Here is a 114,635-nt window from a genome sequence, read left to right on the forward strand (position 1 = left end):
TCTGTCCGCCTCTGCCTTTCCCGGTCCATTCTACCTTCCATGATAGTCTGCTCCCTGCTTGCTTTTTGTAAAAAAGAACCTGTTTGTCTGCTTGTGTTTCTGAGTTCATACTTTCCATTCTACTACCCCATGACACCATATGGGTTTACTTCTACTTCCTGAAGGGAAGATATTGTCAATGAAAACCACTTGCCTCTACCTGTCTCCACATCAGTACTGTGCTATAATGGCACATAATTATCTAAGAAATCATGTGGTTCACAAACACAAAAGTCTATGATGTACTGAACTGAATACTGGACTTCAAACAGCAGGCGAGCAACAGCAGCACAATTCCACCAACTTGGGACTTGTTGGGGCAAGATCTAGCCGAATACTAAGAATAACCATGTGCTCATTGGTAAATAGTGGTGAGTTGCAAAGGTCTAGTATGTGGTGATGCTACTCTGTACGAGCGAATACCAGAACAATAAACTGGTTCTATGTTATCCGCCCTCTGACCAGTTTCACTTCTGTCTTACACCAGGATCTGTCTCAGGGTGCTGGCTGGGCCTCGTCAGGGTAAACTGGATGACATATTAAATGCTTATACACTTAAAGTTACAGACAGGTAGCGTCTATATCAGCTTTGCCTCAGCCATACGCTGGCTAGTCTCACCTTAAGGTCCCTGTGGATGAGCTTCTTGGAGTGAATATATTCGACTCCACTGAGTATTTTCTGAGCAATGCTTAGACCTTCTTCTCTTCTCTTGGAGTCTTGCAGAGGCTCAGTGTTCTTCTCAGCAATCCAATCTTTAAGTGTTCTGGTGTCACATAACTCCATCTGAATATAGAAGTACTTTGCCGATAAATTACTTGAAGTCCTAGAAAAGAAAGAAGAGAAGGTTGATTGTATTACTCACCTTTAACTTGAAACAAAAAGTTAAGACCAAAGTTAAGTGCATGGGACTCACTGGGAAGAGCCGTAACTGTTAGCTGAACTGTTCGTTGATTCAGAATTCCCCAGGTATCCTGAGTCCTCCTTCCAAAATGTGAAGTATCTGACGATGTTACAGTGTTGGAGTTTTGATAATGTCTTAATTTCTCGAAGAGATTTCCTGATCCAAATGAGAACAAGAGGATGAATCAGCAAACAAAGTACTTACGGCACAATGCTCACTGGAACCGTACGACTTTATATACTTACTCTTCACAGCAGACAACCTTTACAGCATAATACTCGTCCAGCACTTTGTCTCTTGCTTTGTAAACACGACCAAAGCCTCCTCTGCCAAGACACTCCATGGAATCAAATTCTGACGTAAACCTGTTGAGATTAACACTATTTTTAGGCAAAACATAGAGATCAAATATTGGGAGAGAAGTTTAAGGTCATATCAGAATATAAAACACACGCTACAGTGCAAATTATTGTTGCTTTTTATACCTCGACTGGATGGATGTCTCATTCTGACGTTTTCCCATATTCTGGTCTTTGACAGCATCCTTAGAGAATAAAAGAATAAATGGATTTAAAATGTTGAACCCGTTCTGATTAATAAGTTGTTTACTTTTTAAGAACTAGGACATACAACGTGTCGTTTGTTACATCAAAACAGCCAAGTAGCATGTGGTCTTTTGGACAAGTAGTTGGTATTGCATTTACAGAAATTAGATTTTTCTATTTACTATCACAGCTTTTAAGATTGTGATATAAAGTGCAGACCTGATCCCTGGAGGAGTTTGATGAATCTGTGAATTTTGCTGAGCCACTTGTACCCGTTGACGTGCTTTGTGACGATGCAAGAGACTCCCTAGGAGAAGATAATAGGAGGCATGAGTACAGTTTTTTCAATATTCAGCTTTCTACAAAGTGACTTCTAATACTAGGATCAATAAGTGCCTTACAGTGAAGTTGGTGTTGACAACCTGGTTGAGGCATCATCTTCAGAATCAGCTGACCTTAAAGGAATCTACAATTCACAAAAAGATGTTATAATGTAGCATGTTCCAAATGATGTACTGTCCTGTAGCCCTGAAAAATGTTAAATAATATCAACTATTTTATGTAATTTTTCACCTCAGTCAAACTATTTTCATTTTTCATCTGGTTATACCACAGCTATGGACCCAAACTAAACTTTCTTGCACTTACAAGACTGCTACTAGCATGCAACAGTCTGTACATATCACAGCTGTAGATTTTTGCTTGACCTACTAAGTGAGAGAACAGACCTGAGCCTCGGAAGGGATTGATGAATCAGTGAATATATTTGAGCCTTCTGTTTCCATTGGCGTGCTTTCTGATGATGATTGATGGGACTTCCTAGGGGAATACAATGAGAGACATGAGTACAGCTTTCTCATTATTTAACTCCGTTGTCTACTCTTTTACTAATGACATTCAGTGCCTTACTGTGTAGTTAATCGTGCAGGCAACATAGGTGAAGCACCATCTTCTGACACTGCTGATCTGACAGACACCTAAAATGCAAAGAATGATAGACATCATTATTTCATGTAAAACTTCACCTCAATGGAAGCTTTTTATTTAAAAGTCTTCAAAAGTAGCTATTAGGATCTGCTGCCACCTGTTAGTATTAGCAAGTACCACTAACTACAGCCTGGTGTTATCTTTTCTCAACATGATGGTAGAAAAATATTAGACTTTGCTAGTTTGTGTAATAAACTGGCAAGTGAGTGTATGTTTCATTTCATGATGTAAAAGGAGTAAAAAAACATGCAATACCTTGCTGTCAAAGTCTGACTGTTCTTGGAGAGCAGACCAGGCTAGCCGAGCTGCATTTTGTTTGGCTTCCTTGGCCGTCTTACCCTCACCCTCAGGGTAGTCCTTTTTGTCTATTATTAATTTGTAGAAATGTCTGTTGTGTTTGAAAAAAGAGGAAATATTTCACATCATTATAACGTTTTTAATATTGTTGACAACAAAATACCAACCAAGCGTTAGAACAGAGTGTCTGTGGTGTCTATTCAGAGTACAGAGGTTCAGGTTCATACTTACTGAGGGTCATGAACTGGACCACATCTCCTCTCTTCAACATATGAATGGCAGCGGTTTGTTTTCTGACAGTAGTTGTTAATCATTCCAATGAAATTCTCTGTTTTTCCATGTTTGTCTTTGCAAAGCTGCGACTTCACACTGAGGCGTCTCATCTTATTACTGTAATAAACAAGTGACATTTCACAGTGATGAAAACATGAAACTGCATCATTATATTAAGCTCTATATTAATACAGACACTAAGTACTATAGCTTAATCATATCATATATCACTTTACCTTATAATTTTTGTCTACAAATGCTCATGTATAGATCCTATTTTTTATTCTATTCTTATTTTAGTTTCTACATACCTCTTATTATTTATTTATTTAACTTTTTCTATTGCTGTTCTTGTGCTGCTGCAACAAACAAATTTCCCAGCTGGGTATCAATAAAGGTTTATCTCATCTTAAAATGAAAAAATGCACTGCTGTTGTGATTTACTCACCGAATATCAGAAACGTTTTTATTTAATTCCTCTTTTTGTTGACCTGATGTACGGTCGTATTTCTCTTCTGCAGCCTTGAAAATAAAAATAAAGTACAATGTTAAAATGGTTGACACTGTGGACTGTGGCCTGCTGAGTATGTGACACCATAGAACACAACAGGTTTTTAGGCCTATGATTGGTCTTTTACTTTTAAATACTAGTGGATATTTACGCAGAGAGGAACAATAATCGTACCGTGTCCTGATGTTTGTTCTCCTGATGTTTGTTCTCCAACAAGCTTTCTATGGCTTTTTTAGCTGCATTACGCTTGGCTTCCTTCGTGTTCTTGCCCACACCATCGGGATAGGCTTTACCATTTAGGACTACCCACTGGGTGAACCTGTGGGAACATTGTCACATCTCTGTCATTAAGGCAAGTTGACTTGAAATGATGGTTGGTGAGGATGGTTGATGGTGCATTCAATTACTGGTGCATTGTTAATCTGCACACTACAATATACAGCCCAGGTAATCACCCTTGCTGTAACCACTGGACTATATTCACACAGCCTCAGCCTGATTACATTCATGAGCTGAAATTGTAGCACAGTAACGTTACATTTATTCAAAGAATGGACATTTGAGGACTCAAGTATTTCCACTAATACAACTTCATACCTCTCTTCTATCACATTTACCTGACCACCATTTACTTAACAAATGAAGAAGTAAAAACATCACAGGACATAACTGATACAGTTAATATTAAACAACCACCCTTGAGCCATATAGTCATTCATGGCACCCTACGGAAGAGACGGTCACTCTCATCGACTACTGCATAATAATGTGCAACACTTTATTTAACTCACGTTTTATCATGGTCAGGGCCAACGTCGCGTCCCTCAAAGTGCAGTTTACAGCGTGTTTTCTGTCTGTATTCGTATAGTTCACAGAGATAGTCTCTAGTTTCCATCCTAGATAAAGTAGCAGCCGGAATGTCAGCTCAAAACCCACTTTGAAAACAAAGTACAAAGCTCACAATACTTCTCTCTAAGTAATTAGTCTCGTAGTGTTGGTTATATCCGCGTTGTGCTTCAATTCAGCGGATGTTAAACTGTCTTGTGATTGGTTACCCGTACGTTTCCTCATAACGTCATTCACGTTTCGTGACTTGACTTTATCTGAACAATACAAATTAAAAACTGAGCTCCGATTAACCTAACTTACACCTGCAAACGAGGAGTGGCAAAATCTCAGAAACGTGACTTATTCGGCATTAGTTATCAATTACTAGTTATTGTTTTGTTATAGTTCGTTTAGGATTGAACTGATCTGTCCAGTGGTGTGCACACAACGTCTCAGAGTTAAGGGGCACATTTCTAGAAAGAGGCACCTCTTACATATTTGGTGTAAGGCAAGTATATCATGGTCATTGAGGGCAACTGCACCACTTATCATTACAGCTCAAGTTAATGTTACAATAACTCATTGAGATGGCTGTTGCTTCCTCTGTGATTGTGACAGGTCGTGGCTGTAGTTGGGGTTAGACTGTGGACATGATTATATATAAGAAGGGACGTTGCTATTGCTGTGATTATGGCTGCTGCATATTCAAACATATTTTGAATGTGTAACACTAACATACATGCCTGTGTCAAATGATACGGTTGAACTGTATATGTTAATGCTAATCGTATAGCCATAATAGCCATATAAAGTAACTACAGCAAGCCATCATGGGTAAAACAAGCTTTCAAGTCCCCCCTCAGTTCTTGATCCCTGCTCAGCAGTCACATTCATGATTACACATTAAACAGCCTGACAGTGGTTGCTTATGCTAGTTAGACACCCTCTTATAATCTTTATAGTTTAGGATGAATTTGTCTCACCTGCACCTACCTTTTTATTTTACAGTGATCTTAATCCAAACACCAAACAATACTCAGTGTTCCATTGTTCTTACCACTTATCAGTTTCTTTGTTTAATTGCTCAGCTTGATCTTGACAGAAAACTCACATATTAAGTGTAACTCATTAATGTCAGAAATGCTGTATCTTCATATCTGAACACAGTTGTCTTTCACTTACAGTTTTGGGAATCAATGACAGAATTATTAAGTACAAGCATTTGGTACATGGTGATTTCTGGAGCTGGGGCACATCCCCTAATTCAGACCTGATACAGACTCACCTAAATGTAAAAACAAAGCAGATCATAGAGGAACCCACATCCTTCAACACCCACTACAATATACAAATTGGGCAAAATACAACAAACTTTACAGAGCATGAATGACAATAACACCCTGGTTGTCAATGTTTTATTTCCCTATTCATTCTATTTAATACAAAGCAAAGGCTGTAATGTGACATCACTTAACACATGTATTCATTTACAGCATAGAATGCATTGTTTAATTATCAGTTGTCAAAGTAATTACCCAGGACATGATTATTTAACAAAAGTGAATAATGTTGCATTCAGGTCATTCCATGGTTTTACATGTTACAGTTTGTTCAAATATATATACATATATATATATACACATATTTTTATGTTTGTTCAAATATACATACATACATATATATATATATATATACATTCACATATTTATATATATATATATATATACACACATATATACATACATACACATATATATGTATATACATATATATATGCTATTTGACACCAAAAAGAATTAGGTTTGGTAAAATATTTTGGCAGAACTTTAAGAATTTCATATTTTTTGGCCCTGGAAATGTTGTCATGTTTTCCCCATAAAAACATCATAGGAGCCATATTTTGGGTTCAATATCTTCAGACAAACAACTCCTAGAGCCATGAACTTTGGTAGGTGCACAGACAAAACTATGTACACCAGATCCAAGCGATTGAAAGGCATATGCAGATGTTGTATTTTTCATCACTGGCCCTTGAAAATGGAAAAAGTGCCCCAGGTAGTCCCCCTTAGTGTATACATATCGACGTTTCCATACTTCTTGTGAGAAATACAGTCTTTAATTGATGTTACACCAAATTTTAGGGGCTCTAACATAAACAGAATCTAAAATATGGCAAGTATGACAACCCAAGGTTGCAATTTGTTGCCTTTTTGAGATGCCACAATTGCAATGTGGACTCATTCCTAAGACCATGAATCTCTTCTGAAAATGTGGGCATTTTGTGTGTAAAGTTACAAGTTAAACTGTTAATGTCTCATTAAAAACATGGCCTCTTAATTCTATATCCAACGACATAATTTTAATTACACGACTCCAACCCTGTTCCTGGAGAACAACAGCCTTAATCAATCATTACGCTAAAGTAATAATCAGATGTACCAGCGAGGTCCCAGTTTCCTTCTTATTGTTAGTGCTTTTCATGGGTAGTCAACTGTGCATAATAAGCCTTTGCGATGGGATAACAGCAGCCCCGACACCAAATTGAGTCAGGGGCATTAAATGTGGAGGGCAATTGGCCTCTCCCCCACTTCCTAACCCCCTACTTCCTGCGCCCTTGCTCGGACCACACCCATCTTCGGACTCGGCCTTCATTTTGATCTCAATGACACACCTGTTAAGTTTCGTGACTGCATATTGCACAGTTGCCACCCTATCATGGTCGCAAAATCTGTCCACAGACAGAAATGTTAACACCAGTAAAGTACTGAAAACCTCTTTTGTTGAAGTTCCTGCTACAGTAGGCGTCTACTGGACCACATTTTGTCATGATGACTCACACACTGACTCACAAGCTGAAAACAATACCAGCTTCACTGTTGTGGCTGGTAATGAAGACAACATGGAGGGAACTTGTAACTTTACAAAATGCCCACATATAGACGCCCTTTGCACATAAATCTTCATGGTCCTAGGAATGAGTCCACATCGCCATTCTTGCCATATCTCCAATTGGATGATGTTAGAGCCTTTGAAATGTAGCAAAACATCAATAAAATACTGTATTACTAGTCGGATGTATGGAAATGTCCATTTATATATACTTTAAGGAACTGCCTGGGGTCCCAAAACTACCCTCTTTTTCCATTTTTAAGGGTCAGTAATAAAATAATATGAGATCTGCTTGCGAGTGGATTTGGTTTTGTTTGTGCCACTACCAAATGTCATGGCTTTAGGAGTTAAATATCTGAAGACGTTGAACCCTAAAAATGTCTATAAAAGATATGCAATTCTCAATATTCAGTGAAAATATTTTTTGTCTCAAATTGCATTTACATGAACAAAATCTAAAATGTATACAAACCCACTTATCTGATTTGACACGGAACAACCCAATCCAATTATTAACTGCCCACCAGTACTATAATTATGATACATTTTGTCACATCAGATCACGAAAACGGTTAAAGATACACTCCCCTTAGCAATAAAAACCTTGCAAATAAAGGTATTATGGAATATAATGCTGAATTAATAGTCATGCATGTGACGACTGATGCTTTTGCCTGTTGTTTAAGTATTCCCTTGTAATAATCAGAAAGTCCGACTGTCGCGCCGCATATCTTTAAGCATTGTAAGTGTTTGAGAGCACTCTTCCAAGTCCTTCTTTAGTTGACTTGCTTCGGGTCGTTCTTCTGGCTTTTCAGACAGCATCGACTTAAGGATTTTGATCTGCAACAAAAAGAACAGCTATTGTGATCTCCGTGATATCAATGAATGCTGCCAGTGTCTTTGAGGCGCAACTGTATTTCCCTCTAATTGACTTTACCTAGGTAACCTAACAAAGTACATATTTTTCCCAACCAGTCATCCTTCCTGCTTGACATTTAACGTTCTTGTCCTGTTTTGGCTTCTTATCCCTTGAAGCTTCACAGATGAACTGTTGTAACAGTGCAAACCCTCATACCTCAGCCCCACTACTGTCCTGCTGGAGAGCATCACAAACGTCTGCCACCCTGTAGAAAACACAGTTTCATGTATCGGGTGAAAGAAAGAATGCTGGTGTACCTCCAGGGGGAAATTGTGTGGAAATTTTTCAGGAAATTTCTGGATTCTGACATCATCCAAAATCTGGTGAGAAAAGAAAGGAAGAACATTTAATAGGTGTGATACAGATTGATAAGCTGTCGGCTTTTTTTCTTGAATTGATTTTGGACTATTTTAAACAACTCACCGCTTTCCTTTCCGGGCCGGTAAAGAGGTTCCAAAGGAGTTCAAAATATATCAACCCCAAAGCAAATATGTCCACTTTTCGATCATAAGTGTTCCTGCTCCTCTGTCATAAAACAAGAGCACAATATTAACAAAAGGCCCTTAAGCTCTACAGGTCTCCCTTTAACAACCAATGTTTAATAAAACAGAAGAATCCAAAGTTACTGTCAGTGTAGAACATCTCACTTGCTCTGGAGCCATGTAACACGGGGTTCCTTTGAACGCCGTTCTCTCCAGGAGGTTCTCAGCGTCGTCATTGTTTTCCTCAGTGACCAGACCAAAGTCTCCGATCTTCACTTCCCCGTCTTGCCCAAACAAGATGTTGGCAGGCTGACCGTGGGGAGAAAAAATGAACAAAACATGTAGCTTCATGACTGATGTGATGTTATGAATGATGATTTTAATCCACTTGGCCTCACCTTCAGGTCTCTGTGGATGAGCATCTTGGAGTGAATGTACTCGACTGCACTCACTATTTGCTGAGCAATAGTGAGACTTTGTTCTCTTCTCTTGGAGTCTCGCAGAGATTTCTTCACATTCTGAGTATTCTTCTCGTCTATCCACACTCTAAGTGTGCTGGTGTTACACAACTCCATCTGAATATGCAGGTACTTAACAGACGACCTAGAAAAGTAGGAACAGAAAAAAAACTGAGGCATGATAGTCTTTCATGTTTAGTAAAATAAGTAGAGAGCAGTAAGGATTTTAAGAAGTGGATGGGACTTACTGTAAACTGCTGGAACTGTCATCTGCACTGTCCCATTGGTATCCTGAATCCTCCAACCAACATGTGTAGTATCGAACAATATTGCAGTGATGGAGGTCTGATAATGCCATCACCTCTCGTAGAGCTTTTTTGATCCTAAGGACAACAAGACTCAGTTAATGAAACTTTTTGCACATAAAAAAAAGTAAACAAAAGTAAACATCTTTCATACTTGACTTACTCTTTGCAACGGACAATTTTTATAGCATAATACTTCTTCAGCAGTATTTGTTTTGCCTTGAAAACACGACCAAAAGTTCCTTTGCCGAGACACACTATGGAGTCAAATTCAGATGTAAACCTGTTAAGATTAACACAGGCATTGTTGAGGCAAACTGAACTATACATACAGTATATGAAGTTTGATGAATATAAAAACGTCTTCATTATATTTTAATTCACAAATGAAAAGCCACAGCAGAGCTAAAAATAATGCCAGTATTGTACTTCAATGTTTTCATTTTCCACACCTTGAGATCTGGTTTGTTGTCTTCTTACGTGGACTACTTCCTGGATTCTTGCGTTTGAAATTGGGCATTTCATCCTGAATGAATAAAATAAAGTCATGATATAGAGATCAAAATGTTAAACAACAACCAACAAGATTAACGAACAGGATTAATATCTTCATACTTTACCTCTTTGCTGTTTCTGTGGGCATTTTGGAAATTTGCTGCGATTCTAGACAAAAGATATTGCAGTCAGCAATAACCTCCAGTGAAATATTATGTACTGTAGCTTTAAAGCGGGTCTCAAAAGAGGCCGTACCTTATTTTGGGCTTCACATCAGGACTTTTAATCTTTGTAATGGGAACCAGAAAAATATAGCCAATTAGATTTAAGCATGCCTGCATTCAAAATCTATTATATGAGGTCTGAAATAAGTCTTTCTTTACAATAAGCAATGTTGTGCTGGGAACTAAACTAACTTGGCTGCAAGTACTGTCACACTCCGGTTCGTACTATACTATACTTACTTGTTTGCTCTCACCAAATACATTACGTTACCCTAAAAAGCATCCTGGTAATGTATTACGTTACTTTTTGTCACTGGAGTAACAGGTCACGTAAGAAAAGCTGACTTAACCTAAAATGTTAAATTAAAGTAACTAATCTTCTGCAATAGACTGAGCATCACAAACTGATGAACCACGACAATATTTAGAGGATTACACAGGAAATTACAGACCTGCTCCATGGGAGGATTTGATGAATTGGTGAAAACAGCCGAGTCACTTGCAGCCATTGGCACCCTTTTAGATTTTGCACTGTGGGACTCCCTTGGAGATCAAAATCAGACGCTTTAGTAAAACATGCTCAACATCAAACTTTACCGTCTGTCTTACTGCTCAGTCAGTGCCTTACGGTGTGATTGGTGGCGTGGACAGACCATCATTGGACACAGCTGATGAAAGAGACATCTAAAAGCACAAAGGAAGTGTTCATTACTGTCACATATGACCATGTTTTGTAGTGATTGATGCTCTCTGACATTGTGGTGTAACATTACTGGAATAATCATTGGAATATCACTAATGTGGTAATTTAATTAAAGGGGAACCATTGTCATGTTTTATGATGTTAAACCTCAGATGTTCAGAAGAACCTCGCCTGGTAATCTGCTGTTATTAATATTTTTTGGATGGCCAGCTCAGGTTCAGTCTACACAGCCTCTGTGGAGGAGTGACATGTATCATTTTTGAAAACGTAATATAAAAAAGTAGTTCATGTAAATACTAATTGTTTATGTGGTGGAAACTGCACGATAAAATAATGGAAATACATCTTGCAGCACCCTTGGCTCATCTTTAAGGTACTTTGGGAATCACTGGGGACGCGACAACACAGCTACATACAGTGTCCCTTTACCTCACTCATCTACTCCACACATTTGGAATCAAAAACACAGCGAACGCATCTTAAATGTCATTATGATCGATCGCTGCATAGTCAATTTGTTTGCATGCACAGCCATGGTAAAAGGCTTCTGCAAAATGACAAGTTCATCTTGTTCTAACTTCTGAATACATGGTTTAAATATTATGGTGGAGAATTTGAAACTTGCTGTGAAGCTTGAAGTGTGTTTTTCCAGATTTCAACAATAACACTGACAACTTTTATTTGACATAACAAGACTGGGCATGCATGTTTTATAGTAAGGAAAGTAAGCTGCAGCGGCTATGGTTTAGGGGAGCAGAATGACAGATGGCTACATAAAAAAGCATCAGGAAACATCTGCAATGAGCCTGCTCTACAGTCTACTAGGTGACATATCGAAAACCAAAAATTATCATTTTAACACAACAGAAAAATATGAAATACCTTGCTGTCAAAGTCTGGCTGCTCTTGAAGAGCAGACCAAGCCAGCCGAGCTGCATTCTGTTTGGCTTCCTTAACGTTCTTGCCCTCACCCGAAGGGTAGTCCTTGTTGTCGATCACTAGTTTGTAGAAGAACCTGTGTTGGTAGGGAGGAAATATTTAGATCCTCTCTCGCATCTAACAAGAGTTTTCATACAGTGTCGGCGGTGTCTCTTCATACTCACTGAGGGCTATGATCTGGACCGCATATTCGCTCTACGATGTAGTTATGGGAGCGCTTTGTTTTGTGACAGTAGTGGTTGACGACTGCTATGAAATTTGTCTCCGTAAAACCTTTGTCTTTGTTGATCACATCCAAGCTCTTCATCTTATCACTGTAACACCAAGATAAGTCAGACACTAAAACTTTTCATAACCCAAACGGAAGCAATGCCGCTCCATTGTTTGTGCTCACCAGATGTCCGACGCATTTTGATTCAATTCTTCTTTTTGTTGGCTTGATGTGTCGCTGCTCTTCTCCTCTCCAGTCTTGAAAAAACAAAGAAAAGTAGGATTTGATATTGTTTCACTGACAGGAGTGTGACTTGTGTAACATATGAAAAATCTGTTCGAACTTTCATGACAACATTACAGTCAATGACAATCAGGTTGAATCCTTTTCTTCCCTCTGCACTTCTCTAGGACTTCCTTTAAGTCTAAATAAACTAGTGTGTTTCATTACTTACCTCTGTAGTTTTACTGCCACATATCTCGAGATATACAAGCTTGGCTGCTTCCTCCTTAGCTTCCTTCTTTGTTCTCCCAGTGGCAGCTGGATACTCCTTCTCACCAACCACAAAGCGACAGCATCTAATGTCATAAAACCTTTATTTAATGCATTTATAAATCAGGAAAAATAGCTACAAATGATGATGTATTTAAGAGGCTTACGGAGTAGTACTATTTAGTCCCAGTCTGGTTGTCTCCACAGTCCTTATAATCATCCTGTTCTTGTGACCATATTCATTGAGCCAACATGTATAGTTGGCTTGAGTGAAAGCTGTCTGATGAGTTGATGCAATAGAAGCTTCTGTTGCATTTTCTGTCTGTCAAGATAAAAACAAATATACATCGAAGAGACGAGTGTCATGAATCAGTTTTCCATACTTCGGAATACTAAAATTCACACATGCAGTGAGTTAATAAATAGGTCTAATAATCTTACGGAGTCTATTGTTTCCCCCGACAGGACACTCAGGACGTTTGCAGCTGCATTCAGTTTGGCCTCCTTCTTGTTCTTCCCCTCACCTTCAGGATACGCCTTACCATCCACCACTGCTCTCACGGTAAATCTGAGAATAAATGATGAAACTTTGTTAAATAGGAAAGATGATACAAGAATGTGGTGAGAGGTTGCATCACAAAGACTTGAATCTGCAGGTGAGGTTGATAACTGTAATGGAAACTAGTGCAAACAGTAAAAAAACATTATTTTATTTTAACATGACAACAATACTGTGACATGTGCATTACCATTATATATAACACTAAAACTGGTTAAAATGTTAAAATATTTCACTACTGGTGTCAATGTGATACCTGAGTTGGGTATCTATTTCAAAACAACTAGCGCTATTTATCAATATCTAACTCAATGCCTCAGACACGGTTCAGTCAATACTTAAAGGTGAGATGTGAAAGATTTGGCCAGAATGTTTAAAACATTGAAAAAAATTAAAACGAGCAGTAGAAATGCGCATTCAGCCAGTACAAAAAATATTTTTTTTATTTTTATATCTGATTATATGGAGCCAGTAGTAGAGGTGAAATGACCCCCCTATATGTTTGCAGCATGTGACCAGATCTCACATATTGCACCTTTAAAGAATATTGAGGTTCAACACCCCATCTATTTTGTTGTTATTTTGAAGTGTTACACTCATACCATTCATATGGGAATACTTCTGCCACTGTGGTGGTGCCAGTGCCTCACGCGAGCGGGTTTAAGAATAATTGGGTTATCCAAACTCAAATTTCGAGGTGCACTGTTAACTTAATTTTGCATCAATGGCGTGTGGTTCAAATGTAGTAACGGAGGGCAACGTGTAGGATACACATACCTGAGGACACTGGCCTAAAGCAACACATAGAATACACTCATTTCCTTTTTTTCTAAAAACAAACAAACAAGGTAAATACTAGCCTATCCTCCCATTGAATAAGAACATGTTCTATTTAAGTCCCACATCTCTTCAAATCCTACTATATTCAATGATTTTAATGTCGTCAATCGCACCAGAGAATGTGTTCAACTCACGTTTTAATGTGATCCAGGCCAACAGACCGCACGTCCTCATATTTCAGGTCTAAGCGCTGTCTCTGTGTGTACTCGTTTAGTTTAGCTACGGCCATTATTAATAACTCAACCGTCACAACGTCCCCTCACAACACAGCAAAGAATAAACCTCACAATACTAACAAACGATATCTCTTCTTTGTTTTCATCTCAACTCTATTTCCACGTACCATCGGGCTGCGTTAATGCAGCCTCACCCTCAGTAAGTTTCGTTTTCTCCGTAAACGTCACACAACATGGCACCTTCACGTGGCGTCTGAAATACCGAAGCTGGTTCAGATGACATGAAGTCAGCAGTGAAGGATGTGGATAAGTTGTAACTGTGAAAAGTATACATAATACGGGGAAAGTGTTAGCGTTAGTATAGTGAATGTGCTGAGTATCTGTGCGCAAGTAGCCGTTACGTTAGATAGGTGTTGATGTTAAGTACTCGGTTATTAATCATTTGACGGGTATTTATATACTCTTACTAACGTTTAACTAACGTCTGCTTGGTTTTTATGTATACCTACCTGTTCTTCACCTTGAAAATAAAGCTTTTTTTGGGTTAAAATTCAGCAACTACAGTTCCCAAGAAGCGTTAGTAGCGCGCCAACCTCTAAGACTCATGGGAACTGTAGTTGTTAATTCTTTTTTTTTTTTTTTTTAATGGCTGAAGAGGCTTTTTGTCCAGCGTATAGTTCATCCATTTATCTTCAGAGTATTATACAAAACAGTTTTTTCATGTTTCAGTGCTTCAGAGATACAAATGAGAGAAACTCGTAATTTTAGGAAACAGTTATCTAAATGTCTTCAATGGAACCTTTCAAACAAGCAAAAAAGGCATCCATAGTGCATTTGCTGGTATGCTTATATACTGTGGTGAGAAAATGTAAAGGAATTTAAATACTGGGTGACACCAGAGGATATTAAAATAATAATTGTTTTAAGCCCCATATAAACTCACAACTAAGGATCACATACACGTAAAGGCAACATGGCAGATATAATAGATTACAACATTAGAAAGTATAACATCTTATATTTTGTTAAGTAAATTAAACCCAAAGTGATTTATTTAGCTTAACAAACAATAGATAAGAGAAGAAAGTATAATTCTTTAAATGTTTAATGAAAACACAGGTATGCAATCGCTCTTGAAACGTCTAAAAAAAATCTTAGTGCATCTTTTGAAAAATATATACATGAAAGATATCCTAAATTTCCTGCAGCATACCTAAATGTAAAGAAAAAGTCAGGGCCACCAATTACAAACAGTATAAACAGTGATGACCTTCCAGAGATGGACACATGATTCAAATTGGGCCGATAAACAAATATTCCTCCACGTATGTTCACCTCATTGCCAACACTGCTTATCAAAGCCACGTGTGATCAGCCCACTGAATGAAACTGCTTTTTCACCGGGAACAACTGAGCATATTCATTTTTATCACGTTCACTCGTGGTCTGCTGCTGTATCCCCAGGACAGTTGGAGCACAAGTCATCTTCATCTGTCAATGAAATAAAAATGAAATGTATCAGCAAAGTCAATAAAAACAACAATAAAACCAACAGGCATGTTGTCATCACTCTTACCGTTATAGGTGGTTCCACACCATATGCAGTAAAAATGGATTCCTCTCAGATAGGATGTCAAAATTTGCAGTTTGTCAAAGGACTGTAACAGAGAGGGACATATCAAATACATTCAGTTTACTCTGGATGTATCACAGCGCATGTCAGTATAACATTAGCAGCATGTCTTATACTTCACACTCATAATCGTGCGTCACACCAAAACTATGACATATTTCCATACATTTATTTGACAACAAAGTTGATTTGGGATCATAAATTAGCATTACACATTAAATCACTGTATGATCAAGGTAAACTAAACACTAACGGTTAATTCCACGATCTCCTCTTCCTCCTCCTTTTTCTCCTTCTCCTCCTCTTCCTCTTCCTCCTCTTCCTCCTCCTCCTCCTCCTTAAGATCATCTTCCTCATCAACAGTCTCCTCTTTAGGCCAGTACCAGTCTTCCCTGGGGACAGTGATGCCCTGAAAAGACAATTCAGCCAAAGGATTCACACACAGGTGCTGATTCTGTACTGAGGTAGTGTGAATTGTCAAAATATAGAATTTTGGCATGGTCATTTTTTCAGGCACATTTGTTTGTATTCTCAGTACAGAGAGGCTGAACTGTGACGATGAGCCTTTGTCAGGGACATACCTTCTGACTGTCAAGCTGCTCACAGGCTCGCTGACTCCTTCTGAGATCTCCTTCAATCTTTCGCTCCTCTCTCTCCGTCCTTACTCGAGACCTGGAATTAAAAAGAATGATATTACACTCACAGCCTATGTTCGTATTATAGGAGGAGAACAATGTTTAGAAGCATAATGTATCTTATATAGACAGCTGTAAACTTCACCTAAAATCTTCCAGAGACTTTGTCTCGTTCTGTTGTTTGGCCCGTGCTTTCTGACGATAATGTTGAAGTTCCTCCTCTGCTTTTCTTTTCTTCAACGCTTCCATTCCAATGCCACCTCTGTCTGATTTAGCATACAAACACTGTAAGCCACCAGTTGGATTGCACATGTTGTTACCAAATACCAAAATAATGCCAAATAAATGACCACACTGTAAATTTAAAAATGAATTGCTTACCAGTTTTGATATTTAGAGGAATTGGATCCACCCTCCCTGCTCCTGAAGAGATAACAGAGATGAACATGAATACATGCAACAAATGCAAAACAGAATAAAAATAAGATAATAATACAAAAAGAAACTCACCCGCCTTCCCGAGACCTTGACCAGCTTTGTAACCCATTTTTTGCAGAAGTGCAAATCCCTTGTTCTCATTGCAAATGGGGTTTTCTATCGCTGCCTCTCGACTTTCCGTCTCCTGCTCCTTATAAGTCTTCTGACGGTTCTTGATGTTCGTCTCCTTTTGCTGCGTCTCCTTCTTTATCGCTTCTTTTAGCCGCCTCACCATGCTGACACCTGGCTTCACGTCTTGTCTGACAGACAGAGGGACAAATAGAAAGGTACTGGGATAAGAACACGTTATAGCTATTATAGGAGCACGACTTTAAACACACACTTCCAAATTTCCACAACTGACACTCCTTTAATTTGATAAGACTGACACCACAGGGTAATAAACTACATCATGTAATGTAACGTAACAATCTCGACAACCTCAGGTTGGTATTACACAAAGGACACAGAACGCTTACATTTTAGTAAGAAATGCATCAGACATATAGTCCTCTTCCTCATCAGACATTATGACCGCGAAAAGAACACTACAGCGTATAATAAATAATCCGGTGGACTGCTTTAGTATTTTGCTTCGCTGATGTTTGGTTCGTCAAAGATACATTCCGTGTAGCTACAAGGTACCAAGTATACAGTTCTGGCGCTTTTGACAAATACATCAAAATATTTATTTTCAATAAACATAGACAACTGAGGGAATAACATACACATAATGTGAAACATTTTTTGTTGTTGATTATGTTACAGCAATATATTCTGCACATTAATTTTCTGGTTTCAAGTCGGGCACATTTTAATGCGACACCGCCGACACTCGTCGTCATCGTCGTCATTCATCCTGGGCATCGGAAACAGGTAGGATGAACAATTTCTCTACATTTATCTCGTATTTTAGAAAGCTGCTGTTGCTGAGGTGTTTTTGAACAGCTAACTGTTTTAAGAGATGATGATAGATAGCTAACGCTCAGTTTGGGTGAGTGTGTGTGGAGCTCAGCTTGTTCCTCGTAGGAACTAACGTCAGCTAGCTTAGGTTGCTAACGAGCTGGTCTATCAACAGCTGGAGGCAGACAGCTGTCAACGTAGAACAGATCAGTGTTAAAGCTACCCAGCTTTGACAGTTCAGTGTGCTACACTAAATACGTCAAATAAGCACGGACTTATAAACGTCGTAAGCAGTGAAAGCTGCTATGACTTTGTAATGAATATCTGTGTCTCTTGCTTAAACCTAATCAAGTTATTGCAATGGACGATAAATGTCAGAGCTCTAGTAACTGAAGTGCCGTTTTAATGCTGTCTAGGTGATCGGATGAAAGGGCGAACATTAGAGGAGAGACATCTACCGACAAGGCACACGCCCTAAGATAACTCTGCAGAGCCAAAGGTGTACAGCACTGTGTTTAAAGGTCCTGACCATGGAGCTGGCACACAGTCTGCTGCTCAATGAAGATGCCTTGGCCCAGATCACCGAAGCAAAGAGGCCTGTCTTCATCTTCGAATGGCTCCGCTTCTTGGATAAAGTGCTCGTGGCAGCGAATAAGGTGAACCTGTACATATTTCTGGCATTGTTTTTCTGGGTGGGTTTTTCATTTGCGTTTCAGTTTGTGACTGTTGTCGTGCATTTGCGTGGCAGGTGGACGTGAAGGAGAAACAGAAGAAGCTGGTGGAACAGCTGACTGGACTGATCAGCAGTGCCCCTGGACCGCCAACAAGGAAACTGCTGGCCAAAAACCTTGCTACCCTCTACAGCATCGGGGACACCTTCACTGTTTTCCAGACTTTGGATAAATGCAATGACATCATCAAAAGCAAGGATGACACGCCTGCGTACTTGCCAACAAAACTGTAAGATCCCACTTAATACAGTCAGATATTCTGCTTGATAATATACACGTTTGCATTCATATATTAGATGTTCAGCACTGCTCTCAGTGTTTCAGGCAGAAACTGTAGCCCACCTTCAAGGGTATTAGCAGTTAAGCCCAATGTTAATCTGCAGAATGGCATTTCATGTTTAAAAGGGGGGGATTAAGTGTACATGACCAGATATTATCATGTGTCTCTTGGAAAGGAATCACAGTGGTTGAAGCTGCATCAGTGTTGTCCTGCAGTGTTCTACCATAGATAAGAATATGTATGGAGCTGTGAGGTTACATCTCATTCATGGCACAGGATATTAAGCCAGTCTGAATCTTCTCTAAAAGGAGATTTGCATTATGAAGATATCTGGAAATAAAAGAAACGCACAGTTATGGCAGATCAATTTCAAGAGAGAATCTGTTTTATATGTGCATTTAAGTTCTCTTCAACTATTGCATTGTTCATCAGTTTAAAGTGAACTATAATGTGTCCTTTCATTTCAATGCATTTTTCTTCCAGTGCTGCCGTGGCATGTGTTGGAGCTTTTTATGAGAAGATGGGCAGGATGCTGGGAAGCTCCTTTCCAGACACCATTAATAATCTTTTGAAGGCATTAAAGAGTGCTGAGGTAGGACTTTTAAGAGTACAATATTGGAAACTGGAATGCAGTTTTCCATTTTATAATAGCAAGAATGTATTAGGTCAGAGTGTGTACTGGAATATAGGAACATAAATGAATAACTAAATAGATTTACTCTTCAGAAACATGACATTTATTGGAATCCTCCTGTTTTCCCATACTTTGTTGATGTAGTCCCAAGGCAGAGGAGAGATCCTTCTCAGTCTGCAGAAGGTGCTCTATGGACTGGGGGGAGCTGCAACCTCATGTCACAGAGATATCTACAAGAATGCCCGCTCTCTTCTCACAGACCGGTCCATGGCCGTACGCTGTGCTGTAGCAAAGGTTGGTCTCAGAGAAATATCTAATTGAGCTGTAAAATAGTTACAGCTTACACTATATCTTTGCTATGTCATTTATGGTGACCAAACTCAAACGTGTCTTGCAAATCTCCACCTTACAGACCACTTCAACTGTATTGCATTGTCTTAGAATGTCTGAACTGTGAAATGTCGACCGTAAAAGATGATTTCCTGTTCAGAATACATAACAACCGTATATTGTACAAGCTGTAGGGCCAGTATATTGCAAAGACATGTATGAACTAAGCATTCAAATTGTCGATACGCATCATGAGTCTGCCTGTAATAGATTCAATGTGTCCTGTACGTGCATAGTGTAGACGTTACTAACAGGACTCCATCTTTATTTGCTCGTCTGATCAGTGCCTGCTGGAGCTGCAGAATGAGGCAGTATTCATGTGGACCACAGAACTGGAGAACGTGGCCACTTTGTGCTACAAGGCCTTGGAAGGATCTAACTATGGCGTTCGGGTAGCCGTGGCCAAACTGCTGGGGACCGTCATGGCCACGGCCCTGATGCCCAAACAAGCAGCGGGTAGATTAAATAGTTAATTTGTGTAGTTTCACATTCAGCTACTTTCCTGTTGAGCAGACTAACTCGCACCACTTTAGTTCTTCATGAGCTCAATGCTTCTTTCCTCAGTGATGCGTCAGAACGTGAAGCGGGCCACTCTGGAGGAGGTGCTGGAGCTAATGGCCACAGGCTTTCTGCGCGGTGGCTCCGGCTTCCTGAAGAGCGGAGGGGAGATGTTGAAGGGGGGAGGCTCTGTCAGCAGGGAGGTGCGAGTGGGCATCACACAGGTGAGGTGACTTCCCGAGCGTAAGAATCTGAGCCCGCATTATCTCGTTTCGACCACTTGACGCGTGCTCTTTCTTCATATTTCCCTTAGGCCTACGTTGTGTTCGTGACTACACTTGGTGGTCAATGGCTGGAGCGCAACTTTGCTACATTCCTGTCCCACGTTTTGGACCTAGTGTCTCACCCCCGGGCCACGCAGACGCACGTTGAGGCTGTGTACTCGCGCCGCTGTGTTTCCTTCATGCTACGCGCCACCCTCGGGGGCTTACTTGGAGAGAAAGCCCAAATTGCAGCCGGCAAAGAACTCTGCCAAGCCATCAGCAAACAAATGAGGGCTGTGGGTAAGGAGGATGGGGGGGAAATATCACGGTTCAGAGCATTACAGAGTAAGTACTCATCCATTATTATCACTTTTAATTCAGCCTTCATTCAGTTTCTACAATTCTTGCATGGCTGGCTCTTGTGTTGTCTACAGAGACGGTTTTTATTTTGTTGTGTGCGGAGATGGCTTTCCCTGTTTCTGCTTTCCTTCTTGCTTTCTGCCTCTGCTTCTTTTGGATCACTCTCCTCCTTTTTTTTTTAACCACAAGCAGCATCATAATGCCTGTAACATTATCCATTGCCAGCTCAGCATTTCAGTTACTCATGCTTGCATTATTGCATATTGCCGTTCTCTTATTGCATTACAGTCCCTAAGGAGCATGAACCTAACTCTCTCTGACTGTTGACGTCTGGCTTACACCAGCAGAAAAACTGCATGTGCCACTAAATTCACAGACACATTTAGTAGGAACAAGCCATTCCCCCCCCCCCACAGCAACAAGACATAACATTTGCACGTTTGTCCATCATTAAGTTTTATTGATTTCAGTTCCTCCAAATTTAATTTGTTCCCCCTGCATAACGGCACATCAATCATTTTTAAAATCACCTTTATCTCACTCAAAAAGGATGATTCTTACTCTGATTTGCTTTGCAACCTTTTAAACTGATGTAAACTCTGTCAAACATACGTTCTCTCGTTCATATTGTTGTTAAAACAGAAATTAAAAAGGATGTTGAATGTTGATGTCTCTTCAGATGTGGTCCTGTGCTCTTTACCGTTCTTGCTGCTTTTCCATCCAGTTGGATCTGTGAGACTTCTTGAAATGAGACTTTGTGAAATATTTATGCTAAGAGTAACTTTAAAAATGTGTCCTGGATACATGATGGCAGTGGGACCCCCTAGTGTATGTTCCCCTCTTCATTCTACAGTTGGCTCCTGCTGTCCCAAGTTGTATGGAATAACATGACAGTTCAAGAAGCAGCTTTAAATCTCTTCCGAAAGTCGTTTATTTTCTTTCCTTTTGTGTGATCTTTCTTGACCGTTGTCTATTTTTGCTCTGAGGATTTAAGTTCTTGATAAATTACCCGTCAGATAACCTAATCGGTGATGTTTCTGATTTCGAAAATGTTAGTGTTTTTCTCGTCACATTTATTCTTTAATACAACTATAATCTTTGTTTAATGCATTGGACCTCTGGATCCTCAGAGCAGTGTGGCCTATAGCAGCGTGCTCCTCAGTACGTTGAAGGATTGTAGTGTTGAATCATTTTCATAATGTGCGACAGCAACACATGGACTAATGTGGACAGCCGGTTATGTTGTTACAATGCGTTTTATGTAACACGGTAGAATTAAAAAGTGCCTTGTTTTTTGAGAAAGTTCTCAAACAAAGTTGCGATTCAGTGCAGGTCACCTTATCCATCAATGCTGCACACATTATTGATCAGTAACGGGTTACCTTATTGTTAAGGATCTTAGAGCTTAATCAACAGCCTTTTATACTAACAAACCGATCGTGTTTGTTTTTCTTTCTCTGCCGCTTGTTTTTTCAGAGGCAGTGGTGAATGACATCAGTGGAGAGAACAAGGCGGGGGCCGCTGATGTCTCCGCCAGTCAGCATGTCATGGTGTGTGCCCTAAAAGAGCTGGGCAGTCTGGTTCAGAGCTTGAGTGCTACAGCCTCGCCACTCATTCAGGAGCCTTCTATAGGTGAGACGGACAAAATATTAAATAGGACACATGTGTTTCGGTGCTCTTAACTCTCTATAAAGTGGGATTATATAGAAGATAATGCTCCTAACTGGAGTGAAGATTTGCTTACGAAGCCAACTTGTATGAATTTGGCCAGCATGTATTCTAATGTTTTACCTTCCTTTTAAGCAGAATATTAGCTGCTAACAGCAATGTAAATCTTACATCCACTTATTATACTGACTGCAAAAATGTTCACTGTATGCGCAATTGTCAAATATTACTCTTAAAGTAAAATACGTTGGAACCTCCCACCCAGAGGGAATTCATTTGGACTGGATTCCTTCACAACCTCGTAACATATTCCATGTCCTCTACGCCAGGACTCCTTGAGACTGTAACTTCAGTGCTGCTGCACCCCAGCATGGCGGCGCGTTTGGCCGCTGCGTGGTGCTTGCGCTGTGTCGCCGTGGCGCTGCCCTATCAGTTGACCCCACTGCTGGACCGCTGTGCGGAGAGAATCAACAACCTGAAGAGTTCGCCTGAGGCTGTGAGCGGCTACAGCTTCGCCATGGCTGCTCTGCTGGGAGGCATACACCAGTGTCCACTGGGTATCCCCCACTCCAAGGGCAAGGTGGGTGGCCTGGGAATTTCATCTTATTGGCTCCTTCTCTTGTAGATCTAGTCATTTAGGTCTTTCTACTTATTTTAGCCCTGATTGGCCTTCTGTACCCGCCTCATTGATTGCCCTACAGAGATTTAAGGGTTATCTGTGTTCTTTTCTTGTAGTTGGTGGTGAGTATAGCCGAAGACCTCCTGAGGACAGCTGCTCAGAACAGTCGACTGTCCCTGCAGCGCACGCAGGCTGGATGGCTGCTGCTGGGTGCCCTCATGACTCTGGGTGAGCCTCCCAGACAGCTCTCTCTTAGTTCTTCGCCTCGATTCGTCAACAGTACTGTCTCCCTCTCTTCTCGCTGACGACGTTTGCCACCACATTGCGTTTGTTCGTTCCCAGGTCCCTCCCTCGTGCGCTATCACCTTCCCAAGATGCTGCTGCTGTGGAGGAACGTGTTTCCTCGCTCCCAGAAGGAGCTGGAGGCCGAAAAGGCCAGAGGAGACTCCTTCACCTGGCAGGTCACCCTGGAGGGCCGAGCTGGAGCACTGTGTGGTAAAGCCAACACACCGCCCCGTATAGCTGCACATGCTCTGCAATGTGAGCGGACACACTTCTGACCAACGCGCCTGTTCCTTTTTCTTCTGTAGCCATGCGCAGCTTTGTGGCCCACTGTCCCGAGCTGCTTACAGAAGATGTGATCCGCAGACTGATGACACCCATTGAATGTGCCATGACCATGATGTCTCAGTGAGTGGGAGGCTTTTAAGTGTGATCGTTGTCTTTGTCACAGGATTTCAGGATTTTCGGACACGCTGTTCATTGATAACTACTTCCTGCATTTCTTTTGCTGTTTCCAGATTACATATCTAATGCTTGTAATGTTTTTTCAGTGTCCCTGCCATCATTAAGGTCCATGGTGCTCACCTGAAAGCAAGTGCAGCGATGGTGAGGCTGCGGTTGTACGACATCCTGGCTCTATTGCCTCCCAAGACCTATGAAGGTAACACAGTCACTTCTGCGTTTATTTTTCACAGACGTAAATTAAATTAAAATAACGTTTAAGGAAGTGTTTTTTATAAAAAAAAAAACGTTCTTCTTGTGCAGGGAGCTTCAACGCCCTCCTGAGGGAGCTGGTGGCCGAGTTCACTTTGACTGACAACTCGGCCAACACTACCACCTCCTTGCTGCGCTCTCTCTGTCACTGTGACGACAGTGTGCTCATGGGTTCATGGCTACAGGAGACGGACCACAAATGCATCGAGGATCAGGTGAGTGAAATCATCAGTGACATGATGAATTCAAATGCGACTACATGTTCTAAGAATAAAGAAATTCTCATTTCCTTTGTGAATTGTTTGACAATAACTTACCCATCTATTGTTACGTGAAGTCTTGTTCACGGCTGACTCTACTGTGTGATTGTTCCTAAACAGCTGCAGCCCAACAGTGCGTCTGGCAGCGGCGCTCTGGAGCACGATCCCTCCTCGATCTACCTGCGTGTTCCCGTAGGCGAGGCCATCCCGGGGCCTCTCCCTTTGGGTGTGTCCGTCATCGACGCTTCAGTGGCTCTGTTTGGCGTGGTTTTTCCACACGTCTCCTTCAAACACAGGTGAGGAGTTTAGTTGTTGCTGCGGACACGTCGACATGTTTGCAGCATGTCAACATTTAGCGTTTTATCTTTTTGTGATATGTTGTTTCTCTTGTTGGTTTTTGTTTTGTATTTATGTTCACCGTTGACTTGTTGTGAAGCTCTTGACACGCTTGTTTGTAATAAATTTGACCCGACTTACATGATTCAGGCTGCAGATGCTGGACCACTTTGCAGAGTGCATAAAACAGGCTAAAGGAATTCGACAGCAGGCGGTCCAACTCAACATCTTCACTGCAGTGCTTAGTGCCCTCAAGGTGAGATAACTTGTTTCATATCCTCTTAAGACAGAAATATCATGTTTCATTATTCGGGTAATATATACAATGAGAAATAATGTACCTCCTCCTGACTGAAGGGTTTGGCTGAGAACAAGAGCACTCTGGGCCCCGATGAGGTGCGTAAGTCGGCCCTGGCCCTGGTGATGGGAGCGTTGGACAATCCCAACCCCATCCTGCGCTGTGCTGCCGGAGAGGCTCTGGGCAGGATGGCTCAGGTGGTCGGAGAGGCTACCTTCATCGCCAGAATGGCACAGACCAGCTTTGATAAGTACGCATTTCATATCTGTATTGTCTGTGTTTTCTTTATTCTTAAGTCTCTCTCTATTCTATTATTCTCCTTGCTAAGATCAAGGTCAAACCACCGTTATAATCAGTGACAGAGAAAAAAAAAAACATTCACATTTTATTTGAAGTCAAGAATGTTTTCAGGAAGATACAAATTGTTTTTGGTTTTTCATTGTCCTCATAATCTATCTTGATCTGAATCTAGCTTACATCTCTACCCTTTGCTTTAATGGTGTGATCCATATCTCTTGTCCTCCTCTCTTTCCAGACTGAAGTCTGCCCGCGATGTAGTATCAAGGACGGGCCATTCACTGGCTCTCGGCTGTCTGCATCGATATGTTGGAGGGATTGGCTCAGGCCAGCACTTAAAGACCAGTGTCAGCATCCTTTTGGCTCTGGCCCAGGATGGGTCCTCTCACGAGGTCCAGGTACATTGAATTATGCAGGAGGAATGCATTTGAAAACCCACAATTGATAGAAAATAGGAAACTTGGTGTGTTTTTTTTTTTTCATCTAAACTGAATTACTATAGTTTGGTTTACTTGGAGGAACTTGTGTTGTTTTTTCTATTGTACTTTAATGTCTTAGCAATATTTAAATTAAAAATCATTATTTGTGCTTTATACATCACTATTCAGATAACCTCGATCTATTTTTCTTCCGACAGACATGGGCTCTGCATTCTCTGGCTCTGATTGTGGATTCCAGTGGTCCCATGTACAGAGGCTATGTGGAGCCTACGCTGTCCCTGGTGCTCACCCTGCTCCTCACTGTGCCACCGTCTCACACAGAGGTGCACCAGTGTTTGGGCCGCTGCCTAGGAGCTCTCATCACCACTGTGGGACCAGAATTACAGGGTAACTGTGGCAGAAATAGAATCACAAACCTCCTCGACTCTCTCACTTAATAATATTCCCATAAAATGCTTTTCCCCGGCCAGCAGGTGGCAGTGTAATCACACTAACAGCTGCTGAAGTAGACTTGAAGACATACCGTGTATCCTACAACTGCTAAAATTCTGTTTTCTTTTTGTCTCTCTTTCTAATCTCTGTCGTTCGGCTTGCTAGGAAATGGAGCCACTATCTCCACCATCCGCTCGTCCTGCCTGGTCGGCTGTGCCATAATGCAGGACCACTCTGATTCCCTTGTGCAGGCAGCTGCCATCTCATGTTTGCAGCAGCTGCACATGTTCGCTCCACGCCATGTCAACCTGTCCAGCCTGGTGCCCTGTCTCTGCGTAAGACATGATGAGACATTATGAGTTCCAGGCTCTAGCAGTTGTAGTTTCTTCTTAATCGTGATGATAATTTCCTGCTGTACTATGGGGTCCCTGCAGGTGCACCTATGCAGCTCTCACCTGTTGCTGCGCCGCGCTGCCGTCGCCTGCCTGAGGCAGCTCGCTCAGAGAGAGGCTGCGGAGGTCTGTGAGTATGCCATGAGCCTGGCGAAGAGAGCAGGAGACAACACTACAATCAGTGAGTGCAAATCTTGAACCTGACGGGAGCATTTTGTTTAGTAAACGTACCAAAGAGAGACACTGTGACTCTTACTGTGTTGACTCTGTCCCTGGATTAGAACATCTGAACATCACTGAAACTGGTCTGGAGGGCGTTCTGTTTGGCATGCTGGATCGGGAGACGGACAGGAAGCTGTGCGCTGATATCCATGATACACTGGGCCACATGCTGTCGTCTCTTGCCGTGGAAAAGCTTTCTCATTGGCTGAAACTCTGCAAGGATGTCCTGGCAGCAACTACAGGTACATCTTTTAAAGAAGTAAAGATTTCAAAATCAAGGCTAGAACATGAAACAAAGCATCACACAGCAGTCAAGGTAGGTTTATTCTAAAACCCAATACCAGTTTAAATGTTTTGTGTCTTTTCTTTTAAAATCCTTGTATTGTGACTGTGTCCATTTCCTCTTTCAGATGTAGGAGGACCGGTTGTAATCGAAGTGGAAAAGGATGAGGATGAGGAAGACTCTGAGAAAAAAGACGAGATGGACGATGACACCATGTTCACAGGCCTGGGTGAAGATGACAAGTCGAAGCCCTCTGTGGCGCCGCGCTGGGTGACGCGGGTATTTGCCGCGGACTGTTTGTGCCGCATCATCCTGCTGTGTGAGAATGACAAAGCACACTTTGACCTGGCAGCTGCCCGCTCTGCACAAGCCAAGAACCCCAAAGGTACGATCCACCATGCTACCAGAACAGAGGAGCTCAGAGGACTGGAGATTGATTTATGCCACCTGTGATCTGTGTCTGTGCTTCAAATTGATTTTCTAAAGTCATATACCGATATTAAAACTGTTGCTTACATACAGAACATATTTTCTACTAACCAATGGCCCAGCTGTTTGATTAGTACAGACTGTTTGTTTGGTTTCTATGTATTTTTGTGACCTCCAGGCAGTTCAAGTGTTGCTGCTAAATAAAGCTCCTTAATGTGCTTTAATGTAAAGATGGAAGAAAGCTAGAGATGAGTAAGCAGAAGTGGGAGGGATCCCCCCCCCCCCCCCCCCCGTGACAGACAGAGGAGCCGGTATTTATATAAGCTCCTCTGAAATAAAGCAGCCTTCTTCAGACCTACAGTAATGACACAGTGTAGTGATTTTGCAGCTCTGGAAGCAGCTAAGCCAACTTTAGTGACTGGGATTGAGTGGATGGCTGGTCTGCATATTGGTGTGTCCAACTAATCCCTTGAAAGGTGCACTTCAGCTGAAACTCAATGAAATCTAAGCGGAGCTTCAAGGTCAATATCTGGCTTCTTTGAGTCAGCCTTTAAAAAACTGATTTGTTGTGTCCTTCTGTATTGAATCTTTTCAATTAATTCTCAGGAAAAAGCAAACACAGTGACATTGGAGGAGGCAACATTTCTACTGTCTTGCTGACGTGCAAACCATCACCAAAGAACAAAAAAAGTACATATTACAATGACTGGCAAAGGTTGAAATGAACATAAATCTGTTATACATTCTATTTTCTGATTGATTAATGTGGCTTCTCACTGAGGTCACATTCCTGACAGTGATTTTCTAATTGTTTCCATTTCTCACTCAATCCTTGTTGTTCCATCTTTGTCCATCTAGGAGATCCGTTGGTGCTCCATTTGTCTGACCTCATCCGCATGGCCTTCATGGCGGCCACAGACCACAGTAACCAGCTGAGGATGGCCGGCCTGCAGGCCCTGGAGGACATCATTAAAAAGTTTGCGTCCGTACCAGAGCCCGAGTTCCCGGGACACGTTATCCTGGAACAATACCAGGCCAATGTGAGTCGGAAACGCATCAGATTGCATTATGCTGCAAGAGTCCCAAAATAATAATAACACAGCAAAAACAAAATAGAAAAAGTGAACATTGTACCATGTATACATTTAGGTCGGAGCTGCCCTCAGACCTGCATTTTCACCTGATACACCGTCTGACATAACAGCGAAGGCATGCCAGGTAAGAAACTCTGCTCTGTTACCATTTAGAAGAAACTTTATAACAGCTATTAGCTGTAAACCCTTTCACTCCGTAGCCCTGTTTGACGGGTGCACTGCAGAAATGCAGAGATGCACCTCACCAGCTCTGTTTGTACTGTAACATTAATTCTAATGAGCAGCCTTACAAATATTTATAGACTGTATTTATCGACAGTGATAGTTAATTGCTACTGCAGTGGCTCATCATCCCCTCAGAACCCTGCAGTGTCGTGTTTTCTGCCTTAATTGCGCGACGTATTTGACTGATGTGAAGAATGAGTGACAGTGGAAAAAAAAAAAACATGTCAGCAGTATTATTAAAAACCCTTCTCTCTTTGAAATGTTCTGTTTCTCTGGATTAGGGTTTGTGCTCCCAGACTTTTTCTGTTCTTGATCTCAGGGTTTCTCTTTTCTAAATGTAAAGATGAACTCGGAACAATATAGAAAACAAAATATAGATCCATAACACCTGGTACCACCCCAAGGGGGTAACATTACCTCGAGAGGAATGTGGCTGTTGTTCAAATAAGCAAAAAAGATGGCTCGCTAAGTACATTTGCATCTTAACTCGTTTGTAGCTCTCCTTCTCCTGCCCTTGGCCGTGAGACACTCTAATAGCACTTCTCCTCAGAATGATGTAATCTTATAATGTCTGCTCCACTTGTACAGCCCAAACATGTCCGCCCTATTTATTAATAACTGCTCTTTGACACCTCCAACCCCTTTAATTGGGGTTGGGGGTGTCAAACAGCCCCCTGTATGAGGGCTAATCCACCTTGGAACGCTCTGTTATGTAATGCAGGTTTTTTTAATTTATCTCATTAGTTTTAAGGCGGTGGGTGCTGTAAATGGTCAATTTGTTTCATCATTCATTACTTTGACCCCTCTATGTGACCACAGGTGTGTAGTACGTGGATTGGAAGTGGCGTAGTCAGTGACCTCAATGACCTGCGGCGAGTCCACAACCTGCTGGTGTCGTCGCTGGACAAGGTGCAGGCTGGGAAAGGCTCATCCAGTCAGCTGTACAGCGAGAGTGCCACCACGATGGAGAAGCTGGCCGTGCTAAAGGCGTGGGCTGAGGTGAGGCTGAGGACCTCGGTCCGAGTACTGTCACGTATTTGTTACATTAGAGATGATGAACATAATAAGGCTGACTATACACACCGGCTTTTCTTTCTCAGGTGTACGTGGTGGCAATGAAGATCAAGAAAGACGCAGAGTCGAAGCCTGCCAAACCAGTTCGAAATGGAGACGACGACTCGGATGAGGATGATCTGGGCGCCAACGTGCTTCCACCCGACAGCCTCATCACGTTGGTGCAGCCAGAGCTGCCCTCGCTGAGCCGCCTGTGGCTGGCCATGCTGCGAGACTACGCTCTGCTCACTCTGCCTGCTGAGTTTTCCAGTCAGCTGCCCCCTGACGGTACAAGACAGATTCTTCTCCTACAGAAGATCACATTGCTGTCAAATCTCTTCACACGCACGGACACACTGTACATTACATTGTAGACTTGCAGTGTTTCTAATAGTAGATGGATATTTTGCCAACTTCAAGCACTAGCCTTTGAGTTCTTTGCTCTAGTTTTGGTCCAATAAAAGTTGTGATTTTATTCTCTAGAGAGCAACTCGAGACATTACAAATATAATAAAATGTCAACAAAAACACTTACTATCATACTGTCAAATAGCTGTTTGATGGGCTAAGATGTTCCAGCACATTGTTGGAGATGTTATGGGGCACATGTACTGAATATTTCAGGTGGCCTTTGCATAAATATACAACTTAGGGGCATGCATTTGAATACGGTGCATTTGTAAACAATTCCAATCGCGTTTCAAAGTAATATGGTTAAACCCAAGGCATTTCCCATCGTTGTGTGTCCATGTTCAGGTGGAGCATTTTATACTCCAGAGACTATAGACACAGCAAGGATCCACTATCGCAGTTCGTGGGCCCCCGTGCTGCACGCTGTGGCCCTGTGGCTGAGCAGCACCGGGTTCGGCGCTGGTGAAGAGAAAGAAGAGGTCCCCTCATCTCTCTCCAGGGCTCCTGCCATCGCTCAAGCACCCTCCCCCACCACAAAGACCTTTGAGGAGTCGGTCAAAGACAGGATGCATCTAATGTTGGGTAAAGAGACACACACAGCATTTGTGGTATATAGTATTCATGTTACTGTGTTTTTACTGTCTGGCTCTTATTAAGCCCTGCCACTCCCAAAACCTACTTTTTCACAGTGACGGCTTTTTCTTTACCTCGCAGCCACAGATCCACCTCACATCTGCAGACAGTTACAGGGGTGGTGGTGGATAGAAAAAGAGAGTAGTATGAACACATCCTCAGTGTGTTTCTGTGTTCTGGCTCTCAGGTGTCAGTATAGAGTTCCTTTGCTTCCCCCGGCCCGAGGAGCCCATGGAACATGTGATGTCCTGCCTGCAAGCCCTATTCACTCTGCTGGAATCTCCAAGTGCTAAGATCCATATCGCAGAGGACCAGGTAAAGACACAAGTTTGAGTGCAAAGATTTGTATCACTTTAATAGAATTTGAATTTAAAAATGTATTTGAAATAATTTATAGTGTATAGATAAATATCAAAACCGTGTGCTGCAATTTTTATCTACATTTTTGGAAACGTTATTTGTACTTATTTGCAATTAAAAAGCAGCAATGCTGTCATGTGTTAACAGAAATTCAAGCACAATAGTAACTTTTACAAAGTACAAAATAAGAGAGAGTGGATTGTATGCATGGCCTCCATTGTTTACACCTGGCATTAATTATTTCATTAGTCTAGTTCAAGTGATATATTTGCCAGTGACTGATCACCACCTTAGTGCAAATATGTGGTGAATCCCGCAGGACCACGTGATATTTACTGGCTTTACAAGACAACAAGGATCGCTCCAATGCGCCATTAAACAATTACCCGCCACACAATAGATGATGGGATACTGAGAGCTTCAAAGGATACATAGATTGTGTTCTACAAATTCAGAAAAATGCTGTTTTTTTTTCATCTCTCTCCTGCTGCCACACAGACATTACAATCCACATACCATCTCTGTGTGCGTGGTAGTGGGGACATCCTTCTCGCTTTAGCCTATTTTATATATTAATGAAGATTTTCTGTTCTTTGAATAGAAAAGAAATACAATTTGAATTTCTGTTACCATACAGTGTGAAAGTGTTTGAAGATGTTTTTATTGGGATTGAAACGTCTGAGAAACTCTGTATAAAAAAACATTTATTACTCTGATAACTACTACTTGGCAATGAGCCAAGACGGTGAGTATAATGCGTCGAACATTATTACATCGATGTTCATATTCCCGGTGTTTCACAGGGACATTACTGTAAATGTCATTTCTGTTGTAGCTGCTGGCAGTGGAGCTGCTGAACGTGCTCCACAGGCTGCTGCTGACCCGGGATCCTCCTGCTGTACAGCTCCAGGTCATTGCTGTGGTACAGGAGACCATCAGGGCTGCACAGGACCATCTGCAGCGACAGAAAGCCAGCAAGGGTCAGGAACTAACACACTCTCAAGGCTCTGCCTTGTTTACATTACACTTAAAACACTGTTTTATTCTGAAAATGCAAAACTCACCGTGCTGTGAAAGATGACTGAAAGAAAGAGTGTTGATATCAATTTTAAGTCCATTAAGTTTTATCTTCATAGTCAAGTTGTTTCACATTGTGTGACTGTTTGAGTGATCTAGGTCACTATGATATTTTGTTCAGGCAAAGAGGAAGAAGGCGAGAAAGACTCTCAGCCCAGCCTCGGGGAAGGAGGAGACACCGGGGAGCTCGTACCCGGCAAGTCTCTGGTGTTTGCGGCCATGGAGCTGCTTGTGTTCGTCCTGGTCCGCCACTTACCACAGCTTAATGCACGCGTGAAGGAGTCGCCCAGCCATGTGCCTCTCAGGCCTCAGCGACTGCCCGAAGAAAGTGCCCGCCTGGTGGCAAACACAGTATCCATCCTGGCAGAACTGCCCTCTCTCTGCTCTCCTGCTGGTGAGGCCTGAAGCAAACTGCAACAACACACACACACACACACACACACCAGGCAAAATCTGAAAAAAGACACAGATCTGTAGACTCACAATACATATTGATAGCAAAGCTCTGTTCCAACTTGGATGTTTTATTTAGAATGATGAGCCTGCTTGGCCTGCATTGTTGAGGTTTGCGTCTGCTATTGATGAACTAAACTCTTAAACTCAAGCTGACGAAGGCTGTTTCTGCTGTGGTCTCTTTCTGCCTTTCAATGACCGTATGGTATTAGCTTTTTGCATTTGTGTGAGATTAAGAGCAAGAATGAATATTATTAGCATAGCAATGTGGAATTCGCTGTGAAATGCCCATTCCTCACAGTTTCTCTTCACCTTTTACAGGAAGCATGACCATCCTTCCCACGGTGCTCTTCCTAATCACGGGGGTGCTGAGGGAAGCTGCAGTTAAGACTGCTGACAACTCGGTGCCTGTGACCGTGTCAGCCGCCCTGCAGGGCATCAAGACCATCATCACCTCCCCTCTGGCCCGGGTGGAGAGCATGCAGACACAGTGGACCGGCCTTGTGAGGAGCAGCCTGGCGTCTGTACTCGAGCACTCGCAGCCAGGTAAGCAAACGCACACGAGTGTTTGACCGTGAGCTGTGGCCCTTTCTACGGAGGGGGTAAGAAAACAGTATGACATCATTATTCATTAACCGTTTTGCATGCTTGTTTGTGTATTTCTGTAGATGAGTCCAGGCCCGACATGGACGAGGTCAGTATGTTAACAGCCATCACACTCTTCCTGCTGTCTGCCAGCAACGAACTTGTAGGAGTAACCGTCCTGCAGAAAGGCTGCATGGACCGCTTCCGAAATGCCCTCAACTCTAGCGATCCCTGGGTAAGCACCTATGAATACAAACACAGCTGAGGTATGGCGAGAACCTCAACCTGGACACATTCTGAATGCCTGAACAAAAGGTGTATTCCAGATGTGTGTGGCCAAGTTAATTGAGTGATTTCATTCTTTTTTGCCGCAGGTTCAGGCACGGTGTTACCAGCTGCTGCTGTCAGTGTTTCAGCACTCCAGCCGCGCGCTGTCTACTCCGTACATCCACGCTCTGGCTCCAGTGATGGTGGAGAAGCTGAAGGCAGTGGAGCGCAGTCGGCCAGGGACTGCTGCTGAGCTGGAGGCTGTGCAGGAGGGCATCAGGGTCCTAGAGAATCTGGTCGGCATGGGTGAAGAGCAGAACCGTAAGTATGCCTCCGCCTAATGGACCAATACAATGCCGTATTGGTTCCATTAAAGTGTTTAGCTCCATTAAAGGAGGCCTCTTAAAGTGTTTAGCTCTGTGCCTTTGGATGTGCGCTGTCAAAGATCAGAGCAATATAGCATTGAAAGCTACATTTAGAATCCCTGCTCTGGTTTACTGTCAATTTAACTATTGATTCCAACATTATGTGATATAATATATTCTATTTCATGTATTCAAATTGTGTATTTTGTTTCCCCAATTATCTTGTTCCTGCTTCCTCTTGTTTTTATTTCCCAAGTAAAGCAAGCTGCACTGCGTACTTACAGAAAAATGCTATAAAACCGTTGATTGATTTCATACTTGTGGTATATTCAGTTTTAATATGCAGCTTGTGCTATGCATCACATATTTAGGGCCACTACTACAGAATATTTTCATTTTAAATTGATCTGCAGATAATTTCCTTGATTCATTGATGAATCTCTTCGCCTAAGAAATGTCAGGAAACCGTAAAAAGAATATCCATCACAGTTTCCCAGAGTTCACTGTGACGTCTTCAGAAGAAGAAAAACCGCAAATCGTTACATTGGAGTATTCCGGTTATTTGTGGCCTCACTTCCTTTTGTGTTCGGTGCAGTTAAACTCTCCCAGCCCTTTTCGGTCCATCTTATTAGTTTTGCCGTTGGTGATTATCTTTTTTTTTTAATGTCTCATTTTTATTATTTGTTTTAATAGGGGTGCAGTTGCTGGCTCTTCTTGTTCCAACTCTTGTCTCCTACCTTTTGGATGAAAATGCCATCTCCTCTGCGCCCCAAGTCTCCAGAGCCCTGCATGAGTTTGCTCTTCAGAACTTGATGCGGATTGGCCCCCTCTATCCAGCTGCGTTCAAGATAGTAATTGGTGCAGCACCTGAGCTTAAAATCCGTTTGGAATCTGCTATACGGGCCAACCAGGCCAGCAGCAGAGCCAAAGCTGCTGCCAGGCTAGCTCAGCCGACTGTGCAGGCTGCACCAACCATCAAACTCAAGACGAGCTTCTTCTGAAGTCCCCGAAATGAACCGTACACTCTTACAGCCTAAATTGACTTTGTCTCTTTAGGTTTGTTTTGCTGTCTGTCAGCAGAGCACCACATGTCGTGTTTGTGTCAGCTACAGTTTCTTAAGTGTATTTATTTATTCGACATGTCATCGTTGTTTTTGATGGGTGAGAACTCTTCTTGAAGTCATGAAGGAAATTATGTAAATATCATTAAAAGGCATTTGAATGTTCACTTTTTAAAAAAGCTCACTTTAAAATTCGTAGGAAGTTTTGATTGTGTGATTGTATCATTTGTGGACTTGATGCACATTTACAAAGGGACACAATTTACATCTTTTCTCCTGATTGTTGTCCTTTTTGTCTGGTCATCATCCCTCACTATCCAGAAGTTGATGTTAACTGTGCCATTTTTCTGTGATTTTGTTTGCATCACCATGTCCTTTTGATTCCAATCATGCATGTTTGTTACATGGCGCTGCTTTAGTACATGGCCTCAGGGTCTTCTGATTGTTACCGATTTGTTTACTGTTTCTTCTTTTTTGTTTGTGTTTTTCTTCTTAATTATGTTGTAAACATTCATTTTGATCATCGTTATTTTAAACAGAATGAGATTTTATTAGAGCCCATTGAATATTAAACGCATCATGCTTTCAAATTATTTTTTGGAGCAAAAAATGTAATTCTAACAAAGACAGTGAATTGGTCTGCTGATAAATGGGCGGGTGCTACATCATGTAAACTACAGTATGTGCTTCATCATATCATACAGGATGTGTATTGCTTATAATTGATTTTTGATCCATATCAGTCTGTGTAATTGCTACATGAATGGGTGAGCATCAGCTAACTTAACTTAGCAGATTGTTTGAAATGGTCCGATGTAACATTCCACCCTCATTTCTTTGAAATGTGAATAAAGTTGCTTTGACCTCACTGTGCTTATGTCTGTATACTATAACCGACGGTTGAACTCAGTTGTGTAATAGATACTAACGCAGGATCTATAACAGAATGTACAAGATTTTTACATTTCTAGTAAAATGGGTCAAATAAACAAGGAGGATGTGCCTTCGGGGAGTCCGGGTAAGTGAATCGAGCGCCCCCAACCAACATGCTGTGGGCGTGGTCGTTGTGACTGACGTCACTCTATGACAGCTAGCTGTCAGAAAGTGAGTTCATTCCCTCGAGCCGAGGAGACACAGCGCAGGCGATAGTCTTTTTGCCCTTCCGTTGATATCTAGCAGCACAAATCAGCGAGACAACGAGACAGACCTTTACACCGAGCCCGGCCATGGACGAGCAGGCGGGGCCCGGCGTGTTCTTCAACAACAACAACAACTCCGTGTTAACCGGCGGGGGGAAAGGACCGCTGCCCGATGGCGACGCTGCGGAGGCGGCTAGAGCGCAGTACAGTATCCCGGGGATCCTGCACTTCCTGCAGCACGAATGGGCCCGTTTCGAAGTAGAGAGAGCACAATGGGAGGTGGAGCGGGCCGAATTACAGGTGAAAACCGTCACATTTTATATACACACGGTCGTATATTAGCGGCACTACCCGGGCATAGAGTTTCTCCTTTCTGGTGAATCGCGTTGAGTTTGTGTGTGATTGCTCTGGTCACTAGGCTAGCTTGTTAGCTTTAGCAGAGAAGCTAAAAGGAGCTGCAGCGCCCCCCCCCCCCCTCTCTCTCTCTAACCCGACTGCACGACGACTGTTTGCGACCTCTTCACTGGGACTGAAACCACTACTTGCTTCCATTGGGAGTTGGAGGACAGGCGTTAAGAGTAACGTTGGGCTTATAGGATACAGGAAAATAACTAATAGCTAGATTTACCTGCTAATTAATGCATGTGCAACAGATAATTAATTAATGCATTTGCAAGATAAACGTGTGGAAACACAACGGCAACCTGCCTACTTATAGCTGAACGTAATGCACCCCGCCTTGGTTTTTTATTGCATTTTACCTCTAAGCCTATAACAAGCCGACGTGTGGGAAAGGTAGTAGTGCTGTCAGTGAAGACACACAGCTTACAACACTCAGACTGTCAAGTCGGTGTCGTGTCGTGTTGTTGAATAGTATCATAATGTAGCTGCCTTGATGATGACACTTTTGAGGGGAAAATGTAAAATGCTGTCGTGTCTGCCTTTGATAAAGGCCACGGCGGTTTTAATTGGTCCACTCTTTTAATAGTACATTTGACCCTTACTTGATGGCCAAACAACTTTAATTATTCATTTATTTATAAGATATAATAAGGGTGTAGCTCGTCCTGCTGTGAACCAAACAAACATGACACAGACAGGGATGCCAAATGTTTAGTTTGCTTTAACCAGAAGAAAATGTCAAATACCCAAAGTCTTTGTTTTGTTGTGTTTTTGGTCCAACTCGACTTCTAACTTCTTCTTTTTCCCTGTTTGATTCCACTGTTTGGAAGTACAGGGCTGTAACAGCCGTCTTAACATATATGTGTAGGTGGATTTGGCTGACAGTAATGTTCATAAGATTTGAACCTAGAAACTCTCCTCACCAGCCTGCATGATCGACTTTACCTTTCTACAGTAGGGAAAATGACCTCTGACACCATGTGCCAGACCGTTCCTAAACAGCAGTTAAGAAGGCATCGTTGGAGCGTTTTACTGTTTAATTTCAGTCTCTGTGCCCAACGTTTGGAAGAAAAGTTTTTTTTTATTTTTCCATCACTTTGACCTGTTGTGATGGAGCCATAACTGTTGGAACACAAGAGCCAACACTGACTTTTTGGGTCTGGCAGCCGGCAGACTACCTCAGCTAACAAAGAGACGAGAGAGGGGGGGGGGGGGGGGCGGAGCACACTGCTTTGTTTTCAGATTGGTGACATACACCCTGCTTAGTGTACCAGGGGTTTGACTCATCTGGCCCGTGTATCAAGCTTCCTGTCTGCTGCCAGCAGCAGCAACTGCGGCAAAGCACAGTGAGGTTGCTAAATGGTTTATTTGGTGGTTTGTTTGTGGCGGCAAAACATTGCGCGCTCAATTTGAGTTCTTGTTTTTTTTGTCGCACCTAACCTTAAATGTGAGGCCGGTTGATGTTTTGAACATGATTTAACCTGCAGTATACAGTATTCATTACGTGTGGCTTAGTCTCTGTAGCACAGTACCGATCTGAATAGATGTTTCAAGAATGAATTCTCTTATTTAGTCAGCCGTGATGAGTTGCTGTGGTCTCTCTTATGTAACCTTGTTGTGTCCATATTGCAAACATACACAGTGCGTCAACCCATAGAAGGTATTGGTCGATTAGCCTTGAGTGAAGGGACCGCAGTGAGCAAGAAAAGATAAAAAGTCCTTTAGCTGAACCTGAATAGACTCGTATGAATAATGAAAAGTTGTAGTGGGCATAGAGCCTTAATGGACGCGATGCAGCATCTTCTGTACCGTGTGTTCTTTTTGGTCCACTTCATCCTTCTGCAACATGCTGCTGCTGCTGCTGCTGCTGCTGCTGCTGCTGCTGCTCGCCATCACGTGCACACAGAATCCAAGCTGACATGTTATCTTCCATGTTTTAAGAAGGCTACATACAAGGTTTCAGAGCTAAGACCGTTGAGAATGTACGTAAAGCGATTTCACAACCCAGTGAATACTCTCCTCCCAGGGTTTAGTTGTTGTTGTTGTTGTTGTGGGTTGAATAGGCATTGAATGGAAGACAGTTGAAGCTGTGTCTTACATCTTTGTTTGGGAGGAAGGCTCAAACCAGGGCTTGAAGGAATGTGGTCCAGCCGGCCTGTTAGGTCATGCTCAGAGCCGCTCCTCTCTACTGGAGCAGCACAGAAACTGTACCGTACGTTAGAGCTGCAGCGGTTTCATCCATTAGTCGTCAGCTGGGAAATTAACGTCAACCATTTTCACAATCATGTACTCCTCTGTGACAGCGCCTGAATGACTTTGAGTTATGGACAAAACAAGACCTTTGTGGAAGTCATCTTGGGCTTTGTGGGAAACAGTGAGAAAACATGTTTCACCATTCTCTGACATTTTATAGACCAAACGACTAATCAATCAATTAATCAAGTAAAAAATAATCCAAAATGAAAATAATTGTTATTTGCAGCTCTACTGTACGTGTCCATCTTCCCCTGCTTCTGTGCGGCGTCTGTGTAATGCACAGGCTGCTGTCGTACGGGATTAAACTCTCGTTGAGTGGCCATTGATAATCAATTAACTCAGCTAGTGATAGAAATCTAGTACGTTATCTTGGTAATGAAAGGGACTACGCATGCAACTAATGATTATTTCATTATCAGTCGATCAATTCATTCTTTATGCTTTAAATAGTGAAACTGGCATCGTTAACTTGAAATGTGTTGTTGTAGTTATTTAGCAATATTCTATTGTCCAAATGATGTCAAGCTAATTGTAATTAACAGTGGGAGACCGTCCATGTATTGAACTGAAATAGTTGGAAGTGATTTTGCATAACATTGCCATATTGTACAGTACATCTATCAGACACATATTCTTATCACCGTTCAAATCTCCTGTCACAGAAAGCAGCTTGATTGGTTACAGTCAGAAGGCGGTTCTATATTTCTATGTACATGGAAAACAAAACGCTCTGCAATAGTTCAACCACACTTGCAATTGAAAGAGACAAAGATCCTTCTGACTGACAAATCACAGGTTAAACCTCTTCAGTTTACCCACTGAGTAGACTGCAGAGGGCCCAAAGAACAAACGACCACAGAGAACCTTTAAAGGCCAAATGCACCGTTGTGGTTCTATATCGATATCCATGTATTTTGTATTCTCCCCTGTCATGCAACACTATTAGGACATCGACTAAATAGATGTTTGAATCATTTAGTTCTCCATTTAAAACTATTTTAAATGTAAACAATACATTTGGTGTCCGAGTTATACTGTTTTCTTTTATTAAAAAAGCCATTATTGAAGGAAAAACCTCAATCTAACAGCCGATTCATAACTTTTGCACGGTAGTGTACATTGTGGTATGTACACTATTGTCGTCCCCCTGCCGTCCTGATTAGCTCAGATCTTTTCCAGGCCAGGAGAGGTTGAGTGGAGCTCCGCCCTGTACAGGCAAGGCGGCGCTCCAGTGTGCTTCATCAGCCCTCCAGTTATGGGGAAATCCCTGCTCCATAGGATATCTCTGCGCCAGAAGTATCTGTCGGCAGCCATAATTTGACACCAGCAGAAGGTTGAAGGTGACTCGGGGTGTACGGTGGCTCCATGTGGGCGCAGACTGAAACGTGGACCCACTGATCTTATCTGGAATAGAAGCGTCTCCTGTATTCCTACAGGAGAGGCCTTTAACGTGAGCAGGATTCTTGTGTGGCTCGTGTTGTTCCGTCACTTACCTTCACGCTGGAGACGACTGCAGCCTAGAATTAGCCCCCCGCCTCAGTTAGATGACTTATTACTGTGATCTCGTGTTTACTTTTACGAATGACAAAGCCTGAGGCGTGCTCAGCTCAATGGTGCGGCAATAAAATGGACCGAACCAATGCACTGAGCATACACGTGAGCGTTCCACGGCATTCAGAAATGGGGTGTCACCGCCGTTCCTTCAGTCGATACTGTGTCCACCCCCGAGCTGCAGTTATTTTTGCTTGCCCTCCCAGTGTGCGCCTCAGAGTACAAAAAAAAAAGTACACGCTTCCTTGCCAAGTATATACCATGTTCTCGACGTTGTCGCTCTCGGATAACGGACGTAGAAACTTTAAATGACCAGTTCACCAAGCTCACGTCCTTCCTCACGTAACCAGCCTGTCGACCTCAAAGAAACGTCTCCGTTCTCAGTCACAGGTTCACGACAGAACGCAGGAACATTCACCAGAAGCACCACAAAGACAGTCATTGTAGTGTATGTAAAATATTCGCTGTAGAGACAACAGTGAGTAGCTTAACAGAGTTTGTGTTTCCCTGTGACAGAGCCTGAAGGGGACCCCTGTTGATTAACTGAAGCATGGTCCTGTGAGCTTTGCTCTACTGTCCCTGTCGGACTCGCACCAGAGCCTTTCTCTCTGCTGGAGAGCGGCCCGTTAACTCTTCTTCCTCCGTTCGCACTTACAGCCTTCATCTGTCTACGTGGGTGTGCGGGACAGCTGCCTGCTTGTGCCACCAAGTTGCCGTCCTCCCCCATTTTGACAGTAAATCCGAGGTCCCCAGTCTGTCAGAGTTGTAAATTGGTGTTCTCACCCGATCAAATTGCTGCTACCGATGTGTCGCGGTGACGATATTGTTGTTTTCCCACATTTTGATGGCACAACAATGTTATCCCTCTAAAGTAAATGGTTAGAGCTATATTTGTTTTATACTATAGATACATCTACGTCTACACATTTTAAGTGCTTCTTTGCATTGAATGTTATATATCTTTACCTGTTATAACTGGATACGGCTGGGGACCTTTTGTCAGAGCCATACTTGTTTAATGCAGTATTAACCCAAGTTAAATAATTACATTGCACCTTAGACAATAGAGCACTTCACTAGCTCTGTCTGAAATGCTTTCCCACATCAACCTAAGTTCCCTCTCTTGATAAACTATCCAAACGCACATTGTTTCTGACGGCTAGTATCCGAACAGACGAAATGCCCGAAATGTTAAACTGCTTTTCTCCCCCCTTTCTAGTCGTCTTCGCTCTGCAGTGCATCTTTAGATTGTGAAGCTGTATTGCAAATGTTGTTTTCGGCGTGGTTCTGCCGGGACCACACCTTACAGTCGCACCACCTATTTGTCAGAGAAAATGCTGATGTTGAAAGATTTAGCTCTTTGCCTGCATACAGTATGTGAGCGTGTGCACTCTCTGGGCCTTATCTAATATTAATGCAGCAACATGGGGTGCAGCACCCATGTCCTCAAGAGGCCCAACATGCTGCCTTTGTTTGCCCCCCCCCTCCCTGTAAGGTAGCACTGCAGTGTCACCTTGACGGCGAAGCGTTAACTGAAGCTCAAGTGGAAACTCGTGATGAGATCAAAAATAACAAATCTGTGACAGTTTAGGAAAGAGAGCAGATTTTGACTGTGAGCCGTCTCTGGTAGTGTCGGGATTTTCTTTTGTTTTACGGGTTTTTGTACAAGAGGTGAAAAAGGCAGTTTGGCTCATTCCAGATCACTGAGCAGAAATCTTTATTAAATCAGCTCAATGTCCGTCCGTCCGTCCGTCCCCCCCCCCCCCCCCCCCCCCTGACCCCTCAGAGCAATCCTCAATCTGAGCCCGTGGACATGAGCGGCGTGGATCGATGTGCAGTGTCTGTATAAGCCCCAGCCTCGTTGAAACACTGGGATCAGAGAGGGAGAGAGAGAGGGGGGGGGGGGGGGAGAGAGGGGAGAGAGAGAAACAGGCACGCCAGTAAAACCCAGTAAAGTCACTGAGCTGAAATGAATCCAAACTCCCGATTATGTTCCGTCACTGCATCGATGCAGAATCCTTCACATTTGCATCGCGTTCATCTTAGAATCGAGAAATGTCCACACCTCTATAATAAAGATCAGGAATATTTCTGAGTAAATTTAACCTTTTTAAAGTGATGAGTGTGGTTTTTAAATATTCCAGATCTATCGTACTAGAATAGAGCTGTTTGATCTGTGTCGAGTAACAAATAGAAAGTGCGCTGCTGTAGCCACGCCAGAGAAGTCCAAAGCCCCTCTGTCTTGCTTCAGTTGTTTTTCTCTTGCTACTAGTGTAATGGCATGTGTGGAATGTACTTGGCTAGTCATCAGGTCAGCCATCCTGGTGCTCATTGGTTTTGCAGTAACTGAGAGTAAATCCCATGTTCACTGAAAGAAAGGTTGTTTGCATTATACATGTGGGATTTACACCCCTTCCTTTCCCTTCCTCGGCTCTGACCGTGGCCGAAGCTCCAGCATATGTGACCATTTTGTGTGTTTTTGTGTGTGTTTGTGTGTGTTTGTGTGTGTTTGTAGGCCCTGAGGTTGTGTGAGTATCCGCTGCATTTCTTTTACAAATGGAGTGAGCTCAGTCTTGCCGCTGAGATGTTTTTTTTTCACAGTGTTCACTGTGTCTGGATTAAATGGCCTCATTGTGTTGAAGATGTCTTCGGCGATGACGCAGAACAAGTCTGGAAGGAAACATGTCTGGAATTCACTAATCTCATTAATAATGGAGGAGTTATCGTTTATAATCATCATACAGTCATTGACTGAAAGTTGAGTTGTTTTCCTCTCGTTCCTGCTGTCTGTGTCATCCATCGCCAGCAATATGTGCTCACTGAATCTCCACATTGAAAGGTTTAATATGCAACATTTACACATTGAAAAAGAATCTATTATTTTGAGTTGTGCACTTAAATTATTCCGAATGGTTCCAACAATGTCCGAACTTCTGGGGAAACAACACCAGGTGATACATCAGAGAGTGAGGAAGGAAGCCAGCGCCCAGCTACCCCGCGATTAAATTCGTCACATAAAGTCGGCTGCCGTAGCAGACGACTCGTGTAATAGTGAGTTATTGTTGCATTAGCTAACGCAGCTATTTCATTAGAATGAAATGACACCGTGAGTAGACGTGACTGGATGTAACGTAAATAAAATAACATGATTTCTGCCTGAGTCACTTCAGATTTTCGTCTGCAATGGTGGTTGTTTAACAGTGAAGACAACATCTCCCATGATGCCACACTCCTGTACTACATAACATGCGTCTTTTGCTGCTGTTTTGATTGCGAGACCTCTAGCGGCAGAAATTGCACGCGACCTGAAGGGTGCTGAAAAGGCACATCAAATATGTATTTCTTTTTGAATACCAACCATAATCAAAAAGAGCTGAACTATATCTTTTGAATATTTCTTTGTGCAGTTATATGTGCCGTCTTCAAATGTGTCTCAAATTGTGATAAAGTAGGACTGGCAGCTGCTCCATTTTTCCTCGTTTTACTGATTTCATTAAGAGTAGAAAGCAGAAGGTATCGGGACCATTTCTAACCTTAGCGTACCAGGATTCTTGCCAGTTGCTGGTGTCTATTCTCTCTTCTGCCTCCTTTTCCTGTCTCTGAAAGGCGCTGTGCTCTAGATGGATGCCGTGCTCTACGTGTCTCTTACTCAGACAGACTAAGGAGCCCTTATCCAGGAGCCCAATAATGCAGCCAGTGTGAGGCCGGGAATTAAATGCTTCCTGTGTGTCTTTATGGCCCGAGTTGACTCATTGCATTCCTCCCAAGGTTAATGTTTGATGGAGGAGAGATTCACAGAGCTGCACTCTTCTCTATCTCTGGGTCCCTGGGCCAGCGCTTCATGTGGACGAGGAAGTGAACGCTCACTCGTTTATATCAATCATTGCAGATGTACAGTTTCATCCACAATCAGTCAATGTGTGTCGTTTTCTCTCCGTGAGGTTATGCATCAGTTGTGACACTCTGTCATTCCTTTTTTTTGGATGTGACATTCTTGAGGTAGGGCTTTATGGTGTGGCTATGCTGTGGCTCTAATCGTTGAAATACGGGAAATCGTGGCACTTTCTAATGAAAGTTTATTGTTTTTTGCCTCCGCTTAGCATTTGAGACGGTCTGAGACTCAGCTGGACATCAAGAGACTTTTAAAGGAAAATATCTCTGCAATTAGCCGAATGAGGTATTTGTAGGTTCTGCAGCCCAGTTGCATGTGATACGGTTTCAACGCCCCGAGGCAGTGGTCCTCTCTGATATTTGGGTTGGAGACGCTTTTAAACTAGTTATTTTGGGAGCCACGCGGTCTGGCCCGATCCAAACGGTGATCATTTTCCATATGCAATATTTTCTGTGCCCCTGTATGTGCCTCGTCTCCCTTCCTCGAAAGACAACACAAAGTGAAGTGTTGTCTTTGAAAACCTTCTTTTCAATCCACCCACAAATCAATACTTTTTCATCTGGTGAAAGTAAAGGGATGCCTCCCTCTGCTATGACTACTGGGGCTTTGCTGGTATTTCCTCTATTAGCTGTCTGACCCGCTCCTCTATCTTACTGTAACCTCTCTCTCTGGTTTTAATGCTGAGCGATACTGACTCAAGAACGTTTAAAGTGCATGCATACTAAACATTGTTAACGTTGTTTGAATGCGTTAGTATAGATCCAGCTGAGGGTGAATGCACATAAAACGGGGCGAGTAGGAAATTGGAGACTTTACAGACGTAGAGCGATGCTGTTGCCGACCCACCTTTCAAGAGCATCAATTGTTGGCATCTGTGCGGACTGCTAGCACGAGACTGGTGCCAACTTAACTCAGCGCTGTTTACAATGTCGAGCGGAGCACCAGTAGCCTAAATCCTAAGGGCACTGCAGCAGGCAGGTTGTTCTGGGTTCCTCTGCGGAGAACGGTGGATGTTAAAATGCTGTTAATACGAGGCAGATTGAAGCGCTGTCATGACTCATTACTGCAGGCAGAAACGGCGCTACTTGCTATCCGTGTGAAACTGTGATCCAGCCCACTCAAACTCGCACCATCCTCTGCATGCAGAGTGATATGCAGGGAATGCAGTCAATATTCATTCCCTTTTAAGAAGTTATTGTGCGGTTTTACAATTTGAATCATTCCCACGAGAACATTTTAATTCTTTTATTGAAGTTTTGGACGGGTGAAATCTGGCTTTTTGTGCTTTTCTCCACCCTTGTTTTCAATGGATCTCCCTCAGTGATGCGGACGCTCTGGTGGGCTTATTGTTTACGCAGTTTATCCAAAATAAGTTTTAACATTCCTCTCCAATGATTTGGTTGTCTACTCCTAACTACAGAGTGGCACTTAGTTTAATTACTTAACTGAGTAATTCCTTATTTTCTTAATTATTCGGGAAGTTTTTTACCAACCAAATTTAATCAGAATTTAGAAGCATTTTTGGCAATACTGCCGTACAAAGCCATAGGGCAGCAACTACATGTTTGGTTATGGTTAGCCCGAACAACTGGTTAAGGAGTTCACTCATGACAAAGATCATTTACAGACCTTTTCCTCAATGCTCCAGCATCTTAATGATAATGTTCTTTTTTTGGGTGAAATTCATTTTTCATTCTGTTGTTATTGTTAACAGCAACACAGCAGAGCGCTCCTCCTTTACTCTAGGACACACACACACACACACACACACACACACACACACACACACACACACACACACACACACACACACACACACACACACACACACACACACACACACACACACACACACACCAATTTCTGTTCCTACAGAAACATTGCTGGTGGGTCAGTTAATTGGACTTTAATTTCATAATTTCCATACAGGAAGAAGACTGAAAGATGATTCCAAGTTACAGTTAAATAGAGAAACATAAGAAATAAAAGAAGCTGAAAACTCTCACGTTTCTTTTCTTCTAGTAGTCAGATAATGATCCTCATCAAGACCAGTTAGTCAAGTTATGTTTCATTATAGCTCAGGGGGAAAGGACAGGAGTCAATGATATACTACCTTGTTTCTTTTTTATTGAATCAAGAATTGTTTTGAATCTGAAATTGATTCTCAACCAAAATTGATCTGTGAAATTGCCAAAGATTCCCACCCCGAATACCAACGCTAGATAAAGCAATCACGCCACTAACTTGGTCCAGTATCTGTCTCCGGCATAATGCTTGTGACTGAAATATGCTGCGATGATCACAATGACACACTGTCAAGACCTGCTGTAAGATGGATACAGTTTTGCGCAATCGTGATCTGCTCTGTTGTGATTTATCTGATGCAGCTTCACTGTGAGCTAGCCGCTACCGTTCTCATTCCAAGTGTACATGTGTGCACTCACAGCAATTCGATGTAATGCAATGCTGACTCAGACCGAGTGCGTCAACAGCTGCTGCCTGTTACTGAAGAGAGCCGGCGGTGAGCAGAGGGAAGGGGGTTTCAGAGGAGGGAGGGGCGATTGTTGGTGTGTGGGAGAGTGAGTAGGTTAGATTAAAATAGAATGGTACAGATTGGCTTTTATTCCCCATCATGCCACGCATATTGATTTGACATCGTCCTATTTCAGTCTCGACAGAAGTAGTCTTTCTCTGATGCTGCCTCATGGAGGTTGTGTTTTGAAGTCTTTGTTCTTAGCGAGTTCATATCTAAGATGCCAGAACACCGGAAACTGGTCTCTATTTATAAAAGCAACTACTTTAAATCTTCTACTGCTTTTAAAATGTGACCTGACAATCCTATTTTTGTGTTCTCAGGCCCAGATCGCCTTCCTGCAGGGCGAGAGGAAAGGCCAGGAGAACTTGAAGAAGGACCTTGTGAGGAGGATCAAAATGCTGGAATATGCACTGAAGCAGGAGAGGTGAGTTCCTTACCCCCCCGCCTCGGCCCTCCCACAATACACACAGACACCTCAGCCATCCTGCAACAACGGCAGCATTTCCATGTGTTGCCCGCTCCTAAAAATACATTCCTGCTTCTCAGAAATATGGAAAAAGGAGAACAGTGTGAGAGGAGATTCTCACCGTTCGACAAATCAACATCTGCTGCACCTGCACACAGACCTAGCACACTCCAGAGCGCAGCTCTCTGCACACTTTTCAATCATGTGTAAAAGGATTTGCTGGCGTTTTAAAAAGATTTTCCAGCTTCCTCCTGTTTATATTCTATGCGCACCAGTCTGATGTCTCAGCTGGTGTCAGCAGAAGCAGTATTAGATTGACAGAGAGCCCCCCCCCCCCCGAGTCCAGCTGGTGTGATGTCTCCGGATAAGAGCATGTGTTGGCATGAAGGCTTTGTTTGCTGTCGGTTGCTGATGACTTGGGGGGGATTCTCTCACCACCCAAGACGAGGTCACCGTCGCAGCTTTCTTTCTCCAGTAAACCAGAAGAATGACATTGTTCTCATTCTCGTGCGCTTCAGCCCGCCACCGGCACACAAAGGCTCCCTATGGTAGCTGTGGTGATGCCCTTTGCGTTTCCTTCCTGCTTGACGCATGGCTGCACCTTGTTTACGGAGGTATATCGCTGATTTCAACACATCTCTATTAATGTGAAGCCACAGAGTTTGCCATTCAAACTGCTGTGACTACTAGTCAATGTAGCAACTCACTCGCGCAAGTGGTAAAAAAATAATGAAATGTGTTGGTTTTTTCCAGAGCTGAAGATGGAAGTAGCTAAGGAGTGAACCATCTTGTATTGTTGTTTTTCCACTTTACAGCACCGTTTTGTCGTTTTTTTAAATGTGCTCTTTAAATACACTAAACCTGCAATCTGGCTTCCCTCACATCTCTGTTGAGAGCACAGTACCTGGTGGACAAAGTGCTAAAGACACTTGAACCCTGGAGATGTAGCTCACATTTTGGCCGCGTGTGTGATTTACACTAATGGTGTCTCCGTGTAGCCGGACCCTCAACAACATCCACAGAGGAAGAACTGCTTCGTGGCCGGCGGTAGACGACTCTGGTTTTGTCGGAAGACTTTAAACTGGGAATGTTTGGAATTCTATGAATGCAAAGTAAAGCATTGTTTCCATGAGTGCGAGTAATCAGCAAAGTCCTTGCGGGATAAGTAGAGGTCATAGAAAAGTGTGATGAAACTATTGTGTGCAGATGTCTTCATTTGAGCTCGGGGCTACAAGATGTTTTTAGCTATTAAGAGCTTGAACACACGTGAGGTAGACGGGTGTCAGAATGTGTATTTGTGCGCTTGTGGTTCCTCCACTCAGCTCAGAGGTTAGTTACATTTTGCCGCTCCGTGAGGATCATCATCATCAGGTTTGTCAGTACAGAATTGGCCTCTGGCTGTTTCTAGAGTATATTTATCTACTGTTCTCCGGTGAAATCTCTGCCGTCTCTTCCCCGGGAGCGACGCTCATCCCACAATTACTACCACTTTCCCCAGTTGCTAAGCAACGGGTCACGTCTCCGAGGGTACCTGAAAGCAATATGAGAAATGTCGTTCTGAATGTAGGATGTACCCAATTTAACATGAATCTGATTCGGGTGGGGGGTTGCTTCCTCTGGATCACAGCGGGAGTAGTGTTGACTATGTGTGAACTAAAAGGTGTGAGCGCTCTCTTTACCACTGCGTGCGTGTGTGTGCGTGTGCGTGTGTGTGGTCATTGGAAGAAATCTCAGTATTATTGCTTTTTTCTAAATGATGTGTGCCATTTTATATTAGTTTGTAGATGAATTTCCTTTTTTGTTTTACACATTTTAGGTCTAATATTTGAGTAACAAACAAACGAAGTGATTCTTTTTGTTTTACATTTGTAAAGCGTCTGATGATACAAGTTTATTGCGGGAGCATCAATTTAATTATCATACATGTGATGGTGCATACATGTGGGAAGACAGCTGAAACAATTACTTGATTAACTAATAGAGAAATTAACTGTTTAAGTCATTTTTTATGCAATAAATTCCTAAAATTCACAACTGTGAATATTTGCTGGTGTTCTTTTTAGTCTTCTATGACGGTAAATGTAATTATTCACTATTTTCTGATGGCGATAAATCAATGATAAAACGTATTGTTTGCTGCAGCCCTGTTTCCTAAACCATGACACATATTGCTCTCTAAAAAATACTCCATTCAATGTTGTGATATTGATTTGAACACAGCCACACAAACAAGTGAAGCTGTCTAACAAGCGAACGTGTTTGTGAGAAGTAGAGCCCGTTGGTGTCGGGATGACGTTCAAAGCTTATGCAGATGCCACGCCATGCATAATGAGTTCTTTAAAATAGCTTCTTCTCAGATCAACCCTGTGTTTATCTGCTGACATCCTTTTCCTTCTTTCCTTCCAGAGCAAAGTACCACAAGTTAAAATATGGGACCGAGTTGAATCAAGGTGACATGAAGCCTCCGACCTACGACTCCGGTAAGTCTACGGTGACTCGACCTCCTCTCACGCTAAACCACTGATTGTTGAGTTCACATACCTCGAGTGACGGGACTGGTATGAATGCAGCGTTCGAAGGTTGCATTCATGTTGAATCTTGTTCGCCACAATAACGTTCCTCTCAGTGTCCTCAGTCGACGTTACAGTCGTACTTCACAAACCATTGAGCTGCTCGAAGAGGCAATGTCGAACAACTGTGATCCAGTTGATTTAAAAGGTTTTCTAGATTGAGAGCGTTCATGGCTGCACATGTTTAGGACAATCATACTTTCACTTTGATCTCTTATAAAGGCTCACCTTTTTATACAATGTTATTTCACTTGCTTCTAGCCATGCAAATAGTTGTTTCCAGCTAAACATGTGGTGCTCAAAACATTGAAAATGAGCATTTAAGAAAATTCAACAGCAGTGTTTCCAGGAAATGTCTAAAACATGACCTAGTTTCAGCGTCATAAACAGAATCTCTGTGGGGTTTATGCCAATAAAAGGGCATCACCTTGGACCTAAGATCTTCTGATCAGCATTTGTCTCCATTTCTGACAATTAACAGACAGTTAATCTGCAGGTTAATGTGAATGTTTAATGCTGTGAGAACTACGAGTGAAGTTCCATTCTGAGCAATCAGAACAATAACGTCTGCGCTCTGAAAGCCCCCCCGCACAAAAATACATGTGACCACCAATGAGAAATCCTAAATGAGAATTCAATGACAACTCAATCGAAAAGGCTCCAGGACAGCTACACAACGGACGTTGTGGTGAGATTGTTATCTTCATCAGATATCTCAGACATTTACGTAAGTAAATAGAAATGCACACAGTTTACATAAATTGAGTTTAAACTACTTCACCCACTCGAGTCTTAAACATCCTAAATGTTGCGCTCACTTTTTGAGTGTTCACCCTTTCCATCACAGGACCTAGTTTTACCTCGGAATCACTCTCGTGCTGCTTGTTATATTATTGTAGTTTAATTGGCCCTCTCATGTTCAAGTCCTCTGCCATCATTAAGTCAGATTGCGACATTTCGTCTCCTCTCTCCTCATCTCTATTCATGAGGGCTGTTCAAAGAACCCGAGCCCTTGAAGTGTTGATGAATTGTGTGGAGGGAGGGGGGACGAAGGGGAGAGGTGTTAGGTGGAAGAAGACAAGTTTGGGGGGGGGGGGGTGTTCGCATGGTGGTGCACCTGCCCGCTCCTCACCCTCCTGAATTAGGCATGACCCACTTTTTGAGGCACCGCCGTCTGTCTGCCCCGCCAAATCGAGTTCCTCGACACACACTCGCACCCCATCGAAATCTTATTAACACGTCTCGCTGCTCCGCGCAAAATTCCCAGCTGACTCGCGAGTGGAGCTCTGATGTTGTTTGGTATCAAAGTGAGCTTTGAATCACATCATTGCTTGTTTTGTCAGAGCCTTCATACACATCGTGTGATGTTCTGGTTGCAGCGGGCACACACTCTCTCTCACACACACACACACACACACACACACACACACACACACACCTTGTGCTTATTCTAGTAAGTCATGGGAAGTAGTTGGAGCAGAGACCCGCCATTTTGAAGATGTCTGTATGCGTCATTAGATATCAAATGTCCTGTTGTAGCATCAAGAACAAGCCATTGCCAATGAGTTTTGAATCTCTTCTCTCTTTTTGCTGCTAGTGCTGTGGAGTACACAGTTTTAATAGGGTAATAATTACAGACTGAGATGTAAATAGTTGGACTGAGGCTAGCTGTTAAAGTCACTCGTGTTGACAAATGATAACTTGGGTCCAAACATGAGCGAAAAGGTAAATGGTTTGGAGCGTAAATTCGGCAATACTCATGGCCACGGCTGTTTATTTGCGCAGTAAAATGTAAGTGTCTTTTTCAATGGCACAATTCAAAGAGTAGCAATACCCTCTTCCATTTAACTCTAATCCACTGACTCGCAGAAAGAAACTCAGCGCTGGATGTGTGTCGTTGCCAGGATGCTGTGATGCAGGAATGCTTTGGTCGTGTTTACAGAGTGGAAGTAATGTCGGCGGCTGTGCCGTTTGTGGAGCTCTGATTTGTGTCCTCCTCTTCTCCTGCAGATGAGACCAACGAGAATGAGTCTTCTGGATCGCTCAACAATCAGCTGTCTTGGAAACAAGGACGTCAGCTCCTCAGACAGTAAGTGTGCACTCTTAAATCCTTCAGTGGCCGTTTTCTGCACTAAAGTGAGATACAAGAGTCCGAGTCACGTTACAGGAAAGCTTTGGGGAAGAGCTCCCTCACATGGGCAGTGGCAGTCATTACCTGCTCCGTGTTTGGTCATCATGTCTCCTTACTCTACAGTCTGCGTAAATACACCAGGCTTCGGCCTTTATCCCAGACACTATCGGGCAGCCTCACACATCATCTGGCCAATGAGGCAGCCAATTTATTCTTGACTTTGTGTCGAGGGACAGATCAACAATGTGCAAAGACACCCCCTCCCTTCCAGGCAGTCGCCTCGCTCAATTTGCTAGAGCTTCTTCTGCATCCCCACAGAGGAGGTGTAACATTTGATGAGTAGCTCTTCTTGCCTCAGCAGAGTCGATACCATCAACTAGACAACTGCCAGAGGACATGGCACCTTTGACAGTAACAAGTACTCGACTCTTCCTCATCTCTGATCATGTTGAAGTCTTTGTAGGGAAAGGAACTTATTATTAAGAAAAGTTCATTTAACGGGCCTTTGCAGCATTATTAAAGACTTGTTTACAATGTCTCTGCGTCTTCTCAACCCAAACTTCCTCCATGCTACACAACACTGTACATGCATATACGTATTCTTTTCACAAAAAAATGTCACTTTTAAAATTGTGTTAGACCATTTGCAACCAGGTTTAAGTTAATGACCTTGTTCCAGGTACCTGCAGGAGGTGGGCTACACAGACACCATCCTAGACGTGAAGTCCCAGCGGGTCCGAGCGCTGCTAGGACTAGCCGGGGACGGAGGCGGAAAGACGGGGGAACGGACCAGCACTGAGCCTTTGGTCAATGGGACAGACGCATCAAAGGCATTGGGCACCAGAGGGTAAGTATTCCCCTCCTAAGCTATCCATAGACTGATCGGCAACAACAGTATTACAGATTAATTGCATGTAACACTGTGTGGGAGGGGTCTAATAAACTCTCCTTGGTAGCGCATAGCGCACAGGAGCTGAACAAATTAGGTTACGGTTACCTCGGCGACCGTGGACGCCTGGCTAATCCTAGCGCTTGAATGCTACACAGGACGGGTGTTTGCAGTGGGTTTCATAATAATGCCTAAATCCAATATCATCGACCTGCAGAGCCAGAGAGCCCCCGCAGACCTACAGTTATAGACGCACGTAGTTTAGGTTGATAAACTCTATCAAGGCTGCCAACAATATTAATATGAAATTCAGGGTTTTTTTCCCCTCACCTTTCACTGAACATTTCTACTGGCCACTCAATGTTCTTTGTCTGCCACTTCTGAAATCTCAGCCAACATTTACTCTGTATTTGGAAGGTGGCAGGTGCAAATTTCATTCCGAGTCCACATTTCTATTCTTTTATTATATAAATTGTGTGTATATTGTGTTCAATTAATGTATTTTTTTCAATCTATACAAACATTTATTAATCAACTGAATATAGACCAAAGACACACTGCTAGCTAACATTAGCTTGATTACATTAAGTTTACCACTGTGTATCAAAACATGAAAACTCAAATGAGTTAACGCCTCATTAGGTATTCCATCGTCAATGACAAACGATGTCGCGTTAAAATCTACTTTCAAAACATTGCTGTTTATTAGTTTATTTTTCACTTTGACGCAGATTATTTTCTTCAGTCTAAAACACACACCTACGTTTGCTGCGTGTGTGTGTTGCACTTGTGAGTGGAGTTTCTACTGATACTGTGCCTTATAGTCTGATGTGGTGCATGCATCGTTGCTGCTTCTCAGGAAAGCTGAGCTCTCTGACAGTAGCGCTGTACTGGAGGCCTTCAAGTTCATCGAGAATGCAGCAGCTGATTTCAGCGATGAAGATGATGACGAGGACAGCGAGGGAAGGGACAGGGCTAACGTGGAATCCAGAACGGTGAGAAAATAGTCTGCCCTCATCTCCTGCACTCGCACAAAGTTAAGAAGAAGTCGTCTCTGCGCTGTTAATAACGGTCCTCGATATTTTTCTCCAGATCCTGAGGAAGAAGCCCCCGTCTTCAACAACGCCGGCCAGTATGGACACCAGTGAGGACCCGGACACAGAGGAGGCGCTGAAGGGCTTTGACTTCCTGTCCAGTCCTGACGAGATGGACACCTCGCCAGAGTCCCGAGGCAACGGGGACGGCACAGACTGGGGTGAGTCATGGATCAGTCAAGAGCAGAGTGAGAATTGCAAGAAAAGCACCATCTCGACACCACAGATGCAGTTTCAGCACAATATCTAAATGTTTATTTATTTCTTCTCTTGCACAGTGACGGACTTGTTTCTATTTTATCTACAAATTGGATGCACAAGTTTCAGAGGCACTGAAAATAACCCTAATTATTTGACTGTTCACGGAGTACTCGTCATTCATATGTCACGCTGCGGTCATAAATCATGATGTTTGGATGTTTCTCTGTTTAACCCGTAGTCTGTGATCTCTTCCACTGTGTGTTCCCATAGCCAGCCCGTGAACACAATGTCTCCCTGTGTGTCGTCACGTCTACCCGATTCCCTCTGAGTCTCACTGGTCCTTTTAGACCCAAAGCCAGAAAAACAATGGGCTTGATGTCATGCTGAGGTGTTGTTTCGTATTTTAACGCAGTTTTTGAGTATTTGAGTCATGTGTATACAACAATTTGATTATGACACAGATTTAACTGTGAGGATTTTATGATTGTCATGACTCAGAAATGTTCAAATGAAGGAATCCCTCACATGGCATCAACTTCCCTCCCACCACTCCGATGATGAAGAAATCCTAAAAAGATGAAATGAGATGGTTACAATGAGTCTAAAATCACTGAGGTGTTAGTCGTCTCAAGTCTTAAAGGCCTACTACTCTCCCGGAGGCTTTAGAAACCCCCAGGAGGGAACGAGTGCTTCTTGCCCACCCTGCCGGGCCACTCTTGCCTCCGCCAGAGCAGGTTCTCAACAAGCCTCTCGGCCTGGTTTTGTTCCCCCCTGTGTAGAGAAGGACGATCAAGGTCCCATTTCTGAGGCCTGGGAGGTGGACCCGGGCATGATAACCAAACTCAAGGAGCAGTACAGAAAGGAGCGCAAGGGGAAAAAGGGGGTGAAGAGTAAGTCCTGTCAGCCGATGCTGCCTCCCTCCTACTCCTCTCTCTGTAGAGCCTGACTTTCCTGAGTTCAGCCAAAAGGCCTCAAACCAAAACCAAAACATCTTGGCTGTTTTTTTTTTCTTTCATCTCCTTCTTTAGCTGCTCCTTTATTATGCCTTCTTACTTGGCGTTGCTCTGTTCTTTTGTCTATCACTCCATATTGAATGTCTCCTCTGTCTTCTAGTGAATGTGCTTCTCATACAAAGTCTGTCACCTTTTATTTTCCTACGCAAACAAACTGTAATGCTTGATGCATGTTTTTTTTTTTCTGTCCCGTTTAATGTTTTGATTTACGTACACATCGTCTTGTCCATACTGTCAAATATCAGAGATTAGTGTGAAAGTTAGTCGTGCTGAACATCTGGGCTCTAGTGACCACAGTCCTCTGTTTTCGGTATCTTCTCCAGTCATAATAACATAATTATCATCTACATCCTCATCTGTCAGCCATGTTGACACTACAGTATGTTGCTGCTGCAAATTAATATTTTTCAGCGACTCATTGAAGTGACTTGGCTGAATACTGCAGCTCTCAGAGTAACGGCCCACTTCAGATGGAGCCTTTTTACTGTGATTGAATCATGAGATCAGCAACTCCGTTCATCTCACTTTCTTCTTCATTTGATGTCAACACCACGTTTTCAACATGGCTTTCTCCTCCTCCGGTTTAAGTAGAGGTCTATTTTTGTTTACATCTTCCCACTGTGTCAGTACACGCTGTGGGTGTGTGGAGGAGATCATCTGGAGGACTGTCAAGGTTTGATTCAAAGGGCCCGCTTGTCTTAAAATGCTTGTGATCATTAACTTCACATCCATACTTGGTTCACTGAATGATTCTGCCTGGGCTGAAACTTCATAAAGTCCAGCTGTATATTATATTACTCTCTCCATACAGCACACACCTGGAAATCCACATGTCTCAACATCTTTTCTTCAGTTCATCTAACAAGGACTTGCCTTTATTTCCTCTTCTTTTACATACTATCATTTATTAATTAATTTTCTTCCCTTTCAGTGCTGCTTTTCTTCCATATCTCTTTTTCAGCTTGTACTCACAGCTTTTCAATGAAATATTTTGTTGTTTTCATACTTTTGCCTCTTTTGATTTCTCTCCGCTCTCCATCACTGTGGGTCACTTCGGTAACACTGTTGACCTGACTCCTTAAACAGGGCCGAACCGGTCCAAGCTGCAGGACATGCTGGCGAACTTGAGGGATGCAGAGGACTTGTCCCACATGCAGCCTCAACCATCCGCCCCCCAGTCCCGGCCCAACGCGGTCCGGTTCAACGAGCACGACGGGAACCGACCGGATGAAGGTGCTCGAACAAAAACACCAGTAGACTTTAGCGATCAACTCTTTGTTAGACTTTCTTAAGTTCTCTGGTTGTATATTTATTCATTTGTTCTTTCCCCAGTTGAGGCGCTGACCTTCCCGCCCACCTCAGGGAAGTCGTTCATTATGGGCGCAGACGAGGCCATGGAGAGTGAGCTGGGCCTGGGGGAGCTTGCCGGACTCACCGTGGCCAACGAGGCCGACAGTCTGGCATACGATGTGAGTAGGAAGAGGCAGAATAGAGCTTAAATGTCATGAGACCATTTCTCATGAAAAACAGACGTCCCACCTTCCTCCTCTAATCTGCAGCAAGTCTCGCAAGTCACATCGCATGCTGAAAACTTGCCAACTGTGTGTCAAATAGCTATTTTTATAGGCAGCGTCAGGAAAGTGTAATATAGGAAGATATCAGGTTTTTTTGTTTAGATCACATTAACAACTAATGTCAAAGTCACATGGCTTTAAAAACACACCTGCGTAGGTTGTAGCATGCTTTTTCAAAGTACCTGTGAGGAACAACTGGTTATGAAACAGTCGGTTTAATACTGATGACTCTATGCGACCTCCATTAGTTAACAAGACCGTCAGCGAGAAGCTCGGCTCTTTCTATACTGAAGAGTTGTTCTACACCAGAAAGCCAAAATCAACACAAAATACAGTGATTATAGTGACAGCAGACTTTCACAGAAAAAGTGGTTAACCAAAGAACCAGCATTAAAGAAAAGTCATAAAAAGTTCCTCTTTTTAATCACACAAAAAAATGTATTTACAGTCTGACTGCACCTCAAAATTTCGGAAACGTATTACACTACCCTTTTTTTAAATCTCACTTTTATCTCTATTTTCTACCAATGAATGTTTAAATATAATCTAAACTCACTAAGGGAGCTGCTTTGGCTCGTTTTAAGTGTTAAGTGGATGTTGAGTTTCTGATTAGATGTCTCTTCCTCAGATTGGCAACAATAAGGATGCCTTGAGAAAAACATGGAACCCCAAATTCACTCTGCGGAGTCATTTTGATGGGATTCGAGCTCTGGCCTTTCACCCTGTGGAGCCCGTCCTGGTCACTGCTTCAGAGGATCACACGCTCAAGATGTGGAACCTGCAAAAGACTGCTCCTGCCAAAAAGTAAGAATGTCTTAACACAAGTTGAATACCTCAAAACACTACGCCAGTACAACCCACACCGATTCCTACTGTTGCTTTTTATTTTTTCTCAGCCAAAAGGAGGAAAATCAACAGCTTCAAATTATCTGTTGTATTGATTAGATGTCATTCCTTCCTTATTGGCTTATTGACAGCAGAGTGTCCCTTTTTGTTCCCACGCAGCAGCAGAGTGAACATCGTTAGAGGGAAAAGCTCTGTTGTTGATTACAATCCCATAAAGTTCATCTTTGTTGCTGCACAGTCACACGATTCAGCCCTCTGCAGCCCACACACAGTCTGTAGAAATGGGATGTTTTAGTCGAGGGTATATAACAGAACAGCATAATACAGATCACTGGTATAACAGCAATTGTACATTAATTTATGGCTTTGTACAAATCACCGCCAAATAATTTGAAATCTAATCATGGACGCATATTTAGCCGGCACTGCTGTGTTGTGTTGCATGTTACGTTATTAATGAACACATTGTTTGTCCACAGGAGTGCGTCTTTAGATGTGGAACCAATCTACACTTTCAGGGCCCACAGGTAAAAACTCTTCACATAAATATAAACTTATAAAATATAATCCAGTGTTGAGAAGTTTTGCTAAATGATTTTGACTTAAACCCCAGGGGGGCTGTACTGAGTGTGGTGATGAGCAGTTCAGGGGAGCAGTGTTTCAGCGGAGGGGTTGACGGGACTATACAGTGCTGGAACACCCCCAATCCCAACATCGACCCCTACGACTCCTACGGTAACGGCGTCAAGCGTTTCGTTTGAATCAAGAGGATTTCTTTTTTTAAAATCCGGTCATGGTAACTGACTTTGATTGTCTCGGGTTTTCTGTCACAGACCCATCGATGCTGCGCGGAGCGTTGTGTGGACACACCGACTCCGTCTGGGGTCTGGTGTACAGCAGCGCACACCAGCGCCTCCTCTCCTGCTCGGCAGACGGGACTGTGAGGCTGTGGGACGCCAACACCACTTCCCCCGCCCTCGCAGTATTCAACGAAGACAAAAGTAGTGACTTCAAGCTTGTATCTCGACTTCTTTTTTTCCCCTTTAATATTTGCTTTAATTAACTACTTAACATAAATGTATCTTTCTGTGTACAAGACCTCGGAGTTCCCTCCTCAGTAGACCTGGTGTGCAGTGACCCAGCCCACCTGGTCACATCCTTCACTAACGGGCAGATTGGCCTCTTCAACATGGAGACCCGCCAGCTGGTCCTCAGTCTCGAGTCCAATTTGGAGCCGGGTAAGTTTCGCCAGATGGACGGCTGCAGCGTTTAGACCGATCAGTAAAATTCTCCATTGATTTCCAGGCTTCTAATAATAAAACACGCTATATAACACTTGTTGAATTCAATCATGACGTTGAAGTGGAGTCGATTACGTGCTATCAGAAAATATGCCTCTTGAGTAACATCTAGTGGCAGCTGTAGGAAAGTAAATTATGAACAGCCTCTCTGATCCACGAGGTTTTTTCTGTTTTATTATTGTATTTGGTTTGATTTACAAAGACTACTAACCGTTAGGTGTGAAGTAGTGTATTAGTGACCTAACTGTGCGTATCAAAACAATGTAAAGTATGTATTTCTAGTGTTTGCATGAAGTAAAACCTGACTCAGGTGAGGTGTTACCACACTGCTTAAAAAGCTTAAGTTACTGTTTACATGCTTAACGTCCACACACACACACAGCACAATGTTTCCACTGATCAGGTTCTTTGTTGCTAATGACTTCATTCAAATTGACAGTTGGGATAAGTGGTCTAACGTTGCTTCTGTTTTGAACCAGGCACTCCCTGTCAGATCAATAAGGTCCTCAGCCACCCGACTCTTCCCATCACCATCACTGCAGAAGAGGACCGACACATCAAGTTCTTTGACAACAACAGCGGGAAAATGATTCACTCCATGGTGGCTCACCTAGACGCTGTCACGAGCTTAGCCGTAGACCCGAATGGACTTTATCTCATGTCAGGCAGTGAGTACCTCCTAACCTGTGTCCCCCTGTGCTTCGTCTTACATCAGCGTTTTCCCTTTTATACATTAGTTCGTTGATAGGTTCTCAACCCAGCAGTGACTGTGAGTGATATGTGAACATCTTGATGATGTTATACAGTAGTTAATAGTGTCGACATGGTGAGTGACAGCCGTGGCCGGAGGCATTATGTTTTCGGGTTGTTGATACGTACGTCTGCCGGGTCCATTCTCATAAATACGATATCTCAGAGCTGCTGGAGAGAATTTCTTCAAATTTGGTCTAAACGTTCGGCTGGACTAAACGGTCGTGGTCACTGACCTCACGTCCGTCCCATTCCCGTGATATCTTGAGCCGAATTTCTTTAAATTTGTCTCTTAACGTCTACTTACACTCAAGGATGAACTGATTAGAGCTCCAAACTAGTGACAATTTCACACAAAATGTCTAATAGGATCAAATGCTGAAGTGATGATATTTGGGACAAACGTGGATGTAATGTGCGTCATTGAGTCACAGAATGAACATCTCCTGTAAAGGTCAATGTCCCTGATAATTACAGCACACTCATGTAGTCTGATCTGTTGTAAGGAGAATCACTGAATATTCGAAATCATTTTTTAGATCCGCTTTTACATAAGAGTCCTGAACACTGATACAACAAACTTCCACTTTTAACATTTTTAAACAACATTTTTAACTTGTAAAAATAAAGTAAAGCCATTCTGACACCTCACATAAGGTCAATTAGATTTTTCCAGACACCATATTGCCACCAAAGGCAAGTCATGTTTCCAAGTTCTGGGAGAAACTGGTTCATGCTGATGTAATTGCTGTTCCCCTACCACTTGTAACTCGTTATGTCCTCTGCAGGTCACGACTGCTCAATCCGTCTGTGGAACCTGGACAGTAAAACCTGCATCCAGGAGTTCACGGCTCACAGAAAGAAGTTCGAGGAGTCGATCCACGATGTGGCGTTTCATCCGTCTAAATGCTACATCGCCAGCGCCGGGGCGGACGCTCTCGCCAAAGTGTTCGTATGACGTGGAGCTGCGTGTCTCCCTGCAGCCCCGCTCTCTGACTCCGCCTCCCATGATCAGGGACCAATAGAGACACAGGAGGGGAAAGACCTTCAGGCATGGGTCCAGTCCCACCTCTCACAGCCCACTGGTTTCCTGTCAGACTGGTAGACTATGTAGCCGCTAGCCTCAAACGGGGCGTGACTCTCCATAAAGAGGGTCGGCAGGGAGGCAAGTCAGGAGGACTCCATCTACCATCCAGGCAGGCCTGGGTGTGACCGGCCACAGCGCCCCACCCCCACCCTCACCCCCCTCACCCTCACCCCCCGGACAGACTTAAACTCAACCTCCGTAGCTAGGAGGCTCAGGACAAGTGTTAACGAGTGTGGAGTGGAGAAATGAGGTTTCAAGCCGGTCTTCTGCCCCTGTGACTTCACGCTCATCCCGAATCCCTCTGGCCCTCGACCTTCCCGCTCAGACAAACCAGGTCCGGACCCTTTACTCCAAGTCAGGTTTTTGTGTTTTGTCGTTCCAGAAATGTGGGGCCCGAAGGCTCGCTGGAGCTGTCGTGGAAGCCTCTCACTTCTTCTTCTCTGCTTCCCAGACTGACTCTGCTTGCTGGCCTGCCTTTATTTTCCTTTTTAAAAACACGTATTGACAAATGTGCCTTTGCTTTAAAAAAAGGTCTTGAAAATGTTATTTTAACAAGCTTGTTTTTTGGGGAACAGGGAGGGAGTGGACAAATGGAGCTGGTTGTCACAATGTTGTTGATTTTAACATTGGATGTAAAATTACAAATGCTTATAATAAACAAAATATATATTCAGTCTTAAAATTTACTGTGCAGCGTGAGTTTGAGTGCTCCTTTTTGATAAGTGTGGTTGGGGAATCAATTGTGTGCGTTTCACTGCAAAGCTGGTAGAGTGATACAGACCATTAAGTATAATGCCTGTTTGTTAAATTCAAGTAACTGTACACTTTAGAAATAAGATTACAAGCATATGTGTCCAAAGTAAACCATCTTGGTTATATAATTACAATTCAAACTTGGTTCTAGATTTCCATTTTAGGATGAACTAATTGATTTGGGCCAGTTTTGCTCCTGTGTGAATTCAATGGCTTGTACTGTATGTAGTTTTTCCCCAATTGTGCGGACATGCTCGACTACAATGTGATGTATCATGTCCAGATATATACAGTAGCCCAGTGTTTAGCAGGAAATTAGTTCTGTACTGTGGGACTACTTTGAAACAATGAGTTAACCATCCTCCACAGACGAGACAAATGTCCTGGCAAATTCCAGTTTACTGTGAACTGTGAGGACGAAACGATCCGGGGTGCAAAACAAATCAATCACGATGTCGTACGTGTCGAGTACAGCTTCAAATGAGCCATTTTCTCAGTCACTGGTTTGTATATGAAAGTATGTTCAAAATAAAACCTGCTGTAAAATGTTAACTGGGCTCTGATGTTGGTCATTTGACGAACTGAATGCCGTCGTCGGTGCAGATCAGTGGCTCTCAAAGGCTGACTGCATGGATGGAGTGTGTTACGCTAAAGGCTACAGCTTGATCCTTGTTTCTTTATCTTATATTTGTTTACACTTAAAACAAATTGGCACTATTAAATGCATGCCAAATTAGCTATTAGCAATTTCTGCTTGCAGTTTACCTAAGAATGAACACTGTCACTGGATTACTTTAATACTTAAGAAAACTTAAATGGTGATGAATGATGGTGATGAGTTTTAAGGATTGTGGTTTTTTTCCTATGATTTTTAACTGGATAATTATTTTAAATAAGATAATGATAACCGTGGAAAGTGCAAGCTGAATGTAAACGCGTGTTTATCATGTTTGTGTGTCCAGAATCGACTTGAGATATCCGGGAAGGAGAGCGATTTTGGATCATCAAACATTCAGGAGAAGACCTCGTTAAGTTCTCTTTATTTTCTTTATTTTATTAAAAATTGCAACAACAAAAAAAAAAACATTGATCAATTATGAACATTATAAGCGAAAGGCTTTTAATATGCATATGTACAAACAGGATATGACGGGAAGAAAATCATAAATACTCTTTCATCAAAATGGAGAAATGCCTGCAACGTCGGAAGCAACCACACTGTTAAAAAACCAGAGTGATGAGATGAATCGCTTTCACTCTTTACCAAGATACACAAGCTCCTCTTTCCTCACTTCTCACACAAGTCCACTCCTTTTGTTCCGTGTTGTTGATTTGCCTTTCACGTAATCCTCATTTCAGCTACCACTCATACCAACAGCAATATCAGCACCATAGTCTTTGAGAGGAACTTTAACAATGTCCCTACTATCAAATCTCTCCTGTTAGGAAGATTAATATGCACCAATTCTAAGAAAGTGTATCCTCCTTTACAGAGAATTGTATAAAAAGCACCATATTATTAAGTTTATGAAGTATGTTAAGCCAGAAGAGGAAGTGCTAGGCATGCTTTCTACAATCTACAATTGCAAGCACCATATCCCAGTTAGGTAGCTTTATGTTTGTTAACCGGTTTGAACCACTTCATAATAAGGCATCCTTTGTAAAGGTTCTGTAAGATGTATTTGAGGGCTTTTACTTTTGGGTTGCCAAAACTCCCTTTGGCTCCTCCACCATGCCGCCTGCTTTTACATGGTCGTAGTTACAAATTCAAGTCATCAAATATTCAGTTCGTAAACAATTAAAAGTTGCTAAAAACTTTGGTCCAGATGTTCAGCTCTTTTACAGAAGGTCAGGGGTCAACTAAAAAGCTAAAAAAAATTTAATTTCAGGGGATATTTCACAACCCCAACATTAATAAAAACCCTTATTTACAACTTATAAACCTTAATCAAAGGATGACTTATTAAATGATTAGTAATAATCTGTTCTCTTCATAGCACCAACAGAGAACAGGCACCACAGTAAACGTGAGATGTCAATACGTCACTGTGAATGCAAACCCTTTACCGTTAGCACCGTATGTGGATTCGCTTTAAGATTTGTTTTGTCCAAACCCACTATCCTCACCTAAATTCAAAACCCCCTCCCTGTTCAAATATGGGGCGCTGCAGCCAATCCAGTGCCGCCATCTGGGCAACAGAGTGAGTAAATTTACAAACAGTGTTCTGTTAAGACGGCCCAGGATCTCCCCCCCCCCCCTCCCCTCCTCCACCCGTCTGGCCTCAGTTCCTGGGCTGGGAGTTGAACTCCTGGCAGATGTTGCTGATGATCTTGGGTACAAATTTGTAGAGGTTGTCGAACTCGTCCACGAAGAAGGAGTGCTCCTTGTCGGGGTCCGTGGCGATGTACTCCAGCTCATCCTGGGCTGCCCAGGCAATGCCGATGGAGTAGGCGATCACACCTAGATCACAAGGAGGGACAGCAGATTACACAGGCAGACTTCACATGTGTTTTTTTCTACCATAAACACACAAAATGCACGACACCTGTGTTTTTATAAATACAAGGAATTAATCACTGCTTGACTGAACCTTATCTCCCTAAAGTCTCTAAAGTCTTGACCTCTAACCTTGACGGTGGACAGCCTGTGCAGGCACCCTGACGTCATCATAGGAGCGCCCATCTGTAATGACAATCATGATCTTGCGTTTGTTGGGTTTGGACTTGCTGAACAGCTGCTCCGCGGCGAACGTGATGGCGGCACCGGTGCTCGTCCCGCCGCTCCAGTAGTTGATGCGTTTGATGGCGTTCAGCAGCTCGGCCTTGTTGTTGTACTGGCCGAAGCCCAACTCCAGCCTCTGCTCGTAGGTGTACTGCACGGCTCCGACCCTCGTGTCGGTGTCGGAGATCTCGAACTCCCGCGTGATGTTGGCCACAAACTGCAGCACCGTGCGGAAGTTCCCGGTTCCCACGCTGCTGGAGCCGTCGATGACGAAGGCGATGTCGGCGGCGTTGAGGCAGGTTTTGCTGCACATCAGGCGGTCTGTGTCGCACACTCTCTTCACCAGGGGCTGCACGGCCTTCCTCAGAGCAAACCAGCTGGTCACGGGCAGGGAGAAGAAGCCGTTGGTCCGACACACAGCCTGCGGGGTGGAGGGCACACTTTGTTTCAAAACCGGGCACGTTTTAATCGAAGCATCGACACACCTCTGTGACAGTACTCCACCTTGTCAACAAAGTTGGTCTCGACCAGGTTCTGTTTCTCGTTGTCATCGGGGCCCTCGATGGTGACGAAGAATATGTTGATGCCAGACTCGCGAGCGAGCCGAGAGGCCTCCTCCACCTTGTCAGTGGGCCAGCCGTCCACCAGCACCACGGCGACGTTGGGAGCTGCCCCTCGGTTTCCATTGGCGTCACTGAAGTAGTGCTTGTTGATGTAAGAGAGGGCCTTTCCTGTCAGTGCACCAGGGGGCAGCAGGAAGACTGTTAACATTATGCTACATCCACTCTCTGCACAAGTCTGCGGTTGAAATGCAGGAATGCATTCAGGATGAGACTAGATGAGAGAGAAGAACCAATCTGTTGTTCGCAAAGTTCATATGCAACCAATGACTAAAAATGGACTGTAGAGTATAAAATGAAACAAAAGGACAATATATAATATATATATATATATATATATATATATATATATATATATATGTGTGTGTTTTGAAAGTGCTCATTATGTACATTCAGTGGACTGAGATTTTTGGAAGCTGTATGTCTTTCCTAAATATGTGTAGAAGCAACCTTCCTAAAAAAGAATGCAGCATAAACACTTCATGTCGTAGTGTACAAATATACACATGTACTTTAACCGTACATCATCACCAAAATAGTGACATCCTATCATTTCGTCCGTCATTGTCTCGTTGGTGGCCTACACCATGGCGGAGCAGGAGAGGCCCCGTCGGAGACCTCAACCTCTCACACTCTCTCGTATGATTAAAGAGCGTGGATGCAAAATTTAGCAAGTTTATAAAGACACATGTGGCAGTGGAGGCATCTCGCTGACGCACCAAACAGCAGAAAAACAGTACTCACCCTCTGAGAGCTGACCCCCATGGGCTGGTAAAACCAAATGCTTTTTGGTCAGAGCAGAAGGAAAACAAGGCTCACAGACGCAGGACTATAATTTAGCTCACAGTGTCTCGCGGCAAATTTAGATTTAATTCTATCCCTGCATGTGAAAATGTGCCTGGGGTAGTAGGGCATGTGATAATTGCACCTCTTTCACTTTCACACTTGCATTTGGTGGCATTTACTGTATCTGGCAGCTGACAGCGGGTCGCTCACCTACATTGGAGAGGCCTCCCTTCTGCCCAATCTTTTCTACGGCTGACTTCACCTCTCTGGAGTTGGAGTAAGACCTCAGACTGATCTCCGTCACAGGGTCATCCCTTCAGACAAACACAACGAGTAATCACATTATGTTTCCTTATCTCATAAATGGTTCACAGTAACACGACAGGAGCAGTGAGGTTACCCGTATTGGATGACGCCCATCATGGGTCCAGCCACACCCACGCTGATGACCTGAGCCACCTCGGACAGGAAGTCCTTCTGGATCTTAAAGCGCCTCTTGCCAATGCTCCAGCTCCCGTCCATCAGGAAGGCCAGGTCCACCATACAATCTGCAAAATCATGTGTTTGGTAATACAGTTATTACAGGTTCAATGCGTCGTAGCAAGAACAAGTCAATGTGACAGACATTAAAGGTTTAGAGCAATGTTTTACAGTGGGCACCGTTTTTTTTTAATGTCATGAATATGAATCTATGCTCTGCCCCAATTTTCGCCAGGATTATCAAAATCCAAAGATGCAATAAACAAAGACATTTTGTGCATGGTGGCTTTTAAAAAGTGTGAGAGACATACTTGGGTCTCCTTGTGACGCCGCAACTTCAGGTGCTCTGGGTGCAGGTTCCTGCTCCCTCATGTTGAAACCTGAAAACCAAGAAACACACAAGTCTGCTTTTCTGCTAAAATCTGCTTTTCAGGCTTCATACTGTAAAGAATACTTTTCCCACATTTCACGAGTCATTGACATATGTATTCTCAAGTCCAATCCCTTGTAATCACACAGCATTTATAAGGGATATTCAGTATATACTACACTCTTAATACAAAGTAAGAGGGAAGGTCAGTTGAAGTTGTCTCAGTTTGTTTGGTTACATTTCCATTGAACATGAATGGTAATGGTGAATGGACTTGTACTTGTACAGCGCTTTGTCTTCCGATGACTCAAAGCGCTTTTACACGTATACATGTCCTTCACTCATTCACCCATTCATACTGATAGCAGGGCTGCACCTTCCCACCTCGTCAGCCCATCAGGACTCGTGAATTTTGCCATCAGAACGATCGAATCATTCACACACATACATACACAATTTGGGGATAGGTGTCTTGGCCCAAGGACTCGTCGACATGGACTAGCGGGATCGAACCGTCAATCCTCTGATTGAATGGCGGCCCGCTCTAACATTGAGCCGTATGACACATTCCCAGCTGTCCACTTTCTAGAGGTCCCAAATGTTTGCCTGTATCTGTTGTGGCAAAAAGTATGCCAAAAAGGAACCAATTTTATCCTCAAGCAACCAACGTGCCATTTGACTTTGACTCCGAATCCCTTCAATTACAGGCTCAGCGGAAACCCAGATGCTTTTTTCCCCCTTGGATGGCCTCGGTTTGGTTTGTACTTACAGTCTGAACTGAGGACTTACTGGCAAAGTGACTGTTTTGGTGCACAGAGAGGAGGAGTGCAAGCGGTCTTACCTGATTCATAAGGATTTGTGTCTGGCTTCCAAGCGTCCACTGGCTCCACTGCATAGATGATGTCATACAAGCGCAGCATTAGCACATTTCTACCGCCAAGCAGCAAGTAACGAACTAACAACACTCACCATGGTGGCTACATCGAAAGGTCGATTTCTCTTTGTCATCCTTTTTGTAAGCTCTACTCATTATTAGAAGGCTAAAGCCGCAGCAGTTAGGAGAACCTTACAACTCACTGAATAGCAGAGCGAATGACAGAAAGGAGTAGGATTGCTTTGTAGATGCTATTTGATGTGTCTGATGATGATGCTTTCCTGGAGACAAACCATGGTAACCACTGCTCACCTCTAGTTTGGGTTGTATCCAATGGCGCTTTACGGTAGCCATCTGAGTCGGTGGAGCGAGGCACTAAAAGCGAAGACATCGTCAGTGAGACTGTGACACATGTGAATCAAATGTAAACACGTCATGGTGTTACAGCCTGCTCCCATCATATCAGCTCAACATCAGCTCCATGGTATGTTTGCGGCTGTGTCATCAAACAGATGGAGGGTCATCTGAAAGAGCGGGCTTTTTTTGTGTGTTTTGTCAAAGGGCCATATTGTAGGAGGTTTGTATTTTCTAACGTTAAGACTGTGACAAAAAACAAATTCCACTTAATGGAATAGTTCAACATTTTGCGTAATACGTGTATTCGATTTCGTGCCGAGAGTTAGACGAGTGAAAATGACATCGACGCGGCCCATTTAAACACTAAATGAAACAAGATAGAAACTAAACTAATCCTGTGTTAGAACATAAAATGGGAATATGAGAGTGTGGTCGGGTCACTGAGAGAAAACACTCAAACAGGTTTGACATCTACAAAATTGCAATCCGTACATATGACAATATATAAAAACCTGAACCCAAAGACTTGTTAGTTCCCAGTAAAAAGAATAGAAAAGCACTTACGGTACGGTCCAAAGTTATAAAACCAGCGCTCATATTCTGAGATATCAGGCCTGTGATCCCGAGCTAGAGGAGGATGTTGTGACACCTGTTAGTATTCCCACAATGCACCTCAGAGGGAAAAAAACCACACATTTCCATGGTTGTGATTGGTCACACAACCAATCCCATACCAGTGAAAACAACGGCTTTGTGCAGAATTATCACTCACAGTGTCTCTCTCTTTTTCTCTCACATGCACACAATAATAACATAATGCTCTTCTCCTCTGCACTTCACCGGACTCTCTCACATGGCAGGCAGATGGCATGTAAAGACAATGTCCCAGCAGATACCTCACTCTATCAGTGACACGGGCATGCTATGTTTGCACATGCAACACAAATGGACGCAAGGTGTAGTAACCTGCCGCTATGAAGAGGGGGGGGGGGGCAGCACACACCAAACTGTAGTGTGGTGCTGCCTTAGACTGTGATTTACCTGTAATCTCAGGTGTGTCCGTCTCACTCCACGTGTATCCTGAGTCTGGAGCTGCATAACTAACATCTGAACGTACGGCAGAAAAGGTGGAGGCATCAGCAGTTACAAGAGTTACAGTCATAAGTCAGTTACATGCTGACTTATGACTAATGATACACCCGTAGGCCTCTGCTGGACTTTGTATTTAGCGCTAATTAACAAATATTAAAAATAGTTAACTGAGATGGTAAACATGATAGTTGAGTGTCGTTAACGGATCCGTGATTATGAACCGATAATCCACGATAATGTTACGTTGTGAACAAGAAATCTGTGTTGACATGGGAAGAGAAGAGCTCGTAACGTTGTTGATAACAGTTATCGTACGGAGGTTTCAGTGACTTTATGGTGCGTTCACGCTTTACTTAGTAAAACTGAGTATTGGGAAAAGTTGAATTATAACGTTGTCATGATGTGTTCCAATGTAAACTTGTAAAATGTAGTTTTTGGCGGGAGACTTGAGTAAATACAGTCATTTGACACAGCAATATAAAATAGATATTACGAAGGGAATTATGACCTGAACATACTCACACTAGCTTTAGGCAGCTTGTAATGCATAATAAAAACTACTAATGCCAAGATTTATTTCAATCAATACAAATTTGTTCGAAAATAAGAGAATAACAGTTGATATGATTATTCGGGAGGGTGATGAAAAAGTGTAATCTGGAGCCTTGTACACCAGCTGCTATAACAAAACAAAACAACGCCAACGCATCTCTAAAAGTTATATTTGCTCCTTTTTTTCCTGCTGATCCCATTCGTGAGTTAAAACAATGATTTGATGTGAACTGTGACTTTATTATGGTACATATTACACCTGCATGTTGGCATTGGCATTTTGAAAAGATGATGTATCTTTAGAAGAGTAATCTCTCTTAATACATCATGTTGTGAAAATGTTAGCCTGCTGACGGTAGCATTTAAAGAAAACATTTACATTTGTATTAGAATAAGCTTATGAATTGTTAAAGAAGAATGATCTTATTTTGTAGTTGGTGTACCTGCTGGTTGTCGAGCTCCTGTGAACCAATCAGGACGAGGTAAGGAGGGAGGCGCCCAATCCCTTCTGGGAAAAACTGTGCAGGGGAAGATTAGAAAGCTGTGTTCAGGACACGCACAGAGGAGGAGCATACTTGTGACCTCCACTAAACCTGCCACGTTATTAGTGGGGTATGCACAAGATGTTCAGCCTCTAGTCTGACACTAAACATACAGTAGTCAGTCAGACAGTGACTGAGCAGACTAAGGGTTGTTTTAGTGAAGTTTAGCCTCACCCTCTCGAGGGTAGAGAGACAGAGGAAACCCACCTCTCAGGGAAAATACGTTTTATAATTGTTCAGTTTTCTCCCTGCTGCGCTTGGCAACACAGTTTGTTGACACAGACTCAAAGTTTAAACTTAAAACGTGACAAATACATCAGGCTCTCTAATTGGCCAGACTCTTGCATGGCCTGAAGTTAATCAAAATGTGATTGAACACCAGAAGCCCAAACAGCTGAGCAAAACCATAACAGTGCATGGCATCTGCCTAAACTGACTGAGCCATGACAACACACTTCAGTTAACCCCTCCCTGTGGTGGATTGGCAGCTTACACAAACACACAGCATGGGCTCTGAGATTCCCATCCAGTGGCAGCAAGAGAGCAGGGCCTTTGTTGACCGGGTCGGGCTGGGCGAGACCGGCCAGCGGCTCAGCGAAGCGCGAGAGTATTATTCTAAAGTTGGTGTCAAACTAGGGACAGTGTAGATAGTAGGACGCAGAGATTAGCCTAATCTGCTGCTGGTCCAAGGCCCAGCGCTATACAGCAGACAGTGGTGTTATTTTTTCTGATGAAACGGGTGCTTTAAAAGGATTGAGTTTAACTCTCCTGGTCATAGCCACTTCAGTGGTCACTGCGGCCAGAAGGTCAGAGCGGGATCGGGGACACTGAGCCTCACCTTGGGTTGCTGCTCAGTCTGCAATATGTTTGCAGGAGAGTTGGTAATATGCAATTTCTCCGAAAGTCATAAAACATTTTCACGCCAAACCAAAAGAATCTCGACATGTGTTACAGAGGGTTTTTTTTATGAATCTTTGTGGTTGTCATGTGGGCATATGTCGTTACAAATGCAAGGCTCAACAGGGTCATAACATTTCCAGAAAGCTGAGCAGTAAATGTGAACATCTGTTAGGGGTAGCCGGGTGGCAAAGCAACTGGGGAGAAACCCCTTCAACTCATAAACTCCAAAGCCGGCAAGCATAGACCCTGCTGGAGTATCGTCGAAAAAGAAATTGAATCCCTGCCGGCTCCGGTGGCGCTGCTGTGTAGCTGATCCTCACCTCTGACCTCTGACCTTAAGCTTGAAGAATTTCCCTAAGGGGTTCTATAAAGTCTCACATTGTTATCCACAAGCTGCCGATCTGAATAGTTGTTCTCTGCGCCGATCGGATACTTTAAATATGCTCAGCAGAAACAGATAAATGATGCACTAGCTTGAAACCGCTTGCACTGCATAATAGAAATCCTATCATACAATCAACCGTCACTTAAATGGATACAGCCCTGTCTAATTTTAGGGATATAATGGTTTTGCATTCCACAGAAGCAAAAACAGAAGCGTATTCTTCTGCGGGCCAAACCGAGCCTGGGTTGAATGTCGAGAGCTTTCTATTCTTGACAGGCTGGAGATTGGGCCCAGATCCCTGCAGTGCTGTGGACGGGGTCATATACGTCTCTCTGGGAGCAGCGCTGCGCCACTTGGTGCTGCTGCTTTGATCTCTCTCTCCCTCTCTGCAAGCTTTTACAAGGGAGGGGAAGAGGCCAGCCCAGATGGGATCTGTCATAAGATGTTATTACAGTACCGCCGGAGCGCCTTTCTCATCGGTGTCTTATCTAAAAGAGAGAGTTGAGAGTTTGCTGGTGACTCAGAATAGTGGCGATGGGGTGCAAGATGAATTCAGGATGATGATATCACATCATCGCTCATCTCTGAGGCGTACGGACATACTCTCTGCTCAATTTTTCATGTGGGGTTTAGTGGAAATATGTAATTGTATTTCTGGAAAGTGACCACGCTTTGAACTAAAGCATCTCACAGAGGGTAAACATTAGTGAACACCCAGGGTTTTATCTCCCTCGGTCCTGTTTGATCAGACCTGTGTACTTCTCTACATCAGTGTCGAGAACTGCTAGGACAGTTTGGGATAGTTCGGGGGCTCCATCCACAAATGTAGCCCAGCTGTTTCGCTTTGAGTGAAGTTGAAGGCATTTTCTCCGCAGCATGATATCAAAAACAAAAGGAGATATGCTGGGCGTATTTACAGGCCTTAACTCAGCTTCATTTGCCTTTTCATCTTAGAGAATGAAAACAGGAACAAGAGGATGTGCCCGATGACAGAGAACAGTGGTTATCGTGAAAGGAATGTTAGATGAGACGCTTGATGGAGTGGATTAGTGGCGACCCTGGGGTGAAGATCACAGGGGCTTATGGGTTTGGATACGAGGGTCAGACTTACAGCAGTCTTCGTTTTCGGGATTCTTGTTCCAACAAAGTCATCTGTCCCGTCCCCCCACCCCCCCCCTGAAGCCCTTGACCCACATTCCCTGTCAGTCCCACCTGTTTGTTACTCTGTTGCTGTGTGTGTGTTAATGATGAGGCTGACCTGGGCCAAGTGGAGAGGATGGTTGTCTCCTGATAGTCGACCCTGCCGCCGGTCTGCGCAGACCTGGGCCCAAGATGTGGAGACAAACGTATTTATTACGAGGCAACATGTAACGACACTCATCTTTTGTATGTGCGCTGACAGTAAACATGGAGCACACTAAAAACACTCGGTTAAAAAATTGACCTTGAAAGACAACAGAACAGATGTTCCGCTTCAATAGAACAATCTGGTCCGGCACTGTGTTAGAAAACTAGTAAAAGCCTTTTAAAGCAGCAGCGCATGTACCGAACAGAGATGCCATGCAGAGTTTACATGTATCGGTACAAAAGGAAGACAGGGCAAAGAGCAAATGTTGAGATGGTTTTATGGTTACGGTAGAACGAAAAAAAAGACATCATGAAGTTTAAAGCTTGGTTTACCTGCACTGGCACGTTGTGGGTATTTATTTGGATAGCCACTTCCTCTGGATACTTTGAAGAAATGTCATGGTTTAGTTTTGTTACATGGGCTGTGAAAGACTTTCCAAGAGCAGCAGAATCAGTACAAGTATTGACATACCTTGGCCGGGTTTCTTTCCTTGCTCATTCTGTGACTGTCCTATCCCAGTGTGAGTGTGGGCAAATTTAGACAAACACATTTTAATGTAAATACAACATCTTGGTTTTGGATTAAGTATAAACCAATCACCCGGGTCATGGTTTTACTGTTTTACGTTTTTTTTTTTAGCTTAAAACAAGTGAACTGAACTGATTTCCATTATTAGATACACAAGTTGTGCCGTTAAACTAACATCAAAACCTTGGATACAGAATACACGATTCATTTTAATGCACACTTTTCCCAAAGGACTAATGTACCGCAAACACCCCATGCTTGATGTAGACATTTATTCCTGCATACACCCCAGTGCAACGCAACACCCCCCCGTACCCTCATGCCACCCCCACAACCCCTCTTTGCTTTGTTGCACTTACTTGAGGCAAGGTATGGGTGACTGCTGCCTGGATAGAAGAAAGACAAATGGGGTGCCAATATGGAAAGGAGAGAGATAATGTTACAGAAAATGAAAGAGAAAGAGATGGTCGGGAGGTTGTCTGGCACGCCGCCCATCTCATTTACACACATACCTTAAGATATTGCAGCATTGTCTACTCACTGTAGCTGCATTTCCATCCAAAACAGGGCCGATGACTCGCAGTGATTACTGTCTGATAATGTTTTCATTTAATAAGAGCGATGAAAGGTCTGCCGATCAAGTGTACAGCGAAGTCAGCCAAGCAACTGAGCAGCACCGTGCAAACTTCATCACAGACCAGCTGTAATTTGTCATAATTGCAGTTGTGACTTGTAATTGCCGGCTGCAATCGTTCGTCTTCATCACTCCGTGTCACACACATGAAAGCTTGTTCTGGCTAACAGCGTTTCTAGTTACAAGCTGCTAATGTTAGTTAGACGTCAGCTAGGCGGCACACTGGCTGCAAGTGGATCTTTCTGTGTGGATCGGTATTATTGGATCATTGACGGCATCCTGCATCCAATTAAATACACGATCCTGCACGTTGCATACACGGATCCAGAAAAGAATTCGCTTTTTGTACATATGAATGCAAAAAAAAAGGATTTAAGTGTGTGTTTGTTGAAATCACCTGGATCCCTAACTTTTTGGACAGCAGCACGAGGCTTGGTAGTAGTGGTGGTGGTGGTGGTGGTTGGAGCCAGTGTGGTGGTGGTGGTGGGCTCAGGTGTTGTAGTCGTAGGCCGCGCTGTGGCGACCGCGGGGGATATGGCCTCCTTTTGACCTGAAAGGAGACTGATTAAGGCGGTCGCGTACAAGATGGATGGACAGGGAGGAAGAGCGTCTACAGTAACCTCTGTGTTGTAATGCATTCTTGACATTCTTCACCAGACTGCAGCACTACGACTCCCCATTCATCCTGAGCGCAGTTCAACACGCCAGACTCAAGCGCAGGGACATTTGTGTACGTAGTAACCTTTTGTCCTCAGAATGTGTGACAGATGTCCTTTTAAACTGTGCAAAAACTGTTTGAAAAGTACATTTAACCTTTATTTCAACAGCATTTCAATAACTATCATTGAATTTGTAGAAACTACAAATTATATAAATGCTGTTTCATTTAAAACATTTCATGTTTCAACCAAATTTCTCTGTTTGAACCAAAATGTCTACATATTTTTGTTCATTGCTTACTGGATTCTAATCAGATTGTTCAAACTAAATGTAATGCTGCAAAATTCATATTAACGTGAAAGATGCATGATGTGAGTGTAAAAATAACCCTCCTCTCACTCGTTTTCACGTAGGTTGGTCTTGAGATGACGTAGTCCAGAGTAGATGGGTAGATCACTCCTTTCATGGGCTTCCCCTCTGAAACACAGCAGATCCAGCTGTTGGTTGGAGGGCTGCCTCTAAATAACTGTGTTTAACAGGGTTTACTTCATTATTAATACCTGAGATGACGAACGACTCCTTCCACTTGGGTAGAGACAGGGAGCTCACGCCATTGGATTTAGTGCCATTGTAGTTGTTCTTCCCCTCCATCTTCCTAACGATCACCTTTCCTCCTGTGTTGGTGATGACGCCACTGTGGACACAAAATGTTTTCTCGGATATTATATCTATATATATATCAAAAGGCTACTATGACTGCCGCAAATCGCTTTATTTGACATTCATCACTCCGCTGTTAACCTGTGGATGGCTGCGTTGCAGATGCTGGAGATGGAGGCGAACACAACTGTCCCATAGACATGCAGCTTCATCTCCTTACAGTTTGGGGGACATTTGACTATGAACTCTGGGAGATTGATCCTCCCTGCTCTGACATCACACTCTATGGCTGGAACAACTGTGGAGAGAAGAAGAAGTAGGAGCAGGATGGTGGAAGACAAAATATTAGAAGGGTCAGGATTGTTGTGTAGATGCTGAAGTGACATATATACACATTTTCTATAGCAGTTTAGTTCGAGCTGGAACAATTAGTTAATGAATTGATGGATCAATTGGCAGGAAAATGATCTGCAACTATTTTCATTGTCAAATAATTGTTTATTTGTCAAGCAAAAAGCATTTTCTCTATCATAAGGTCTATTTTTTGTTCTGTTTCCAGCCTATAAATGAATCGTGAAAGCTTTTTCATAATGAAGTGATTTAGAAAGTCTGTATTTTTGGAATAAGTGAATTAAAAGAGATTGCAGTAGAGACAATAACACCGGGACTGATGGAGATTAAAGGCTTGCTTGTGATGATGTCTACCTTGCTTTGGTTTCTTGTTCTTTGATCCGTTAGGCTTGGCCCAGCAAGCACAGGACAGGAGCAGCGCTGCGGGTGAGGCAGAGGGAGTTTCACATAATAGCAGACAAAGTAACGTAATCATCAGTGTGTTTACTGTACACACAACCTCTGTGACTGAGGATGCTGCTGTTTGATGCTGTGTGAATGTACAGAAATCTGACTCTCGGGGAGTATTTGGGAAAATACGAAACATTGTAGTGTAGGATGACATATTCAAAACCAGCGTACTCCTGCAGACAGACAGACAGGTTGCTCACCGAGACAAATGGCCGTGAGTGATGCTCTGATCATGATGGGTGGTGTGTCGGTTCAGCAGGTCAGCCAGATGTCCTTGTCTAACCTCCCGACCTTAGAGAGAAGAGAAGCAGCAATATTTCACTGTCGTCCTCTGAAACCCATTTCCTGCTTACACGCTGAACGTAACTTTGGTCACTTTATTCAACATTTCTGAGAGTGTAGTGTCAGCTGGAAACAAGACAGAGTAAACTTGTGCCTCTAGGATACACTTTCCAGAGACTTTTGGATAAATAGCAGACAGACTGTGGATTGTAACACGGAGCTGAATGACTCCTCCAGCATCCACAAAACCAAACGTGGCCAAGTAAACATTTAGATAACATTTATTATATCTTACGCTGTGGCACCTACTTTTGAGATCAGTCAAATCAATGGATTGCATGTCAGCGTAGCGCACCCTTTCTTGTTCCAATTATTTGGGTTACAAATGGCTGAAACTATTTGCCAAAAAGAAGCTCCACAGCGAACATCTGGGCTGAAACAAAACGGTATGTAAGAGCCCTCCCTCTATCTATGGAGTCAGACTCAAATAGAGAGCACACACAGACACAGTTTAATGTGTAAGGAATGGGGACCTCTGCTCAATCAGATGGCGTTTCTGTTTGACACTAACAACCACATCAAGCTGGATCCCATTTTGAAATACAAGCTGTTTACAGTAGACGGAGAAAATGTATCTTCGTGTCTGTCATCGCGATTCAAAGGTTATCAATTCAAAGGGTCGCCTGTGTTAACTAGAACACAAGTGGCTCAGACACTGCAGGTTTGTTGTAGTAATGATAACGCTGCAACAGCAACGTCTGAATTAAGACAGCCAGCCAGAGGAAGTCTTAACACTGGCTGGAAGATGAACTAAATATGAGAGCAACCCCAGTCCCTGCTCTGTGCCGAGGCGCTGGGATGGAGGTTATGAATGAGGCCTCCCAGTTAACAGAGGAATGCTGCACCTCCCACGAGGGCGGCATCACGTCTGTCACTGCCGCCACACTCCAGCAGGTTCAATCTGATCAAGTGGGAACATGTGATCATACAGCGACCTCTGAGGCAGGGTCAGATGTGATGCAGTTCAGACATGTGCATGTTAGCAATATGAAGCATTAGGCTACCATTGAAAATACAATGTAGAATTACACCTGTTCATTTTGCAATCTGTGATTAGATATTTGGCTTTGTTGTGTCCACTCACTCATATTATTGACTCATTTAATTCGAGACATATTTTGATTGTATTCAGTCGTCATGAGGGATAACGGAGGATCTACTTACCTCGACGTCATCATCACTGACATTGACATGGCAATTTGTGTATGGGGGGATCTAACAGCACTCTTTATTCATCTAACATTTTCTCTCTGGTTATTTGATGCAGGTATATAGCTTTGCATGCTTATGATGTGTTTTCAATTGGGCATGCAATGGTTTTACGGTTTTACGCGGGTTTCCGGCAGAGTTATGATTTGGGCTGTTTTTTATTAAATTGGGCGGGTTTTAAGTTATATTTGGGCTGGAAACTGGCAATCTGATCTGGCTGCTGTGGAGGAGGATAAATCTGTGTGTGAAGAGTCCAAACCGTAACACAATTACTGGTGCCCCTGAGCAAGGCGTTTTACCTTCAACTGCTCCAGTGCGTTGCCAGGTGTGAATGTGTGAATGGAGCTAGACTTTTTTTAGGTTTTATACAAAGAAATGGCAATGAGTCATAGGCATTATTGCATTTTGACGCTCTATGATTGTGACTGCTGGAGTGCAGTTATACATACTTTAGTTATACATACTTATATATTATATTATACTTATTTATCATCTAATAAAATGAGTCATTCAGTCAATAGAGCACAGATGGGGCAGTGAAAAGTTCAAATTTCTCCTAATCAAATTGTGTTGTCTGTATGTGAAATATGAAGCTAGCGCAAGCAACTTGTTAGCCTAGCTTAGCAAGACTGGAAACTGGGAAACAGCTAGTCTGGCTCTGTAACAAAATCTGCTCCTCTAAAGCTCACTAATTGACACTTCAGTTTTTCTTTTTTTAATTCACACAGAAACCGAAGTGTAAAACAGCATGTTGTGGTTTTAAGGGTAGTTAGGTTCATTCAATCAAGCACTATCACTTGGCCGGGTGCAGTGACTTACTGTAGTGCAGTCTAACGCAGGTTGCCTCGCAACCTGGAGGTGACCACAGAACCCCAGGAATCCACTGTGCCGAGCCAAGAAATGGTCTGGCACATAACCTCGCTTAAAACCACAACTTGTTGTTTTTACACATTTTGGTTTTTGTACGGATTAAAAAAACGTTTTTAGACCAGCTGTAAAGACGGATGGTGGGCCGATTCTTTTTAAACTTTTGGATACAGCCAGCTTATATGTTTTTGTATCTAGTCTTTATGCTAATAATAATAATATTTTTTTTATAATTATTTTCATCTTACTCTCTTCAAGAATGTGAATAAGTGCATTTCACAAAATACTGAACCATTCCTTTGAAACCTAAGAAAGATATCATACTGTATCTATCGTAAGAGTGAAACCGTGTCCCGTGCTGGATCTTCATCACAATGGTATAAAGCATCACGGTCCGGCCAGGCTGGTGAACACAAGTGTGCGGTGTAATAAAATGAATTGTTGCAGTTACCTCTATCAGTTATTTCCATGCACAGTTCTCTATTGCAGCTTCTACTGTACATAAAGTGTGCATGAGGTGCTTGTTGTGTACTGAACTGTGTGATTTCTCATCTAATGATGGCATTTTGTGAGTGAATACACACCACAAACCAACATATCGTGTTAAGGTTAAATTAATTTAGCTGCAGTTGGCAGAGATAGGACTTTCCCTGATGCAGCTCTACATATTTATCTGACATTCATGAGCACTGACATGATTTTTCCACAGTGTTGTGCTTTGACAGGCAGATGGATCACTGCTGCACAGTCAGGACTACAATTTGTCCTCGCGGGGTAAGAAAGCTGAGGCTGGGAACAAGCTGGGACAGATACATCTACAGTAAAGGAGACCGACCTGCAGCGTATGAGAGCTGAGTCAGCGTGCTTCACTGGATAATTCAAACTACAAAACTGATCTGTCATACACCTGCGAGGAAATCTAAACCGTGAACACCGTGTTCCCCGATGTAAAAGAAACCTTCGGCTCGGTGACTTTGTTCCTCTGAAGTGCCATTTAAGGAAGGCGTGACATCATTGCAGGACCAAATGAAATGAGCAAAAAAATAACAATAATTTCAGGCCTCTTCATTTCTGTTCTCAGTCTGCGCCTCTAACTGCCTCCAAGCAGTAAAACGTGGATCAAATGATATCCTTTGACAAACACTGTAGGGAGTTTCCTGTACAGAAGATAATAGATCCCGAGGGTACTCAAAGACACACACCCACACACACACACACACACATTTAACTAAAGGATAAAGCAAACAGAGACTCACCATCTTACCACCACAACAAACAAAAACGATGTGGGTGTTGCATATCGTGCATACACCCGTGTTAAACTTCAGATAAGGCATGTGTGGTACCTACAGCACAGCAACAAATCAAACAAACTGTTCACCGCGAACAACTGTGTAAAAAAACAAGCACAGGGATTTGCACAGCCACTTCAAAAGATGAAAGCATCTATGCAGAGGCCTCAGTCACTTTCAAACCCAGCAGCTCAGACAGGTCAAATAGTTTGAGGAATTAATGCGCAATTCAATTTGGAATAGCATTCCCTCAACTGTGGATTACACGCACAAAACAACTTACTAAGATTACAAGGCCAAGCAGTGTTGTGCAAAGTCTGCTGGACTGCTGTTGAAGTGACATGAACATTTTCAGCTCCTGCAGGGCAAATGTCCGCTGATTTTCGATGCGTAACAACAAGGAATCTGATAATACAGGGTGAAAATCACACCTGGCAGGAGAGTCACAGGTATATGGTGGCTAAAAGGCAAACAGGATGTACAGTCGCTGTCTGTGCCTGTTTCAAAGGACAGCACACAATGGGTTCTCCAAGCAGGGACCACCACACACACCTGTGACACACTTAGAAGTGTTCGAAGGCCGTTGTTGATAAGCACTGATAACGCACTGAAATTCATTTGATTATTTCCAGCTTTTTCATCAGTAATGGTGAACTTTAGGGCCATACACCGTCACGCCAAAACACAAGGACTGTATTTTGATCCTCCTCCATTTCAGCGGCACCTACATTCCTTGTCCGGGGTGGCCAGTGTAAATGCAACAAGGGTAAGCACAGGCTGAGGCTTATTTGAGTAGCAAGATTCATGACCTGTAGAACTTGGTTTCACAGTGTTCCTGAGTGATGGCACGCCTGCAGTGAGCGAGTATTTACACTCACCCAGTGCCAGGGAGTGTTAAATCCCAGCATTCACAGGTGCCAAAAATGTACTGTAAGCATATATGTGCCAAGTGTTGTAGCAACAAGCACACTAAAGAACCAATAGGGGAGATCAGACACAGCGGAAAGCCAACATGTCTCTACAAGGTCATTTCTGTACCTTTTTTGGGTCGGGGCTGCTGGGACAGTATTTGTTTATCAAGCCCAGAACAGGCTGAATTACTTTAATTCTTGGCACCGGCTTGACTGCAAGCCAGAGCCTGTCGTCTGCTGCTGGACATGTTGTATAGAGACCACCTGTGCTTAATCAGGCTCCATCAAACCATACAGAAATGTCAGGAAGAATAAACAAAGAATTGTCAAACATAATGTGCATGAAATAAAAATAAAAGCTGAAGAATTCACCTCTCCAGTTTGCTGACTATTACACAGGCAAAATGAGTCATTTCAAAATAAAGGCTTGGGATAGCCAGATAGAAATATAAAAGCTGGATCACTTCCCAAAGATCATATTTTATATTCAGCACTGAGAGGCTGTAGGCTACAGTAGGAATGATCATGAATTCATTCAGCTAAAAACCTAACTTTAGGAAAGAGGAGGGGGTGTTAGAAAAACGGGAAACATTAGAAAAAATAAACAGAAAGTTGCCGAAAACAAACACTGAATGTTTGCAGCGATTCGCTTATTTGGACAGCCTGTCAAATCTCACAAGGTCGGCTGAAATTAAGCAGTCACAAATTGCAAAACGAAAAAGTAGCTAAATGAAAAGTGAAAAAACGCCAAAAACCTTGCGTTGTGTTTGTTAAAATGTCTTACGGACCTGATGATCAAAAGTACTCAAATGTGCTTGCAATTTATATTAATGAGTCGCAATTACGCACCATTTAAAAAAAGTTGGTAATTAATTCACGCCACGCAGCAGCAAACACAGTCCATATGTGGATTTGAATGGTAGCTGTCTGTTCAAAATCCTCATCATCGTAAAGCGATGAAGGTAAACTTACCTGAGAAAAATTATCCTCCAGGCGTTAAAATAAAGTAATTCCCTGCGCAGTGTTCCCCCGAAATCCTCACTCTTTCATTGAAAAGCAACGTTGAACCAGCGGGCGTGTGTGCAGGCGCTGAACTGTTCCACCTGGACTTTTACTCCTGCATGATCGGAGCGCTCATTAAACGTGGAGAACGGGACGGGGCCAGAGTTCCCCCCTCTTTGCCCGTCCCACTTCAGGCACCCAGCTCTTCACCAGGCAGAACAAGATCAGTAACCCGGGGCCAACAGGAGAGGATGACAGGATGCCAGGAAGACCTGGCGCTCAGCAACATGGCATTGCAAGCATCCTTTTGTTTGCTTGACATGTCTTTTTTTATGTATAGAGAAGAAGCCAACACATGTATTCATAGTTTCAGCATGCCCATGCAATGGATTTGCTTTCTGCTGGCACTTTAAGCTGCATATTGTCTGTTATGTAAAGGGAAGAAAACCGAGCAATTATTTTGGTTATATGTTCTGCAACTCACTCATCCCATCATCTGACTGAGAATTAAATCAATTTATAAGATCAGTGTGTAAACTCTCACCAGAGTAATCTCTCCTCCTCCACCAAGTAGACCAATAAACACCTGTTTGAGAAACAGACGCTTCAAGTCACATCCACTGTCACTTTGGGGTTTGTGGCTTTTGTCTGCTGCTGTGGTCTACAGACACACACACACACACACACACACACACACACACACACACACACACACACACACACACACACACACACACACACACACACACACACACACACACACACACACTGTTAGTCAATGCAGATTGGCACACACAAGCTGCTGCTGTTATACACTATGTGGATGTTTATGATTTAAAGGTTTTAGGGCTGCTGTAAAAGAGCTCATTGTGCGTGTGATTATGGTATTTGCAGAAAAGCAGAAACCACCTCAGGAACTTTTTCTTTTTTTTTAAAGATTAAGCCTTCACGCCTCAAGTAGATAATTGCCTTGATGTTGCTAGAAAAAAACAGATCAGGTGTTGTTTCAGGGTGACTCATTTCTCTTTCAACAGTGCCATGAGTTAGAGAGCTCATCAGCAGAAATACATCCACCACACCCACGGAACAGTAGAGTTTTAAGATTTCTGCATCAACAGACAGGATGCTTCAGAGAATGGAGATGTAAAATGACACAATTGTTGGCTGGTGGACAAAGTAAAGTCTGGCATTTATCAGGGAAAGCTCGTGAAAACTTGTGAAAACTCCTGTTTCCACAAGTGTGAAATAAGAATCAGAAAGTAATTTAATAACATTGGTTACAAATACAGTTTATTAACACGGGTAAGACCAAATACTCTTCATCTCCCCTTGTAATTCAAGCATTGGTCCTCAGAGCCTGTCACACCAGTACTCTGATGTTTCAATGTGTGAGGGCAGGTCAGTGTGGAAGACCTCCTGTGGGTCAGTTGGAGGAGTCTGAGGAGGGCTGTTTACCCCTGAGTCGCTGTCAGGATTGGACGTGGCGTATTTCGCCTCCAGCTTCTGGACAGAAAGTAACGCAGGTGGGGGCGGGGCCTCAGCCTTGGGTTTAATGATTTTAAAGTGTTGCAGATGCACCACCTCCTTGCGCTCTCGTGTGCACGGCAGCAGCACAGAGACGTCCTTGCGAAACTTGGAGCTCATGCCGAAGTAGATGAGCGGGTTGTAGAAGCTGGCAGACTTGGCGAAGAGACGGGTGATGATGCTGGTTGTGCTTGGCACGTGGAAGCCCCAGGCTGACCACATAGACACCACTGCATATGGGGACCAGGCCATGATGAAAGCTGTGCAGATTACAATGGAAATCTGGAGAGGAACACGAGGGAACAATTGGAATACCGTGAAAGGAGGATTGTTACAGACGGGGCACTTTAAAGTAGATCTTTAAAGAGTCATTTTAATTTCCTAGTCAAGTCTCTCCAATAAAAAAACCTCAGAAACAAAGTATATTTGTCCTACCCTTGTGACATCTCTCTCCACCTTCCTTTGACGGGGGGTGAGGAAACCATCAGCTGACATGGCATTGGTGCTTTTCACTGTGTTGATAATGGAGACGTAGCCGAAGAGCATGATCATCACAGGGATGAAAAAGCAGAAGATGAGGATGGAGATTATGTAGGACTTGTGGATGGTGGAGTAATTGGCTTTGGACCAGTCCACCTCACAGGTGCCATAACCTCGATCTAAGAAACAGAAGACACCGAGGTCAGATCCATGTTTTCAAAAGTAAAGTTGTATACTCCTTACTTCTGTTAGGTTAGTGTGTGAGAACAGACCGGTGTAGCTGCCCCAGCCCAGCAGTGGAGCAACAGACCAAAACAGTGCTCCGGTCCAAATGAAGATGAGCGATACGGCAATGGTGTTAAGGCTGATACAATAAGCTGCAGAAACACACAACAAGGAACGCGAATACAACATAATATTCCCAGGTTATGGAACAGACATTGTGATTGTTTGTTGTTTGAAAAGGTTAAATGCTATGACTTTGGCAAACGCAGGGCAGAAAAAGTGAGAGGCACTTAAAGATGCAGCATTCTTGACTTGTTATGAATGTCTGTGACATTTATTGAACAATGAGTTTGTTTCTTATATTAACAGCCTTTGCAAACATTTGTGACTGAAAAGAACCTCTGTTGACCAAGTATGCAAAGCTTTGTGCAAGAAAGGAAATCAATTTCTGAGCAGCGCTCACAGATCTTATGTCAATATACCACAAGAGGTGAATTACAGTTTGTGACAGAGGATTGTTTTTTGTGTCAGCTTTGTTCTGGTGAATTACTTGTATTGTTGCTTGGATTCCTGCAAGTTTACCTGGCCTAAATTATTTGGACCTAAAATCATGTAGCATTTTTTCATTTGTCTGATTTACATCACTATCTGTTGCTGTTTGCAGTAGTTGCAGCTGCACTCTGGCAGTAAAATTGATGATATTCCACATGTACCACCAATGTTCATAGTTTAACCACCAATGTAAAAAAAACAACCCACACATTTTATGATCAGCAACAAACACAGTGAAAACTCTTACGCCATGCTGACAAAAGACGCAGTTGCTCAACCTAATTTCCATACAATTAAGACATTCTTTAGCATCACTTACACCCGAAAATAGAAAATGTCACCTCAAGCTAACTTAATGACATGTTGGCGAGATGTAAATGAAATTGCTGGAGACAAGTGGTAGTAATTTCCCCAGCTGAAGTCGGTAATAAGGTTTTATTAGCACTGAAAAGCACACTTTTCCGTTAGATAAGAACTGCTGAAATGTGAGGCGGGCAAAGTCGCTGGTCTGAAGCTTTCTTTATGTTCTCTCAGTTCAATTCAGGGAGTATAGGTCTCACCTTTGTTTGGGTGACATCCCTTGATGTATCTGGTGACGCTGATAACGGTCAATGTGTTGATACTCGCAAGGCCAAAGAGCAAAGTGAAGAAACCGTCTACCTGGAAGAAAACTAAGGGGTTAGTGAATCATGTCCTGGAATGGTCTTTGACGCCTCGGGGCTTAGATCCATTGCCGGCCCAATAGTTCTAAACCTTTGTCTGTTGAGATTGTTGTGCTTTGGACTGATAGAGACGCGCTTCCTGTCTTTAAGCCAATATGCTCCAGACCCAGAGCATCTCATCTAATGTGAGCTGCTAGCTTTGTAACTTGCACGATCAGCATTTACGTAATTTCGTTAAGGCTGTTAATAGATTCGACTTTGATTTCTACAAAACGCTGGTGGAGAAAACAGTTCAATGTCTGCCCAATGCATTAAACCCTGAAGCTTTTTAACATTCAGTTCATTGTTTGAGAAGATGATCTTTTAATCACAGCTCTCCTTAAAGGGAATTATGCTACAGTGTTTCAGTCTGTCTCCAACTGTGCGACACCCAGCTCCTTGCTGTGCCATTTCAAGGTGACATGGATCACTTAAGGTCTCTTACTGATTGCTGTCTTGATCTTCCTTAGTCCTAATCCTATTACTGTCAGTCATCCTCACATTTGCCAGATTACTGGTCTGCCAAAGTCTGAATCAGTGTGATTTTAAACTTTTTAAAAGAATTTAGGACGGTGGCTTCTTGAAATGTGATCCTCCCGGATCACCTCACAGTATCGTGGTTTACCTCTACTGTCTGTCTTGGTTTATGTTGGATCATAGAACAAGTATCAGAAAAAGTAATGACTTTAAATCAGAGTATTTCTTTATACGCCTTGTACACTGCTTTGAAAATCCTTTCCCTGTGCTCCACTTTGCAGCATAAAAAGGTGTCATATTCAATAATGTTCTGTCCCACAGGGTGCAACACACTGGGATCTGGCACGGCTTGCAACTGCTCATGTCCCATCATGCTCCATACAGTAATCTGCTAATGCTCCTCACATGCCTGTCTGATTCACCTTCCTGTTTCTTCCCTCCTCTATTTCTGTCGCCTCTCACTTTCCCCTTATTTACTTCCGACACTCTCCCAGGGGACGGTGAAATGAGAGGGGCGTACTGCTGCTATGCCAATATTTCTCCTACACCTAGCAACCTGAGATTGGATGCCTGAGAGATGAGATCATTTCAGTGGCTGTACTGAAACTTAAGAGCAGCAGACATTGATTTACAATATCTCTCTCACCCAGGGTTTTTGGGGGTTTACACTCCTGAGACTGAAAGTATTCTGGTTACACCTGCTTGTTTTCGTTCACTCACGGAGTTCTCGGTTTCCACCGCAGCCTAGCCTTGAGCAAGAAAAATACCCTGGACGAATTCCAAGCTGAAGTATGACAACTATTTAATTTCAAGCTGAGACTGTGGTAGGAGAAAAACCTAGAAATTCTCTTAAATGACACGCAGCAACTCATTCGTTCAGTAACATAAGAGCATGTGATCAAGTCATGCAATCGTGTCTGCAGTTCTTATTTGTTTCGTGTTTGACAGGTTCCATGCTGCTCAAAGTTTCCCCATTTAAAGGCCTCCACAGTGGTAATCTTATTATAGATTTAACCTCCAGCCCACATGGCTACTAGCATAATCCATTATACACCACACACACACACACACACACACACACACACACACACACACACACACACACACACACACACACACACACACCACCCACCCACACACTTTACTGTAAGACTTCCATTGATTCTTGTGATGTACTTCATTAATTTGGTCATTTCCAAACAGCGTTCCTGGGATTTGACTAATTGTTAATGCTGTAAATGGCAAAGCAATTACAAATTTGGTTGGAAATATATATAAAATAATAAGTTATTCTGTTAAATTCAACTCTTTAAAATCAAGTATTGTCTTAATGTGGCTTTTACCTGGCAGGTCCAGATCCAGTTGATTAAATACCCATCATCCTTGAAGATATTGAAAATTTCCAGGATCCCTCTGGAGTAGCCGAATATGGAGATGCTCGCATCAGAGACGGCAAGGTTTAAAGTGAGGAAATCTGTTGACTGAAGCGAGGCTCGCTGTCTGTACAGGACGAACATCACTAAACTGTTTCCAAACCAGGACAGCCATCCTGCAGAGAAGCAAATATGCAGCACATTCAGTGAATATTTAGTGACCCACATATCATTTGGTATAGTAAAGTAGAGTAGATTAAAAAAAGAGTAGAACAGAGTAGAGTTGTGGATAGTATAGTAAAGTATAGTAGCAGATTTGTGTACAGTGTACATGTGGATCACATCATTTTATAGTATAGTAAAATAAAATAGAAAACAGTAGAACAGAGTAGAGTTGTGTGGAGTAAGTACAGCGTAGTATAATAGCAAATTCGGGGAGAGTATTGTGTAGTAAAGTACAACAGATTAGAATTATAGGTAATATATTTGTATAGTATATCAGAGTGTACAAACATACCAACATTTTAGTATAGCTTAGAAAAGGGTTTGTGATATTATGTTGTATTATATTATATTGAATTACATTAAATAAGTATAGCTTAGCATAACATAGCATAATGCAAAATAGTAGAGTAGAGTATTATTGTATCACCTGGAATTATACCCACATAGTTTTCAAGTTTAGTATCGCTATAGTACAGAGGCATTTAGTGTAGTGTAATATAGTAGCAAACTAGCACTAGATTAGAGTATAATAGAGTGGATAGTATAGCAAAGTACAGTCAATAGAGTGGGGTATATCAGAGGAGAGTGCAGTACACCGTGACATATTTGAACACTTTAAAGTAGTGCTTTATGCAGTAGAGTTAAGTTGAGCAGAGTACAGTGTTAGAATGTGTTGCTAGTTCCTGACCCCTATCATTGTGTTAGCTGCTAAGTAAAACTTAATAATTATAGAACAGAGACCAGAGTAGCGGTTAAACTATTTTGTTAGATAACAGTGGAAAAAAGCCAAGAGATCCCTTGTCTTTTTATTACTCGGTCTGTGTTACTCGAACTCCCTCGACTGCATCAGTTCCACCAACACAGACCACATTGTCTGTGTCAGCGTTTCACTGGCCTCTAAAGCCACGAGGAACAACAGCTGTTTTTGTTTGTTGTTTCATTGGTATTACGATGCACAAAGGATGATGTTTTGATGGTTGACTTACCCAACACTAACAGATAGACTCCGATGAAGGTTTCTCCTTGTTCGGACAGAGGGGGTTCTGTGTTCAGATTACTGAGGTTATTATTCCTCCATGGAATATTCATAACCTTCACAGGAAAATCCTTCAACGTTATTTCCATGGCCGGAGCTTTGAAGCTAAGGCATGAATCCTATGTCCTCGACAGTAGCTCTGCTCTCCTCTGCTTCCAGTAGACACAACGTTGTTACACCAATGGGAACGTCCAGTCAGTTCATTTTAAATCCAGCTTAGGCGCAGACACTAATACCTCACCACTCACTGTACAAATGATTACACCTGTAATCCTGTCTTTTTCTTAGCAACTAAGCAGATAGAGATTTGGGGTGAAAATCCAAGCTAAAGGGGAAATGTCTAGTCAGCCAGTCCACTAATGTAAATTATTTTTAGGGTGTGTGTGTGTGTGTGTGGAGGGGTCCTTTAAGACTCGTCTCACACAAAGACACCCACCAAAGTCATTCACTCATTTGTGGTAAATGTCCAAATTTGTTATAGCTTATCACAGTTTACTATCAACTACTTAACTACAAGTAGGCAACTTGGGTTACTAAAATTATCTTAATAAATATGGAAATATTTAATAAAGCAAGCAGCCAGTTAGCTTAGCTTAGCACAAATACTGGAAACAGCTTCATACTGCAGTATCAATTTTCTCATTTAATTCTCTGCAAGAAAGCCATTAAGCGTATTTCCCAAAATGTTTATTCCAAACTTCACCAATATTGTTTGTTCAAATGAACGCCCTACAGACCAACATGGAGAAACGTCACTTTATACTGTCTGGAGGCAGCGTGGAACAGTGTTGGTGAACAAGCTGTAGAGTCTGGTAACAATTTACGTCATCCTAACCGTTCAAAAAATCCCTTTGTACTTTGCACAAGTCCTGTTCACTAACCGGCATCTCCTCTCCAGAGACATGTTTCTAGTTTCAACTAATCACTTCCATTTGGAAAAAGGGTCATGCAGGTGAGGACTTAGCAGTAGAACACATTCATCTAAATGCACATAAGGCCAGAAGGATCATATAACGTTTAATTAAGACTGCGTGAGCTAATGTGTGCACTGTCAAATTCACTGTGCTCTGATGTCAGTGTGAGAACATCTGGCACTCAAAGAGCGTGTGGAACCCTCTCATATGATTTACAGTACTATGTAATTTATTAGAGGAGAGTTTGGGGATTTCACTAAGACATGCTGATTCAATTGTATTGATTTAAAACCCTTTTGTTGTGCGTAAACTTACAATTGCACCACATCTCCCCTCCTCCACCCTCCTCCTCTTCACAGTGAGCTTCTCTGTGGCAACAAACCTACAGAAGGGGTAACCTGAACCGCCCCCCTCTCAGTCTGTGTTCAGATCACAGTGTGCACCTTGTTTTCCTCCTCTGGCCGCCACAGAGCAGCTCTGCTGGCCCTCAGGATGTGGAGGGAAGGGCCTGCCGCCGCCGCTGCTGCCAGATGCCTCGGTGCTTCCGAGTCCTCCTCATCAAACCTTCACTTTGAGCCTCTGAAAGCCAGTCCGGAGAGAGTGACGGAGCTGAGGGGAAAGTGAACCTCTGACCCAACTGTCACAACTGCAAACACTAAACTCAGTCATCGCTCGCCACCACCCAGAGACGCCACACGACCCAGCTTCCGCTCTGCAGTGATCCCTGTGTATGCAGCCCAGAGCGACTGAGAGGTTTTCTGATGCCTCTGTGGTATGGGTCTTCTGGTCGGAGTGGATAATGCGATAATGGTTGTGGCAGGCATCGTACAGAAACCTCACGGCAACGACAACTCACAGTGCCAGATGTTGAGGTGCTAGTCTTTGCTGCATGACAAGTGTGATTGTCTCTAATGGGAAGACATGGTGTCACTGTTCATGCATTTTTCATGAACGATCCTCATACCTACAGCTGTTAGGAATGCCATCATTGTACAGTGAAAGTAAGGAGATTAGACCGTCTGGCAGCAAGCGATTCTCGTGCCGCCAGTGTTGCGGACAGCTGCTACTGAGATTATGCTGCTGCTAAGATAACAGGTCAAAGGCCAAGCAGGAACCTGCATTCAGCAGGTGCTAAGGAGTGGGAAGTTAGGACCATAGTCGTCCCGACATGCTCTGTTTCTGGCAAACATCTATCCTTACACATTTTCACATAGGCACTAAGCAGCAACACATACTATACACCGTGCAATGCTCAGCTGTTTGCATCCTACAGGATGATATCAAGAATAGCTTAGCTGCTTTGGCGCGTGTGTGTGAAGCTTGGCGGTCACAGTGCAGCCATAGTGGGGCACTGTATCATTAGGCTTGTGATGATTACTCTCCTTCAGTGTGTCGAGCGAAGCCTGGGATGTGAGGTTAAAAGCTCACAATTTTCCCAACGGAAAATCACAGACACAGATACTGTTATGAAGGTGTGTGTTAAAGGCTGCGAGCTGTCTGAGGGCAACAAAGCCTCTCTTCACAGAGGACATACACCAGGTCAAGAGACCAATACACGATCTGCTTAAAACGGTCTACACACTTTCTCTCTCCCTGTCGCTAAACGAGACACACAGGGACTTGCTTGTATAAAGGCTCCACACAGTGTGGAGGTAAATGGCTTGCCTGTCATTTTTTGGGTCAATCTGCTGCAAGATATTGGTGAAGTTTGTCCTTTTCAGCAGTAAAAAAAAAATTCTATACTGCCTTTTAGTTCACAGCTATTTAAAGACGCAAGACTTTGGCCTACAGTTGTAAAGAGAAAATGTGTGACAAAGTTTATTCTAGGAGGTTTGTCAAAATCTGGCCTATTTTATTCGTTGCCTCTATAGAGGCTGGTGGACTTATGACCTCTAAACGTACAAAGCTCAAAGCAGCTCAACACAAGTAGATAGACAAGATGATTGAATGTAAAAAGAAGAAAAAAAGAATGCCTGTTTTAAAGACATTCAGCTGGCTTGCAGGCGAGGATGGCATAGGTCCAGTAGCAGACCCCTATAAACCACTTCTGCCTGACCACAGCATGTTCCCACCTCCTTCTCAAAGGGTTTGAATCCCTGAAGAGTAATATCGGATCTTAGAAGTGGGCCCAACTCTTCATGTTACCGTGTAAGCTACAGATGATGCAGTTAATAAGAGACAATGCATGATGTTGCAGATAAAAAGTACAGGAAAGTCTACATTCCTTTGAGTTATTAAGTCAACAGATATAATTTGGATGATATGAATATTAGATGTTACATGTGGGGTAAGACCTGGTACAGTGTGATAAGCCCACTCTAGAGAAGTATGGCTCTGAGATTTGTGAAATGCACCTCGTAAGTGAAAAGTTTGTAAAAATCCCTCGGTGAAGCGCACAGTTACTTTACCACAAGTACAAAGACTGTACTGTTTTTCCTCTTCCCCCTGCACCTTAACATTTATTTGCCCTTACAAGGCAAGAGGTTACTGCTTAAAATGACTTCAAATCAACGGCATGGTGTTACAGAGCTTTTGTTTTGCTGTCCTGCTGAACTTCAACACAGGAAAAGAACACTTGGTGTCATTAGTTTTATCTGCAACTATTATATTCAGTAGAAAGGAGCTGCACTGTTGTCTGGCATGCTTTTTGCATAATACCCCATGATGAACCCCAAAGGAAAAGAATAGATGAATGGTTCAGTATGCATTTAAAAGCAAGTCGTGAACACAGACTCTGTGTCGAGCCCGATGAGCGATGTGGATTGGTTTTGTGGCTCAAGATCTTTGGCTCTGAACCACATGCAAACATTTATTTGGGCCAGTGTCCAGTTTGCAATTCCTCCTCCGGAGAGTTTGTTTAAGCAGGTAACTTATGCTAGTAGGTCTTATTGAGGGTTGAATACACACCATTCCCAAAGGGGTCTGCACATCAGTTTTGACACGAGGGGATATTTTGTCATAAACAGAAAAGCAGAAAACAGGGATCTTTTCCTATGGAGAACTAAAGCGCACACTCATACCTTCAGAGATTTCCAAGGATCTGTAATTGACATCCTTTCTGCATGGCCAACTGTTTAATGTCTGACAGGCTGTGGCTTCTGCTTCCACTGATGCTTACTTAGAGTAGCCGGCAGCCTTGCTTGACACAGTGAAGAGAGTACTGATAGCTTTTTGCATCCGACTCCTTGGTCCTCCTTCCTCTGAGGAGCTACAGCTGCAGGAGCCTGAGAAGCTGACAACCTATCACACTGCAGATCTCTATGGAGCCCACCTGTCCCTCAACCTGATGTGTTGTAACACATGGGTGCCTTTGTAGATGGCACAAAGGGGTAAACACTCTCGAAACTGTCAGTCAGGATCAAAGTCATATCAAACAAGCATTTCAAATCTCCTGAAAAAAGCGTGACCCCGTTAACAGCATGGATGTTCTCAGCTGTCCGGACGCCCCATCAGGGTCGCTGAGTTGACCCTTGTGCAGAAAGTTAGTGGGCCGCACCATTATCCTCTCCCTCAGCTAGTTATCCTTAGAGATGACACTCTGATGACCCATGACTGTTTGAGCCTAATTAAGAAGGAACAAAACCATTTGTAAACTGACCTTCTGACCGCTGGGTGAATGTGGCCCCTTCAAAGCCTTTGTGGTTATCAATTACTGAATTTCAGATGTAGTTGTAAATATTTAGAGGAACTGGAACATTGTATAAATGTGACTAAAACAGCTAAATTACCCAAGACATGCTATTAAAAAGTGCTTCACACATTGCGGTAATTCACATTGGGGTCACAGAGGGTTAGGGTTGGAGTATGCCAGCAGGCTTTGGATGGAAGGCAGCAAAACACTTCTGACACATAATTATTCATAGTAGAAATAATTTGGCAGGAAGGTGAATACGTTTCCAAAGTTTCCATGGTGTTGCGTCATGGAAACCCCAATACATTTAGATTTCTGTTTATTGATCACACAAATTGTCTTCAGCTACTTTCTCTAGTTCATTTCCAGATGTAAAAGTTTAACTTTCCAAAGCCTGGTCTTACTTAAAACGAAGTGCTTCCATGACCACCTGGTCAACATACCAGACTCACTTAAGTGTTCATCGCCCATCTGCAGAACACCTGGCAAGATCTGGGCTTCCACTTAAAATACCAGCCACATGGTATTGTATGTTAACAGTGTCTGCCGCTGATGGAACAGATGAGCCAACAGACCAAATAAATGCTCTTCTGACCTTCACTGTCTAAATTGAAACCATTGCTCGTCCCAATCTGTTTTGAGATCCAGTTCAAATTTATGATTGACTAATAAATCTGAGTAACGAAACGATAGGGAGGAAGGATACTATAAATTCACTCATCCTTTGAGGATCACAGTCCCATAAATAATGCCCCCTGTTGTTATATCAGCCCAGTTATTTACCTGATCAGATAGTGCAAGATTTTGGGAACTCCTTAATGATTTAGAGGAATATAGCTGAAACAAGTGGTTTCAATAACCACAGATAAAGTCCCTGCACACAAATGATAAGAATATAATCTTGTGGCTTTTTTGGGTGACACGACTTCACACCTGAATGAACTGAATTTAAAGCTGCAGGTCAATTCAGTTCATCTTTCTAAAATGAAGTACTTTATTTTAAGATGCACAATTTTTAAAAGCATTCTGTCATGTATTTTATTTTTTACTCCATGCAGTCCATATTTTAATTCTATTCTGTTCTCAAGGGCAGATAATGTCTCTTTTTATGAATTCACTATTTGCTAGTCCAGCGTTCACCGTGTTTTCCATGGCACAGTTTTCACAAAACTCCACACATTATGACCCATTAGCAGTAATGACATAACACTGTATATTACAAAAACAAACATTTTTGTCTGCTTTGCAGATTGCAGATATTTTAAATCATACATACAAGTCACAACAAAAGTTTAAGCTGTTGCAAATAACTCCACAATTTATCCTTTTAACATTGTTAAGCTGTCTATGTTTGCAAATTCATAATCAAATGCTAATATATTGCGTCCCGTGTACTGTACGGTATCTATATCCACACCCAAATCACACCTGCACCTGATTTTCGGAATTAGTCAATTGATGGATTTAAGACCTTAAAACTGTTTTGAACTGAATTATTTGGTGGATAACAGTTATTAAGACAAATAATAAGTCTTTCTATTCATTCTTTTTTGTTTGGGTGGCACGTTTCACTGCTCTGATTGGAAGAAAAGATTACCCAATTAGCATTTTACTACTATGACTACGATGTACTATACTAAAACGTTTTATGACTTTATTCAACATGCCATATTACTTATATAGACTTATTAAAGTCGAGGGAAGCTGCAGATTCATTTGACGATTCTCTGTAGGTTCATCGCTGCAAGCGACTCTTTTGCGTATCGTCAAAATGTTGTTCAGCGTTATGAAAATCCCTAATCACAGAAAGCAGCCACTTGTGACACACATGCTCTTCATTCATGCTTATTAATTCTCTTTCAAGATCTTTAAATACACCTCCCACTGTGGTAACAAGCTCTGTGGCTGCCGGGCTTGGATTACTGCAATACGGATGGCAGTTATCAGTGGTACCACTGGGCACATTGCAGAGGTTAATTCACACTTTACTTTAATTACACAGTGATTTACACAGGATGCTGCAATGGTGCACATTACACTTCACAACCTTTGGTGCTGCGCTACCCTATGATATATCAAAATCCCCAACTACGACATCTAATAATCACTGCAATCATTTACAGGTTTTCTTCCTCTTCCACATGAGGTAGTCAAAATGGCATCAGTTTAAAGGTGGTTTTCAGATGCAGCTCTTCCTGTGATTCAGCCCTTACACATTTATCCTCAGTGACATAATGCTGCATGTTTAAAGTTCAGTTTGCCTCTGAACTCAGTCAATGTTAACCGTGCCAAAGTTCAATCCAGAATCGCTGTGAAAGATGACGTGATAGATTTTCAAAACGACAACTCGGGGGTGACCCCGTTCCCCGTCCCATCCCCCAGCGGACACCTCCTGGTCTGATGCTGTGAATGAGGAGGACCTCTGTTTTACAGGTCATGTGAGAGAGATCAAGGTTGGCTCCTCCTAGACAACAAGTCCAGTTTCAAGTCCAAGGCTCAAGCACAGAGACTGATACAGGGGTGAGATGCACTATCATGGCAGCCATTCCTAGTGACACAAACTACAGAGTGCATTCCACAAACCAAATATCAATATGTTTGCATGACATCTTGTTAATCACTTGAAGTTACCACACAGAGGCATACGGTGACACAGAGTAGCACAAAGTAAAGATTACCAAAAGAACCACCATGTGTGATTTGAGACACTGTGAGATGCTGTTGGACACAGGGATGTCGAAAGAGCTCCAGGCCCGTTCCTTGGCGTGTGGCAGGACAGTCTGCTTTGAAACATCATGATGAAACTCAACCTCTCCACTGACTCCTTTCACCAGGATGGTTTTGATAGATTTTGATGTCAAGCACAAATGGACTCTAATGTGTAATGAAATTGTTGACAACACAGTTTGTTGAATAAACCATTATAAACAGGTATACATGAAATCTACTGGGGATCACTCTAAATGAGGGAATGAACGATGTAAAAGGTTTGAGTGGATTGAAGGCGTATTACACGTCATATTTCATATCTATCAACAACCTTACGTTCTGTGTTTTATTGAGGTTTATTTAAAGGAGGCTTACAGTACGCATACCAACATGTTCAGCGATCTGCAAACCTGTGACTCTGACTGTTTACTTTTTGTCCCCACAAAAGCATTATATATTGGGATTATCAACACACAGAACGTGTTTCTGTTATCTTCATTGCCCCCACGTTAAAAGTAATTTCTGCAGCGCTGCTGTTATGGTAATGTAACATTACACCATGCGTCATCTAACGTTGTAAATCTGCTTTTTTATTTCTGTTTACTCTAACGGCCAGGTGTGAGAAAATGGTTTTAAAGATGCCATAAACATCATATGAAATAAAGTGCATTAAGTAAAGTTGTCTGTCACCATGGCTGGGTCCTTCCCAATTATTTCCCATTTCTCCGGGTTCCGTTTTCAGAAACTGCCTGTATGAGAGCCAGCATTCGATTGAGGGAAATACTATACTATGACATGTTTTACATATTATACTATGGTTTTCTTTTAATGTTTTTTGACGTACTATATTATGACTTTCTTATGACATTTTCCTTACTTTATGTCAGGCCTCTGACAGGGCTTGTGTGTGCTTTGTTGTTGCTGTGTTGTTTGTCTTTTAGTGTTCCTGGTTGGCTGAAGCTGGATGTCAACAAGGAGTTGGAGGCAGCTGCTGTTACCAGTACCAATAAGACCAGCGCCATCCTGGGAATTAGGTTTCTTTTCTTTTCCCTTTGCATCAGAATTGTTTTTTTTGTTAAAATTCTCAAGCTAATTCAAGAACTGCTTTTAACACTTTGCGTGTGCTACCCATTTTTGTTGTGGTCTTAGAGTCGGACCATAAAACTATATTATGATTTTAGTAGAACATGACATGTATGTTTAACTGAGGGATCAAATCCTGCCCTCCAACTCTACAAAGCTTGAAGTCTATCTGTTGTCATTAATGGGAAAACAAAAATGGGGACTGTCAGCAAAAACTTGGGTTGCCCACCTAGGTGTTCATTTCTCTGTTTGACTCAAAGCTGAGCTCCAAGAAAATAAACAGTGTTCTATAGTAACTATAGGAAATCTCACATCTTGACTTACTCAGGTGAAAGACTTCATCCCCGGGGTTTTGACACGCTATGCTATATAATTCTCCTGACTTTTATAGACATGCTATTCTTTGACTTTTTTATACTTTATTTTTATGACATATTATACTATGACTTTTTCTTGGACATCATACACTATGACTTTTTTGGACGTACTAAACTTTTTTCAACATGCTGTACTAAGATGTCATCATGACATTTTTCTACATGCTATACTTTGACATTTTTATGACTTTTTTCAACATATTATACTATAAAACGGTTAACCATAAAGTGCACTATATAGCAAATAGGGAGTGAAATTCAGACACAGCCTACAACTGATCCACAATATCAGCTCAGATATTATAAGTACCCCAGTCTGGCCGTAGTGCTCTAAGTGGTTGTAGCTATAAAAAGTTGATCATTCATGATTGTCCTGTGTGAGTTCACGTAAAGAGCAGTTGAAGTTCACCTCACTGTCAATTTGAGACATTTGTCAGGTGACTAAAACATATTACTACCCTCAACTATAACATGATACATAATATCATCATCATCGGGTCATCTTTTTTGTATATCAGTTGTTTTTAATCCTGGAGTTTGTACTAACAAAGTATGAGCTGGGACTGGGCTTGTTGTTTAGTTGCGGCACAGTGAACCTGACCGAGGTCAGAGGTGGAGCTGAACCATCACTCCTGTCCTCACATGAATGACCCGAGGGAAGGGCAACAAAGGGATGAAAAACTGGAGGACAAGGGAGGAGCGGAATGACAGACAGAGCCAAATGCTCAGTCCTCACTGCACTTTCACTTTTCATCAAGTATTTTGGCTGCACACGAGCTGAAAGAATGCACCGCGGGGCAGCCTGCAGCTCACCTTGACAGTGCACCGTTCCCCTGAGCATCATCTCTCCGCCACTCCCTGCATCAAACCCACGTCTCAACATGTCCTCAGTCCAGGGCCAATATGTATCCTGAGCATCATCTAGGGAGGATATTTGTCCACACTAGGACATTATTCTTATTTTATGTTTTGTCCAGAGGGCCACCTGGATGTGAGACTGAATACAGAACCTATTTAGAGAGTGTTTTGACAAGCGGCACTGACTAATATTAAGTCCAGTACATCTGCACAACTTCTCTGATGTCAAAGATAAGGGTTTGACCCCTTATCACCTCGGAGGTTACTGAGAGTAATGGCTGTGCAGGTCATGGACAGAGTGGAGCCATAACTCTGTCATGCCTGCGCATGACAGAGTTATGGCTCCACTCTGTCCATCTCTGCCTTTTACAGATTTGTGTCTGTAGGCTGCAGTGGGAGAGGAAATACATGGGTTCACTCTAAGGCATGCAGACATTGATAAACTCACTCTAAAGACTTTCTTTTTTTTTTCAAACACTTACCTAAAATCCTCAGTGGCTTAAAATAATCTCCCCCCTCTACTGATCAATCATACATACTCCAATCATTTAAAAAAAGTGTCTTTTCCACAAGCTCTTTTCCCGCTACACCTTGTAAAATGGTGCTGACGTCCCAAATTAGACTGCTGGGTTGTAAGACCAGCTATTACCAACCTTACCACAACCTATCATTCCGCTACAGTGAAACTTTAACAGACAGTCAGGTGGTTACTGTAAACTCCTTCCCCGAATACAAATCAGGCAGCAAAAACAAACATCTCCTGTTGGTTCCTTTCATTTTAACTTTGATACATTGTGTCTAAAACTGAGTGGACGGCATGATTGCAAGGTGTAATTGATGTTCTTCTAAATACTCCCACGTGTCATATCTGACCATTATTTAAATTTTAAAATATGTAACCTGTAGCTCAGTCTAAGCGCCTGCTAATACCACAAATGTATAGATACTTTCTTAATAAAGGACTACATTCTTATATATATATATACCAACACCCCACTTGTTCCACCCTCACACACTCAGCGATACACACACACCATAAATAAACAGCGAGCAAGGTAAAATAAATTTGCTCATAAAGGACAGATGTTGCCATTGGATACAAGATTAGACTTGGCTTGAAGCTTCCCCTGAGAGAGAAAGATAACACGCTCATGGTAAATGATGTTATGTATTGGGTGTGCAGGCCAGTGGAACAGTGGCAGCCAGTGCTGGAGAATGGACACACTCAGGCCTGAAGGCTTTCCACTGTGTAAGCCCTGAACCACATCTTCTAACTAAGGGTGATAAAGGGGCCGAATCCAAAAGTTTTAAGGAAATCCCTTTCCACCAGTTCAACAATTTACAATCAGGCCTTTCTTAAACACAACCATGCTCACAGCCACCCTCAGACATGTTGCCGCACACAGTCGGCCTTTTAGCAGCTAATACACTACTGTACGGCAGGGCAATCGACACGTTATGTCAGGGTTATGATTAATACCATCACAAGCTCAAAGAATAATCCCAACAGATTTGAAGTGAGACACGTGCATTCACTTGAACAAAACCCTCCCATCCACATGCTGTTTTCATAAAGGGCCACTTGAAGAAACACTCACACTGTTTGCTCAGTCAGTCAGAGGTCCTCATTGTGTTGACTATTATTCTACTCTCTACAGGGTGGGCTATTTCACTGGAGGTATCGAATGATCACCTTTTCTGTTTTCCCTTGAGTGGATGTAGTGGTCAAAGCATCAATGAGCCACTGTGGAGGTGCAGGCTTCTGACACGCAAGCAAAAAGGGAAGCTGTCAATCATCTCCGAGGTTCAAACCACCTCAATAATGCTCTGTCTTCTGTCAGCGTGAAAATGTAAAGCCCATCGTGTATATATAATAATTCCTCTCTACTGTAATTGCAGGTTATTGTTAAAGTAATTACTTGTAAGAATGTTGCTATGAGGTGCTTAGCTAATTTCGCCACCCGCAGGTATTTAGGTTACGTTCCGACATGTTGAAAGGTGTGAAAATAACGCTATAAAGACCATTTGTTTACTGTGCAGGATGCTCTCACTGAAGAGAAAAAAGGTGATGACTAACCCATAATACTCTTCATTCCTGTCTGGCGTCATGAAAGAAGCTCTTCAGTCGTGACAAGTTCATAAACACCGTCCAATATCACTCCCCTGAGGTAAAGAGAGTAGAGCTAGGTGTGGTTGCAGCTCTGGGGCGAGAGTTTTGCATGTTCAACTCCTTTTTTAAAGTCAAGCGGTTTGGAAAACAAAACTCATAGGACAACCTTTATTAATTGCAGAAATGTTTTGCATTTGCAGAGCCTGTAAACATCTGCAGGGAAAGATGATGCAGCTGCCGGGCCACACAAACCACAGGTAACACCACCAGTTGACCAAAGGAAGGGCCTTTGGGAGAGAGGTGGGACTGATGTTCCACTTTTCATTAGAATAGTTTGAAGTGCACTAAAATAAAGCTCTAAGACTGACCACAAGTATTTGCTAAACCATGCCCTGGCAGCTGGTGACCCATCTGAGCGGAGTCTGTAGCCTTGTTATTAGATGGTGGCTAGTTATGGGGTCTTGAACAATGTAACCTTACTTGTCAACAACTCCAGAGGCTTCCAACGTGCATCAATCTGACATACGCCCAAACTGCAAACTTAATCCAATCTATCGCTCAACATAGCAGAACTGATTTTACTCTCATTAATGGCAATTAACTGCATTCCACGCATCAGTGGTTGCAGGCAAAACACTGGATGATTCTAAATGGAGTTTGAGCTGCAGGAAGGAGGAAAACAGACCTGCAGCACCATCTACCTACTGATGAGAGGATGTGTAGAAAAAGCTGTATTAAGCTATTATTGTTGATTTATTAAAAAAAAGAGAGCGATGTGATGCCTTTGCTCTTTGGGTGGTAAAAAAAGGATTTAAAAAAAAGAAAGCAGTTAAGCTCTTATCTGCGTATGATACTACAGTTAGTGCCTGATTAATAAATAAATAAAGCTGGAGAACCGTTTAATGATTGTATTTATTGATGCATGAGGAAAGCAGGAAGCTATTGCAGTTCTGCTCAATACAATTATTTCCAACTCTAGTGAGCAAACACAACAATTCATTAGGTCTCCTACTTTCAAAAGACAAAAGTAGTTTTATCTAAAAACTATGAATGCAAATGGGAAATAAAAAAAAATTCACCAAAGTTATTATTTGATCTTTTCCCAATTATCATACTTGCATGTGCACATGTACAGAGCACTTGGTGATCAATACCATCAACATGTCAGAACATCAGGTAACTATTGGGAGTGTAAACTGATCGAGCTCTGTGCAGCAATGTCAGGATCTGCATAAACCTGCTGCCCTCTTGAGGCAAAGAGAAAGATCACTTGTAATTTTGCAAAACAATTCTTGAGAATAAATACAATTTCAAGTAACAAAACAGTGTTTTAGGAAGAACACAGTTAAAAAAATCAATCTAACTAGCAAAGCCTTCCCAAAAAACAGGAAATGTTTCCAAATGTCATATTTACACATTGTAGCTGTAATAACCTACAAAGGCTTTGTTCCAGGTTCTTATGTTCATTTATGTTAATGACATCTCGTAACCACAGATTGAAACAGAAGAATCAACAGTTCAAATCTAGTTCAAAAAGCTGTTGTGTCCCCAAAATCTTTGTTCCATTTGGTATACATAGTAAGAGTCGCTGAGCTAACACTGGGCTTAATGCGCTTCAGGGAATCCTCAAAGTCTTTCATCTTGATGTTGCGCATCTGTGTATACAGACAAACACAAATAGATACGGTTACATACTGGTTCTTAAATAGGCAGAACGGAAAACATCTGTAGTATTGTGAATATAGCAATACCTCACTAGCAGCCATGCTTCGGACTTGGTCTGGACCCAACTCTGTGTAAGAGAGGATTTTCATGTTAAAAAAAAGCTGCAGATTGAGCTCGATTTAGATTTAACCAACGATACTAAAATGTTAGGAGCACATCTTACCTCTAATTGGCCCAAGCGCAGCATCTTTGGCTAATGACGTGAGATCACTTCCTGAATATCCTGCACTATTTCTATCAAGTCAAATATCAAGGAATTAATGCATATACACAGAAAAATAATGCCGTAGAGGCTGTGTGGCATTTAAATATCAAACTCACTTTGCGAGATAGGACAGCTCATTTGTGCTCAATGGACTCCCGTGCTTTTCCAAAAGGTTTTTCAGCAGCGTGAGTCTTGTCTGGAGGAACGAGAGTTACATCCTATATATAAATTAACTTAAAAAAAATGCAACAATCACATTTCAAAGCTAAGAAAGACACCGATCATAGTAATAAACTGTGAAAATGGTTCCAATGTAAATACCTCCGCATCAGGCAACGCCACATAAATCCTTTTTGCAAAGCGCCTGTAAAGATTAACAGGAGAGGAAAACTGCAGTGAGCTTGTAACAAAAAAGAAATGCATAACAACTGTGCAGCGCGTGGCGCTGCAGCCTGTACCTCAGTACTGCTTCATCGAGCTCCTGGGGCCTGTTGGTCGCTCCCATTACGAGCACCCTGTCATCCCCTCCTGACTGCACCTGAAACCAAGAAGCATTGTCGGGGAAAATACAACCGCAGCTCTCCGAGATAACGAGAGATCAAATTTCAGAGGCTGCTCTTACCCCATCGAACTCAATGAGGAACTCGGTTTTTAATCGACGAGAGGCCTCGTGTTCTCCCTCCCTCCTTTCACAGAGCAAGCTGTCAATTTCATCTGAATGGAAAACCATATTTAAAAAAAAAAAAAATGAGTGGTTTATTTATGAACTGCAATTTTGGAGATCCAATTAGTGTTTGGGGCAGATTTAGTCAATAAATAGACGAGAGTAATACAAACCGATAAAGATGACAGAGGGTTGCAATTCTCTGGCAACTGCAAACAGTGCTCGTACAAGCTTCTCTCCCTCTCCTACCTGTGATGGCGAGGACAAGAAAGGTTAAAAAAAAAAAAAACCCGATACTAAATGTAGTGTAGTGTGGAGACCTACTCCAGACAAAAAGAGCACTAAAAGTGTTTTCTTACATATTTAGACGTCAAACTGGCTGCGCTGATGTTGAAGAACCTGGAGTTTGACTCTGCAGCGACTGCTTTGGCCTAGTAGAGGAAGCCGGGGTTGCGTTTAAAAGTCATAATACTGAGGCAGCTTGAGCCGGACAAATGTGTTTGCTGTGTTGAAAAGAACATTTGACTTACCAGCATGGTTTTCCCATTTCCAGGCGGGCCAAATAAAAGCAAACCACGTGCCGGAGCTCTCAGGCCGGTAAAGAGCTAAACGGCGTGTTAAAAAAAAATGTTAAATGTAAATCTGAAAAGGCAGAAATATAGGAAGCTGAGAAAAGATATGAATGAGTGATCACCTCTGGTCTTAAGGCAGGGAGAATGACAATCTCTTGGAGTGCTTGCTTGGCCATGTCCTGTCCCGCAATGTCTTCAAAGGAAACAGATGCTCCACTGCAATGAACACAGAAAGTTAATTAAACTGCAGTAATTGTTTGTTATTTCTTTACAATTATTTGGTTTATTATTGTTGCAATAACATTACTTCTAAATACCTGTCAACAATGTCATTCATAATCAAGTTGGCCAGTTTGCTGTCCACGTTCTTGAAGTTTTTCATATCCCTCTTCGGGGGCTGTTTCACGGCTGTGGGTTTTCCGTTATTTGCTTTTCCAACCCGCGGGGTCAACTTAGCCGGAACAAAAATATCCAGAGATCAGTACACACTTCATCACAACCAGACATCTTTAAATAACAAACAACTGGGCAACTAAATGTCATTTAAAAATCACCTTTGGATCAGTGGCTCTGGACGGGGGTCGAACGAAAGTGGAGGGCCTGGTGTTAGTGGACACGCCCCGCGCTGCAGGCTGGCTTTTAGGCACAGGCTTTGGTTGTGGAAGATCATGATTTGAGGTATTCAGTGGATTACTCCTCCTTTTAGATGCCACTGCCGCCTCTGTGAAGCAGGAACAGTATTCATATTCAGCATTCCTGTCCAGAGTTAGATGACTAAGGAGTTTAGACGTGACGATGTTAAGCAACCATGATGCCACTTACCCAGAAGGGCAAGCCTGTCTCTTGCCATGGTGAGATTGGTGACCATCTTATCTTGAAGTCTCTTTCCTCTGTCGTATTGCTCTCCTGCTAACAAAACGTGGTGTATAAGGCTAACGCATTTCACACTGTGTGCAATCAAACGTATACACATGTACACTACCTTGTCCCGTGATCTCTACAGCAATCCCCCGTTCAAGCTCAGAAATCCCCTTCTTGTACCACTGTGCAGCCTCCTCTTTATCACCTAGCATTACGGGAAAGAGTGTGTGTTTATTACGAGCTGCCATACGACACGATACATTTGTCACAATATAAACAAACCTGTGTCATGTTCGTCGATCCGTAGCGCCTTCGATACATACTCAAACGCCTGTTTGTGGTAGTTTTTAATAACTTCACCGCTGTCTTTGCTTTTACATGCCATTCTTTTGGCCGACTTTAGCGTGCATTACGTGCAGAGTTAGTCGCTTTAGAAGTGTGTACGCCTGGAAGTTGTCCTCGCCATTCCGTTCCGTTCAGACCCGGGACTGTGTACAGGAAGTGGACCTAGTCGTCGTGACGTCAGCCATTGGTTTGTGGAGTCACGTTTTGAAGCCTCGAGTTCAGCGTTTAGGCGGTCACCATCTTGGATTAAAAGCCGTCGCCATTTTGACTTTTTGCAACCTTTCTTTCTTTCTTTTTGTTGAGGTTTATTGGCGGTTGGAAAACAATGAATTAGTGCATTACCGCCACCAACTGGTATGGAGTGTGGCGCAGGATGTCTAGTACTTATATAGTTTAATATGAAATAAAAAAAAGAAAGAAGAAGGAACAAAACAACAGGCTCATATTTTCTTAATAATATTAGTTAGTCTAGGATACTGAAATAGTAAATATAATACAACAACAATATATATAGAACTGTTAGTTTGCTGTTTCTGTGGTGCTGCACTGACTGCTGTGATTGATGCTCATCTCTCCTCTCCTCCAGGTGGAGGCGCTGCACAACTGGTGTCTGGATGTTTTCGTGGGAAGAATATAAAGAAGCAGTGATGGAGCTGCTGTAACATGTAGCGACGTTGTTGTTGTCCTAGCTGTTTGTTGAACAGTAGAAAGAGTGTTAAAAGACTGGGTCCCGCTGTGTTACTCAGGCTGCACTACAGCGTCTATTCACAGGCGCGATCCCACTACTGAGCGGCACGGGGGCTTTGACCTGCTCCGTCTCCGACCTGGGTCGGTGCACCCCTCCTTAGACGACCTGGTGGTCCCGGGCTCCCCCAGGAGCACCATACCGATACCGAACTTAGTGCGGACACCCGATCTTCATAGTCCGCCGCAGCTCAGAGCTCCTGAGCTCAAACGATCCTCCAGCCTCAGCCTCCCGGTAACTTGGATTACAGGCGCGCGCCACCGCACCCGGCGAGAGAGCTATTTGTTCAGAGAGGTTTGGGCTTTTTCAAACGTGACGTCAGCACGATGCACGCTCCAGCGGCATCTCTGTACCATTTTCCAAAAACTCTCTTACTAATAAAACCGTATTCTCTTATTTACTGAACAAAAACACCAGTTTATTCTTCACATAACTTCACATCTTATATAGACCTATCCTGACTCTCAATAACAAGACAATATATTGAACTCAAAAGCTTAAAAGTGGATCACAATGTGAACACATTTTCTTTATTCAAACAATACAACTTTAATTACTTTTGTCTCCGACATTTCTATGACAAAGGTGCAACATGAAACTTAAATGTGAATGTGATGAGGTTTAAAAAGTCCTTTAAGCTTCTCTGGATTCTAAACTTCTGGTTCAACCACATCTTCTCTCATTTGTTGTCTAATTAGGCCTCTTTATAGGACTTTGTAGATGTGTACTGACTGAGCTCTCTTTACACCTTCTGACATTCCTGTGTTGTTACTTCTGTTAAGGTGGTACGATTTACATCTTTATAATATATTAATCCCTGTTATTATTGTGCCAAAAATGCCCCGAACTGTTTCTTAAAACTCACAACCTAAATAATCAGTTGAGATTAGTAATATTATATTTTGGCTTGTCAGAGGAATCAGAGAGAAGAAGTTCACTTAATTTATACATTATATTTATCAACTATTTAATCAATATTTATTTTTTACAAACCATGTTATTTTGACAAATTTCACCTCCTCTAGATTATCCTGTATTTTGTAAAGGTAGCTCTAAATATCAACTGATTGGCTGATCCAACCCCATCACAGTTGTAGAAAAAGATAAATAACAACTCTCCATTATAACGTTCCCCAAATGTGTAAGAACGAGGTTCTGTGGAGAATTTTAACCCACACACAATGCATGCAACCTCTCGAAACAAGTTGATTTGATGAGTTTAGTTTAAGGGACACAGGTTTTTTGAAGGATAGGAAGGATAAGCAGGGATAGGGTGCAACAGTGGTTGTCAGGGGCTAGCGTTTTATAGTAGGTATATTTTTTATTTAATTTGTTTTCATGTTTTAGAGGGATACATAAGTCTTGTTTCTGCTCCACACTCCGGATCAGAAGGTGGCGGTAATGCACCAATAAGATGGATTTCGACCAGAAGACGAAGAAAAAGAAGACAAACCAATAATCCTCTGATTCCGACTGTGACAGCTGTTGTTCTGTAATTTATCTTCTGGCTATACGATATCGGCACATTAAAAATATTTGTTAATTTAAGCCTTTCCAAATTTGCATGATAATAGCGCCAGACTGTCTGACTAACTGACGTTAGCTTCTCTCTCCAGCTGACTCGTTAACCGGCATCAACACAACCAGCTGACGGACCACTGAGCTTGTTAGCCAGCTAACGTTAGCCAACACTGAGCTAACACTGAGCTAACATTGAGCTACCGTTAGCTCAGCTGTCTCTCTGAACTGCCCTTTGTCTTTACGAGCAAGTCAGCTAGCTCGGATCGTTTCTCCTCTTGGTTAGCTGATACTGGCTCTTGCAATTTTACTTTTTTTCGCCTGACAATAGTCAAGCAAACCAAGATAGGCGGCTTGGGAACCAAGATGTCGAACCGAGTGGTGTGCAGAGAAGCAAGTCACGCCGGGAGCTGGTACTCTGCTTCGGGTAACTGACAACACAACACCGTCCGCGTTAGCAAGCGGCGTACTAGCTGTTTGTGTCACGGTAGTTTGTTTTATTGCCGTTGTTGGCTTTTTATTTTGTATAACAGTCATTATCTTGGGGATGAAAAAATCGGTCGAATTGGTGGATTGTCACAGCTGATAGTGATGGCTAACGTTACGGTGGTTAATCCATCTGGTGAGAAGTCGACTAGCTGACACGAGCTGTTATTGACAGCCTCATCTCCGTTGTGGGTTGAGTTTATTCAGCACTTCTCCTCCCCGGCTGATCGATGTATATCTTCTAAAACCAACAGACATCTGCTGCTCAGCATGTTTGACAAGAAATCAAAGCTCTCAAATGACAATAGCGAACTTGGCTAATATTGCAGAACTTCCTGGCCTACGTTACCTGCTATCTGGCTAGAATAAGACATAATATATACATATATATAACGTTATATATACACAATAAGACATTACCCAAAACAGCTTGCCAGCAAAAATGTTAAGTGAAGCCGCTAGTATTTTTGTGGTTTGGCTGATCTCTGACCCGATGAAGTTAGCGTTAGGTGCAGGAATACTTGCTGCCATGAAACAAAGGACTGGGCAGGGCAGAAAAGGTCCATGTTGCTCCCCTTCCCCCATTTCTTGTTAGTAAACGCCGAAACCCTGCCTGATTATTCCTGTTAAGATTGCCTTATTGCATTGTTTGTAATAACCGTTTTCGACTTAACAAAAGTTACTCTAATGATAATAGTAAACGAAAATATGTTCATAAACTGAAGGCAGATTTTACGTTAATCTACCATGATCCGTTTTTACAACACTAATTATGTCGGTTGTTTGTTTTTTCCTGCAGACTTAATTTTATACGTCAGTCAGCTGTGTTTGATTGGCGCTGACATGACGTCAGCAGCTCTGGCCACCAGTAAAGACTAACACTGGTGGTAGAGGTAGTGTGTACCATAGGCAGCAAACAAGGTTAACACTGAGTGGGATTTTAAATTAAGTTTATTTGACCTGGACCAGAAAACATTAGGCTCTAGTTTGACAGTGAAATTATGTTTTACCTAAAATGTACACTTTATCATTCTAGTTTCTCATTTTCTTCCCACAATAAAAATATGTTTAATGACTAGATTAAATCAACCACTATTGCTACATTTAATCTGAAATAAAGTTATTTTTTTTAAATTCTACCTTTTCAGGATCCCAGCTGAACGCACAACTAGAAGGCTGGCTGTCCAAAGCAGAGTCCACAATCAGACCCGCAAGAGCCATCATAGCGCCGTAAGATCACGTTTAATACAATCTGAACATGTCAAAATGTATCTGTGATGCTGACTCATTCTAATTTCACATGTTTATGTTTGCAGGCATGCTGGGTATACCTACTGTGGTGCTTGTGCAGCACATGCCTACAAGCAGGTTGATCCCTCTGTTACGTAAGTCATTCAGTTTTCATCTCTATTCCTTACATAAGAAAATGCTTTGTGTTACCTTTTCTGATCTTAAATTTCCCCCCACAGAGTGCACAGATGTTACTTTAGATAGTAGAATATAGTGCTGGTGGTGTGCCTTTTGTGAATAGAGTCAGTGAGATAAAATCCTGTTGCCCTTCAGTCGTAGGGTGTTCATCCTGGGACCTTCACACCATGTGCCCCTCTCCCGCTGTGCCCTGTCACCTGCAGAGATCTATAGAACACCTCTCTATGACCTGAGAATCGACCACAAGGGTATTCACTGTTTTCACTCATGACATTGTGATTTCTACTTTTTTGTGTGCGTGTTTGTCGCTCAATCTCAGATTGTTATCGCATGCTAATGAGTTAATTATTTAGGACAGCCTTTTAAGGGTCATGTGAGGTAGTAACGTAACCAGTTGGGATTGCTGTTCAGGTTAGTTTAGTGTAGAATGTAGTGCGTGTTTCCAAACGCTGCCAAAACCGAATGAGACAAACACCTTTTTTCCAGTAACACTAAAAACCCAAAACAACCCAGAGTTGCCCTTCCTTTGTTGTGATTGTTATAGTCTAGCCTGACCAGAGCTCCAACATACAGGCCTCAAGGCGTCTTGGGAGGTGACACACTGTTAGCCATCCACCAGGGGCCAGACAGTTCCCTCACTATCAATATATTGGCTTTGTCAATGATGAGGTTTTTCTTAGCTAGACACTTATGAGGATCCCCAAATTAAATGAGTGTGAAGCTCCAAAAACGACTTAATCAGTAGACACTGTCATCATAACACATGCACAAATTAAAGTGAAACTCACCTCTGTTTTACAGTTTATGCTGACCTCTGGAAAACTGGGTTGTTTGAGCGGATGAGTCTGCAAACAGATGAAGATGAGCACAGTATTGAAATGCACTTGCCTTACACTGCTAAAGCCATGGAGAGGTAAAGCATATAGAAGTGGCATTCATTGAACTAAAGAATCAACCCCATACACTTACAGAGGGAACGGCCTCACGGGACGAAGCTTTTTCTTAAAGGTGCCCTGTGAAGTCTTCTTCTAAAAATTCATTCAGTGTTTCTCCACAAAACACATTGTGCGAATCCTTGAGCTCCAACAAATGTGGTGAATGCATTTCCTTCCTCAAAACATTTGCAAAGCCGATTCTTTTTTGTTTTGTTCAAGAAGGATTTTAAATCCGGCATTGTTTACGTTCATGTTTACTTGCTAGCTTTCTTCTTCTTCTTCTTCCCTGTCTTTGCTATCAAATCCCAGCATTATTTGGCATGTTAAGTCACCTGTAGATCGGTGGAATAGTGTGACATCATTGGCCGAAATGTGTATCATGTGTTCTGTTCATTCTTTTCATTAACTTTCTATACACATTGTTAACCAGGACATATGGGACGTGGGATATGCATAACGGCCCTCTGTTAGGTTGGAAGGAGTCAAAGGTATATTCTTGGTTCAGAAAAGCAGGGATCAGGTAGTATGAAGTGAACCGAGCACATTAGCCCAAACGCATGACACAATCACACTGAACAAAAACCCGTGGTGTTGACTGACGAGACATATTAGTGATGTAGGTGTTGCATATAGGGTACAAAGGAGCAGCTCCCGAGTAATAGCTTATCATGCAGTTTGCCGTTCGTTTTCAATGATAGATGCTCTATGGCAAATAAAACTGTCTTAATGCAGATTTTATTTCCACCCATGCCCATTGAACATCATTCTGACAAGGAGGTGCAGTTATTGTACTCATGTTGTTCGTTCAATAATCTGATGTTGCAGCCACAAAGACGAGTTTAGCATCGTCCCTGTGCTTGTGGGTGCCCTGAGTGAGTCCAAGGAGCAGGAATATGGGAAGCTGCTCAGCAAGTACCTGGCAGACCCTTCCAACCTTTTCATTATCTCATCCGACTTCTGCCACTGGGGTTGGTATCGACAAAGAAAAGCACTGAAAATGAGAGTATTCTGCCATTAAAAGCAGTTTGTGATCTGATCTTTGTATTTGTCTTTTTGAAGGTCAACGGTTCCGCTACACGTACTATGATGAATCTCAAGGAGAGATCTGCAGGTCTATCGAGCATCTGGATAAAATGGTAACCACAGATATAATTCATTCAAATGTGAGATCATTCTGTAAAGATTATCATCAGCCACATGCACAGCTGTTATGGGAATAAAGTACACATTAAATAGATAAACCAAAATGAGCCAGACCCAAAATTCTTATGAGTGATAATTCTTATACCTAATGTGCTCCTAATGCGACTATTTACTTTCATTTATCTGCTAAAAAATGAACAATGTTCAAGGAAATTGGAATACAGAAGGGCAGAGAGGACGTGGATGGTGTTTTCTTTTTAAATGACTGCTTTCGAGAGATTAATGAATCAAACTAAACAATTCTATTGAGAAACATGACATAACCAAATCGAAACATGTCTTTTTCTCGGCTTGTGAAGGGGATGGGCATTATAGAGCAGCTGGATCCCATGTCTTTCACCAACTACTTGAAGAAGTACCGCAACACCATCTGTGGGCGTCACCCGATTGGAGTGCTTCTAAATGTAAGTACCACAGAAGAAGAGCCTCACCAGGTGTTTCCCTCTGCTCTGCCTTCCTTAGCTCTGATGCTACGCCTCTACGTCAAGCTTCTGTTGTCGCACAATAATATATGTAATAATAACATTAACGGTTTTATCCATCCCTTATTCCCCTGTGCTTGTGTTTTGGGTTTTGTAAAGGATAATTTAAGGCACCACCCTCCAAACTCTTTATAGATAGTATGGCCCTTACTGCAGCCTGAATGCACAGTGCTTCAACATGTGAAGAAATCTAAAGCTTGACAGGCCTGCCATGTATAATTACAGTTGATAAGCTTTAATTGGGGGAGACGTTTGGTGAAATGAAAGTCAATTTGCAGTGAAGAACTGTAAAAAAGACGTTCTACCCTTATTGCCTGACTAACTGCAGCTGTTACTGTTTTGCAGGCTGTGGCTGAGCTGAGGAAGTCTGGGTTAGAAATGAACTTTTCTTTCCTGAACTACGCCCAATCAAGTGAGTGCAGGAACTGGCAGGACAGCTCCGTGAGTTACGCTGCTGGGGCTCTCATCGCTCATTGAGGTCGACTTCCGCAGGGGCCACTGCAGCGCCGCCGTCGTCCTGCCCTTACTATCTATCGCCATAACCTGACCCAGACACCCTCCCTCTCGCCCCCCCCCCCCAGTTACGCCCACTATTTGGAGGAAGGACCTAGACACTCAAAGCCAATATAGTCTTCTTCCTCTGTCTCTCCCTCAGCTCTCCTCCTCCTTTCTCCACCCTCCTCTCAGTTTGAAGTGTGTCTCAGAGCTTATAGTTGAAATATTTAGCTTGAAGTGCAGTTTTGAGACTATGGAGGAGCAAATGGTTAGAGTAGATAGGAAGAGTGGGTATTATTTAGTAAGCGTTGGGAGGGTTTTCCTGACCAAGCAATGGATTTGAGTTGTAATAATGCAATCGTTACATTTGGGCTCCTGGCGATCGCTGCTCATGTAATTTGCCTCCGAAAAGGAATGAAAATAAAATTGCGGATCTTAAGGAGCATTTTGAAATTTTGCCAGATGAAAATAGAAAGAGTCATTTGACTGACTGCTTCATGCGACTTAAACTCTGAAGACAGTGTCATAGGTGTAGTTAACCAACATGTTGTAGTTGCTAACAAAGGGCTGCACCCAAAAACTTTCACTAACTCCCCTACTGTACAAAACCAAAAACGTTATCACTCTTATTTTATCAAATATTATCTTTGATTCATATTTTATTCCTTTTTTATTTCTCCCTTTTTCAGTAGTTTTATTAGACGTGATAGTATTTACTCAAGTAGTGTGTAGATTTGAACAAAAGCAGTGCGGTCGGTTAAGCGCTAAAGCCATCAACATCATCTGCCCAATAAATTTCTTCCAGAGTCCAATTATATGCCTGTAGCATGAGCGATATGTTTTGCAGGGGGCCAGAATCCAGTTGTGGGTAATTCAGAAATGTGATCAAAGCCGGATATTGTGTAAATGACTCCAACATTGACACCTCTAGTCTTCGTTTACACCGTCACCTTGAATCTCTGTAGTTGATGAATCGTCAGGAGATTCGAGTGAACATTTTTTTTTTTTGCTAGACTTGAAATGTCTTTTGATACACGTTCAGTTCTGTAAGAGCAGCAAAAGCTTTTGTTTCGGTTTGACCAAAGTGTTAAAGGCCTACCTGATCGGCTTAAGTTGTTGGAAATGCTATTAGATCTGTTCACCAGGTAGTAATTTACATCTTTTTGTGTTGATACATTTTGATTTAAGAATGCCAAAAGTTATTGGGAAAATATAAGTCATCCTTATTTAAAGGTTTGCGTTCCAGTTTAGTTGCCTCTGAGTGTATAAGATTTCAGTTCAGTTACTCTCGAGGCAGCAGGAGTATCATTTAGACAAGGTAAACAAGTAATAGACGGCCCGAGTTCAAAGATCAGCACAAAGTCATCGTGCTTTCCTATAAGGTTTAGGAATCTATCCAGAAAAGAGACAGTTGCTCCATGCTGTATTTTGGAATCCATTAAAAAAAACTGATATTTACTTAATGAAATGTAAAGCACGAGGATCACTTTTAAGAACAGCAGAAAAGAAAGTAATATGCTCTGGGGTCCTGCTGCCTGAAATTATATTTTCAAAGATTAACAAACTGCATACAAAAGCTGAATGCAAAAACCTGATGATCCATAGCGCCAGTATGGGCTGTCAATGGCAATATGACATAGGCAGCACACAATATCCGCTGTCCTGTCTTTTGATATTTGAATATCACTGACTGACTTTTACTGACGCAGTCCTCTTGACATCGGTTTGTCCCTCTCGGCAACATAAGAGGCACTTAGCATTAAGCTACGATGTCTGACTGAAAGATGAATCCTCAGACTCACTTGACCTCTGACACTAATTCAAGGGAAACTAGTAAAGCATGACACACTGTGCTATTGTGCCTTTTATCACCGTTGCAAATATACATATTAAGTGTATTCTCACTTTTAGTCTTATTTTAGTTTGTGTACTTTCAGTTTTTTTGTTTTCCCACATGTAGCCTCCTGCTTTCCTAGAGTCCAACAATGTGTCCAGCTCACCCAGCACTCCAGGAGTGTGTGACCGGTCCGCCTCATCTGTTGGGCGAAAATAGCACCGACCGTTGTCTCCTTTCTCCAGCAGGGAGTGGTGTTCTCTGTTCTCCACCTCACCTCATTCCTGTAGAGAGAAAAAGGCTGAACCTCAACACTGTTCATGTTCTGTTTATGGATCTTTTGTCTTTTAGAAATGTTTTTTTTGTTTTTTTGCTTAGAGAATGGGAAGTTACATGTCACAAACGTAAAATATACTACTTAACTACTCCCTCAATGGAGTTTTTTTTATCTCAGGTTCCACTGACAAAGCATCCCAAAAGGCTCTTCAGATAAGGCCGTGGATTCATGTTACAAAACAAGTAAACTGTACTGAAAAGCGTGTCTGCTCTGGTGTCTTGTTCTTCAAGTACTTACAACCGTAGACAACTACAGACTTGTTAAATGCATTTCATTGTTTAATCGTTGCCTTGTTTATTCCTCCAACGTTGAATGGGGTTAGTAGCCTCTTAGTTATGAGCACATGTTAGTTTGGTTGTCAAATGTGCAATTTTCAACCTCGTATGATTTGTAAAACATGTTTGCAGTGCAGCACTGCAAATACTACTGATGTAGAATATAGTGTAGCTACAATGTTTATCCACATTTAGAAATGTCACCAGCAGAGAGAGCCAGGTGTTTAGCGTGCCTTCATTTCAGAAACAAAACTCTCCAGGTAGTATTCTATGAATATACACTTGATAATATCATAAAGCCTACCTTTTATGAAGGCTTTGTCAGTTTTTGTTGAAACTGATTTAGATAGGTGGTGATTCAACTTCATGCAGTTTGTGTCGCTCGTGCTCTTCAAATTGAAACACCTCTCTAAAACAGTTTCATGACAAAATCAATACCATCAACTGCTAAAGTGTATGAGAGTAAACTTGCACAAAACCACAATAGACGACGTTGGGCTGTAAATCTCACCTACTTTATTTCCAGCGTTTCCACCAACTCACGTTTTTGGTTCCGACCACTGAGAAAATGCATGTACTGCTACTGACATAATGAATTGGGATGCAGTGAAAACACGTTTGAGGCTCTACAATACAGCTAACCAAATGCTGCTGCCTTACAAATGTTCTCATCTGCTCTCCGTTTCCAGACTAGCAGCATCAGTTGAAGGCACGGAGCTTTTATAATACAA

The 114,635-nt window shown here is 42.5% G+C and overlaps 9 protein-coding genes across 15 annotated transcripts in view; 3 read left to right on the forward strand and 6 right to left on the reverse strand.

The window, feature by feature from the left end:
• LOC306703536 (interferon-induced, double-stranded RNA-activated protein kinase-like) overlaps positions 1-4,548 on the reverse strand; it is an 8,777-nt gene extending 4,229 nt beyond the window's left edge. Inside the window, exons 1-13 of the mRNA XM_079169534.1 lie at positions 4,346-4,548; positions 3,729-3,873; positions 3,492-3,565; positions 3,002-3,160; positions 2,729-2,861; positions 2,396-2,463; positions 2,215-2,305; positions 1,888-1,952; positions 1,706-1,793; positions 1,427-1,485; positions 1,187-1,306; positions 954-1,097; positions 659-863 (exon numbers count right to left, since the gene is read on the reverse strand). Coding sequence (XP_079025660.1) covers positions 659-863; positions 954-1,097; positions 1,187-1,306; positions 1,427-1,485; positions 1,706-1,793; positions 1,888-1,952; positions 2,215-2,305; positions 2,396-2,463; positions 2,729-2,861; positions 3,002-3,160; positions 3,492-3,565; positions 3,729-3,873; positions 4,346-4,449 — 1,455 coding nt within the window. The 5' untranslated portion in view covers positions 4,450-4,548. The remainder of the gene's footprint in view (positions 1-658; positions 864-953; positions 1,098-1,186; positions 1,307-1,426; positions 1,486-1,705; positions 1,794-1,887; positions 1,953-2,214; positions 2,306-2,395; positions 2,464-2,728; positions 2,862-3,001; positions 3,161-3,491; positions 3,566-3,728; positions 3,874-4,345) is intronic.
• Positions 4,549-5,790: 1,242 nt separating this feature from the next.
• On the reverse strand, positions 5,791-14,254 carry eif2ak2 (eukaryotic translation initiation factor 2-alpha kinase 2). The gene is made up of 19 exons (XM_079169533.1): positions 14,033-14,254; positions 12,941-13,067; positions 12,667-12,821; positions 12,462-12,585; positions 12,191-12,264; positions 11,961-12,110; positions 11,740-11,872; positions 10,783-10,838; positions 10,607-10,697; positions 10,186-10,217; positions 10,056-10,098; positions 9,888-9,961; positions 9,599-9,718; positions 9,379-9,513; positions 9,071-9,275; positions 8,838-8,981; positions 8,614-8,715; positions 8,448-8,510; positions 5,791-8,111 (listed from the first exon to the last, which is right to left on the reverse strand). The coding sequence occupies exons 1-19, from the start codon at positions 14,125-14,127 to the stop codon at positions 7,974-7,976; spliced, it is 2,061 nt and encodes a 686-aa protein (XP_079025659.1). The 5' UTR covers positions 14,128-14,254; the 3' UTR covers positions 5,791-7,973.
• A 662-nt stretch (positions 14,255-14,916) lies between these two features.
• Positions 14,917-17,430, reverse strand: gpatch11 (G patch domain containing 11). Of its 2 annotated transcripts, none has more exons than XM_079168534.1 (8): positions 17,299-17,430; positions 16,853-17,074; positions 16,724-16,765; positions 16,488-16,608; positions 16,289-16,379; positions 15,961-16,116; positions 15,651-15,732; positions 14,917-15,565 (listed from the first exon to the last, which is right to left on the reverse strand). In XM_079168534.1, exons 1-8 carry the CDS (start codon positions 17,339-17,341, stop codon positions 15,510-15,512), a joined length of 813 nt encoding a protein of 270 aa, XP_079024660.1. In that variant the 5' UTR covers positions 17,342-17,430; the 3' UTR covers positions 14,917-15,509. The 2 variants fall into 2 exon arrangements, with proteins under 2 accessions (XP_079024660.1, XP_079024659.1); XM_079168533.1 differs by having other exon boundaries at positions 16,853-17,079; positions 17,299-17,426.
• Positions 17,431-17,651: 221 nt separating this feature from the next.
• Positions 17,652-35,996, forward strand: heatr5b (HEAT repeat containing 5B). The gene is given in 36 exon segments (XM_079169075.1): positions 17,652-17,695; positions 18,139-18,378; positions 18,471-18,682; positions 19,217-19,325; positions 19,512-19,661; positions 20,042-20,213; positions 20,322-20,479; positions 20,569-20,818; positions 22,355-22,510; positions 22,876-23,126; positions 23,282-23,393; positions 23,508-23,660; positions 23,756-23,855; positions 23,999-24,108; positions 24,213-24,376; positions 24,542-24,717; positions 24,908-25,013; positions 25,115-25,305; positions 25,591-25,750; positions 25,990-26,179; positions 26,390-26,559; positions 26,659-26,787; positions 26,789-27,080; positions 27,249-27,506; positions 28,409-28,590; positions 28,700-28,768; positions 29,689-29,868; positions 29,970-30,210; positions 30,679-30,915; positions 31,154-31,281; positions 32,162-32,306; positions 32,525-32,797; positions 33,178-33,402; positions 33,525-33,676; positions 33,816-34,029; positions 34,767-35,996. Coding segments are annotated over 35 exon segments (6,249 nt in total). The 5' UTR covers positions 17,652-17,695; positions 18,139-18,252; the 3' UTR covers positions 35,075-35,996.
• Positions 35,997-36,262: 266 nt separating this feature from the next.
• Positions 36,263-62,131, forward strand: LOC306703378 (striatin-like). Its single transcript, XM_079169330.1, has 17 exons — positions 36,263-36,573; positions 47,231-47,334; positions 49,783-49,856; positions 51,957-52,035; positions 52,757-52,924; positions 53,826-53,961; positions 54,059-54,221; positions 55,041-55,151; positions 56,361-56,507; positions 56,607-56,743; positions 57,477-57,652; positions 58,174-58,221; positions 58,308-58,429; positions 58,528-58,695; positions 58,792-58,932; positions 59,475-59,663; positions 60,534-62,131. Exons 1-17 carry the CDS (start codon positions 36,361-36,363, stop codon positions 60,701-60,703), a joined length of 2,346 nt encoding a protein of 781 aa, XP_079025456.1. The 5' UTR covers positions 36,263-36,360; the 3' UTR covers positions 60,704-62,131.
• Positions 62,132-62,608: 477 nt separating this feature from the next.
• vit (vitrin) lies at positions 62,609-81,644 on the reverse strand. Of its 5 annotated transcripts, none has more exons than XM_079168782.1 (21): positions 81,490-81,644; positions 76,097-76,187; positions 75,801-75,866; positions 75,237-75,393; positions 74,996-75,129; positions 74,835-74,912; positions 74,173-74,325; positions 73,501-73,527; positions 73,085-73,123; positions 72,946-72,996; positions 72,524-72,586; positions 69,882-69,956; positions 68,359-68,421; positions 67,750-67,812; positions 67,405-67,452; positions 66,505-66,573; positions 66,114-66,261; positions 65,924-66,027; positions 64,812-65,038; positions 64,215-64,728; positions 62,609-64,046 (listed from the first exon to the last, which is right to left on the reverse strand). In XM_079168782.1, the coding sequence occupies exons 2-21, from the start codon at positions 76,128-76,130 to the stop codon at positions 63,868-63,870; spliced, it is 2,292 nt and encodes a 763-aa protein (XP_079024908.1). In that variant the 5' UTR covers positions 76,131-76,187; positions 81,490-81,644; the 3' UTR covers positions 62,609-63,867. The 5 variants fall into 5 exon arrangements, with proteins under 5 accessions (XP_079024908.1, XP_079024907.1, XP_079024910.1 ...); XM_079168781.1 differs by lacking the exon at positions 68,359-68,421 and adding an exon at positions 68,836-68,901; XM_079168784.1 differs by lacking the exon at positions 67,405-67,452.
• A 1,225-nt stretch (positions 81,645-82,869) lies between these two features.
• On the reverse strand, positions 82,870-88,201 carry LOC306702927 (opsin-5-like; the record flags this gene model as incomplete). The annotated part of the gene is made up of 6 exons (XM_079168690.1): positions 82,870-83,325; positions 83,479-83,702; positions 83,796-83,900; positions 84,861-84,960; positions 86,822-87,027; positions 88,063-88,201. 6 exons carry the CDS (start codon positions 88,199-88,201, stop codon positions 82,870-82,872), a joined length of 1,230 nt encoding a protein of 409 aa, XP_079024816.1.
• Positions 88,202-100,688: 12,487 nt separating this feature from the next.
• On the reverse strand, positions 100,689-104,297 carry spast (spastin). Of its 2 annotated transcripts, none has more exons than XM_079169249.1 (16): positions 104,104-104,297; positions 103,943-104,026; positions 103,783-103,866; positions 103,515-103,681; positions 103,278-103,411; positions 103,083-103,176; positions 102,919-102,993; positions 102,748-102,819; positions 102,562-102,637; positions 102,347-102,438; positions 102,183-102,262; positions 102,046-102,088; positions 101,841-101,920; positions 101,683-101,753; positions 101,546-101,586; positions 100,689-101,449 (listed from the first exon to the last, which is right to left on the reverse strand). In XM_079169249.1, exons 1-16 carry the CDS (start codon positions 104,204-104,206, stop codon positions 101,324-101,326), a joined length of 1,422 nt encoding a protein of 473 aa, XP_079025375.1. In that variant the 5' UTR covers positions 104,207-104,297; the 3' UTR covers positions 100,689-101,323. The 2 variants fall into 2 exon arrangements, with proteins under 2 accessions (XP_079025375.1, XP_079025374.1); XM_079169248.1 differs by having other exon boundaries at positions 103,783-103,869.
• Positions 104,298-106,362: 2,065 nt separating this feature from the next.
• memo1 (mediator of cell motility 1) lies at positions 106,363-113,831 on the forward strand. The gene is made up of 9 exons (XM_079168840.1): positions 106,363-106,856; positions 108,064-108,145; positions 108,232-108,300; positions 108,479-108,591; positions 109,145-109,256; positions 110,104-110,246; positions 110,338-110,414; positions 110,781-110,885; positions 111,309-113,831. The coding sequence occupies exons 1-9, from the start codon at positions 106,796-106,798 to the stop codon at positions 111,438-111,440; spliced, it is 894 nt and encodes a 297-aa protein (XP_079024966.1). The 5' UTR covers positions 106,363-106,795; the 3' UTR covers positions 111,441-113,831.
• The last annotated feature ends 804 nt before the right edge of the window (positions 113,832-114,635 follow it).

Source organism: Pholis gunnellus (assembly GCF_910591455.1).
Source record: "Pholis gunnellus genome assembly, chromosome: 11".
Lineage (NCBI taxonomy): Eukaryota > Metazoa > Chordata > Actinopteri > Perciformes > Pholidae > Pholis > Pholis gunnellus.

Bases quoted from the DNA above. Each gene is read 5' to 3' on its own strand.
- eif2ak2 (XM_079169533.1), bottom strand. From the start codon at position 14,127: ATGGCCGTAGCTAAACTAAACGAGTACACACAGAGACAGCGCTTAGAC. The intron at 10,099-10,185 runs GTACGGCCTCTT...TCTTTTGTCTAG, and splicing joins GATGTGAAGCCCAAAATAAG to AATCGCAGCAAATTTCCAAA. The intron at 9,962-10,055 runs GTAAAGTATGAA...TTATTCATTCAG, and splicing joins CCCACAGAAACAGCAAAGAG to GATGAAATGCCCAATTTCAA.
- gpatch11 (XM_079168533.1), bottom strand. From the start codon at position 17,348: ATGTCTGATGAGGAAGAGGACTATATGTCTGATGCATTTCTTACTAAA. The intron at 17,080-17,298 runs GTAAGCGTTCTG...TCTGTCTGTCAG, and splicing joins GATGCATTTCTTACTAAAAT to ACAAGACGTGAAGCCAGGTG. The intron at 16,117-16,288 runs GTATGTCCCTGA...TTGTCTTTTCAG, and splicing joins AGCAGCTTGACAGTCAGAAG to GGCATCACTGTCCCCAGGGA.
- LOC306703378 (XM_079169330.1), top strand. From the start codon at position 36,361: ATGGACGAGCAGGCGGGGCCCGGCGTGTTCTTCAACAACAACAACAAC. The intron at 47,335-49,782 runs GTGAGTTCCTTA...CTTTCCTTCCAG, and splicing joins TATGCACTGAAGCAGGAGAG to AGCAAAGTACCACAAGTTAA. The intron at 52,925-53,825 runs GTAAGTATTCCC...GCTGCTTCTCAG, and splicing joins AAGGCATTGGGCACCAGAGG to GAAAGCTGAGCTCTCTGACA.
- vit (XM_079168781.1), bottom strand. From the start codon at position 76,130: ATGATCAGAGCATCACTCACGGCCATTTGTCTCG. The intron at 67,453-67,749 runs GTGAGCAGTGGT...TCATCTATGCAG, and splicing joins GGATACAACCCAAACTAGAG to TGGAGCCAGTGGACGCTTGG. The intron at 66,262-66,504 runs GTATGTCTCTCA...ATGATTTTGCAG, and splicing joins GGCGTCACAAGGAGACCCAA to ATTGTATGGTGGACCTGGCC.
- spast (XM_079169248.1), bottom strand. From the start codon at position 104,206: ATGGCATGTAAAAGCAAAGACAGCGGTGAAGTTATTAAAAACTACCAC. The intron at 102,820-102,918 runs GTAAGTCAAATG...TTCCTCTACTAG, and splicing joins GAAATGGGAAAACCATGCTG to GCCAAAGCAGTCGCTGCAGA. The intron at 102,638-102,747 runs GTAAGAAAACAC...TCGCCATCACAG, and splicing joins CCAGTTTGACGTCTAAATAT to GTAGGAGAGGGAGAGAAGCT.
- memo1 (XM_079168840.1), top strand. From the start codon at position 106,796: ATGTCGAACCGAGTGGTGTGCAGAGAAGCAAGTCACGCCGGGAGCTGG. The intron at 108,146-108,231 runs GTAAGATCACGT...TTATGTTTGCAG, and splicing joins GCAAGAGCCATCATAGCGCC to GCATGCTGGGTATACCTACT. The intron at 110,886-111,308 runs GTAAGTACCACA...ACTGTTTTGCAG, and splicing joins CGATTGGAGTGCTTCTAAAT to GCTGTGGCTGAGCTGAGGAA.